Here is a 144,179-nt window from a genome sequence, read left to right on the forward strand (position 1 = left end):
CAAATTCAGCAAGTATTGTGGCTTCTCGTCCATATACCAATTGGAGTGGTGTTTGCTTGTGTGATCGCTTGATTGTCATTCGATACACCCATAACGTGGCTGGTACACGCTCATCCCAATTGTCTTGACTTGCCGAACATATCTTTGTTAGTCCCTTCTCCAGTATCTTGTTGAATGCTTCAACCATCCCGTTAGCCTAAGGGTGGTATGGGTTGCTCTTATGATGTTGGACTAGGAAATTCTGTAGGAGGGACGCAACTATTTCATTTATAAAATGAGTCCCTTGGTCACTTGTTAGGATTTTTGGGTATCCAAACCTGGATATGATAGTTTCAAAAATAAACCTTGTCATTTTGTGTGTTGTACAATATTTAACTAGTGCCGCCTCTGCCCATTGCATGAGATATTCGGCAGCTGTGATGATATATCGTGCATGATAATGACATGCTGGTGGGTTGATTGGCCCAATGAAATCAACTTCACACTTTTCAAAGATCTACACTGTACATATTGGTTATAGTGGTAATTCATCATGATGCGAAATTTTTCCAACTCTCCAACACACATTATAGCCTTTCACATATTATTTGGCATCCTTGTAGAGTGTAGGCCACCATAACCCTGCTTGCAAGACCTTCCTCGCCATTGCTTTTCCCCCGACATGCCCTCCCGCAACTCTAAAGTGGCACTCCCATAATACATCTTGCCTTTCATGCTGGAGGAGAGATCGTCACAAGACTTGATTGATGCCCAACTTATAAATATGTCCTACGATCAACTGATAGTCAACTTCTCACACCACCATGTGTCACTTTTGCGTTGCTGTATGTCCCTCTGGACATTGCCCTGTGGATAAAAAAGATGCAATTTCCTCCAAGTAGTTAGGTATTGCTTCTATGCGGAATAAATCAACATCCGATAGTTGATCATCTAGGGAGCCCCCACTTTCCCTTGATTCTAGTTTGGAGAGGTGATCTGGTCCCACATTCAACTAGCCTGGTTTAATGATAACCTCGAATGTAAACTCCTGGAACAACATTAGCCACTTGTAGATTCTTCCCTCTAAGACTAGCTTGTTGAGCAAGTATTTTAATGTCGAGCGATCTGTAAAGAATTTGAACGGGGCTCCAAGTAAATAGTGCTGAAACTTTTGCAAGGAGTATACCATGGCTAGTTCTTCTCTCTTGGTCGTGGTATAGTTCTTTTCTACAGTTGACAACTTCCTACTTGCAAAGAATATTGAATGATCCAAGTTCCCTCCCCCTGGTTGCACCAACACTACCCCTAGCACAATTCCTGATGTATTGATATGTGCATGGAATTTTTTGTTCCAGTCTGGGTATACTAAGATGGGAGAACTTACCAAGTTTTCCTTTAGGATGTTCAATGTTGCTTGACAAGTCTTCATCCAATTGAATGTTTCTGTATTCTTGAGTAGCTTCTCCATGAGGGCGGACTCATAATTTTGGATGAATAAGTGATAATACCCTGTGTGGCCTAGCGTTGATCGCAACTACTTCATATTAGCCGACGGTTCCATATTTAAAATTGCCGCAACCGTTGGAAGGTCCACACAAACACCATCTTTGCAATCGATGTGGCCTAGCAACGTACCAAATGGAACTGCAAAGATACACTTCTTTAGGTTTAGGGATATTTGTAGCTATCTACACCAGTCAAAAATTACTCTAAGTAAGTTGGCATGCTTCTTCGATAAGTTGTAAATTGTCCAATCGTCCATGTATACCTCCAAGAACCAGTGATGTAGTCTCCAAAGGCGGCAATGAAAATTCAGGAGAACACGACAGGCACATTCTTTAGGCCACAAGGCATGACGTGGTATGCATACGAGCCCCATTATGTGGTGAACATTGTTTTCTTCTTGTCTTCCTCTTCTATTCAGACTTGATGGTACCATAAGAACCTGTTGTAGCGGCTACAACCATCCTCCCAAAATTTTACTCTGCTTCATTTTGGAGCCTCCGTACCAACCATCCTTGGCAGCATGTCTTTCACTGCCCAGGTACTTATGCTTTTAGTTGAGTTTTTTCGGCTTATCAGCTTGTGTTTGCTAACATGTTTACCTTTCACCTGCAAGTTGGCCTCCCGTGACTTAGTCTTCAACTGGTTCTTGTGTTGACTTGGAGAATTGTGTAGAACTTGAGGGTAGTCAAACTTTCTCTCCAGAATTGCGCGGTGCATACTGACAGCCATAACCGCTCTCCAAAATTGCGCAGAGTATGCAGGATGCCTTCCCCAAGAAAATTGCACAGAGAAACCTATCAATGGCCTTCCTCTCAGAATTTGCGCAGTTCTGACTGGAAACCATGGCTTCTGTCCAGAAATTACGCAGAGCTTGACGGGTAGCAAGAGCCACTCAGCCCAAAATCTATGCAGAAGTCATCCCAAGGCTTGTTTTTTGTTACATGTGCTCACAGGTTGACTGGTTCCCTCCATGATTGTGCAATATTTCCTTGCATGCATGGGAAACCTTTTCCCGAAAATGAAAAAAGCAAAAAAGAAAAATCATCCCTAGATTTTAGGGATCTATTTTTAGAAGCTGGGGGTTATATGCAAAAGCCATTTTAGAAACCTCCGCAAAGTGTCACCTTTTCCTATAATTGTGACATGAACGTCATAAGCCTTGATTGCGATAATGAGATTATCATAATTGCACAACTCTCATACTTAATAAACCAATACAGTAATATCGCTATTGCATATCAGTGGGGTACTCGAAGATAAGTTTTATTTACTGTTTGAAAGGTTTTAGGATGCGCTATACTAATGAATAATAAATAACCACATGAAGCCATGATTTCAGTTATTAAAGGATTCTAACAGTATTCATGATTTCAAATCCCAAGGAGATTTGATGGCCTGTTTAGATTGATTCGCATTTAAAATTCCCTTTCCTTCATTTCAAAGCCTTGTGTGTTTTTATTCTTCCACGTTCAACTCCTATTGCTCTTCATTCCTTTGTATTCTCAATTTGCAGGTTTTTCCCAAGAAAGAATTGTGTAACAAGATGACTAAGTCGAAGAAAGGAAAGAAACCCAATGAAGCTACACAATCCTCTACTTCTGATGTAACAAAAATTCCCCCGTTATTCTCAGACACAGCATGCAATATTGACAGTGGTACTTCCTCATGGGAAACCATGTATGATTTGTTGGAGAGCGAGGGTCCAAGGATAATTCAAAGTAAAGCAACAACAGATGCCACTACCTCTTCTGAAGCCTCCCACTTTGAAGCTACAAGTTCTTTCCTTCACATAATTGTTGTTGGACCTAAGACTTTACAATACACCGATATGGTAAAATGGATAATAGAAAATATTAACATTGCCGACCGAGCATTCCAGGCCTCAAGGAAAACGATTATTGGATCCTGTTAGCACCTAAATTTGCCTCAGGCTGAAGGAAGGAAAAATTTAGGGTAACCACAAACCACGCTCAGTCTGGTAGCTAGCCCTACTAGAACAGGAGAGGGCTCTCTCCGGGTCACACTCACGAAAATAAACAATAGGGTCTGAGATGACTCAAAAATGAATACTGATTTTAGGCTAGGTAAATAAATATGATGGAGGTATTTTGATAAATGACTAAGTTTTTTGGGATGTGGCGGGCCAAGGAACAGCATGAGCAGAGAATTTAACTCAAATACGCAGGTTATTTCATGAGGCAAGACAGGTGGAAAGTATAGCAATTAGATTTGAAATAATATGAAGTGGAGAGATTGTTTGAGAGTGTGAAAAGGGCATAAATACATGAATCCTTTTCAACAGAAGAAAACAGAGAACGTGAAAATTATCCCAAGGAAAAGCAGCACACTGAATTCTACCTTTTTTACTTAGAAAGCTTTCACTGGAAATGAATATGAATGAAAATATGAAAAATAACAAAATAAATATGAAACATAAAGAAGATACATTTGCTAAACTCATGCCACAAGAATCTCATGAACCAGAGCTGAAATCTTTCATTAATTCTCTGTTAAAATGTACAGTGAGTGACTGGGTTTCTCTCCCACAGTTTCCCAGAAATTCCAACCCTTTACAAAATGACTCTCAATAAAATAAATAAGCTTTGCCATGAGAATTTTGATCAACCCAGGAAGTGAAGAGCCAACCATCAGCAGTTACATTCAATTTTCTATGAGGACCAAATAGAAAAAAGCAAATATGAGCACAAATTTTGTGGGTGGCTATTCGCCTTCATTTGGCCACTTAGATAGAAGCCAAAAATGATTTTTAAACTTTGCCTTTGATGCCAAGAAAAATGTATTGTAAATAAGTGGGCCCACTTGGAGAAAATTGCGAATCGAAATTTTGCGAAGCGGGAGCGATTTTGGCCTTTGAGTCTTTGTGCGCCGCGCCAAAAACTGTATGCATTGCGCCACTTTGGAGTTGGTTTTGAGGCACTCGACGAAGTCCAAATTGAGCCCAAGTGTGCTTGTTGGAAAGCCCTACCTATCTAATTTCCAACCCAAGTGAAATTTCTGAATTTGGTGCACATTTTCCCCTCCAAAACCTCAATCTGCCAAGACGGCTTCCTGTGTGTCAAAATAGGGGCAGAGAGGTCATTTTTTGGGTGTTTTTGACCTCCCGAGGACTCAAAATTGGCCCAAACTTCTTGGCCATGCACCAAAAGTCATGATTTTCCATGGAAAATCCAAAAATGCAAACCTTTTGTCATTTTTAGCTTCCTATTGTAAGCGCGCACCACGTGGCACGATGCATAGGGAGAAAAACCCTATTTTTTGCACAAAAATTTCCAAAAACACAAAAAATGCCCCAAATTTCTTGAAATTTGGGCTGGAGCTTCCTTATCAAGTGTTATGCTAGGCCAAAGAGGCTTTGACCAATATCTGAAGTCGATCGAGCTCCCTTTGCCTCTTTTGCTTCTTGATTGCCTTCCTCAATTTCGCCTTCAAATTCCTGATTCGGGCCTTGCACACTTTGTTTCGCGCCATGTAGTGGAAATCCATGTGTCTCAGCAATGCATGGTCCTTATCAGACTTGTCCAGTAGCCTCTCTAAGTGCATGTTAAATTTCTCGAGATTGGCCTCCCGATCCTCATTAATCTCTTGCTCCAATGACGTGACCTCAACCATTCTCCTTTGTGTAGCTTGGCGATTCTTGTGAATGTTTTGTAGCTCCATGGTCACTTGCTGATCCTCAAGCTATTTGTTCCTCTACTCCAGATATTTCATGTTCCACTTAGCCCTCTCCAAGTCAAGGGATAAGGCTTCGATCTCTGATTGCTGCTCCTGGATGATCTCTCTAAGTTTGGCGCTTTGTGGACCCGTATCTGTATCATCGTCATGAAGGAGAATGAAGTCGGTCTCTCGTTCACCTGATGGCTCGCCTGAAGGCCCCTCATCCTGCATTGGCTCCTTACCTCTGTCCTGTACCTGTAGTGTTGATGTCAGAAGCGAGGCCCCTTCCACCCCGGGTGGAGATAACACTCGCTTTGCTGCTGCAAACAAAAGTCTGGTGCCTTTCTGATATGTGATGAAAACCAATACACTAGCAGTCTCATGGCTCTCATACCGATGAGAAGGTTCACCCTCATGCTTAACCTCTGATACTCCCCGTGAAGCTCTGAAGAAATCACGTGAGATGAAATCATCCCAAGTGATGCCCTGCAATCCAAGTTGATGAACCACCAAAATCTTAATAAGAGCAAAATGATAGACACTGTTAAGCTGCTGCTGAGGTGTTTTGCGCCGTATAAAGGTGGTAATCCTCTCTATGTTCTGGCAAATGAAATACGGAATGTTCATCATCCGTACCTTGGTGAAATGCATGAGAAACCTGATGTGGTAAGCATAAAGATGAGAGAACCGTCCCTCACAGCTGAAATACTTCATGATCAATCTCATTAGTGGATCATATTCATCCTTTAGATATCAGAACGGGAACACTCTCTTGAGATGCCTTAAGAAACTGGTTTTGATGTATGGCTCATAATGCTGTCGGTCAATCTTCTGTTTCTTATGCCATGGTTCACCAATGTTTGGTATATCGGTTGCTAATGAGACAGATTCTGGTGTAAGTGTGAAGGTGACACCAGCCAAGATAGCTTGATCTCCGTGCAAGTGCAGTACAAAAAGATGAGCCAACTCATAATGAAATTGGACACTAGCTACCCTTTGACAAAACTCATAACATGACTGATGCTGAAAACATGACATAGCAAGAAGACAGGCCTGCAATTCTGTAAGGGTGGTCGGTTCCTCTCTCACATGTCTGCCACTTTTATGAGGCCTTCGGGGTGCCTGTTCTTCCAAGGGAGAGTCACTTTGGGTTTCCACCTCATAGTCCGATGAATGCTCAGATGCCATGACTGCCATACAAAATACCCTGAAGACAAGATCACTGTTGTGTATGAGACGTGCTTGAACTGCTCTTTTGATGTGTTGAAATCTGCCACCAAGGGGAAAATGCAAAAAGGGACTATTAGGAAGGGGAATAATATGAAGGGATTAGGGACTATGAGGAGGAATTTTATTTAGGGACATGTAGGGAGTTTAGGAGCTTTTATATGGGGTAGGATTTGGGGTGTTAGGAAAATTTATATGGGGTAGGGTTTGGGGTTTTACCTTTGACAAATGTGAGGAGGGGATAGGGAATAGGATTTTAGTATCATTTTAGGATAGGGAGAAATGTAAAAAGTGGAATAGGGAAGAAGGAAATGAGGGCAAGAAGGAAAAATGAAATGGAGGAAGAACCTTGGCACCAACACAATGACTTTGTAACCCTAACAGCATTTGCTGTGATGATTTTAAGTGGTAGGGTTTAAGAGTTTTTGTGCAACCATAAGCCGCCATTTACTATCATCATACTAACATAAAAATAGATGAAACACTGAGAGATTGACCCCACCTGGTAAATTCAAGGGATTGAAGGCAATTGGCTGCAAATTCTGACCAAAATCGGGCTTCTGTGTATATGCGCCGCACAACATACCCAGTGCGCCACGCCCTCTATGTGCATCGCGCCCATGTTATTTAACATTGTGTGGAAATCCCCAGTGCGTCGCGTGCTCTATGTGCGCCGCGCTCCAATCCTTTGACACAGCCACAGCCTTTCAAGCAGCGGTTTGTTCTTCAACCTCCAAACTTGACTTTGCTATGAGATTTTATGAATGAAACTTGGTACAAATGATTTATATACTTGGAGAAATATCTTGCAAGAGTTGGATTTGATTTTTCCTTTCTCCAAAACCAATTTTGTAATGTTTTCACTTTGGCATTTTTCACAATTAATACAACTCTGCTTTTCACACTTCCTTTTGATTTCTTTGACTAAAATGATGAAATTTTTGGCGATTTTTTGCAGGGGTTGTTGAGCCTCAAACCTGCACTCATTTACCCATCCTCCCAATATCCTTTTCCTACTCATTTCCTTCTTTTGTCATCATTTCCTTCATCAACTTGTTCAATTCATTGCATTATAGGACTTTTTAACATGATTTGCTAATTGTGCTAATGATTGACTGTTGGTTTAGATTTTTGGTTCAAGTGCTGCAATTCCGCAGCTTATACAGGGTTTCCGCAGCCGATCCCAGATTCCGCAACCATTTTCTTATTTGCTATGCTCCAAGTGTCCTCCAGGGGAAAGAGCCACATGGGCAAGTTTGTATGACTGTGTACATGGTGCGTGTGCTATCAGCTTAGCCAAACTGGTCGTCTACACCCCTGGTCAATGCGGAGGTAACTCTGGTCAAACGGCAAGGTTGCAAATGGTGGCACGGCTTTGCGTGTTCAGGTGGAGCACGGAAGGCATAGCTGGCCTCTTCTTTAGCCACGAAGACTGCAGGGGACAAGAATCCAACAGCGGATTTATCAACCACGATGACCGTTTCCTAAATCCATGCACGGTGCTGCTGAACATGTCTTTTGCACAGCTTTTAGTTAGCTTAGTTTACGCACAGAACAATTTGTGTTTCTGCTATAAATAAAGCGTTTCCACACGCTGATTAGTTAGCTTTTAAGTTAGTCTTTTTTTGTTGTTATTTAGTTTGTAAAACTGTGTTTCAAGACTATTTTACACAGAGTTTACGCTCCCCACTATATTTTATGATGTGCTGATTTAATACCAAGAAGACAGTTCTGTTCTTACCTGCGTAGCTGATCTTTTTGATTGGTTGAAGTGGATGGAGGGCCCCTGTCTGCTACAACCATTGTACAGTAGCTTTTAAATTTATTTTCCGGCATTTCTTTTTTCTAATTTCCCATGTATATTAATGTACAGTTTGATTTCTGCAATTTTGATTTCTTTTGACATGTATATTATTGTACAGTTTGAATTATGCTGCTTTACATTTCCGTACTTTTCATGACTGATCAGTGTGTGTTTTTGCAGCTTTATTAGGAGCCCGGGACAGTGTGCTTTTCCTTCTTTTTATCACTAGTGGCATTTGAATTTGTCTTATCTAAACTGCTGACTTTTGCTTTGATTTTCATTAGTTTCCTTGCTTAGTTAGTTTTCTTGCCTAGTTTACTTTATCAAGTTTTGTCAAGTTGCTAATCTCTTGATGGTTCTTTTTATCATAATTCACTAACTTTTATGGGACCAAAACATCATTTAGTTGCAGCTTGGTTTATTTAGTTTAGACTCATATTGCTAATTCACTCCTAACTCTTTTTCACATGATCAATTTAGCTACAGGCATAATGTTAAGGGAGAATTAAGTAGTGTGATTTGTCACTTAATTTTTGCATTGCTTTAGATTCAATAGAGGAGTTAGAGTAGTGTTCTTGCTTTCAATTGAGTTAATGTAGATGTCATTTTCATTCTTATCTGTAGTAAAGGTATTGGACTAGTGCCATTGGTCTTTTTGTTTGATGCTTTACTTTCATTTGAAGCTTTAATTTCATTCCAAGTTATTGTTCAAGTTTTCTCTTTAAATTTCAAGAAGTATTTAGAAATCGCCACATACACACACATTCACTCACTTGTTTATAACTTCATCACATCACATTAGGAAGATAAATCAAACATGAACTAAAAACGACAAAAAGAACTAGGAAAGGTTGCTTAAGTATATATTGTACACTTCACTTCATCAGCTTACGAGCCCCGGGTTGACAATTTATGATAGCAATTTAGACAACACTAAATTGACCAAACATTTTGGCACCGTTGCCGGGGAAGTGAAATTAGGTAGCCAATTTCTAAAAAAAATTAAGTAAATTTCAAGAAAGGGAAATTGATAACCTCTCAAAGTATGCTCTCCTCTTGCACCTAGGGTGATCTGGAGGATCAGAAAAGAGAAAGTTATTGGTTTAATAATTTCTTAAGTATGCTCTCTTCTTGCACCTAGAGTGACCTGGAAGATCAGAAAGAGAATTATTAGCCTGACTTGAAGAAAAGTAAAAAATGACATGCATAGAGCTAGAGATTCTAGGGGAAGGTTTTTAGCTAGAGCCAAGAGTTCAATTTTTACAAGTCCATCCACTTCAAGGAATAGACAAGAGACACCTCCCTAATCTCCAACTGACACTCCTAGCCCTAGGATTCCTGGAATTCAAGAGGCAAGAATTGACTCTCCCACACCTTCTATTGAATTTGAATCAGAAAGAGACAAAAGCAAAAGACCAATTGTAATTGAAGAAGTAGAATCATCTGAAGAAGAGGGAGAAATTCCTTCTCATTCACCCTTTGTAGAAGAACCAGAAGACTCTGAAGTCTCTAGGGAAACCAATATGACAGAGGAAGGAGGTGGTAGAGGTAGAGGTAGAGGAGGAGGAGGAGGAAACAATGGAGGAGGTAGAGGTAACATTGGAGGAAAAAGGGATGGGGATAACTCATTTGGGTTTCCTATCGTCGATGAGGACTCCTGAGCCACCATGAAAAACATCTTGCCATCTGTCCTCCCAAACTTTCATGGGTTAAGGAATGAGGACCCTGAAACATTTCTATTTGAGTTTGAAGTCGTATGTCGAACTTATGATTATCTGGATGACTCTCAAAAACTCAAATTGTTCCCTTCAACATTGAAAGGACAAGCTTTGAAATGGTTCATGGGGTTACTCACTCAATCCATTAGGTCTTGGAATGATATGAAACAGACATTTTTGGATAGGTACCTGGACTATTGTATGCCCACCAATCACAAGGATGAGGTATTTAAAATGGTACAAAGAGAAGATGAAAACTTAGAGGATTTACTTGAAAGATTTCAATATAACTTGAAAAGAGCAAAAATGAGTAACTTGGATGAGGAGACCTTGAAAGCCCTCCTATTAAAAGCCATTAGGGATGAATGGATAGATATTCTGAACATGATGGGGAAAGGAGATATATCTCAACTTTCACTCAATGATATAGCAGAGCTATGTGTCCATCTCTCAAGGGGCAAATCAAAAACTCAAAAAGGGCCTAGAGATCCTTCTCTCCTCAGAGAAAATAAATCTACAACTGGATCAGTAAGTAGGGCTGGGATCAGCAATATGCTTGATGAATTCAAAACTGACATCTTAGGGAGTCTTAGCGAACAATTAGACACCCTTAAGATTCACAATAAACAAAAAGCAGAAGCTGAGGCTTTGGCCATTTTTTGCCCGAAATGTAGAAAGAAACATGCTCTAAGGGAATGTCCCTTGGATGCAAAAGTTGTGGAAACATGTGTAATTTGCTCAGAAAACCATGAGACCAAGGATTGACCTTCAATCCCTAGGCTCAAAGCAGTCTTTCAAGAAGATCCAAACACACTCGAATCTCTCTGTTTTGTTGCAAGGAGACCTTGGCAAGGGCAACAAAATCAAGGGTTTAACAACTCTATGAATTTCCAACCCCAACCAAATTGGAATCCTTGGCAACAACCTTGGTCCCAACCTCAAAATACTTTTCAATCATGGATACAAGGTATGCAAAATCCTTATGGGATATTTGCTCAATTCTAGCAATATCCTCCATCTTTTCAAAATCAGCAAGCTCCGCAACTTCCAAATCAAAGTCCACAACTATCATTGCCATTCCCTCAACAACAACAACCTTCTCCACAAAATCAAAATTCTCAACTCTTGATTCCATCCCAACAGAAGTCAAATCAACTTCCTTCTCAGCCATTGCCAAACCCCAATAATAAAAACCCTCAAAATGCTTACATGATGGAAGGTCAACCATTCCCTACCTATATGATTGTTCCTCTTAATGAAGTACAACTCAGATCAGGTAGAATCCTAGATCAACCTTCTATAAATACTCAACAGCCAATCATTTCTGAGGAAGAGTCTCTTGAAGCTAATAAGGGTTCTAAAGTTGCTCTTCAAAACCCAAACACTCAAAAAGAAAAAGAAAAAGAATCAACCCCCACAACTCCCATAGTTGAACAACCTACATCTTTGGCCACACCTCCTTTTCCTAAAAGGTTACAAATCGACAAAGGAGTGGAAAAACAAATTTGGTTGCCTGACTATAATTTTCTAGATGAATTGAAGAATGTCTGTATCAAGATTCCCTTGTTACAAGCCATTAAAGAGATTCCTATTCTAGCAAAAACAATAAAGGAGTTGAGCCTTAAAAGACCAGGAAGGAAACCAAGAGATACCAGAAGGATCCACCTGGTAGGGAAAATTGCAGACATCACGATGGGAAAGATTACTATGCAGAAATATGTAGATCCCGGTAGTCCAATTGTCAAAACACATATCAATGGGGTAGAAATACCAAATACTTTGATTGATTTAGGGGCTGCTATCAACATTATGAGTAGACAGACCATGGACTAGTTAAAACTTCCTAACCTTCTCTTTACACCTACTTTACTGCAACTTGCAGATCGATCAATCATTAAACCTGATGGTGTATTGGAAGACATTCCAGTCTCCCTAGACTCTTGGGAATATCCAGTTGATTTTATGATTTTAACTCCCAAGAACAATCTAGGAGGACATCCTCTTATTTTAGGAAGACCTTGGCTAGCCACAGCTGATGCTTTTATAAGTTGTAGGTCTGGGGATATGTATATTTCTGATGGTAATTCGACAAAGAAGTTCAATCTGTATCCTCCAGCGAAAGCAATTACAGAAATAGGAGATAATGAGTGGGTTGATGATGAAGATACTATACAACCTGTCTTTACCATTTCTGAGATTAGTGAAGATAGTCAAATTCTGAACACATTAGAAAACTTTGAACCATCTTCAGAATATGACCACACGCAATTTCAGTTGGATTCTGACATTGAGTGTCTATCATCTAGACAGATGTCTCTTTTCTCTATGGAAGAGTTTGGTAGTTCTGCCATTGAAATTTTTCCAGGAAAAACACTGAATATCAACAAAAACTTGGAAAAATCACAACAGGAAGAGCTAACCAAAGTCTTGCAAAAGAATTCTACTGCATTTGCATGGGAGTATACCGATATGAAAGGTATTGATCCTAAGACCTGCATTCATCACATCTATATCGAGGAAAATAGCAGACCAATCAGACAACCTCAAAGAAGGATGAATCCAAATCTTAGGGAGATAGTGAAAGAAGAGCTCCAAAAGTTACTCAATGTAAACTTCATTTACCCCATTTCAGATAGCCAGTGGGTTTCTCCTTTGGTTATAGTACCTAAAAAGAATGGTAAATGGAGGGTTTGCATTGATTACAGGGAATTGAAAAAAGCAACCTTGAAGGATCACTTTCCTTTGCCCTTTATTGATCAAGTATTAGATACTTTAGCAGGCAAAAAGTATTTCTCATTTTTGGATGGTTTTAGTGGTTACAATCAAATTCAGGTAGCACCTGAAGATCAGGACAAAACCACATTTACCTATCCATGGGGGACTTTTGCTTACCGAGTACTTCCTTTTGGATTATGTAATGCACCCGCAACATTTCAAAGGGCAGTATTAGGAATCTTTTCCAATCTAATTCATGATTGTGTAGAGGTCTACATGGATGATTTTACAGTTTATGGTAACACATTTGAAGAAGCATTAGAAAATTTGGAAAAAGTCCTTATTAGATGTAAAGAAACAAATCTTTCATTAAGTCATGAAAAATGTTTCATGATGTTTACTGAAGGGATTGTTTTAGGACATCATATTTCAGGAGATGGAATTAAAGTTGATAGATCAAAAGTTGAAGTCATCTCCAAGTTACCTATTCCAAATTGTCAGAAAGATGTTAGAAGTTTTCTTGGGTTTACTGGATATTATAGAAGATTTATTGAAAACTTCACCAAGATAGCATCTCCGCTCTTCAAATTACTTACAAAAGACTGTGAATTCAAATGGGATCCTGAGTGTCAATCTGCATTTGAAACTTTAAAGACTAGAATATCTGAAGCACCCATTTTGAGAGGGCCAAATTGGAAACTCCCTTTCCACATTTCTACTGATGCTTCAGATACAGCTCTAGGAGTTGTCTTGGGACAAAAGGATTTGGTCCCTTATGCCATATACTACACCAGTAAAAATTTGACTCCCACTGAGTTAAATTATACTATGACTGAAAAAGAGTTCTTAGCCGTTGTTCATGCAATCAACAAGTTTAGACATTATATAACCGGCTATGAAACTTTTGTCCATACTGATCATTCTGCAATTAGATATCTTATGAACAAACCTGTTACTAATGGCAGAGTTACAAGATGGCTTTTACTTTTAAAAGAATTCAATATTACTGTGTTAGATAGACCAGGGAAACAAAACACAGTAGCTGATTTCTTGTCTAGAATCCAAAACATTAACGAAGATTCTCCTGTAGAGGATAAGTTTCCAGATGAATACTTGTTTGCAGTAACTACTAAAATTCCTTGGTATGCAGATATTGCTAACTATTTAGTTACAGGGAAGCTACCTCCACACTTATTTCCTAATGAGAAAAGGAAAATCATTCAAGAGAGTTCACATTATTCTTGGATTTCTAATGAATTGTTCAAAACAGGGCCAGATTGTGTGATCAGAAGATGTGTTCGGGAAGATGAAATACCTGACATCCTTAAAGCATGTCATGATGAACCATGCGGCGGACACTTTGCTGACAATAGGACAGCCTATAAAATCCTTTCTTTAGGATATTATTGGCCTTCTCTCTTCAAAGATGCAAAACAATATGTCAAAAGGTGTGACAGCTGCCAAAGAGTTGGGAGACCAACTCTTTCAAATGAAATGCCATTACAACCACAGGTATGCATTGAACCCTTTGAAAAATGGGCTTTAGATTTCATTGGACCTATTAACCCACCATCTAAGCAAAAGAAGTATATATTGGTTTGTACTGATTATGTTACTAAATGGGTAGAAGCAAAGGCATTTCCTTCTGCCACTGAAAATTCAGTTGTTCAATTTCTTTTTGAGGATATTTTTACTCGTTTTGGTGTCCCAAGAGAAATTGTGACAAATCAGGGAAGTCAATTTACATCTAACTTGATGAAGAAGCTAATGGAAGAATACAAAATCAAGCACAGAACATCTACTCCATACCATCCGCAAGCAAATGGTCAAGTGGAATCTACAAACAAAGTTCTTGAAAGCATCATCACCAAAACTGTTCATCTCCACAGAAGAGATTGGGCAGAAAGGCTTCGTGAAGCCTTATGGGCCTATAGAACTACATGGAGGAACACAACAGGACATTCTCCCTATGAACTTGTTTATTGGAAAGAAGTCCTGCTCCCCATTGAGTTCCAAGTCAAGACCTTCAAGATGGCAGTTCAATTGGGGATGAGCCTATCAGAAGCCCAAAATCACAGAATGGAGCAGTTGAATGAGGTAGATGAGATAAGACAAGATGCAATTTTAAGGACTGATCTAGTTCAGCACCAAAGAACTAAGTGGCATGATCGACACATCAAAGAGAGAAAGTTTCAAAAGGGAGATTGGGCACTATTGTTTGATTCCAAGTTTAAGGACTTCAAATGAAAATTTCAAACTCATTGGCTTGGACCATATGAGATTGATGAAGTCTTTAACAATGGAGCAGTTCGAGTGAAGACCATTGATGAGCTTCAGACTCCTCTCATTGTGAATGGCCACCGATTGAAAGTCTACCACAAGCCACTCTCAAAGGAGGAATTTGTTAAAATCTTCCAAGAAGATTCTGCAATGAGGCTGGTGGAGAAGAATTCTTCTCCTCCATCAACCTAGTTTTTATTTCTTTCAGTTGAAAATAAAAATAAAAATAAAAATAAAGAAAATCTCTTGTATAAGCCTGAAAACCAATCTTGGATTGGCAGTCTTATGCAGAAAATATAAAGTGAAAATCAAGCTCACCTAACACTTTATATTTTCCAAATAAAAAAAATCTCTCTTTCTCTTTCCATCTCATCCGCCATTTTGTCCATCTCATCCGCCATTTCATCCATCTCATCATCTCCATTCCACTTCATTTTTCTTCCAGTTCATTCATTCCATCTCATTTCCACCAATAAAGTCCCTCTCAGGACTATTCCATTCAGTTAAGTTTGTTCTAATCATCTTTGTGCAGGCAGAAAAGTGTTGTTGCAGTTTCCGCAGCTAGGAAACCATTTCCGCAGCTCATACCAAGTTTCCGCAGCCAACACACTCTGTCTCTGCAATCAAAGCAATTCTGTTTTCAAAAAGAAAAATTTACAGTCAGAGGTATCATCATCATCAAAGGGCAGCAAGGATACATAGCACCTACAAGGTCAGAAAGCAATCAAAATTTAGCCACCATAATCAACAAAGGGATCAAATGCAAACGTATGAAGGTATATTCCAAATTTTTAACCAACAGTTTAATGTCATTTATGCATGGTTTTCAAATCGTGGTAGGAGTCACTTAATGCAATGATTGACAAGATTATCCCACTCCTCGTCCACTCCTTGTCCACGATCACGCCTAATCCACCTCATCACCCTCCTAACGGTCCCCTAATTACTATTGATTCAAAATTAATACGAGCTGCTCTTCCATTAACTACTCGTACCTCAGTGACGTATACCAGTGTACTACGGCTCTACATATGATCATTTCCGCAGCCAAGTGTACGTAGCCACCGGACGCTTAAGGATTTGGCCGTTGCTTCATCTACTTATATCTCCATTTCCCGCATGCATAAACTCATTGCCGTGTTGTTCTCTACTCTCTCAAACCACCGTTTCCATTCTCGTTTTCATACACCACTCTCGTTTTTACTGTAAATCTCTCTCTTTTCTTTTTCCTCACCTCTCTGTTCAAAACCCCGATCACAAGTTCTGCACCATACCGTTTATTACATTACGGCTACTCTGTTACAACCGTAATTCCCCTGTTTTTCCCGTGAGCATTCTCCTCAAGCGTCCATATACCACTGCCAGAGCTTCAAGTAAAACTGAGAGCCGAAAATGGGGAAATTGTTAAGAGCAGAACCCGAGGGTTCGAAATTTTTAGAGGGTTACCCACAGACAAAGGAAGCACTGCAGAAAGCCAAATGGTTGAAGTTCATCCAGAAATTTAAAGGGTACAATAAAGAGGTGACAAAGGCATTTGCCCGGTCATTTAATGGAAATACCGTTGAGGTAGGAGACCTGCAGTTCACCATAACAGAGAGCACCTTGGCCACAGCAACCGGTTTGCCTCAAAAAGGAGAACGCTGGTTCAAAAACAGAACAGTTGAAGATCAAGAGTGGAAAAATATGCTCAAGAATCTAGGTATGGATACCTCCATTTTCACTAAGGGAATCCCTGTACATGTCATTAAGGAAGAGTGGACTTCATTACTGTTGCTTGTTCAAAAATTTTTAACATGTGAAGGCTGCTTCGGTATCATGTATGTATACCATGCAGGAATCATGATGCACTTTATGGATGACCATGCTATCAACCTACCTTATTTCTTGTTAGCTAGTCTAAGGAAGATGAGTACCATTATTCAGAAACACGTGGGAAACATTGAACCCCACTTGTATCATCATGGACTCATTAGAATTTTAATTGAGGAGCAGTTGAAAATTAAAAAGGATACGTGGGAGAAGTTTCTAGTTAGAAACCATTTTCAAGAGGTAGCTGAAGCCTCTAGCAACTCTCCTAGGATACCAAAGAGAAGTAGGAGAAGAGGGAAAGAAGTTACTGCCCAAGAAACTGCTGTAGAAATTCAAGAAACTGCCCAAGAAATTGCTCAAGAAGAAAGGAAAAAGGGAGGCAGAACTAAAAGACAAAAGAGGGATAAAGGGAAAGCCATTGTGCAAGAGTCATACCCTTCACCTGAGCCCTCAATTGAAGAAGACTCCCAAACACTAGCTGATAGACTTGCTCAACTCCATGCTACTGCCCTCTTAAAGAAGAAACAAAAGCAAAAACAAAGTACCTTGCAAAAGCAAAAGAGCACTAGTGCCGTGAGAAGGAGCAGCAGACTAAAAAGGAAAATGAGGGTCACTAAAGACAAATAGCCACATTTAATTGACTTGGGAGAAAGTACACCTGAAAAGGTTGCTACCCATCTTGATTTTGAATCAAGTTCCCCACGTGTTAAGGTCACTCCTCCACATGAAGAAAGCCCATTTCAGCAAGACCCTCAAACAGAGTTTGAATATGAACCAAGTCCAAGAAGATCACCTGACATTGACCCTGACCAGCAGGAGGTGTACAATTACTTGGAAACCTTAGAGAAATCAGCTGCCGGTCCTAGCACTATCTTGCCTCTTGATCAACAGGTTCAATCTCTAAAACAAGAAGTGTTCGAGCTAGAAGTCCTGAATCGCCATATTAAACAGGAAAATGAAGCATTGAGAGAACAGAGCAAGGTGGAAAAAATTGTCCGCGACAACACAATGCTTCACTTGGGTCTTTGGCAGAAAAAGATTAGGAAATTGAAGAGGAAATGCAAGAAATTGAGCAGGGCCTTGATTAACTTGAAATTTAGGTGTTTGGTTAGAAAACCAAGAACAAATTTGGCAACAAGAAGAAAAAGGAGAAGGTTGGATGTCTTGGCAGAGGCATCTGAGCATATGGGCTGAAAAATCATGACAAAGTTTTGGTTGCATGAGGACATGCAACACCTTCACAGTGGGGGTATGTTGAGCCTCAAACCTGCACTCATTTACCCATCCTCCCAATAGCCTTTTCCTACTCATTTCCTTCTTTTGTCATCATTTCCTTCATCAACTTGTTCAATTCATTGCATTATAGGACTTTTTAACATGATTTGCTAATTGTGCTAATGATTGACTGTTGGTTTAGATTTTTGGTTCAAGTGCTGCAATTCCGCAGCTTATACAGGGTTTCCCCAGCCGATCCCAGATTCCACAGCCATTTTCTTATTTGCTATGCTCCAGGTGTCCTCCAGGGGAAAGAGCCACATGGACAAGTTTGTATGACTGTGTACATGGTGCGTGTGCTGTCAGCTCAGCCAAACTGGTCGTCTACACCCCTGGTCAACGCGGAGGTAACTCTGGTCAAACGGCAAGGTTGCAAACGGTGGCACGGCTCTGTGTGTTCAGGTGGAGCACGGAACGCACAGCTGGCCTCTTCTTTAGCCACGAAGACTGCAGGGGACAAGAATCCAACAGCGGATTTATCAACCACGATGACCGTTTCCTAAATCTGTGCACGGTGCTGCTGAACGTGTCTTTTGCACAACTTTTAGTTAGCTTAGTTTACGCACAGAACAGTTTGTGTTTCTGCTATAAATAAAGCGTCTCCACACGCTGATTAGTTAGCTTTTAAGTTAGTCTTTTGCTGTTGTTATTCAGTTTGTAAAACTCTGTTTCAAGACTATTTTACACAGCGTTTACGCTCCCCACTGTATTTTATGATGTGCTGATTTAATACCAAGAAGACAGTTCTGTTCTTACCTGCGTAGCTGATCTTTTTGATTGGTTGAAGTGGATGGAGGGCCCCTGTCTACTACAACCATTGTACAGTAGCTTTTAAATTTATTTTCCTGCATTTCTTTTTTCTAATTTCCCATGTATATTAATGTATAGTTTGATTTCTGCAATTTTGATTTCTTTTGACATGTATATTATTGTACAGTTTGAATTATGCTGCTTTACATTTCCGTACTTTTCATGACTGATTAGTGTGTGTTTTTGCAGCTTTATTAGGAGCCCGGGACAATGTGCTTTTCCTTCTTTTTATCACTAGTGGCATTTGAAGTTGTCTTATCTAAACTGTTGACTTTTGCTTTGATTTTCATTAGTTTCCTTGCTTAGTTAGTTTTCTTGCCTAGTTTACTTTATCAAGTTTTGTCAAGTTGCTAATCTCTTGATGGTTCTTTTTATCATAATTCACTAACTTTTATGGGACCAAAACATCATTTAGTTGCAGCTTGGTTTATTTAGTTTAGACTCATATTGCTAATTCACTCCTAATTCTTTTTCACATGATAAATTTAGCTACAGGCAGAATGTTAAGGGAGAATTAAGTAGTGTGATTTGTCACTTAATTTTTGCATTGCTTTAGATTCAATAGAGGAGTTAGAGTAGTGTTCTTGCTTTCAATTGAGTTAATGTAGATGTCATTTTCATTCTTATCAGTAGTAAAGGTATTGGACTAGTGCCATTGGTCTTTTTGTTTGATGCTTTACTTTCATTTGAAGCTTTAATTTCATTCCAAGTTATTGTTCAAGTTTTCTCTTTAAATTTCAAGAAGTATTTAGAAATCGCCACATACACACACATTCACTCACTTGTTTATAACTTCATCACATCACATTAGGAAGATAAATCAAACATGAACTAAAAACGACAAAAAGAACTAGGAAAGGTTGCTTAAGTATATATTGTACACTTCACTTCATCAGCTTACGAGCCCCGGGTTGACAATTTATGATAGCAATTTAGACAAAACTAAATTGACCAAACAGGGGTAGCCGACATGGAATTTGGCTTAGGAGACCATGGCTGTGCTTGAAGAAATACACTGAGAAACTTTTGAAAATTTTTACAAATGACAAACTGTTGACTTTTCTTCAAAACCGAGTTTTGAAGAACAGTCGTAATCTATCAACATGACGATGAAAATCTTTGAATCACAACTTTATAAGAGCCTCCCTCTGGCCTTGCTGGCATTATTGGACATTGTTGAAGACCAAATGACTAATCCCTAGCCTTAATGACCGAAATGATTCTTGTCCATTAAAAGATCAACATTGACTGTCATGGACTTTAATACACATTGATGAAAAGACCTAAGCCAGCAGGTACAAGGCATGAGGGTAATGAATGATAAGGCCCTTCCGTCAGCTTATGGCATGCCCCTAGCGGAATGCAGCTGAGTGAATGGAGTGAGACACCTAAAAATGAAATGCAAAAAGAGTTTTGATCTCTGACGGAGGACTCACAAGACCGACTCTAGCAGATTCTTCATAGTGGAAGACTTGAAAAGCATATAATAGACCCAAAGAAGGTGTATGATAAAGCCTTCTTCAAGCATTTTGTAGCCGAGAATGAGGAACCATCTGACCTAATTAAGTAATGGAGGTCCAATTCAAACAAGCACAAATATGAGAAATTGGGTATGTATTCTATATCATCTCTTGATGCTCCCTACTCTTATATTGCAGCTATGATGTGTAGATTGTTTGAATATGCCGATACTACTGAATTCTCTGTTGAGTGGGTTCCCCTAATTGATGCAGTAGTAAAATATTTTACAATGGATTGGGGCACTATCTTGTCTAACAACATTGCCTTACAAATTTGGGAACATAGACAACACCGATATGTCACCTCTAGAATAGTCCCACCATTTTTTATGAGTGCCTACATTATGGATGTAGTCGGTTTCACTACCAGTTTCCAAACTATGGGGTGGAAATGGACTATTCAAGATCCTACACCCATTCATATACATCACAAAATCCTATGGGAATCCAATTTTCAAACCCATTTCTACAAAATCGGCCAAGGAATTATGCTACCCATCCACCAAGCTATTTTTGACAAGAGGGCCCCAAGGTTATCTGATGAGGCCAAGATTGATATTTTACCAATAGGTAGGTGGTTTGGGGAAGAACTATTTACTTATGTCCAAGTCTTTGGAAGTATAACACCTCCCCATGTTCTCCCATGGTATGTACCAGATAAACTACTTGCCAGAGAAATTGCTTACCAAATTGTAGGGGATGGGATAACCAAGACCCTAAAAGAATCTAAAAATTTCACTTTGGCCTTCCTTTCCCATCCAATGTGGTGTTTATGGATGACATGATTTCAAGCATGCTACTCTTGAAATCGATCACATTACATATTTAAAGCTTATCACCATTCGTGGCAGACAGTTTGACCCCAATAAGGTTGCATAGAACTTCACTACTTTAGTAATATAAGACAATTCAACCATGAGGATGTTGATTTCAATGACTTGTTTGAGTCAGCTGAGATGTTTTCACAAGTGAAACATTTGGCTACGTTGAGATTGGAGCCACAAGAGTTAGCTCGTTTCCACCAGTACAAAAAGAAAAGGTTACAAAAGGTCCCTTTGGATCTATTAGAAATCCTTTGGAGCATGTACTTAAATATATATTTAGAAGTTTTTTGGATTAATATTTTTTAATCAAATAAAAATGGTTAATATTAATGATTGGATGATTTCATTTAATTTTAATTAAAACTATTTTTAATATTATAATTATATCAATTCATAATAAAATTATTATAATTATTTATTAAATAAATGTATTATTTAGGTGATTAATATATATGATTAAAATATTCTATCGATGATGATGATGATTCACTAAGACTGATATGGTTTATCGGACTTTAAGAAAGTACTAGTCTATATTATCGATCTATCATGCACTGAGAGGAATTAAACCCTTAAGGTGCAAACCTTTTTTTGGAATGTAGAATTTGAAGAATTTGACTTGCAATAAGCTTGTAAAGTAAATCATAATTTGTTTTTGGACTATGTTGAATTTTGATTGAGATAATTACTTGCAATTTTGAATAGAAAATAAATCATTTATTTAATGTTCTCACTAATATTATGCAACTCTCGATTTAGCCAAATATATTTTATTTTGTGAAATCCTCAACTATTCATTAAAATTTAAACAACTCAATACACATTTAATTTTTATATGTTAACTATTATAAAAACACATAGCATTAGAAAATTACATGTCAGTTTCATCTCATATGTTTTCGATTAAGAAACTATGGCTCACCTAAAGTTCATACTTACCAGTCAGATTGGTATCGTTGATAATTACCAGTCAGACTGGTATCATTCATAGGTATTGTTAGCACTCCAGGAAGCTCTCTTATGTTGTAGCTCGAATATGCCTGGAAACATATAAATCTTCAATATCGTTCTCTGAACTATTGGAATGGATTGGGGTTTGGATCAAGTCAGATGACTATTTCAACTCTATTTTCACTCAAAACATGCATGAACACCCTCAGCTTGACAAGGCTTTCAACCACTAATGCTCAATAGTTTATAGATTCAATGAATAGATGGAGAATCCTAACTGTACTAGCATATACATACATAAACACATATGAATGGCTAGCTACAGAAAGTAAATGAAGCTTACAAATCTAATTTATCAACGCAGAGATAAGATGACAGTTATCTGGCATTCAACAGAGAAGAAAACATGAATAACCCATTCAAGTGCAAGCTTAGAACAGAGGGAAAGATGGCGATTAAACATATAACAGCAAAATAAGCTTGTATTACTGGAATGAAAATGAGACGCTGAGAGGAGCAGAGTCTCCACAGTCTCCAAAAGTTGAACCCCTGATACTTCTAACTTTCGGCCATTTATAGGCTTTTTATAATGCTCTCGGGTTCTGTGAGGCTCGAGGTGTCTTAATCTATCCCCTCTGGCTTCTAACTACTTGATGCCATGATTAGACAGACATGAGCCAGAGGTCTCTTTTTCTAACAACCTAGTAACCAAATTTTGGTAATTTTGCCATGCTGTCAGGTAGCTCGCTTGTGCCAGCGATGCTCCATGATCACTTCTATTGGTTCGGTTGCATCGTGCTGTGTCTTTTTCCCTTTTCGGCCATCTGTCTCTCTACCTCTGTCTCGTGGCCTCTATATTGTAATGGAATGGGTCTTTGGGCCTTTGAAATCCTTTCGAATACTGAAAACAACTGTTTTCTGTTTTACACAGAGAAATGCTGCAACACGGATCTCAAAATCTATGCAATAATGTTTATATAGCCATCGGGTCTGGCTAATCGCATCGCATACATGTATGGGTATAGGCCCTACTCCATAATGTTTCTCCGATTACGATATCATGATGCTATTAGTCGCAATCGCATATTGCGATAGCCCCGGGCCATTATAAGCACTCTATTGTGGTTGCTGATTGTGATTTTCCGATCAAATCTGGACCATTGATTGGCCAAATCTGACGGCTACTGTGCCTTCACTTATTTATGCCTCCACTACTTTGTTTTTCACTGTTTTTATGTGTTTTTGGCCTCCTAATAGTGTTTCTTCATCATTCTAAGGGCTCTTCTCATGCGATTGTTTTGATCTTTGGCATGATTTTACTAGCTTTTGAAGACTTAGAGAGCATATTTGGATCCATTTGGATTAGGACACGATGCAATTATGCATGCGAGAGTAATATTTTGAAGTCCAGCTTATGGCCAAAGAGGAGCAAGAGGAGACGTGGCCGTCGGAGCTAAAATAGGGGACAATTCCACTAAAAATAGCAGCACTACACCTTAGAGGCTAATAGGTACCATTCATTTCAGTGTTTGTAGACTGGTATCATTCATAGGTACCAATCATTTCAGTGATGGTTGATTTTTCCGATAAGTCACTTATGTAAGGCTTGATTCGTTGATTCCCGAAGACACGTGGAAATTTGAATACATCGATCCAGTTGAGCATTGACCTTGATTTGACGTAATCATTTGTGTTTTGGGTGGAGAAAGCTAAGTGATGATGTAACTATTGGCCAACTAATTCATAATGTAGTAATATTAATTCATAATAAAGTTATTATAATTATGTATTAAATAAATGTATTTTTCAAGAAATTAATTTATATGATTGAAATATTTTATTGATGATGATGATAATGATGATTCACTAAGACCAATATGGTGTATCGTACCTTAATAAAGTACCATCCTAGATACGTCGAACTCCATATCTATCATGCGTTAAGAAGGGTTAAATAACTCGAGGTGCAAACCTTCTTTTTGGAATGTAGAATTTGATGAAAAGTTTGTACCTAAAGGAATTTGATCCCTCTCGGTGCATGATAGATCCAAAGTTAGATTGATGTAGGTTGCTTCTAGTTGAGGAAAACATTGTCACATTTTTAGATTATCATTATTATGTATATGTTTGAGATAAACTTCATACTTTGAAATTTACACTATGTTTTCTTTGCTTGACATGACCATATCATTCTCTTCTTTAATTTAGTCTATATTGCTTGCCTTGAATGGTTTGTGTTTGGATGCTTTGAGTGGTTTGTGCATTTATGCGTTTGGATTTGGATGGTATAATGTTTGTGAATGTATTGTGTTATATTTCTATATGTGTATGTAATTTTGTATTGGTAATTAGTTGGTGATGAAGGAAGGAGACAATTTTGTCAATAGTTTGCAGGAAGATTGATACTGCACATCTATTTCATTTAATTTTAGGTATCACAACTTTTGAAAACTAATTAATTCTTAATAGTGGCCCTCTAGGTATTACTAAATATATCTTGAAGAGTAGTTTTAATTTTATATTTTTTCAGTTACTTCAATTTGTTGAGATGATAGATATTGTTAATAATTTTAATAACGAAATAAAAAATTTGAATACAAAGTGAAAGTGTAATAATGTTGAATGACATAAAATGTGAATAATAAGAATGTAGTCAAATACTAATAGTCTTAATTGTGATTAATCTCAAACTATTTTCTTCTACTATTCTTATTGTCACCACTGTTAGTTTTACCATATTTTCATATCGATTATATGGAAAGAAGAGTTGAAATCATAAATCATTCAAATATTCAACTCATGTTATTGTAGTAAACATCATACATTCTCTCTCTTACTCTCCAATATTAATAGGTTGAATTACTAAAACACAAAAATCAATACTTATTATCAATACTTTTTTTGTGCTTACATTGAAATCAATGCACATTGTTAATCCAATCACTTTAAAATTGATGTACCATCATACATCCAATTAGATCAAATAAGAAATCAACATCTACACTAAAAACAATGCATATAACACAAGCCATCAAATAGGATTAGAAATGAACATTTACACTGAAATAAATGCATACATTGCAAGAAATCAAAAAGGATTAGAAAACAACATTTACACTAAAATAAATGCATATAATGCAAGCAATGAAATAGGATTAGAAATCAACATCAACACTAAAATCAATGCATCTAGTGCAAGCAATCAAATATAATTAGAAATCAACTTCTACACTGAAATCAATGCATCTAGTGCAAGCAACTAACTAGAATTAGAAAACATCTACACTGAAATCAATGCATTTAGTGCAAGCAATCAAATAGGATTAGAAATCACTACATTGAAATTAATGAATCTAGTTCAATCAATCAAATATCATTAGAAATCAACATCTAAACTGAAATCAATGCATCTAGTGCAAGCAATAAAACAGGATTAGAAATCACCATCTACATTGAAATCAATGCATCTAGTGCAGGAAATATTATTCTCTCTCTCTCTCTCCTCCATCTATATCTATATCCCCCTCCATATCTACTTCTGTGTCCCTCTATATCACCCCCAAACATACACACTCTCTCTCCATCTCCCTTTTCACTCCCTCTCTCTCTCCATTTTTCTCTTTCCATGTCTTTCTTCTTCCCTCCCTCTCTCCCCTTTCAACTCCATCGCTTTTTTCCTCCCTCTCTCCTCTTCTCTCTCCCTCCCTCTCTCCCCTTTCAACTCCATATCTTTTTCCCTCCCTCTCTCTCCTTTCAACTCCATCTCTTTTTCCCTCCCTCTCTCCTCTTCTCTCTCCCTCCCACTCTCCCCTTTCAACTCCATCTCTTTTTCCTTCCCTCTCTCCTCTTCTCTCTCTCTCCTATTCTCTCTGCCTCCCTCTCTCTCATCCTTCATCTCTCTCTCTCTCTCTTCATTCCTCCTCTCCCCTGTCCTTCAGTGCAAGCAATCAAATATGATTAAAAATCACCATCTACACTAAAATAAAAGCATCTAGTCCAAGAAATCAAATATAATTAGAAATCAACATCTACACTGAAATCAACGTATCTATTGCAAGAAATCAAATAGAATCAGAAAACTTATACACTAAAATCAATGCATCTAGTGCAAGAAATCAAATAGGATTAGAAATCAACATCTACATTGAAATCAATGCATCTAGTGCAAGCAATCAAATAAAATTAGAAGTCAACATCCACACTTAAATGAATGCATCTATTGCAAGAAATCAAATAGGATTAAAAATCACCATCTATGTTGAAACCCTCTGTCTCTCCTTCTTTGTCTCTCTATCTCACCCCAAACATACACACACTCTCTCTAGCTCTCCCTTGTCACTCCCTCTCTCTCTCCACTTTTCTCTCTCTATGTATTTCTTCTTCACTCCATCTCTCCCCTTCCAACTCCATCTCTTTGACCCTCCCTCTCTCCTCCTATCTATCCCTCCATCTCTCCTCCTCTCCGTTTCTCTCCCCCCATCTCTCTCTCTCTCTCTTTTTCCTATAACCATTTCACTATCTCCCTCACTCTCTCCACCTCTCCCCCCTCCATCTTTTTGTTCCCTCTCTCTCTCTTGCCCTTCTCTCCCTCTCTCACTCCTTTCTTTCTCTCTCTCTTTATTCCTCCTCTCCCCTCTCCTTCAATTTATCTTCTTTAGTGAAAGTAATCAAATAGGATTAGAAATCACCATCTACACTAAAATCAATACATCTAATGCAAGATATATTCTTCCCTCTATCCCCCCTACATCTATATCTGTATCTCCCTCCATCTCTCCTTCTTTGTCTCCCTATCTCACCCACCAAAACACACACACTCTCTCTCTTCATATCTATTTATCTCTCCCTATCTCTATCTCTTTCTTCTTCCCTCTTTTCACCTTCTATCTATATTCTCCCTTTGTCTCTCTTTTGTCTCTAATTCTCACCCCCAAAACATATACACTCTCTCTCCATGCCTATTTATCTCTCCCTCCCTCCTCCTCTCCTTCTCTATCTCTCTTCCCCTTCTCTCCCTCTCCCCCCCCTTCTATCTCTCTTCCATCCTACTCTCCTCTCTTCCTCTCTCTCCATCTCCCTTATCGCTCCCTCTCTCTTTCTCTCCACCTTTCTCTCTTTGTGTCTTTCTCCTCTCCTTCCTCATTCTCTCCCTCCCTCCCTCCTTCTCTCTCTCACGTCATCGCTCTCTTCCTTTCTCTCTCTCTGTTTTTCTCCCACCTCCCTCTCTGTCACGCCCCTACACTAGCAGTGATCTTCCAACTGCACTATGGCGAGGTGCGACACCATTGACCACTTTCTTTTCACCAATACTTATGATCATGGACTACACCTAACATTTATACTTAGTTTATTTTTCGTTACCAAGTATTAGTTATCCTTTATACACACTGAAACAATGAACATTCATCATAAATAGCATTACACATATAAATGCACAATAGTATAAAGGGAGGGGCAACTCCCCGATGTGAGTCTGCGTGTATATAAATATATATAATTTTCATGTACAAGTTAAATCTTGCAGGAAACCCCAAATTTACACTTAGCCAATTTTTCACAACTTCGGCAAACTCAGTTGTCTAGCTCGTCGACACCTCCAAACAGTTGTCGCACAACTCTCGAACACTTCGTTCACCCATCGCACATCTTCACCCGGCTCACTCTCCATTCGTTTAGCAAACGCCCAAACCGTGTTACCCTGCCTAACATTATCGTTCAGCTCAACCGTTCTTTCGTTCAGCGCGGCGCACACACACTCGTGTCGCCACTCAGCCAAACTCTCATTCAAAGTTTTGACCTCCCTTCATTTGGTGGGCCACACATAGTACTACCTACAAAACTCTCGTTCACGACCTTCAGTTCAACCACCCTTCGTTTGGCTAACACCCTCACCGTGTTGTCTTGCACAAACTATCAACCTGTCATTCAGCCCTACATGGACACCCTACCCGGATCGCCCGTCATTCAGATCTGCACAAACGCTCTACCCAGGTCGCCTGTCATTTAGCTCTGCACGAATTCCCTGAATGGTCTCCCGTCGTTCAACTCTGCACAGATGCCCTACCCAGGTCACCCGTCGTTCAGCCCTGCATGAAGACCCTGAACGGTCCACCTGTCGTTCAACTCTACATGAACACTATGAAAGGTCCGCCGTCGTTCAGCTCTGCACGACGCCTTCGCCCTTTCTACCCATCATGCCGGCACATCTACATGCAGAACCTTTTCAATTCTTCGCTCTTCTCCTTGGCTTGTCCAAGTGATCTGCGTCCAAGTGTTTGTTGGTTGAATGATTGAATGATGATCTCCACCATCCAACTTCCACCTTCTTATACAGTTCAACTCCCATCATTCAAACGCCCAGCCGACCTGCCCATCCATCGCACATCTGTCAGCTTACTTCTTCTTTCGCATGTCGGCCCACCCATTTTTAAGTCGGCTCGCCCACTGGCTCACTCGGGACTGCCAACCCGTGTGGTGGTTCACCCATCAGCTCGTCCACTGGCTCGCTCGGGACTACCCACCTGTGTGGTGGTTTGCCCGTTGGCTCGCCCGGGACCACCCACACAGTATAAACATACCAATGCCCAAACTTTGCATTTTTCACCCGGCTCGTCTGCGCCCTCGCTCGTCTGCCAACCGTAGCTCGTGGGTGTTACATTCTCCCCCACTAGAAATCATTGTCATCCTTGACAATATCTCATCCTGGCAACCATCTATCACCAAGATCTCCATACCAAGGTATACACCCCATCGGTATGTCATACATCGGAATGTCTCCTCAATCCATGATCATCAACCACCTCATTGCAATCTCCACATGCAGCTCCCATCGTAGAAGGCTGGCCCCTCCAACTCAAGATACATGCCCACTATAACATATCGTGTCAACCCAATCATGTATTGTCATTGTGTGAATTGCTGCCATGACACTCCAACACAATGCCAACACATCTCTGCACATTGCTAGCCCTCATGATTCGAACTAGTCAGGTGATCAGTCCAACTATCACGCTCAAACCGTAAGAATGCACATCCTTATGCCATCATCAATATTTTCTCAGACTCTCATCACAACATCAACTCGATCAAGAATCCATCTCCATATAAGTGTAAGCCATGCTTGGGTCCATGAAGTAGTCACCATCTCATCTGCAACATGTTGTCCATGATGTTTGGTACCAATGTGCTGCATGAAATCAGCCACATCTATCCAACATCATCATCCATATGTGTAACATCCCTCTCCTCAAAGTGAAGAGATCCTCTCATCAAACTCTAACTCTCGATGTGCCACATCCAGGTCCATGAAGCCACCTCCATCATATCTGCAATGTGCCATCCCTCAAGCCTGCCATAGAAACAAGTATGCACCTATCTCATCTCCCATGTGCTGCCCATGATCATATATCAATCAGCTCCCATGTGTCAAAAGTGGTTGAGTCTGGGCTCAACCCATGCCCAAGTGTTGCCACCAAGGCATCATCATCGTTGTAACTCCATCACTCCAAATTGTCTCATATCGATCCTCCACATTAAGTCACTCTTTCAAGCACACCCATACATGTACTCAAAAGTATGCACCCCATCCTGCATCAAAGTCCCTAACCTTAGCTCCTTAATGCATCATATCCTCCAAGTCCACCATATATGAAGTCCCCAAAAGTCACAACCTCATGTCATCATGAGCTCCATGAGTCATCTCCAACTAACATCCCAGCAAGCATACACGTCTCGGCCCAAAGGTCTCTGCAAGATGCCTCAGCTCTCCATGTAGTAGGAATGCTACATAGTCTACTCACAAATCCATCCAAGTCCATGGCCTTGTTGTACAAGAGTGCACAACCTCTCCATCAGCTCATAAGTAATAAGTCTCCATGTCACACCGGCAAATCTACCTACACAACATCCCTGCCTTGACACTCCTCATTGGATGCCCATAAGTGACACCTCTAAAAGTGCTTCTGCATAATGTCCCTGCATAAGACTGCCATGCTCCATGTCTCCAACCTGATGTCCATGACATAAGTTCCCCATGTTGCCCAACTACGTAAACCCATCACAATAGTCGGTCATCATCATCCAAGTCTGCAATCCGGTCTAGTGAACTCGGTCACCCAACCATATCATCATCACATGAGTCTCTTCCACCATGGCTCCCCCACTAAAGGTCCCATCAAGACTTCCTTTCTTGGTCTTGGCCATGAGAAGTCCACCCAAGTATCATCAAACTTAAGTGTGTGCCCTCCTCCAATCTATCCATGAGTCATGTCGGGCACTTTGCCAATTCTCCCATATGGCTAAAGCATGACCCATTCCTCTGCAACGATCATCATGTTCCTCCCTTTTCACGAGCCTTTGTACCTTCTACCATAAGGAACCAAACAACCCCAACAAGTCCCGCAACAGTCAATGGTCCTTGCTTCTCCATACAAGGTCTCATCGTAGACATCCATGGTAAGATCCTCCCTTGCATCGACAAACTGACTTTGCTCTTCCCTGCATACGGTTCATCTACCAAATGCTCAACTGAAACATAAGTATCAATAGTACTTACTTCATCATGAGGGTCCTCCATGTGAGTATCCTCATCCACTCATGTCTGCAAACTGCACGATCCTGGTCCAACTTGATCAATCTCAACTTAATCCTGCATCGTTGTCACATCTGCAACATCCTCAATCATCACAGCTTCCTCTTCCTTGTCAGCACAATCTGCATCTTCATCCTTCTCCATTGTCCAACCAAGTTGAAGAAGTTCGTCTTCAACATTCTTTTCCAAGACTTCAAGTTTATCTCGAATCTGTGGGTTCTCTTCTTTCATCTGTTTCAATCTGTATAAGGTCAGCAAGAGCTTCCCTTCGCATTCTTCCAAACCTGACATGCCTCGTCGTTCAGCTTGGCCCAAGCACTAAGCTTCACCTCTGCTAAACCTGTCACAAAGTATTACACTTCTTCCACCATTCACCTGAATCACCCTGATATACTACCTGTCACTTGCAAAACTTGAACTCCCTACCAAGTCTTCGGCCTTCCTGTGGAATCAGCTCCTTGATTCAGTTCACCAGCTCTGATACCACTTGTCACAAAGTGCAAGTGTGTATCAGCTTCAACACATCAACACTAGCTTTGATACCATCTGTCACGCCCCTACACTGGCGGTAATCTTCCAACCACACTATAGCAAGGTGTGGCACCACTGACCACTTTCTTTTCACCAATACTTATGATTGTGGACTATGCCTAACATTCGTACTTAGTTTATTTTTCGTTACCAAGTATTAGTTTATCCTTTATACACGATGAAACCATGAACATTCATCATAAACAACATTACACATATAAATGCACAACAGTATAAAGGGAGGGGCAACTCCCCGATGTGAGTCTGCCCATATATCAATATATATAATTTTCATGTACAAGTTAAATCTTGGAGGAAACCCCAAATTTACACTTAGCCAATTTTTCACAACTTCGGCAAACTCGGTTGCCCAGCTCGTCAACACCTCCAAACGGTCGTTGCACAACTTTCCAACACTTCATTCACCTGTCGCACGTCTTCACCCAGTTCGCTCTCCGTTCGTTCAGTAAACGCCCAAACTGTGTTACCCTGCCTGACATTATCGTTCAGCCCAACCGTTCCTTCGTTTGACGGGCGCACACGCACCCATGTCACCACTCGCTTGAACTCTCGTTCACGGTTTCGACCTCCCTTTGTTCGGTGCACCGCATGTTGTACCGCTTACAAAACCCACGTTCACGACCTCTGCTTCAACCACCCTTTGTTCGGCTAATGCCCTCACCGTGTCGTCCTACACGAACTATCAACCTGTCGTTCAGCCCTGCATGGACGCCCTACCTGGGTCGCCCATCGTTCAGCTCTACAGGGACGCCCTACCCAGTTTGCCTGTAGTTCAGCCCTGCACGAATGCATTGAATGGTCCGCCTGTCGTTCAGCTCTGCACGGACGCCCTACCCAGGTCGCCCGTCGTTCAGCCCTGCACAAACACCCTGAACGGTCTGCCCATCGTTCAGCTCTGCACGAACGCTCTAAACGGTCTACCAGTTGCTCAGCGCTGCATGACGCCTTCGCCCGTTCTGCCCGTCGTGCAGGCACATCCGCACACATAACCTTCACATTTCTTCACTCTTCTCCTTGGCTCATCCAAGTGATCTACGTCCAAGTGTTTTTTAGTTGAATGATCGAATGATGATCTCCACCATCCAACTTCCACCTTCTTATACGTTTGCACGCCCATCATTCAAATGCCCAGCCGACCTGCCCATCCATCGCACATTTGTCGGCTTACTTCTTCTTTCGCACGTCAGCCCACCCAATGTTAAGTCAGCTTGCCCACTGGCTCGCCGAGACCGCCCACATGTGTGGTGGTTCGCCCGTCGGCTCGCCCGCTCGTTGGGTCACTCAAGACCACCCACACAATATAAACATACCAACACCCAAACTTCACATTTTTCACCCGGCTCGTCTCGCTCGTCCATGCCCTCGCCCAATGCACCCTTGCTCATCTGCCAACTGCAGCTCATGGGTGTTACACACTCTCTCTCTCTCTCTCCACCCTCCAACTTGGTCACTATCTCCCTCCCTCTCTCCTTCTTTCCTCCCTTCTCTCAATCTCTCCTTGTTTGTCTCTCTATCTCACCCCCAAACATACACACACTCTCTCCATCTCTCCCTTGTCACTTCCTCTAGGTCTCTCTCCACTTTTCTCTCTCAATTTATTTCTTCTTCCTTCCCTCTGTCCCCTTCCAACTCCTCTCCGTCCCTCCCTCCTTCTCTTCTCCTCTCTCTCAATCCCCCTTTCTCGTCCTTACTCTCTCTCCCTTTCTCTTCTACCTCCCTCTATCCCCCTTTCTCTCCCTTTCTCTCACTCTCTCTATCTCTCCACCTCTACCACTCTATGTGTTTGTTCTTCCCTCCCATATATATATATAGAGTTAATATATATCATGATATATTAATATATATTATAAGATAACAAATTTAATATTGGATTGATTCAAAGTTATTAAATTTAATAATATTAATATTATAATATTATAATATTAATATTAGATTTAATGATGTGTTTTACATGGCATGATGACAAAATTTATAATAAAACTATATCAAATTAATATTTTCAAATATAACAACTTTGACGTGGAAATATTATGTCTTTAAATATTTTAATATATCCATAAGATATGGTTTTCCTTTTAAAGATTCATTTTACAAATATTTAATTAAAAGAAAGATTTTGGAGCATGATTTCTTTGTGTTGAATTAACTTTTTTACTTTGTTTTAATAAATGGTATTTCCTTTAGTAAAGAGTAAAGATGTTTAAAATTTTACATAATTTTGAATTTTAATGTAGTAAAAAAATTTGTTTCGAAGGTAAATTTATGATCCATTTGAATTCAAAATATATGATAAAAGAACTATTAAAGGCATGAGATAATTGTATTATAGTTGTTTTTATCTATATGTTTATTTTCATTTTGTCTAGGGAAGACATTGATTTTTTTTATTTTTTTTATTGGACAAATATAATTACACATTGCCCTCACAGTAGGGGTAGAATGCGCCTATATGAGCAATGAGATTAATTGAGATTTTTTAACATATTATTTATATGCTTGAAAAGAGTGGAGAGAAGTGTTCCTAGATCATCCTAGTTTTGCTAGCTTAACAAGTCAAGAAGGTGGGTAGTGTGGCAAAGATTTTGAAAATTAGAATGGATGTCACTAATATCTAGACAATTGAATAGAAAGTGTTTTTCATCTTCAACCCTGTTAGTATCCCAAATGAATTTTTAGTTACAAGGATTTTTGGGAATTGACCAATGCCCAGTTTCACTTTGAAGCTGGCATGAATTAGTTCGTATTTTAACAATGTTCATTTTTTTCTTAGCACTATTCGGCATGAATTAGTTCTTATTTTAACAATGTTCATTTTCTTCTTAGCACTATTCAAGACATAGAACAATATGATCTCCTCCTTATTGAGCATCCTTGTATCATCCTAGCTTGAACCAGACGTGAAAGATTTGGTTAAAATTAAAAGTCATTTTAGAAAACCTCTTGGCTTCCCATATAAATATATATTAACTATCTTTAATAATAATATTTGGTTGATGTTTTTGTCTGAATTGTGAGCCACCCTTGAACAAGGAAGTTGAAATATTTGTCAAAAACTAATGAAAGAGGCAGCCAATAATAAGGAAAATCCAGAGTAATAAATGTAGCTCATCGAATAACCCATGTTAGAGATGCAAAGGACATTGCTATGTAAACCTAGATGTGAAGTATCTCAAAATAATAGACCAGATGATTACGTTGTTAATATCAAAAGCTAGAGAACGAGTAAAGATTAAATAGTGAGTTAGAAATGTAATTTAATATCAAAAGCTAGAGAACAAGTAAAGATTAGTGAGTTAGAAATGTAAGTTAATATCAAAAGCTAGAGAACAAGTAAAGATTAAATAGTGAGTTAGAAATGTAAGAGATCCAAAAGAGACTCCTATGTAAACCTAGATGCTAAGTGAGTAAAAATAATAGACAAGATGATTACGTTGATTAACTGGAAAGCCAGAGAACAATCAAAGATTGTAAATTGAGTTAGAACAAGTAAAGGTTAAATGGCCTTTTTATATCACTAAGCTTTTAAATTAAATTACAGGTTGTTTTTTTCACTATATTGAATTTTGGTTGAGGTTAGTTGTAATGTTGAATAGAAGAAATAATCATTTATTTAATGTTCTCATTAATATTATTCAACTTTCGATTTAGGTAAATATTTTTTAAAACAATTTTTATTTATGCAACTTTAGATTTAACCAAATATCTTTATTATGCAACTTTCGATTTAGCTAAAGAACTTTTAAAACAATTTTTATTTATAGCCAAATATCTTTAGATTTAGCTAAAGAACTTTTAAAACAAATTTTATTTATAGCCAAATATCTTTAGAACAATTTTTATTTATACAATTTTAGATTTAGCCGAATATGTTTAGAACAATTTTTATTTCTTGAAATTCTCAACTCTTCGATTAAAATTTAAACAACCTAATACACATTTAAATTTTATAATTTAACTATTAGAAAAACACATACCATTAGAAACTTACATATCATTCTCATCTCATATGTTTTCGAATAAGAAACCATGACTGCACCTAAAATTCATCCCTACTATTCAGACTGGTATCGTTCATAGCTACCAGTCATTTCAATGACGGTGTAACTATTTCCCCGCTGATTCATATTTGCCCCCACATATTTTCGTGCTTAATTAGACTATATTAACGTCTAGCTTTAGGCAAGATCACGGCATCAAAATCATCGAGAGAAAGGAGAAAATATGCGAGATCCTAGATTTGTATCTGGATCAATAGGCGTTCTTATTGATAGGGCGGTTCAAGTAATAAAGGGGCACATCAAGATTGCTCTTTGCTACAGAAAAGAGTTGGGGATTTTGGAAAATTTAGTGAAGGAGATTCAGCCTATAAACATGGAAATTCAACAATATGGAATAGCTATTCGGCAGTCTCATAGTGATTTAGTTAACAAGATTGAACCTGTTACAGTTAACAATTAGCTTCAAACATTGAACATAATTATGGAAGATGCAATCAAAATAGTGCATAAATGTCAAGTTCCAGCATATAATTTGGTATCTCGATATTTTTTGAGTAAAAAAATCAGGGAGAGTATTGGCGATCTGTAGAGTCATCTGTGTCGGAAGTTTGACAATGGATTATGTAAATTTGGGTTAAAAATGTAACTAGTTAGTTTTATACCAAAATAGCAGTGATGTAATGGAGGAGGCTTGTATAAAACTAGTGAATGCCCAAGAAATGTAATCATGGAGAATCATTGTTGAATTAATAGAGATTCCAATCTCTTGCCCCGTGAATGTTTCCTTGACACCTTGTCAAGGTTTTACCACGTAAACCCTATGTGTTTATGCATGTGTTTGAATTTAGTTTTTCAAATCTGTTATATGCTTTTCTTGGTCAATTTATAACTGAATGTGTGTAGTTTCTTTCCTCATTATTTCCCCTATTCAAACAACAAATGGTATCAGAGCTTTTGAGTTTTTTGAAGAGCAGGAGTCTGGAATGGGAGGCCAGTGTCTACCTGTGTGAATCTGGGTGCGTGGAGGAGGCCTTGTAATGTTACGTGCTGCCAGAGCAGCCTGCCGTAGTTGTGCGTGTGCGTGAAGGAGAGGTTCACCTACATGGAAGGGCCATAGAACCAGGCAGAGCCTGTGTGGAAGATTTGCTCTACGTGTCTGTGCCCTGCGTGGACCAGTTGCTCTGCGTGAAGCTCATTGTGATCTCTGCGTGAGAAGGACTGTCTCTGTGTGAAGGTGCTGGCTATCTCAGCTGCCAAACCCTCTGCTGTTGATGCTGTCAGACCTGCAGCGTGAGGAGGAAGCGAATTTGTTGCCTGCGTGGAAGAGCCATCGAACCAGGCAGAGCCTGCGTGTGGAAGAGGCAAGAGCTGTTGTCCAGTGAAGAGGAAGACCCTCTGCTCTGCGTGTTGCGATCAACAAACGTGGATCCGGTCTGCGTGCAAGGAAAATTAGCTGCCAGACCTGCGTGGAAGAGGCAAGAGCTGTTGTCCAGTGAAGAGGAAGACCCTCTGCCCTGCGTGCTGCCAGAACCTGTTCAGCAAAGGTGGATCCGGGTATTTTTTGAAAGAAATTTTGTCTTAGAATTTTATTTTTTTCAGAAAGTTGTGAAAATAAAGATTTTAAATTCTGAAGATAAAGGGGTGGATGTGTGAAATTGAAGGAAAGAAAAAAAAAGACAGTTTTTTTTTAAATCGAAGGAAAGAGAAAAAGTTTTTTTTTTTTTTCCAAAGGTTTTTTTTATAAATTGAAGGAAAGGAGAAAAAGTTCCTTTTTAAAGGGTTTTTCTATTTAAAAGGAAAGGAGAAAAAGTTCTTTTCTTAAAGGGTTTTTCTATTTAAAAGGAAAGGAGAAAAAAGAAAATTCAAAAGGTTTTTCTGTTTAAATTGAAAAAAAAATTCTTGGAGAAATAAGGAAATATAAACCCTAGCTGAAAAGACTAAAACCCTAGGAGAAGAACAAAATGGCCAAGATGTCGAATGCAAAATTTGAGGTGGAGAAATTCACCAGCAAGAGCAATTTTGCTCTTTGGAAACTAAAGGTTAGGGATCTGCTTATGCAACAAGGGTTGCACAAGGCATTGGATGGGGCAACTAAGAAACCTGCAACCATGACTACTTCAGACTGGGAGGACTTGGATGCCCGAGCTCTCAATACCATCTGGTTATGCTTGGCGGATGAAGTTCTCTTCAATATTGTTGAAGAGACTATAGCTTCAGGATTGTGGGAAAAACTGGAAAAACTCTATATGACAAAGTCATTAACCAACAAAATTTATCTGAAAAGACAATTATACAGTCTTCAAATGAAAGAAGGTTCAAAAGTTGCAGAACATTTGAATGTTTTTAATACACTTATATGTCAATTAACAGATATGGAAGTTAAAATTCAGGAAGAAGATAAAGCCATAACCTTGTTGTGTTCTCTGCCCGAATCATGGGATCACTTCGTAACTTCAATCAGCTTGAGCACTATTGATTCTTTGAAGTTTGAATTAGTTGTGGGAGCTCTCCTGTCTGAAGAAGTACGAAGAAAATCCAGTACTGAAATAGCTACATTAGAAGCCATGGTAGCTAGAGGACGCTCAAAAGAGAGAGGAGAAAAACCAAGGGGGGTCTTCCAAATCTAAATCGAAGGGAAAGAAGTGTAAGGAAAAATGTTGGCACTACAATAAAATTGGACACTTGAAGAAAGACTATTGGAAACGGAAAGAATCCGATAACCCGAAGAAGGAATCGAATCAGGTCGATTTAGGTATGATAGACGAAGTTTTATCTGCTGAAGAATTATGTATGATAGATGAAACTTCACCTGAATGTGATGTCTCTCAGGGTTTAGAAAGCTGCCTATTAGACTCTGGTGCTTCTCATCACATGTGCCCACATAGAAATCGGTTTACTTCGTATGAAAATGTAAACGGTAGTTCTGTGTTTATGGGTAATAATGTGTCATGTCAGACTGTTGGGATGGGAAATATCAGGATTAAGATGTATGATAACACAATGAAAACATTAACTAGTGTTAGACATGTACTTGATTTGAAGAAAAATTTGATTTCTTTGGGAGTGTTGGATTTAGATGGTTATAATTTTACAGGTTAGGATGGCGTCTTGAAAGTCTCTAGAGGAGCCCTAGTGGTTATGAAAGCAGAAAAGGTCGGAAATATTTACAGGTTAAAAGGAAGTACTCAGGTCAGTGAAGCAGCGGTTGCGTCAGAAAAGGAAGAAGCAGGTACTCGTCTATGGCATCAACGATTAGGTCATATGAGCGAGAAAGGTCTTCAGATACTGATGAAATGTAAATCTCTTCCCGATCTGAAATCCTTGAAGTTAGATTTCTGTAAACATTGTGTGTATGGAAAACAGTGTAAACAGAGATTTAAAGTTGGAAATCATAATAGTAAAGATATTTTAGACTATATTCATTCTGATCTGTGGGGACCATCCCCTGTTGTGTCATATGGAGGTGCTCTATATTTTTTAAAATTTATTGATGATTTCTCCTGTAAAGTTTGGGTATTTATGCTAAAAAAAAGGCTGATGTGTTCAATGTCTTTAAACAATTTAAAGCAATGGTAGAGAAAAGAATAGGCAAATCTATTAAATGTTTAAGAACTAACAATGGTGGTGAGTTCACTTCAATTGAATTTGAACAAAACTATAAGGATGAGTGAATTATTAGACACAAAACTGCTGTTTATACTCCTCAGCAAAATGGTGTTGCTGAGCGTATGAATCAGACTCTTATGGAAAGACCCAGAAGCATGATCAGCAATGCTAACTTGCAAAAGGAGTTGTGGGCAGAAGTAGTATCTATTACTTGTTATTTAGTTAATAGATCACCTTCAGTAGCAATTAATTGTAAAATTCCTGAAGAAGTTTGGACAGGTCAGTCTTGTGATTATTCACATTTGAGGATATTTGGCTATGATGCTTATTCTCTTATTCCTAAAAATCAACATTCAAAATTAGATCCAAAATCGAAGTGTTATGTCTTTGTTGGGTATGACTATGCAGTGAAAGGATACAGGTTGTGGGATCCTACATTGTGGAAGATAGTCATTAGTAGAGATGTAACATTTGATGAATCTTCTCTTTTAAAATCAAATGTTGAAAGAATTGAATAGGAACAGGTATCGCCAAATCAACGAGTTCAGTTGGAGGCTAGACCTTTCGATGACAGTCAAAAGGAAGGAGAGACTTCTAGAGAAAAAGGTGTTGAAGACACAAAGGAAGTCGTTGAAGCTTCTGAACCAGTTCAAGTTTCTGAACCAGTTCAGCAACCAGTCGCTCTAAGAAGGTCTACAAGGGAAAGAAAAACTCCCAAAAGGTATGAAGATTCTGCTTCATATTTTCCTTTGATTACTGAAGATGGGGAACCTGTTAACGCTCAAATTTGGCCTCAGGCTGAGGAAGGCAAAATCCAAGGCAACATCAAACCACTTAGCCTCGTAGCTAGCCCTACGAGGACAGGAGAGGGCTCTCTCCGGGTCTATCTCGGCAAAAGGTCTTCAAAGGGCTGAGATGACCAATAAAGAACACTAATTTTAGGGTAGTAAACTGATAGGGAAAGTTTGATTTCAAATTTTTAGAGTTTTGTTGGAAAACTGAGCATGGCAATTTTGGGTGCAGGGATGAGACACAGTTTTTGCAGAGGTCTTTTTGGGGCAAGGTAGGAGATTGTCTTGATGCCTTTGAAGGAAGTGAATGGATAGGTATGACTGGTGAGGAGCTAAGGAGAGCAAGAAACCATCAGGAGTTCTCCTTAAACAGAGGAAAACATAAATATTAAGCAAACTTAAAGGCAGAGCATAGAAACCATGAATTCTACCTTAACACTTCATTTACTTAATTTGCAGAAGAGAAGAGTAGGAGAATGATACACATAAAAAACTTACAAGTACATGAGAGAAACACACCATCAACACAAATCACCACAGGAATCCCAAATAGTGCTGCAAAAGCCTGGTCTTTCCTTTGCCAAAATTGCAAAGATACAAAGAGTAATACAATCTAAGCTTATCCCTCAAGAGTCCAACCATGAAAATGACTAAGAAAATACATAATATAGGCAAGCTAACACATTTCCTTGCCTCTAGGGGTCGAGCTCATCATCCTAGGAGCTGTTTCAACCAATTCTAAACCAAGCACTACAATCTAGGCAATCAAAACAACTTGCCTCTATAAGCTAGGAAACCAATTCATTCATTAAATTTTTGCTATTTTATGAATGAATCTTCTAGAATAGGTAAATAAGTGTCATGTCAACATGAAAATACATTAATTACATCAAAGAAGGTGAAAAATCCCATAAAAAGTCAAAACTGGTCAAATAGTTGCGTTTTCCTGTGCTGTAGATGAAAAACTTGGAAAATTCCCTGATGCGTAGCGCGCCAAATCTCCACGCATAGCGCGCTTTTCAGCCCACTTTTGGGGCACTTCCCGGCCTCCAAATTGCTCTCAGGTTGGCTTGTTGGAAAGCCCTGGATGTCTACTTTCCAACCCAAGTGGAATTTTCCAATTTGGTGTCCATTTGCCCCTCCAAAAGTGCATTCTCCCAAGGCTGCTACCTGTGTGTCCAAAAAGGGGCAGTGAGGTCATTTTTTGCATGTTTTCTGACCTTTTGGGGACCCAAACCTTGATGAAATGTCTTGGCAGTGGGTGAGCAGGTGTATTTCATCATGAAAAATCCAAAAATGCAAACCTTTCGTGATTTTGACCTCAAAATCTTCAAGGTAGCACGCGGCGCACTACGCGTTGAGCCCAAAAACCTGTTTTTTATACAAAAATTTCAAAATTGACCAAAAATTCTCCACATTTTCTGAATTTTGAGCTAAGGGTGTATTATCAAGTACCATGCTCCTTCAAGGAGACTTCGGCCAAAATTTGGAGTGGATCGGGCCTTTTTCGCCGTTTTAATGCCTTGGTCAATCGTCCTTTAAGAACCTTCATTCTTGCTTTGCAAACATGCATGCGGGCCCAATAATGATTCTTCATATGGCGGAGCATATCTTTGTCCCTGTTTGCCTTGGCTAACAATTTCTCTAAATGAGTGTTTACCCGGATGAGCATAGACTCTCGCTCAATAGGTATCAAATCACCGGGTCTCTTGCGGGCCAAGTTTCGGTCTTCTCGGATTCGCCGCAACTCATCAAGAGTGTGTTCATCTTCTAGCTGCTTGTTGCGCTGCTCCAAGTAGTTGATTGTCCAATTGGCCATTTCCAATTTCTGCTGCAACAAGCGATTCTCAGCCTTTTGTTGCTGGATGATCCCCTTTAGCTCCGAGCTAGGAGAGCTGATGTCAAGGTCAATAATATCCGTGTCCGAATCTCCTGAAGGTCCCTCATCAAATATGGGTTGCTTGCCTCTGTCCTGTACCTGTACCTGTGCTGCAGAAGGCGAGACCCTTTCCACCTGATGTGGAGATAATACTCGCTGTGCAGATGCAAATAAGGCCCTGTGGCCTCTCTGATATGTAATACATGCTGGAGTGCTGACATGCTTGGGATCTGGAATGTCAAACTGATGTGAAGGCCCTCCCTCCTCATGGACAATCTCAAGAGGTAGTTGTGGCACTGTGAAAAAGTAGCGAGAAATGAAATCCTCCCAAGCAATACCCTGCTGTGCCAACTGATGCATCACTATGATCTTAATCACTGCATAATGATAAATACTCTTGTGCTGCTGTGCCGGGCTCTTCCTTTGTACTAAGGGCACCATCCTCTCTATATTGCGACACATGAAAAATGGAATGTTCATCATTCGTACCCTTGTGAAATGCATCAACAAATGGATATGGTACGAATAGAGACGAGAAAATCTACCCTTGCAAGTGAAATAGCGAATAATGAGTCTCATCAAGGGTGCATACTCATCCCTTAGGAATCTGAAAGGAAAAACAACAGTTAGGTGTCTCATACACCCGGGTTTGATATATGGCTCATAGTGAAATCTGTCTAACTGCTGGCGCTTATTCCACCCCTCCCCAACATTTGGTATCCCAGTGACCTGAGCAATAATCTCGGGCGATAGGGTGAAATCCACTCCAGCAAGGTTCACATGACCATTCTGCAAATGTAGGACAAATAAGCAAACTAGTTCTCGGTGATGTTGAATTTGTGAGATCCTCTCACAATATTCAAAACATGATTGGTACTGAAAACAGGTCATTGCAAGTGGAAAAGCTTGAAAATGAGCCAAAGAAGTGGGCTCCTCCCTGACATGCCGACCACCTTTTCCACCCTTGTGATACCTCCTTGGCACCTCTATCTCTGGTGTTGAATCACTGTCATAACTCTGCTCATAAGCTGATTCGGTTTCTGTAGTTTGCTTGAGTTAAGAGAGGATTTGAGTGCTTGCTGGCAAGTTTCTGGGCGAAAAACCCAATGCATAGCGCACTTTACCCAACATGTAGTGCGCCCCTGGTCCATATCGCACGTGCAAATTTGCACTGAGAACTTTGGCTTGATGCGTAGCGCGCCCTGGATGCGTAGCGCGCCCACCCTGATGCATAGCGCGACTTTCAGATGATATTTGGAGGCCTTCCTGGTGTCCCAATTGGGTGCAGGATAGCTCGTTGGAAAGGTCTTTGAGTCTAATTTCCAACCCAACTGGAATTTTTTAATTTGGTGTTCATTTGTCCTGTCAAAAATCAAATCTCCCAAGACTGGTCAAAATGTGCCAAATGAGGCTGCCTCAAAGCAGAGTGATGTTGCAGTCAACCTTTGAATGCCTTCCTCAACTCCAAATTGAGCTCATGATATCTCAATGGAAAGATCTTTGTGCCTATTTATCTTTTGACTTATCCAGCAAGTCATTTAGCCAACCAATCTTGGGGAAAACTTGATTTTCCCAAGGTCACTTTAGAGGTGCCTTCAATTCTCTTAAGGCAACGATATTTTTGACATTTCTCTAAAACCATGACACCTGTGTAAAAAGTGAGGGAGGTTTTTCTTCTTTGGCATGTTTTCGACAAAAAAATCTCTCAGTTTTCCAAAATTCATCTTTTATTGCTTTGAAACATCATTTGAGTGAAACTTATCCCGATGTGTGGAACAAGGGATTTTGTCGAAATGAAGCGAAATGAAGGGGATAGGGGGCTTATAAATTCTTGAGGAAATTTTGGGGAGTAGGGAGGGATGTTAGGAAGTAGGGGAAAGTGGAATCTCAGAGATTGAGTGAGGGGAAGGGGTCCAAAAGGGCAAAACACAGGCCAAACCTAGAAAATTGCCAGGTTGTAGCAAGAAACTAGGGTTTGTGCGAAAATGAGGAATTTGGGGGATCTCAGTGATGGGAAGTGTTTGATAAGGTACTTTAATGATAGGGGAAGGTGTATGAACATCAGGATATAAGTTTTGCTGATGATTTGACCGTCCAAGAGAAATTGCCTTCAAAACCCTAGGAGAGGGAAATGACCTTACCTAGGCTCAACTGAAGCATGAACAAGGTGTAAAATGACTCATTGGACACTGACATGATAATGAAAACCCTATGAATGATGATAGACTCAGCTGAATGATGACATGGACTGCCATTTGGACAATTTTGAAAAGAGTGAAAGCAAACCCTAGACCTAATGCCTAGTGACCAAATTTTGCTTGAAGACTCACTGAAATGACAAAATTTGACCTTGACACTTTAAAATCACTTTGTAAGAGCATATTTGATCACTGGAGGAAGGCTGGAAATACTGACACTAACAGAACCTTCTTGTTATCAGGAAGTAGTAGATGATACAGATAGTGAAAAATGCAAAATGGCTATGGAAGAAGAAATGGATTCCTTAGCCAAGAACAATACCTGGGATCTTGTAGAGCTTCCTGAAGGGAGAAGTGTTGTTGGATGCAAGTGGGTATTCAAACTGAAACAAAAAGTAGATGGAAGTATTGAAAGGTGTAAGGCGAGACTGGTAGCAAAAGGGTATTCTGAGGTTGAAGGTATAGACTTTCATGAGATTTTTTCTCCAGTTGTAAAACTTGTTTCTATTCATACTGTGTTGGCACTAACTACGTTACTTAATCTTGAGTTAGAACAGTTAGATGTTAAAACAACTTTTCTACATGGTGATTTGAATGAAGAGATGTATATGGAACAACTAGAAGGTTTTGTACAAGGTCACAACCGAAGATTAGTTTGCAAGCTCAGGAAATCATTGTATGGTCTGAGGCAGTCTCCCAGACAATGGTACAAGAAGTTTGATTCCTTCATGGTGAGTTATAACTTTATAAGAAGTGAGTATGATCATTGTGTATACTTCAAAAGTTTCAATGGCATATTCATTATCTTAGCTTTGTATGTTGACGATATGCTTATTGCAAGCAAAAGCATGGAAGAGATCAACAGGTTAAAGGCTCAACTCTCTAGGACGTTTGATATGAAGGATCTTGGAGCAGCAAACATATCTTGGGCATGGAGATACACAGAGACAAGAAAAATGGTAAGCTTTGGTTATCACAGCAGAAGTATGTGGAGAAAGTACTTGAAAAGTTCTCTATGAACAATGTGAAACATGTTAATGTTCCACTAGCTTCCCATTTTAAGCTTTCTTCGGTTTTGAGTCCTAGAGCTGATGAAGAAAAGTAGTATATGTCATGTACCATATGCAAATTCTGTAGGCAACTTAATGTATGCGATGGTATCTACAAAACCTAACATTTCACATGTAGTTGGAGTTGTCAACAGGTTCATGGCAAATCCAGGTAAAGAACATTGGCAAGCAGTGAAATGGGTGCTTCGATATCTAAGAGGCACAAGTGACCATTGCATCATCTTTAATGGTAGTGAAGGATCAGTCTGCGGATATGTAGATGTTGACTATGCAGGTGATTTGGACAAAAGAAGATCTACTACAGGTTATGTCTTTACTCTTGTAGGTGGCGCAATTAGTTGGATGTCAAAGCTTCAAGAAATAGTTGTGTTGTCCACTACCGAAGCTGAATATATAGCTGCTTCAGATGCCAGTAAAGAAGAAATCTAGTTAAAGGGTTTGCTTGATGAGATTGGAAGGATGCAGGAGAAAGTGAATGTACTTTGTGATAGTCAAAGTGCTATTCACTTGGCTACAAATCCTGCTTATCACAGCAGAACCAAGCACTTTGATGTAAGGTATCATTTTCCGAGACATGTGATCGATGGCAGAAAAGTAGCTCTTCAAAAGGTCCATAGGCGAGAGAATTTTGCAGACATATTCACAAAGCCAGTTATAGTAGAGAAGCTGCGATGGTGTTTAGCTTCTCTTGGCTTGCAGAAAAGATGATGAATGGGCATGGGCAAGGGATTAGGAAAATTTTTGTCAAGGTGGAGTTTGTTGGAAGTTTGACAACGAATTATGTAAATTTGGGTAAAAATGTAACTAGTTAGTTTTATACCAAAATAGCAGTTATGTAACGGAGGAGGCTTGTATAAAACTAGTGAATGCCCAAGAAATGTAATCATGGAGAATCATTGTTGAATTAATAGAGATTCCAATCCCTTGCCCCGTGGATGTTTCCTTGACACCCTGTCAAGGTTTTACCATGTAAATCCTGTGCGTTTATGCGTGTGTTTGAATTCAGTTTTTCAAATCTGTTATATGCTTTTCTTGGTCAATTTATAACTGAATGTGTGTAGTTTCTTTCCTCATTATTTCCCATATTCAAACAACAATCTAGAAAGACTGCCTTTTATTGGATTCACTCATCAACTCCATTTTGAACTGCAAAACATACAGTTACAGAGCCATGAAGCTGCTCAGAGCTAATCTTCAATTCCTCCAACAAGGCAGCCAAGCCTTGCAAGTTACAGGCAACAACCAATTCAAGAGGCATGCATCGTGGGACAAGATGAAGTATTCGAAACCCTTAAACGTCTGCTAACAGATGATAAGGAAATTGCAACCTCTGTGACATCCAGAATAGGCGTTGTTGGCATGGGTGGATCTAGAAAAACTCTGCTCCTCAAGAGAGCCTTGAATGACAAGCAAGTGCAACAGCACTTTGAGAAAGATTTGATTATGTGGTTGACGGTTTCCCAAAATTTGTCTATCTTAAATCTACGCAATAACCTTGGGAGACAGATAGACTTCCATATAAGTGAGGGCTTTGACGTGAGATGGAGCCAAGAAGATGTCAAGAGATGGATTTATAAAAAAACTAGCAGCAGGAGATTCTTTCTATTTTTAGAAGATATTTGGGACGACAATGAAAATCTGTTGGAGATGTTGGGCGTACTGGACGATTAGATGAATGACAGCTCCAAGATCATTGTATCGATAAGAGATCAAAGAGTCCTCCCAAAAATGAGACTGGGTACCCAAATTGCAATGGATAGTCTGTTTGCAGATGAGAGCTGGAGCCTCTTCTGCTTTCATGCGTTTGTAGGTAATCACCACACTCCACATGTTGGAATCGAAAAGATTGCCTGGGATGTCTGTGGGGAGTGTGATCGGCTACCACCTGCTCTCAAAGTAATAGGAGCAACCATGGCAGGCATCATTGCACCATCAGATTGGCGGCTGACTATGGAGAAGTTGCAAAATGCAGATAAAGTGGACCCTCATGTAGAGAAGAAACTCTACAATCGGTTGAGATTGAGTTATGACACACTGTGCACCTCGCAATATTTACCTTTGCAGCTCTGCTTTCTCTACTTGGGCACCTTCAAAGAGGATGAGGAAATGTATGTGAAGGATGTGATAAAATTGTGGATAGGAGAGGGCCTTCTTCCCATGGAAGATGGTAAAGATCCATTAGAAGTTGGAAGGGCTTATGCTAACCTTTTAGTGGATCGATCTCTGATCGAAGCTAGTATTAAGGATGCTGATGGACAGGTGGTGATCTTCTCTGCGGAGGATGTTTTACATCATCTAGGGCTGCAAATTGTCGAGAAGGAAGAGAATTTTTGTTTAAGAGCGGGGAAAGGTTTGGTGGAATTCCCATTGAAGCATTGCACCCGTGAAACCAGGATTTCTCTGAGGGCCAACAATTTTAGGTCAATACCTAATGGATACCGAGGTCAGGGTCTGCGGGTGATGTTACTCTTGGAGAACGTATCTCTGGAATATGTTCCATCAAGAGTGGTTACGACTCTCACCTCTCTTAGGCTTCTTTATTTGGGAGGGGCATCCATAAAAAATTTGCCTCATAACTTTGGCACGTTGAAGCATCTGGTCTTCCTTCGTTTAGGAAAATCACCAATAGTGAAGTTGCCAGATTTAGTAGCATGTTTGAAGAAGCTCGAGATACTGGATCTGTCCGAATGCTACCAGCAGAGTGAGTTTCTTTATGAGTTAGGTAAGATGACAAGTTTGATATATCTAGATCTGAGTTTCTGTCAATAGTTGAAGTGCATGTCTTGTGGGATCTCTGTGTTGACATCGCTACAATATCTGAAAATGGAAAGATGCTGGAAAACCTGGCCACAAGCAACACCACCATGTAAATGTGTTAGAAAACCTGCAGAGATGAATCTAGCTAGTAAAGGTTGAACACACAACTTTGCAGAGCAAAAACACTAAAAGAAAATCGAAAGAACAAAAAGAATGATTCATTAGAAAATAGGTTACAATGCTCATGATATAGCATTACTGGGTGAAGATCCTAAGGTAATGCACCATGGTGGTGATCAATGAGAGGACTCAACACCTATAACAAGTTCTGGAGAGAACTAGCCAATTGCAGCGTGAAAGGAGCAAATCAGGGAGTAAATCATGCATAAGAACTAGCCAGTTACGGAGAAAATCATGGAGTAAATCATGCAGAAGAACTAGCCAGTTGCAGAGTTAAAGAATGAGAAAATCATGGAGTAAATCATGTAGAAAGGATCTTGCATGTAGTCCCATGCTCTAACTATGTGTCCATATGTGCCAGTAATGAAGGTCCTAGGTGTGTAGTACCTCCAACACCCCCCTTAAACACCAGTATGGGGAAAAATAGAAAATGGGCCCTCACAACTAAGGCCAAAGGTCACCCAAAATATAGTGCAACTTGTACTAAAATTGAGGAAAGAGGGAAAACCTCATGGGAACCCCCCCCCCCCCCCCCCCCAACCCCTCAAAATACAATGTAATCAAAAGAAAAGAGGAAGAAAAGATCCTTCAAGTCTCGAAGACAATCGTGTAGAGAGCGAAACTTTTGCTCAGTGAATGTCTTGGTGAAGATGTATGTAGTTTGTTCTGCTGAAGGACAGAACTGCAAATCAATGACCTGATCATGTACTAAGTCTCTGATGTAGTGCATATGGATCTTTATGTGCTTCGTCCACTGCTGCTGTACTGGATCCCTGCAAAATTTGAGAGTGCTCTAGTTGTCACACCAGATGACATTGGGCTGGTGGAACTAGATGCCCAACTCAGTGAGGAAGTGTTGTAGCCACATAGCTTGAATGGTGATGTTGACTACTCCTCTGTACTTGGCCTTAGCTGAAGAGAGAGAAATAGCAGTGTGCTTCTTACTCAACCAACAGATAGGGCCAGACCCTAGACTGAGTGAATATCCAGAGGTGGACTTGTGATCAATGTTGTCACCTGCCCAATCAAAACCTGTGAAGCCAAGGAGATTCAATGCAGTGTCTGCTACATAATGAATCCTGAAGGTGATGGTGCCCTGCACATATCGGAGGATGTGCTTGGCAGCATTCCAGTGTAGCTCATGCGGCTTCTACATGTATCTGGAAACTACCCCTACTGCATATGAGAGATATTGTCTGGAGTGGGTGACGTATAGTGAGCTCCCCACTAACTGTCGGTAGAGAGTACTATCAACTAATGGAGTATCACCTCCATCCTCAAGGTAGACCACAGATAGAAAAGGAGTCGGTGCTGGCTTGCAGTCAGTCATGTGAAATCTCTCAAGGAGATCCCATGCATACTTAGCCTGAGAGAGTTTGATACCTGTGGAATCCTAGTAACTTGATCTCAAGACCAAGAAAGAAGTGTAATGGACCCATGTCCATCATCAAGAACCTATCATGCAAGGCCCTCTTGACTGCAGTAATAGAGGAAGCCGAGTTGCCGGTGATTAGGATATCATTCACATACAAAACTAAGATAAGAAGAGAATCATGTGTCCTGAGCATGTAAACATTCGCATCAGACTTACATCTTTCGAAGTTTCGTGATAAGAGAAAAGAATCCATCTTTGCATACCAAGCTCTTGGGGCCTGCTTAAGGTGGTAGAGAGACTTCTTCAGTCTGCATACCAAAAGATGAATCCTAAATGAAACCTTGTGGCTACTCCATGTAGATCTCCTCAGATAGGTCTCCATGAAGAAAGGCATTCTTCACATCCATTTGATCTACTTCCCACCCCTGGGCAGCGAAAATGGCAAGTGCAAGGCGTATGGAATCCATCTTTGCTACTGGAGCAAAGGTCTCGTCATAATCAATGCCATGCACTTGTTGGAAGCCTTTGGCTACTAGCCTAGCTTTCTGTCTAGTGATTTGCCCATATGCAGCACTCTTGGTCCTATAGACCCATTTGCATCGAACAAGTTTCCTTCCTAAAGGAAGGGGGACCAGATCCCAGGTCTGGTTCTCAAGGAGGGAGTTATACTCCTCCATGGCTGACTCCCAAGAGGGATGCCCAACAGCCTTAGCATAAGACTGCGGATCAGAAGACTGAAAAAAATGAAAATTCCAAGATGGTGTTCATTCAGTGGCAGCCCGGGCAAGAGGAGGCTCAATAAACTCTGAGCTAGTCCTCCGCGGATCAGAATATCCCCTACAAGACCATTTCTAGCAGTTGGGTGGTCTTGTGCATATATCTCACGTAAGTTCCTTGTTCTCTGATTTATGATAGGGGAAGTTGATTCACTAATGGAAGACCGATCTAGGCTTGGATGTGGATCATCATATGCATGCACTGGATATGTATCTGAAGACTCTCTCTCTGCATCTGCATCTGAGTATATTGAGTCATCATCTCGGACATGAGGTAGATAAAAGGTGTCTGCATGTGGAAATTGAGGTGCATGCGAGAGACTTTCCTCAAATTTGACACTTCTCTCAATGATGAGCTTATCCGTAGAGGAAATCAGGTGTCGGTATCCCTTCAGACCATCAGGGTATCCAACAAAGATGCACTCAATGCTCTGTGGTTCAAGAGCTTTCCTCTTTTCAGAGGGGATCCTGGCCCATGCTCAGGAGCCGAAACATGGAAGTGGGTGACCTTTGGTTTAGTGCCGCTCCAAGCCTCAAAGGGGGTCTGTTCCTTGACAGACCTATGAGGAGATCTGTTCTGGATGTAGTTAGCACAATTAACTGCTTTAGCCCATAGCTTATGAGGCAGTGACTTAGCATGCAGGAAGCCATCTCTTTGAGAGATTGATTCTTTCTCGCAGCAACTCCATTCTGCTGCAAAGTGTATGGAACTATGTACTGCAATTGTATGTCGAACTCAAGGCAAAGGTTTTGAAGTGTTGTGTTAACATATTCCCCCCATTTTCTATACAGAGGATTTTGATTTTTCTCTCTGACTGTGTCTCAACTAGTGCTTTGAAATCTTCAAAGTGCACAAAAACTTTAGATTTGTCCTTGAGAAGATACACCCAAGTATACCATGAGAAATCATCAATAAATGTAAGCACATACCTTACTTTTTTGATGGAAGTATGAGGAAAAGGCCCCATGAGATCACTATGGAGCAGATCTAGTGGAAAGGATGCTCTGTGAGTCTTGTCGGTGTCAAACTTTTCTCTAGGATGTTTTCCAGGGACACACCCTTCACATAATCCTTTGGAGAAACTAATATTTGGCAAGCCTTCCACCATCTCTGCTTGCTTAGCTACTGCATATACCTGTAATTTAAGTGACCAAACCTCTCATGCCAAAGCCTACTACTATCATCAGCATGCATAAGCAATAAGGAGGATTCAGTTTCAATAAATTCAGAAAATGTATATAGTCTGGCTCCATTTTTTACCTCACCGGTTGCAATTTTGGAGCTGCTATGTAGGTCATATATGTTCACTGCATCTGTGGAGTGAATTCCACTCTCTTTCTGGTGCCGAAATGAGTGATTTGATAAAATGAAAGCAGGTTTACCGAAAGTTTTGGAACATGAAGCACATCTTCAAAGCTTCCGTGTAAAAGTCCCACTCTACCTTTTCCGGTGACCTCAATAGGTGAGTCATCTCCCATGAGGATGGGAGGTCCTTTGCATGCATCCAAAGAGGAATAGACTTCCTTTGCAGCAACCATATGATGTGATGCACTAGAATCTATAATCCATGCATTAGGGGAAGAATTAATTGCAACTAAAGCATGAAAATTGTTACCTTTCCAGTGTGGCAGATCCTCAGTTTTCTTCTTGGCGCCCTAAGGGATGTGGTCCCCAAGGTTGTGCTTCTGAAGGATTTCTACCATTTGGTCAATTTGTTTCTTCATGCAGGAGGATTCTAGATGGAATCCTCGATGACAATAGGTGCATTTGTCTCCTTTCTTCCCTTTCTCATTTCTGGAGCCGGAGGAGTCATTGAAGGGCTTGGTGTACCCTTCCTTCTTTGGATGGAAATGCGCATTTCCCTTGTCTTTTTGCTACTTATTTTTCTGATTTGAATCATATCTGTGGTTTTTATTGTGGCTTCCATCATGCATAGCAAGTGCATGTGCTTTTGGAGGTTTGATTTCCCCATGCCAATGTGTTTATCTTGCCAAAAGTAAGGGACTCCATGAACTCTTTGAGAGAAGTAATAGTGTAGGATTTACCTATTGCGAGCCTTACTGAATGAAATGTAAACACAAAGAAGGAGTATTCTGGTCCGAGCTTTGACATAATAGAGAGAACTTGGCGACTCTCCTCCTTGGATTTGTCAATTCCACAACCCTTGAGTTGCAGCAATAGATCATTATATTTGGTGAAGAAGTTTTAAATTCTGTCATAGTTCCATGGATCCAATGACAGCAGCTCCACTTCGAGCAGATGTTCTTTCATCTCATCCTGTTTCCCATAGAGTTCTTCAACCTTTTTCCAAATCTCATTGGGAGTATTGCAGGAAGATAGATGAAACTACAACTTTAGGGAGATGCACATGCATATGGATCCATGGGCCTCATCCATGCGGTTGAGGTACTTGGATGTCTCTATGGCTGAAGTGGGTTCCACTTCTACAGCCATGGTAATCTTGTCCAACCCTTTCTGATGAAGGTATCGAGCCATTTGGTCCTTCCATTCATGATAGTTGTATGGATTTAGGATCGATGCTTTGGGAAACTCCATTTTTCTGTCAATCTTCGATCTCCAAGCTGTAATACCTGCAAAATAAAGTATTGGTGCACATTTTATCTAGCAACCTATGGGCTCTGATACCATGTAAATGTGTTAGAAAACCTGCACAAATGAATCTAGCTAGTAAAGGTTGAACACACAGCTTTGCAGAGCAAAAACACCAAAAGAAAATTGAAAGAAAAAAAGGAATGATTCATTAGAAAATAGGTTACAATGCTCATGATATAGCATTACTATGTGAAGATCCCAAGGTAGTGCACCATAGTGGTGATCAATGAGAGGACTTCACACCTACAACAAGTTCCGGAGAGAAGTAGCCACTTGCAGAGCGAAAGGAGGAGCAAATCAGGGAGTAAATCATGCAAAAGAACTCGCCATTTATGGAGCAAATCATGGAGTAAATCATGCAGAAGAACTAGCCAATTGTGGAGTTAAAGAATGAGAAAATCATGGAGTAAATCATGCAGAAAGGATCTTGCATGTAGTCCCATGCTCTAACTAAGTGTCCGCATGTGCCAGTAATGAAGGTCCTAGGTGTGTAGTACCTCCAACACACCACAGAGAAAACTTCTGCGTGATCCGATGGGAGGTCGTGTTCGTGCTCGATTCCAGGATCTGCACCCTGTGAAGCACCTTAAATGGCTGGCACTAGCGTGCTTGAAGGAGCCAATTACAGATGGCATAGTGGGCGACATGACAGAGATGAGGACTCTCATCCTGAGGATGTCACATATGAAGGAATTACCAGAGGACATGAGAGGTATGGTAAAGCTAAGCAGTCTCTTTGTGGAGTCCAATGTTTTGGGTAAGATCCCATCGTGGATATGTGGTTTCCAACTGCTAAATTGTCTAATACCAAGAGATTGTCCCCAACTAGAGGATATCCCTGCACGGTTGGAGAAGATTGAATGGCTTAGGAGGCTGGATATAGTTAAATCCTCGTCTTTAAAAGAGTTACCCGATGCCTTTGGAGAGGCGAGTGCCTTTCCATGCCTAGAAAGTTTCTGGTTGGAGGAAACTGATGTGGTTGACAGTTTTCCTCCGATAAGGGATGGGGCTCTTCCTCTCTTGAAGAAGTTGGGCTTAGTCTTTTGCTCCAATGTCAGGACCATTCCTCCAAGACTCGAAAATTTACAAAATCTGAGGGAACTGCATGTGTATGGAAGTCCCTTAATACTCGAATCTATTGAAGAAGAAGGTGGCGAAGTATGGTCTGTAGTTCGAGCAATGGAAGGAGAAAAACACATAGAGATACTGAGGAAGTTGATTGATGAGCACCACCATAAAGATGGGATGGGTTGCTCAAGCATATGCAAATGGGTTTTCCCATCGAAACCATGGTCATGGTGTTGTCCCTCATGGTACTACCCATAATGCTTTTTATGTGAGATGCCCTATGGTTGTTTTCATTCAATGCCTTATCTTCAATAGTTTCGATTTGCCACTCATTCCACTTTCACACAGCTGGAATCACTTGAGTTCTGAGACCATGACATACTCTTCAAATTTGCTTTTACACAAATTATCTCTTCTTTCAGGGAATGAAGATCAAGATCATGATCTTTCAGGGAAACTGTTCTCTCTTCCTTCAAGGAATCAAGATCATGTATAATTACAATGAAGATTGAAATCTCCCTGTCATATTATGAAAAAAATGTGACATTATCAATTTGCATTGATTTTTTAAATGTTTTTGAAATGGGAACCAAAAAAATTATCATGAGAATTACAAGTTAGAACTTAGTAAATTCAATACTTTAATGTTATTTTAATATTAGAGTCAGATATAGTTGAAAGGTTTATAGCACTAAGTACATGGAGGTCGCTGCACTGTTGGATGGGAGGAAAACTCAGATTTGAGCGGTCACAGGATCAGAACCAAGGAGATGTTGGAAATAATAATCTCAACCACCGCAATAAACAGCATGACAGCAGCCATACCTGTCAGAGGTATTTTTCCAGGTTAAGCAAACAATGTACTTTGGTAAATAGATATGGGCAAGCATTCATTCAGAGACTATTGCCCAGACTCTAGAAACATCTGCCTGATTCTGATTACACTCAACAACAACATCATGTTAATTACTTTGATCTGTCATGAATTAAATGTAAAATAGTATGTTGAGTTATATATGAAGTTAAAATTCATTTTGTAATAGGTTAGAGAGTAAGAGGTTAGAGAAAAAGAGAGCCCAAGTCTCTAGGGAGAAAATGGTGGAGCAAATTTTGGTGGGCATGTGAAAAAAACAATTACAGTATTTCACTGTGTGTTATTCTCTGTGAAATTTTAGTTTTGACTTGATGAATGAGCTATAGCCTCATGTGAATGTATTTTCATGTTTTATAATTTAATACTAAGTTTTTATTGTGTTGCTCCAAACCTACTTTGTTATTTTTTCCATGAGTGAATATTATTCATTAAGTCTCTGAAATAGCTCCGCTCTGCGTGAGTGAATATTATTCATTCAATCTCTAAAATAGCTCCACAGTGCGCAAAGGTAGCTAGTGCGAAACCAGTTCCACAGTGCGCAAAGATAGCTGCCTGAAAATAGCTTCGTGAAAGTCATAACTCTCTCCCCCTCCGTGAAAATTAAATTTCATAAATATTTCTAACATGGTATCAGAGCAGGGTAAATATTGTTAGCATAAAAACAAGTGTTTTTACTAGTAGTAAGAATTGTTTTGAAGATGGATTGTTTTTAGCATATTTACCAATAGGTAGAAAGTTTTTTTTTTTACGCTCAGAAATGGAAACATCAAGCACAAGGTTGACTAGTCCTCAAATACCTTAGTTTAATGGAAAAAATTATGATTATTGTGCTATTACAATGAAGGCCCTGTTTTCTTCTCAAGACATTTGGGATTTGGTGGAGAATGGTTTTCAAGAACCAGTAGATGCAACAGCATACAATGCCTTATCTCCACAAGAAAGAGATTTATTAAGGGACAACATGAAGAAGGATTCAAAAGCCCTGTTTTATATTTTCCAAGTAGTTCATGAAAGTATTTTCCCAAGGGTTGCAGCAGCAACAAAGTCTAAGAAAGCATGGGACACCCTCCAGACAGCCTACCAAGGCATGGCAAAAGTCAAGACAGCAAAGCTGCAAATGTTGAGGAGAGATTTTGAAACACTTTGTATGAAAGAGTATGAGAATATAGACTCATTTTTTACACATGTAAGTGGGTTGGTTACTCAAATCAGGTCTCATGGTGAGACACTTGAGGAAAGAAGAATAGTTGAGAAAGTTTTGAGAAGTTTGCTAGCAAGGTTTGAGGCCATTGTTGTGGCCATAGAAGAGACAAAGGATCTCTCATAGTTCTCAGTGGATGAGCTTAATGCATCATTGATTTTTCATGAACATAGACTGAATGGAGTAGCAAGCTCCTCATTGGAGAATGCCTTCAAGACACAAGTATCATTTGGTCAAGTTTGAGGCAGAGGAAGATCATATGCTAGAGGAAGAGGAAGAAGCCCACATAGAGATGGAATAAGCAGCTCTTCAAGCTCAAATGGAAGAGGCAGTGATCAAAATCCAAGTCAAGGCCCAAGCCAAAATCAAGCACAAGGTCAGAGGTATGATAAATCTCAAGTTCAATGTCGTTACTGTAAGAAGTATGGTTATTATGCAAATGAATGTAGAAAGAAGCAATATGATATTAGTAACAAACCAAGTGCAAATTTCACAAGAGAAAATCAAAACCATGATAGCATGTTTTTAGCTTGTAACATAGCATAAGAAAAACAAAGTGATATATGGTATCTAGATTCAGGGTGTAGCAACCACATGTCAGGAAACATAGAAATGTTTTCTAATCTAGATGAAAGTGTGAAATCTGAAGTGACATTAGGGACTGATAGAAAAGTCTCTGTCATGGGAAAAGGAAGAGTTAATATCCTAACAAAGAAGGGGGGGAAGAAATACATCTCAGATGTTTACTTTGTCCCCAATCTGAAACATAATCTCATGAGCATTGGACAGCTCATGCAGAAAGGCTACAATGACTTCTTCAAAAATGATGTGTGGACAATTTTGGATAGGCCTTCAAGAAGAAAACTTATTGCAAAGGTTCAGATGAAAAACAATAGAATGTTTCCCCTAAAAATAATATCATATTTGCAGAAAGAAGGTGCACAAGCACAACTATCTATGAACTCACAAGAAGATGGAAGAAAAGAGGTAGCTGTCACATAAGTAAACTTTTAAGCAGGGGTAAAAGATGAAAACTGGTTATGGCACTTGAGATTTGGACATTTCAACTTTGGAGGTTTGAATTTGCTGCATAGGAAAGACATGGTGAAAGGTTTACCACTCAGAAAAACCAGACAGCGTATGTGAAGGATGTATCTTGGGAAAGCAACATAGAGAGACATTTCCAACAGGAAAGTTAGTAAGGGCAAAGGCACCTTTGGAGATTGTCCACTCAGATTTATGTGGACCAATGTAGACACCATCAAATGGTGGTAGTCACTATGTATTAACCTTCATAGATGACTACATAAGAAAGACATGGATCTTTCTCCTAAAATAGAAAAGTGAAGTGTTTGAGCACTTTCACCAATATAAGGCTCTTGTTGAAAAGCAAAGTGGATACTACATAAAAGTCCTCAGGACTGACAGAGGTGGCGAATATATTTCAAATGATTTCCTTCGATTTTGTAGGGAGCATGGAATTCACAAGCAATATACAACAAGGTATACACCTCAGCAAAATGGCATTGCAGAAAGGAAGAATAGGACCATTATGGAGATGGCAAGGAGTATGTTGAAGGCAAATCATTTTCCAAATGACTATTGGGTTGAAGCTGTCACTTGTGCAACACATATCTTGAATAGATGTCCAACCAAAAGCGTCTAGAGCATTGCTCCTAAAGAGGCATGGAGTGGAAGAAAGAAAAATGTCACTCACATGAGAGTTTTTGGATGTGTGGCGTATGCACATGTCCCAGATGAGTTAAGGAAGAAGTTGGACAACAAGGGGGAGAAATGTATACTTTTTGGAAACAATGATGAATCCAAGGCATACAAGCTCTACAATCCATCAACCAAGAAGGTCATAATCAAAAGAGATGTGCAGTTCATAGAATACGAAGCATGGGATCAAAGTTTAGAGAAAACGGTCAATGTCAAAGCATGTATACCACATGACGATAGAGAGGAATTAATAGCAGCAAGTAATTCCTCAACAATGACTCCCTCTACTCCTATTCAAGTAGAGCAAAGCAAGTAGCAAGCAATGCCATCAACAAATAATAGGACAGTTCTGTGCAACCAACCAAGTGCTTCTCCAAGCACACTGCAAAGTGCAACTGTTGAAAAAAGCAACAAGAAATGCTAAATATAGAAGTGCTAAAAATAGCATTTCTATAAATAGCATTTCGGGATACATTCCAATTGTAGTTAGTCCCTGAACTAAAATTGAGAATTAAAATTCGAATTTGATCTTAGCAGCTGTTTGTAAAATAATTAATTAATTCATCTCGAGTTAATTAGTTGGAGAAAATCAAAGATGAAGTCTATGTGAAGACATGCAACAGTTATCCCTTTGATTGGGGAAGTTATCCGTTAATTAAGGAGATCTGGATGAGTTGTACTTTGAGTTGTAATTAGTTAGCTCAGTTAACTGAGTTAAGTCCAGTTAGATTAGTTCCAACAGTTTGTGGAACTGATTGTGAGTTCAGTTAGTTAATGCATGCATGCATGTAACTAGTGTACTTCAGATAACTAAATATTCTCTCATAAATAATTCATACATGTTAGTTCAGTGAGAGACCCAGTTGAGATTAGAGGATGGAAAAGTATACTATCAGTTGCAAGAATATTCCATTGAGAATATCTCTTGCATGCAGAAGGAATTCATTCCTTGAGGATTGCGCAGTTATTTCTGAGTTTGGGAGTTGTGTGACAGGTAAATTCACACAGGTGGTAGCTAGAGTACCCAAGAGAAACTACGTAATGAAATAGGAGGCTTAGAGGACTGAAGGAAGGCATATGTTGTGTCTATTCTGTCTATGAGAAGCTTTGAGGGATTTTACTGAGAATTGGATAGCTTGTGAGCTAAAGCTTTGTGTAATCCAGAGATATTTCCACTTGTATGATAATATAGATAGCAGGGTTTTCAGCTGTGGCTTTCCCCAGAGTATTCTTCTGTGTTCATGTGTGATTGATTTCTCATTCTCTGTTATATGTGTTCCGCAAGTTTGTTTGTAGAAGTAGATCAAGTATTTTACTTTAGTATATTGCATTATTAGGTGATACACAGTGAGAATTTCTACATGGTATCAGAGCAAAGGTGATCAAAGCGGAGAACAGTATAGAAAGAAGGGAGAAGTTTGAAGTTTGAAGTTTCTGATTATAGAAATTGAATTCTTATCACATCTCAAATTTCACCAATGGCGTTCAATAGTTTGAGACTCGAGTATGCCTTGGATGGCAGCTCGAATTATATAGCTTGGAAGGATCGCGTGGAAGAGGTATTAGAGGAAAATGGTTTGAAGAACTTCATTGATCAAGAAGTCCCCAAGCCAGCAGCAGCTAATGCCCAAGAATTGGTAAAACAGAAGAAATATGTGGCTAGAGCGAGAAGGATCCTTCTAGAGGGAGTTCGAGACCATATTGTCTCGAGTCTCCATGGGAAGGAGACACCGTTTTCAATGTGCAAAACACTGAAGGATCTGTATTAGAACAACAACGATCAGAGGAAGTTGGCGCTGAAAGACAAGCTTCGGAAAATCAAGTGTGAAAAGGGCAACACGATCTCTACATATCTGAACAAGCTCACCACCTGCAAGGATGAGCTTGGAAGTGTAGGAATCACAACAGCCGATGAAGACATGGTGAGTCTTGCTCTCCTCGGTCTTCCTAAGAGCTGGCATAGCTACCAAGACTCAGTAAATGGAAGAGAGAAACTGCCACATTGGGAATGACTATGGTCGGATCTGATGCAGGAGGAGATAAGGAGAAGCACCATAAATGGTTCTTCATCAACGCATGATGATGAAGAAAATCTAGCCTTAGCGAGTAAGGCAAGGAAAGGGAAGGGGAAGGCTTCTCATTCCAAATCGAGTTCTTCCCATGGTGGGAAGAAGATTGACAAATTGAAAGTGCAATGCTTTCATTGTCATGAGGTGGGCCATTATGCTACGAATTGTCCACAGAAGAAATCCAAGAAAAGATCCTCGAAAGGATCAGATGGTGAGACACTGGCCTCATAGTTTGAATTGGATTTCACCCTCATCACATGCATGGTTTCATCAATGGTGGGTTGTGTTTGGTACCTGGACAGTGGAGCCTCATTCCACATGACCAACGACAAGAGTTTATTCAGTATCTTGGAGGATAAGGACCTCCAGATGCACATAGAGATGGGTGATGATGGAAAGTACTGTGTTTTAGGTGAAGGTACGGTTGTGTTTTAGAGGGAGCATGGAGCTCCTCTCACCCTGACTGATGTAAAGTATGTTCCTGGACTGAAGAAGAACCTGGTGTCCATCACTATGTTGGAAGACAAAGGCTATGATGTAGTCTTTAGTAAAGGAAAGGCATTCCTGAGGCACATTGGCACGGGACAGACCAAGAGGATTGGGATTCGAGTAAAGAATCTCTACAAGCTGGAGGTAGATGACTGTGTTGCATTGAGTTCCAAAGCAAAGTTGGTGCAAAGCCAAGATGTTGGCGAGCTATGGCATAGAAGATTGGGCCACTTGCACCATGGAGCCTTGAAGATCATGCAACAGATTTCTACCGGACTTCCCAAGGGTAAATTGGAGCAAGTGGATACATGCAAAGGTTGTACCTTGGGTAAGTATGCAAAATCTTCCTTTCATGATCAAGACATTCGAGCTGGAGAAATCCTGGAGTGAGTTCATACAGATGTGTGTGGACCATTCTCGACAGCCTCCACCGCTAAACAAAGGTACTATGTTATTTTCATTGATGATTTTTCTCGTAGATGTTGGATCTACTTCATGCAAAAGAAGGATCAAACCTTCTCAAGGTTTTGTGAGTTCAAAGCCTTGGTTGAGAAAGAATCTGGAAAGAAAATAAGAGCCTTGTGAAGCGACAATGGTGGAGAGTATGTATCTCAACAGTTTAAGGACTTCTGTGCAATAGAAGGAATTAAATAGGAGTTGATGGCACCCCATAACCCACAGGAGAATGGGGTGGCCGAAAGGAAGAACATAACGATTGTGGGAACAGCTCGGGCGATGCTACATGACCAAGGCCTAGCACTTCATTTATGGGTTGAGGCATGCAATATAGCAGTATACTTGTAGAATAGAAGCCCGCATTGTATACTAGGAATGAAGACACCAAAGGAGACTTTTTTCGGGAAGAGACTAGATGTGAGTCACTTCAGGGTCTTTGGCTCATCAATATTTTTCCATGTGACCAAAGATGCCCAGAAGAAGCTAGAGCCAACAGCTAAGTTGGGGATACTTGTGGGGTACACTGATACACCCCACAGCTATCGGGTGTTCTTGCCTACCAGTCAGAGGACAGTGGTATGCAGAGCCCTGAAGTTCGATGAGCAGAAGGCCATGCAAGTTTCCCTTGAGAGGGAGCTCAAGTTGCATGCAAAAGAGGAACTTTTGGTTCCTCAGGAGGAGGAGCCTCAGACTGATGCGGAGCAGCCGCATGCAGAGGATCAAGGAGTGGAGACATCCACTCATGCAGAGTCTTCCAGAGATGGGCAGAAACATTCAAGGGAAGTTGACAGATTGATGATGGATGCGAGAGAGAATGTGGGACAACCATCTTCTCAGCACAGATAGAGGACGTCACCTGAGCGGTACACTAGTTACATGGCCCTGGTTGGGGAATGTATAGAGACCGAACCATCTTCCTTTGAGGAAGCAGTGCAGTAGCCAGTCTGGGTTGATGCTATGGTGGAGTATGACTCCATAGTTTGTAACAGTGTTTGGGATATTGTTCCAAGACTGGAGGACAAGTCAGTGGTGAGTTCCTGATGGCTTTACAAGCTAAATCAAGCAGCTGATGGTAGTGTTGAGAAACATAAGGAAATGTTTGTTGCCCATGGTTTCTCACAGGTCGAGTGAATCGACTATGATGAGACTTTTGCTCCTGTAGAAAGGTACTCATCTATTAGATCGATGTTGGCACTATCAGCACAGATGGGTTGGAAGATCCATTAGATGGATGTGAAGACTGCGTTCCTCAATGGCAAGATTGAGGAAGAGGTGTACATAGAGTAGCAGGAAGGATTTGAGACATTTGATCATGAGTCACATGTGTGTTGACTCAAGAGAGCTTTGTACGGGCTGAAGCAAGCACCTTGTGCTTGGTAAACGAGGATCGACAACTATTTCACTGGGTTGGGCTTCACAAAGAGTGAAGCGCATGTAAACCTTTACCATATCATGGTAGAAGGTAAGCCATTGATCATTGTTCTTTATGATGATGATTTGATATTGACAGGTGATGATCAGTTGATCAAGTCTTGCAAGGAGGACCTTGCAAAGAGAGTTTGAGATGAAAGACATGGGTCTCATGCACTACTTTCTAGGCATGGAAGTGTGGCAGAAGAATGAGGAAGTGTTTGCGTCTCAAGGCAAGTATGCCAATGAGATACTCAGGAGATTCCACATGGAGAAGTGCAAGCCCATGGAGACTCCTCTAGTAGGTAACTGAAGGAAGGAGGATGCTACTTCAGGTGAGGTAGTAGCTGCTACTATTTATCGGCAGCTTGTGGGTTTATTGATGTATTTAGTGAACACACAACCAGATTTGTGCTTTGCGGTGAACCAGATGAGTCAAGCTATGGTTCCACCTACCAAGTTGTTTTGGAAGGCATCGAAGCATGTGCTGAGATACATCAAAGGCACATCTCAATATGGATTATGGTATAGATAGACAGAGGGAGTGAAGCTTCAGGGCTTCATAGATGCATATTGGGTAGGGAGTCCATCAGATCGGAAGAGAAATTCAGGAGGAATTTTCAACCTTGGTTCAGCTATAGTTTCTTGGTACAGCAGGAAACAGAGGTCAGTTGCACTTAGCTCAGCAAAGGCTTAATACATGGCTGCCAATCAAGAAACATGTGAGGCCATTTGGATGCGGAAAATTCTAGTTGGATTGTTTGATCAGAGGTTTGGTCCAATTGTGATCTATTGCGATAATCAGAGTTGTATCAAACTCTCTGAGAATCCAGTATTTCATGACAGGTCCAAGCACATCGATATCCGATATCATGATCTTCGAGACTGTGTGGTGAAGAGGATCATGTTGTTGCAATATGTTTCGACCGAGGAGCAAGATGCAGATATTTTGACTAAGGCATTGTCAAAATCCAAATTCGAGTTCCACAGAGACAAGATTGGGGTGACAGATAATCCCTTTCTTGTTGAGAGGGAGTGTTGAAAATAGCAAAAATAAATGCTAAATATAGAAGTGCTAAAAATAGCATTGCTATAAATAACATTTCGGGATACATTCCAATTTTAGTTAGTCCCTAAACTAAAATTGAGAATTAAAATTCGAATTTGATCTTAGCAGCTGTTTGTAAAATAATTAATTAATTCATATTGAGTTAACTAGTTGGAGAAAATCAAACATGAAGTCTATGTGAAGACATGTAATATTTATTCCTTTGATTGAGGAAGTTATCCCTTAATTAAGGAAATTAGGATGAGTTGTACTTTGAGTTGTAATTAGTTAGCTCAGTTAACTGAGTTAAGTCCAGTTAGATTAGTTCCAACAGTTTGTGGAAGTGATTTTGAGTTCAGTTAGTTAATGCGTGCATGCATGTAACTAGTGTACTTCAGATAACTGAATATTCTCTCATAAATAACTCATGCATGTCAGTTTAGTTAGAGACCCAGTTGAGATCAGAGGATGGAACAGTATACTATCAGTTGCAAGAATATTCCATTGAGGATATCTCTTGCATGCAGAAGGAATTCATTCCTTGAGGATTACGCAGTTATTTCTGAGTTTGGGAGTTGTGTGAGAGGTAAATTCACACAGGTGGCAGCCAGAGGACCCAGGGAAAACTACGCAATGAAATAGGAGGCTTGGAGGACTGAAGGAAGGCATATTTTGTGTCTATTCTATCTATGAGCAACATTGAGGGATTGTACTGAGAGTTGGATAGCTTGTGAGCTAAAGCTTTGTGTAATTCAGAGATATTTCCACTTGTATGATAATACAGATAGCAGGGTTTTCAGCTGTGGCTTTCCCCAGATTATTCTTCTGTGTTCATGTGTGATTGATTTCTCATTCTCTGTTATATGTGTTCTATTTGATCTTGCTCAAAATCGATTAAGCTTCAACAAGTTTGTTTGTAGAAGTAGATCAATTATTTTGCTTTAGTGTATTGCATTATCAGGTGATCTACAGTGAGAATTTCTACAACAACACCATGTGGCATGTCAAGGTCATAACTCCAAGTAATTATTTACTTTAACATTTAAAATATTTTCTTGCCTTCAACTTGATAAGTTCAGATAAACACAAATACAAAATGATTTTTGGTTTATGTCTCTTCTAGATTTGTTTCTTCAATCAGTCACAAGCACATCTTAGTATGTTACATGTATCATATTTATGTTAACTGTCCACATTTGTTTCTTCAATTGACCATAGAACTTAGCCCTGCAGCTGGGTCTTGGACATGCTCTCTTCACATACAGAATTGAGCATTTCTCACTTGAAAATATTGAATAATGATATTCCCACATAGCCAAAATTGAGGAAGGATACTTGTTTGACATTATGCAAATATTCCCACGGAGCCAAAGTCGAGGAGAAATAGTTATTTGACCTTATATATACTTCTAATTCTACATTTCATCTAACTCCATTCCCTTAAAAAGTATAATATTGCTATTTAAACATAAGACTAATCTCTCTTCTCCTCATTAGAGGACCCTTAATTATTCTCATTGTTCTCTATGATTTAATTCCAGGATGGAGCATTCAAGAGAATGATACCCATGACGACATGACATATGTGTCCAAAGGGAAGGAATTGTGTAGGGATTGTGCATCTACAACATAGAAGAAAATAAGTAGGGCATAAAAATGTTTTTCTTTTTTGGTTTAGCCTAGAGAAGCTTTGGGTTGAAATCTACCTCCATGCTTATTAGGAACCTGCGTAGGCACCTACATTCTCCCTGTGGATTGGGAGGTCAAAAACCAATCCCTTATAAATGTTTTAGTTATAATGGTATAATGACATATGATTTCTTTAATAAAAATTTTGGTGCTTCAGGTAAATTTGAGCTAAAATGCTCCTGAAAGGATGCAACCAAACAACTCTAAGGAAAAGGTAGTAATCAAGTGATGAGGCTAAATCGGAGGCAAGGTGGATTTGTTGTTGAAGGAACATTTCGCTGAAAGGTAATTGTTAGAAATTTTTTATGGGGCAGAGGAGAGGAGTCTCACTCAGAGTTCGGTTACGGCAAGGAAATCACAACTAATATTATGTTTTGTTTTGGAAATCGAACATACGCATAGACTTAATAAAACAAAAAATTAATAAAACAATATAAAACACAAAATTAATAAAACAATGTAAAACATAAAAGGTTGCGGTAAATCTATTTGTCAAAGATTAATACCATAACATGACAAGCCACACTTTATTACATTAACGTGACAAATACTAATTTTATGTTGTGTTTTAGAAATCGCAACTACACATAGGCTTAATAAAACACAGAATTAATAAAACAAAGTAAAACATAAAAGGTTGCGGTAAACATGACAAGCCACACTTTATTACATTAACATGAAAAATGGAGGCTACAGCTCCAAGTGAAAAACACAACAAACTTATTGAGATTTAGGCATCACTCAGGTGCGGAGTAAACGTCTGTAAAACTCCGTAAAACGGGTTTTCACACACCCACCAATATTCGCTCCACTATTTTCTCCTCGCTACCTCAAATACTCTCTCGCTCTCTAACTTGTTCAACAATACAAATGACTTTTACATCCATATTTATCATAACATACAAATTTGACATTAATACATGACAATGCAAATAATTAATACGTAGCATCAATGATTTTACATAGTAATTGGTTCTCTGAACTTGCAGGTGTTGTGGAGTGTAGGAAATAGTCACGAGGTAAATGTTTGCCCATATCTATTTACCAAAATTTATTAAATTCCTTAACTTCTGTGCAGTGGTTTGTTTATCCGTGTGTTTAAAGCAATTGTTGGAATTAATATTTCCAACAATAATGACATAGGCATCTTACTAAGCATATTTTTAGTTACGGTGACAAAGACCATAAAGGTGGTTGTTGATATTACCTCCATATCCGAGTGATGGGAGTTGGAGAGGATGCAATTTTGCGACTCCCGCCAGCGGTAATAGCAAGGAGAGGCCATTGATGCCTTATTCAGATGTAAAATTTCAAACCTTCATTCAAATTTGAGTGCTAAGTGTAATAAGTGTGCTTAATGACTGAAGAGAAGGAACATGTTTAATACCCATGCTTATAGCATTTCTAAATATTCTATTAACAACACACTAACCTAGATTTTAAATATATTTATCAATTTGTAATATTGCTTTTAAATATATTTAGCAATTTATAATATTGCAAATAATCATTAAAAAGGGGAAAATATTCATTACAAATTGATGAAAATTCATCACAAATTGATGAATTCATTGTAAATTGATGGATGTAGCTGATTAAGATATTGAAGGCATCTTTTTTTCTATCCAGTTAAGTTGGATTAATGCTAGTTTTCTCTATATTAATGTATTTGGTTGTTTGTTGTTGTACTTTAGGATTGAGATCTTCTATTTAGGTGCAAGATCTTATTATTTAGGGAGTGGTTCAAACGACCAGAGAATATGAGATTTTATATGTACAAGACTTTGATTGAATGAAGTGTGTTGAGTGCTTAAACATTCTCTAGGTTTAAATTGACTCACTTGAAAAACCTCTTCATTTTATCAAATTACTTTATCCCCTTAAATTCCGTTGTCCAAGCGAAAGATATTCTACCACTCCTCGGCAGACAGATACACTATGAGCTCATCTACAATGGTTCAACCATATGTGTTGGATCCATCCTACATCAGGCTGTTGGAATGCAAGAAAGGGACTGGGACTAGACTTGCCTGGGCTTTTTCCGTGCCACTGTACCACTTTTTTCCATATTTCCACTTTGCTGTCTGTTATGAATTTTTTTTAGTCCCTACTAAGGACCCTGGTAGTTTTCTTTTCATTCTGGGCTCTCTCCAATAGCCACTCTATGTTATCAGGTTATGGAATTTTTGAAATATGCTGTCAAATTGAATTATTTTCTGAAATCTGCTCACTACAATAACCTCCAAATTGAGTTATAATTTATATATAACTATCACAATCTATAACCATTAACATTTAATATGAATACATATCGTTTTGATTTTTTATTTATATGAATCAATCCCCTGCCATTTGTATTTTTCTCTTCTGTTGGGAATTTTTCTGGTAAAATTCCAAAAACAAATTAACTGAACAGAGAACAATGCTCTGTTTTCTCCACAGGATCTTTAACACAGGGAAGCTACAATTGTTTTCTGAGAACTGAGTATTACACACACCCACAAAAGCTTTGTATTCATTAAAATAAAACTTTCGTTACAAAAATACTCTTCCTCTGCCTGAGGGATTACACCAAGAACATTTCAACAAAAATTACTCTGTCTCCTTTTGAAAAGATTTACACTTCTGTGTGTAAATTTTTCATTTACATTTACTGCTGTAAATAAAAAAAATTCTTACATATCCATTCTTCACATTACATTTCAATCTCTAAAAAAAAACTTCTTCTCGCGCTACTGCGCATATTACATTTCATTGCTATGCATTTCAATGCATGTGCTCCACAAAAAAAAAAAAATTCCACGCTGCCCCTGTTCTTCTATGTTCACACTGTTGTGCGTTTCACAATATGTTTTTAATACAAAGTCAACAAACAACATAAAAAAAATGACACACGAGCTTTTCTATTTTTTACATATTACATTGCGTATGTTTTTTTTTTTAAACAAAAAAATGACCATACCTATCTTTTAATTTGCCATACTTCCGTGCATAAAAAAAACATTAAAATTGAAACATTTCACCTACAATCTACGAACCAACGTAAATACCATTAATTACTTTACTGCAGTAAACGGCGGTCAAACAAAAACTTCACGCAATGTGTTTGCTGCAGGCCTGTACGCAGCTTTGACTTTAATCAACGGACATCATCCATCCTTGCAATCAGACGAATATCGCTTGCCCAAACTAAACGAACAATACGTCCCGATAAAAAGTTGTTTTGCAAAATGTACAGGGGACACGCGTCAAATGGTGATTGTATCGGGGGCGTTTGAGAGAATACCACCAACTTGTGAAAAGCGGTGCGATAAACTCATGGCGGTTTTGCTGAATTAAATGTTGTTTGACTGGGCGGCAGTTGGAATTATATTTTCAACACTCCCCTTTAATTTCAACTGCTGGGTTATCAGTCATACCCAGACATTTCCTCAAAAATTCAAAACTTTTCTGGTCCAATGGCTTGGTCAGAATGTCTGCAACCTGTTCCTGAGTCCTGCAATGTTTTAAAACAATTTCTCCATTGTTTACCAATTCCCTGATGTAATGAAACCTTGTGTCAATGTGTTTCATTCTCTTATGAAACACCGAATTCTTGGATAATGTAATAGCTGAGCTATTGTCACAAAAAATCACCATTCCTTTTGCCTGCTCCTGGCCTAAGCTCCTTAACATTCTTCTCATCCAAACTGCTTGACATGCTGCTGTTGTAGCTGCCACATATTTTGCCTCCGTTGTAGACAATGCTACAATAGGCTGTTTCTTAGAAGCCCATGAAATGGCTCCTGAACCCATGTGAAAGACATAACCGGATGTGCTTTTCCGATCATCTACACTTTCAGCCCAATCACTATCAGTGTATCCAACTAAATCTGAACATTATGAAGCAGTATATAAAATGCCAAATCTTTTATTACCTTTAACATACCTCAGAATTCTTTTTGCTGCCTGCCAATGTGTTTCTTTTGGCCTCTCCATGAATCTGGAAATTAAACTAACAGCATGCATTATATCCGGCCTAGTTGCAGTTAAATACATGAGGCTGCCAACTATGCTCTTGTACAAACTAGGATCAAAATCCTTGTTGCTGTCCTCTTTGCTGAGTTTTAATCCCATCACTGTGGGAGTGATAACTGCCTTGCTGTCCTGCATATTGAATCTCTCCAATACTTCATTAACATATTTTTCTTGTGAAATAAAAATTCCATTTTCATTTTGATCTACTTCTATTCCTAAAAAGTATCTCAGCAAACCCATGTCAGTCATCTCAAATTCTTGTCTCATGACTGTTTTGAAATTTTCAATAAGGAAATCATCATTACCTGTGAAAATAACATCATCAACATATAACACAACAATTAGTAATTTACCATCCTTTTCTTCGATGTAGAGAGTGGGTTCTCCCTTACATTTTTCAAATCCATTTTCCAATAGATAGGAATCTATCCTACTGTACCATGATCTTGGTGCTTACTTCAGCCCATAAAGAGCTTTCTTCAATCTGCATACTTTGTGTTCTTGGCCTTTCTTCTCATAGCCTAGAGGTTGCTCAATGTAAACCTCTTCCATTAACACTCCATTTAGGAATGCTGACTTCACGTCCATTTGATAAACTTTCCACTTGTTTTGTGCTGCTATGGACAGCACTGTTCTCACTGTTTCCATTCTTGCAACCGGTCCGAAAGTTTCCTCATAGTCTCTCTCATACTGCTGCTTATATCCTTTGACAACAAGTCTTGTCTTGTGTTTTTCTATTTTGTCTTCAGCATTGCTCTTGGTCTTGTAGACCCATTTAACTCCAATGACTTCTTTTCCTTTTGGTAATTCAACTAAATCCCATGTTTTCTTTCTCTATATGGCATTGATCTCCTCATCCATAGCTTCTATCCATTTCTTATCCTTAATTGCCTCTTTGAAATGAACAGGATCATCAACATGACAATATAAAGCAAACAAAGAATTCATACCTTCATCATAGATGTCACTTAAATTTCTGAACTTCTTACCTATTTCATTTGGTATACAAGTGCTTGAAGAAGCACTTGAATTTCCTCCTTGTAATGTGCTTGGAGAAGCACTTTCATTTTTCCTCAAGGGTGCCCCTTGCTGTCCTTGTGTTGATGCTGCTGTTTGGGGATGTATTTCAGCCATCTCCTCATCATTTTCATCATGAGACAAACAGTTTTTAACATTCATTGTTTTCTCTATGCTTCCATCCCAAGCTTCTTCCTCAATGAATTGAACATCTCTGCTCACAAAAAACTTCTTGGTAGATGGAATATACAACCTGTAAGCTTTGGATTCTTCATTGTATCCAATGAAGATACATTTCTCCCCTTTGTTGTCCAACTTCTTCCTTAGCTGATCTAGAATGTGTGCATAAGCAACACAACCAAAAACTTTCATGTGGGTGACTCCTTGCTTTCTCCCACTCCATGCTTCTTCCGGCACTCTGTTCATGACTGCTTTTGTAGGACACCTATTCAAAATGTACGCTGCACAATGTACAGCTTCAGCCCAATAATCATTTGGAAAATGCTTTGCCTTTAACATACTCCTCGCCATATCCATGATTGTCCTATTCTTCCTTTTAGCTACTCCATTTTGTTGTGGAGTGTATCTAGTGGTAAATTGTTTGTGTATTCCATTTTCTCTACAAAATCATAGGAATTCCTTGGAGATATACTCACCTCCTCTGTCAGTTCTTAGAACTTTGATATGCAGCCCACTTTGATTTTCTACAAGTGCTTTGAAATTTCGAAATTTTTCAAACACTTCACTTTTGTTCTTCAGGAAATAAACCCAAGTTTTTCTGGTAAAATCATCAATGAATGTTAGAAAATATTGGCTGCCTGCTAATGATGGGGTTTGCATCGGTCCACATAAGTCTGAGTGGACAATCTCTAAGGGTGCCTTTGCCCTTATGCTTTTCCCTGATAGAAAACTTTCTCTGTGTTGTTTCCCCAAGATACAACCTTCACAAAGGCTGTTCGGTTTCTCTATCAATGTTAATCCTCTTACCATTCATTTTCTACTCAACAAGTTAAGACCTCCAAAGTTGAGATGTCCAAATCTCAAATGCCACAACCAATTTTCATCTTTTGGTACGCTTTGGAAAACCTCTTGTGTCACTGCTACTATTACTTCTTTATTTTTCAAATCTGCCTTTATTCTGAGAGGGAACATCTTGTTTCTCGTCATCTTCACTTCAGCAATACATTGTTCGCTGGGTGCTCTATCCATGATGGTGCATACATCATTCTCAAAGAAAACATTGTAACCCTTTTGAACAAGTTGTCCAATACTTAAGAGGTTACACTTCATTCCAGGAACATAATAGACATCTGCTATGTTTTTCTTTTCACCTTTCTTTGTAAATATTTTTACTTCTCTTTTTCCCATAACAGAAATTTTACTATCATTCACAAGTGTGACTTGTGATTTCACATTTTGATCTAAAGCAGAAAACAGGGCTATGTTTCCTGTCATATGGTTGCTGCAACCGGAATCTAGAAACCATATATCATCATTATTTGTTTCAGCGATGTTACAAGCTAAAAGCACATTATCTTGGCTGATATTTTCTCTAGTGAAATTTTCACTAGATCTATTACTCATATCATGTTGCTTCTTCCTACATTCATTTGCATAATGCCCATATTTTTTACAATAATAACATTGGAAATTGGATTTTTCATACCTTTGTCCTTGAGCATGATGTTGTCCACTTTGTTGATTGCTGCCTTGGCTTTGGTTCTGATTTGGATTGCTGCCTCTTCCTTGAGCATTTGCTGCACTGTTTCTTCCCCCTCTGTTTTGACTTCTGCCTCTTCCTCTCCTATTTCCTCTGCCTTGACCTCTTCCTCTTCCAAAAGACATCTAGGTCTTAAAGGCTTGTTCTAAAGATGAGTTTTCATTTCTACTCAACCTCTGTTCATGTGTTATTAGTGATGCATGAAGTTCATCAACTAAAAAGTTTGTGAGATCCTTTGTCTCTTCTTTGGTGGTGACAATCACATCGAACTTTGAGGGTAGGACCCTCAACAGTTTTTCCACAATCCTCCTTTCTTCAAGAACTTCTCCATGAGTCATTATTTGTGTGACCAGACCAATCACATGTGTGAAGAATGAGTCAATATTTTCTGACTCCTTCATGCATAAATTCTCAAAATCTCTCCTTAGCAACTGTAGTTTTGTTGTCTTCACTTTCTCCATGCCTTGATAGGCTGTCTTGAGAGTTTGCCATGCTTCTTTGGATGTCTTGGCTGCTGCTATCCTTGGAAACACACTCTCATGCATTGCTTGATACAAAAATACGAGGGCTTTTGAATCCTTCTTCTTATTGCTCTTCAATAGATCTTTCCCTGCCTGTGTCAAGTTATTAAACTCTTCTTCATCTCCTGGTTCTTCAAACCCATATTCAACAAGTTCCCATAAATCTTGTGAGGAAAACAGGGCTCTCATGGTTATTGCCCAATAGTCATAGTTTTTCCCATTAAACTGTGGGAGCTGAGTATTAAAAATACCCATGCTAGTGCTGGTGCTGGAGCCAGCCATTCCTTGCACTCTCAGCTATGCTTCAAATATTTGACTATGTATTTAAAAAACACTGACTGTCTTCAACAGCTACACAAAAAACTTTGAGAAATACCTGGATCCTTTCTTGACTGAGTCTTCACTCTGCTGGAGAAGCTGCTGCAGCAAAAGGAACCTTCCTTTAGTGTCTTTGACACCTTCAAAGAGCCTGGACAAACTCTGATACCACTGTTGGGAATTTTTCTGGTAAAATTCCATAAACAAATTAACTGAACTGAGAACAATGCTTTGTTATCTCCATAGGATCTTTAACACAGGGAAGCTACAATTGTTTTCTGAGAACAGAGTATTACACACACCCACAAAAGCTTTGTATTCATTAAAATAAAACTGATGTTACAAAAATACTCTTCCTCTGCATGAGGGATTACACCAAGAACATTTCAACAAAAATTACTCTGTCTCCTTTAGAAAAGATTTACACTTTTGTGTGTAAATTTTTCTTTTATATTTACTGCTGTAAATAAAAAAAATTCTTACATATCTATTCTTCACATTACATTCCAATATCTAAAAAAAACTTCTTCTCGGACTGCTGCGCATATTACATTTCATACATTGAGATTAAAAAAAACATTACATTTCATTGCTATGCATTTCAATGCATGTGCTCCACATAAAAAAAAATCCACGCTGTCCTGTTCTTCTATGTTCACATTGTTGTGTGTTTCACAATATGTTTTTAATACAAAGTCAACGAACAACATAAAAAAATGACACACGAGCTTTTCTATTTTTTAGATATTACATTGCGTATGTTTTTTTTTTTTTAACAAAAAAAATGACCATACCTATCTTTTAATTTACCATACTTCCGTGGATAAAAAAAACATTAAACTTGAAACATTTCACTTACAATCTACGGACCAACGTAAATACCATTAATTACTTTACTGAGCGGTCAAACAAAAACTTCACGCAATGTGTTTGCTGCAGGCCTGTACGCAGTTTTGACTTTAATCAACGGTCATCCATCCTTGCAATCGGACGAATATCGCTTGCCCAAACTAAACGAACAATACGTCCTGATAAAAAGTTGTTTTACGGTGATTGTATCGGGGCGTTTGAGAGAATACCACCAACTTGTGAAAAGTGGTGCGATAAACTCATGGCTGTTTTGCTGAATTAAATGCTGTTTGATTAAGCGGCAGTTGGAATTATATTTTCAACATCTTTTAGTCGCTAGTTCAGGGCTTAGAATATTTTTTCTGAAATATTACTGGTTTTCTCCATGTTGGAATTTCTCTTTCAAAAGCTAACACAGAGTAGGCGTCACTGCTTTTACCTTTTGAAATGTTAAAAGGCATGACTTTGCCTTGGGACCCAAAACCTTCAGCAACTGTAGAAAACAAAGTTATTTTGACAACGTAACAAGGGCGGAAGCCTTTTCTTTCCATTCAACATACACTCTTCTTGGAATTTTACCCTTGGAAAGCAAATATTCGACTCCAAGTTACAAAATCTTAATTATTTTGACAATGTAACAAGGGTGGAAGCCTTTCATTTCCCATTCAACATACACTTTACTTGGAATTTTACCCATAGAAACCAAATATTTCACTCCAAATTACAAAATCTTAAGTTAATTGTTGAAGTTGAGTGGAAGTTCCATCGGACAAAAATAAATAAAATATAGTAGTGCAGCGTCACTTGGCAGGTATACCTTCTGCTTGCGTACTTGTCTTCGATTTGATTCAAATTCCATGTATGGTTTTGATTTGCCACTCATTCCACTTTGACACATTTGGCCTCACTTGACTTATGATACATGAATGACTATTCAAATTTGCATGGGTAAATTATAATTACTTCCCTCTTTCATGAAATCAAGATCACATCATCAAGATTCAAATCTTCCTGTGATATTATTAAAAAAAATGTGCCATGTTAACAAAGGGGAACAAGAAACATATGTCATCTGAATTATAAGTTAGAACCTAGTAAATTCAATGTTTTAAAGTTACTCTTGAATCTTTACATGTTTGGCAACGACAACCTCCTTTAGCTTTACTTTCTCATACATGAAAGCCTCCTTCAGCTCTCCTACTACCTCACTCATGCTGGGCCTCCAAGATGATGTATGCTCAACACATCTGAGAGTTATTTTCCATCCATCTCCTTGTCTATGATTTTCACCATTTTTTCAGGGGTTTCATTGATCTCCACATAGTCTTTCAGGTGTGATGACGCGCAAATATAATTATTCGTACACGCACTTAAAATGAAAGCCTATGTATGGATGATTAATTACGAATAAATTCCCATTGTTCTCTATGATTTAATACCAGGATGGAGCATTCAAGAGAATGATACCCATGACCACATGGTAGAGAGCCTTACTTTCTAATTCACGAAAGCCTCTTTAAGCTCTCCTACTACCTCACTCATGCTGGGCCTCCATGATGATGTATGCTCAACACATCTGAGCGCTAGTTTGGCAACAATAGTGATTGATTTCATGTCATATTTTCCGTCCATATTATTGTCTATGATTTTCACCATTTTTCCAGAGGTTTCATTGATGGCCACACAGTCTTTCACCTATGATGACGTGCAAATTTAATTATTCGTACACACACTTAAAATGAAAGCGTATGTAGTAAATTTGGATGATTAATTACAAATAAATTCCTTACCCATCTGAAGGGATCACTGTCATCGTTATCGAAGACTTGTGGTTTTCTCCCACATATAATTTCTAATAAAACCACACCAGAACCATATACATCGCTCTTTTGAGTGAACTGTCTAGTCGTAGCATACCTATAAGAATATGCAACAATAAAAGTGAAATTGCCGTGGCTCTTAATAATTAATCGAATTCCTGGGGCATCAAAGATAAAATTTCGAAGAGAAATGCAAGTTATATGTGTCATTTACTCTGGATCCATGTATCCCATAGTTCCGTTCACCACTCCATCCCCGATAGGAGCCTTCCGTTCCATTGTCATAAGCGAGATACCGAAATCGCCCAGTTTTTCATTCAAATCGCTGTCGAGGAGGATGTTTGAAGTTTTCACATCCCTGTGAATTATCATTGGAATGCAACACACGTGCAGGTATTGCAGTGCTTCATACAGAAACAGAAATAGGGGAATATGGTTAATCACGCTTTCTCTTATTTAGTTGTATTCGAACACACAAAATTAAACAGCGTTTACATTACAAAAATGTAGTGTGATCTTTTTTTTATATATAAATTACCCTCAGCCACATCGATTGCTATTTTGAGCCTGCTTTTCCAGTTTAGTTTGGAAAGTCCTGCCTACACTCCTGAAAGACAGATTTATAATTAAATGTATACTGTTTTTGTTGCAATATCAAATCAACCAAACAGTATCCCTGAGAGACATACTTACCATAAAGATGGTCCGTTAAAGACCCTTCAGACATGTACTCGTAGATAACCATAGGCTGTCGGAATTTAGCAAAACAGTAACCCAGTAGAGACACCAAGTTCTTATTATGGACTCTAGAAAGCAGATCGGTCTGTTAACAAAGTGAATCTGTATACATCAATTTTACCATGCTCACATATATTTTTAGAAGCGAAATAATTCGAAATTGGAATTACCTCAGTGAAGAACTCCTTAAATCCTTATCTTGTATTCCATGCAAGCATTTTTAGTGCTCTCTCTTTTCCGTCCGGTAGTCTACCAAAGAACACCTTTCCAAAGGCACCACACCCCAGTATCTGACTAAAGTTTTGTGTGGCGTCCACAATCTGGTGCAGGGTAAAAACCGTCGAGTCGTCTGTAATCCATATAAAATTCGCAAAGTATGAAAGCACCGTCTATATGGGGAATTCCCACAATATTTCATATTAGAATGTTCTTAAAATATAAGTTCTTGACTTTCATTATATAGTTTTTCCCAGTTTTTATTTTTTTCCTCTTATCATGTTTTTCCGCACATGGAACATTGAACATCTGTATGTATATTCTCACCTTCATTGAGAAGCAGCTTTTCGCTGAATTTTTCTAGGGCGCGCTGGTTTGCCCTGAGTTTCTTCCAATATACTTAATACCCGCCATCATCACTAAAGTCCTGAAAACTACTTTAGTTAAACCCTTAACAACCCAACCGGTGGATTCTTTAATTCTTAGCCCTCAGGGTTTGCTCACGATCTTCTATTTACCTTCCTATAGTTCTGATACCAATTGGTTGAAAAGACATAAAGGAAAAACACACAAATTGACACACAAATAATATGAGCTTCATCAATCAAAACTTGATTCTAACAATGAATTTGGTGAGGAATATTTATACTTAAGTAACTCTCTTAAATTTAACCAACTTTAACACCCTGTAGTCATTACAATTTCTAACAATTCCCAAAATAACACCCACTTTGTTCTTCCCTAAATTATTTCTGGTTTCTTGAATACAATCCCCACCCTTATACATATAGATAAAGATTTCCAGAGTATCTGCAACACACCAAATGAGGGATTTTCATTGTAATCGTTGTAGAATATCAAATGACTTATTTCCAGCCAACTGATAAGCCAAAATACTATGAAGAAATATACATATAAAAAAACAAATAAAACACAGTAGCTAAAAACTGCTCCAAATCTCATATATTAATTGAACCATTAACTACATTCTTATATAGTAAAATTATTACTAAAATCAACTCTGAAACAAATCTACAGGCATTACAGCTAATTTCCAGCACTTTCCAGCCTAACAATTTGTTGCCTTAATTTTGCACAGAACACAAAATAGCAATTTACATAACTAATTAAGTATTATTCCCAACACTTCCCCTTAATGATTAATGAGGATTTAATATCTTATCTCGTAGTGCCAAAAACTGATATTTTGCAACTTCTTTGGTAAAGATATATGCTAGTTGATGCTGAGTATTTATATGCTTCAATTCAATATCCTTCTTTTGCACCAAATCTCTAATCAAGTGATATTTCAGGTCAAAATGCTTTGTCCTACTATGATGAATTGGATTCTTTGCTAACTTTATGGCACTTACATTATCACAATAAATTATTGTAGGCTGAATTTGTTTTTCTCCAATTTCTTCCAAAAATTTGATGAGCCAAAGAGCTTGTATACCTGCTGAGGTAACTACAACATACTCCGCTTCTGTCGATGAGAGGGCAACAATGCTTTGTTTTTTTGAGCTCCATGTGATCAAACCAGAACCAAAAGAGAAACAATTTCTAGATGTGGACTTACAGTCATCAAGACTACCTCGCCAATCTGAATCACTAAATCCAACAAGATTGAACTTTTCAGAAGAGTAGTAATGAATACCAGAATTTAGAGTGTCTTTCACATACCGTAAAGTCCTCTTGGCTGCCTTTATATGTATTTCAGATGGATTTTTCATATACCTTGGAACAAGTGAAACTGAATATGTAATATCAGGCCTTGTGTGGGTTAGAAATATCAAGCTCCCCACAATACTTCTGTAAGTTTTCTCATCAACTAAATCAGCACCATCATCTCTACATAACACCTCTCCATGAGCACTTGGAGTAGGGGATGGATTACAATCAAGCATATCAAAGTTATTTAGCATATCCTGTGCATACTTTGTTTGAGAAATGAAAATCTCATCCTTATTTTGATAAACCTCAATTCCTAGAAAATATTTCATAATGCTTAGATCTTTCATCTCAAATTCATTCATCATAGCAACTTTGAATTTATCATTCATCTTAGAACTACTACCCATATACAATAGATCATCAACATACAAACTTATTATTAGAATATCAATACCTTCTTATTTGTAGTAAAGGGTAGAATCACTCTTACTTCTCTGGAAGCCATTTTCCTGAAAGTATCCATCAATCCTTGCATACCACGCTCTTGGTGCTTTCTTGAGACCATACAAAGCCTTCTTCAACTAATAGACATTATTCTCCTTTCCTTCAACTTCAAAGCCTTGTGGCTGCTCCACATATACTTCATCTTCTAAGTACCCATTCAAGAAGGCTCTTTTCACATCCATATGATGTATGCTCCACTTTTTCTGTGCAGCTAATGAAATCAACATTCTAATGGTCTCTTGTCTTGCCACTGGTGCAAATGTCTCTTCATAATCAATTCCATACTTCTGTGTGAATCTTTTAGCAATTAATCTTGCTTTGTGTCTTTCAACACTCCCATCACTGTTATATTTAGTCTTATAGACCCATTTAGTGCCAATCTTTTTCTTGTCATGTGAAAGCTCTGTCAACTTCCAAGTGTCATTCCTTTGTATGGAATCCATCTCTTCTTGCAGAGCTTGCATCCAAACCTCATTAGTACATGCATCTTCAAAACATGATGGTTCAAATTCAGCATTGGCTAATAAAGAAAATTTGATTATCTCACTTATTGGGCTTTCTTCATGTGCTTGATTTGCACTCCTTTGATAAATATCACTCAATCTTCTTACCTTCTTTGTAGAACTTGGAGAATAAGTCGGACTTGAATTTGATGTTGAAGAAATTGATGAAGGGTTGCTTGGTGGAGTTAAGCCACTAGTTACAGAAACATTAGTTGGCTGCTCATGATTATTATCAACAATTATATCATCATTCAAAACAGATTTTGTCTTCTCAACATGCCCTTTTTTATGACCATAAACTCTCCCTTCATAAAAAATTACATCTCTTGAGACAATAAGCTTGTTATTTAGAGGATTATACAATTTATAACCCTTGCTTGTCTTGCTACACCCAATAAAAATACATACCTCACTCTTTGCATCTAACTTTTTTCTACTTTGATCAGGTACATGCATATAAGCCAAACAACCAAAAACTTTGAAATGATGAACATTAGGCCTTTTTCCATACCAAGCTTCATAAGGAGTCATCTTTTCCAGTGCAGTGGTGGGGCTACAGTTGAAGATGTACACTGCTATAGCAACTGCATCTCCCCAATAAGAGTTGCTCAATCCCTTAGTTTGTAACATGCATCTTGCCATTTCAACCATAGTACATTTTTTTCTTTTAGCTATGCCATTCTGTTGGGGTGTGTATGCTATACTATGCTGCCTCCTGATGCCATTCATATCACAATAACTCTGGAAAGCTTTTGAGTAGAATTTTCCTCCACGGTCAGTCCGCAAACATTTGATCTTGCACCCTCTCTCATTTTCTATAAGGGCTTTGAACTTCATGAATGTATCTAGAGCTTCACTTTTGGCCTTCAAAAAATATACCCAACAATTTGGTGTGTAATCATTAATAAAAGTGATGAAATATGATGACTTACCCAAACTATTAGTCTGCATAGGACCACATGTGTCTGAATGAACAAGCTGAAGTGGGTGATGAGCCCTCCATGCACTACCCTTTGGAAACCTTTCCCTTGCATGCTTTCCTTTAGCACATTTTTCACAAACCTCCTTATGCTCTTCTACCTTGGGCAAACTAGAAACTAATGCATGTGAGGTTAGAAACTTCAAATTCTGAAAATTTAAATGCCCATACGTGAGATGCCATAACCAACTTGAATCTTCATAAGCCATATTTGCAAGATTGTTGTTATGTTCATCAAACCTCCGGGGAAACATCCTATTTCTTGTCATAGGCACAATAGTGATCACTCTATTTCCCTTATTCTTATCATAGATAGTACATGTCTTATTTTCAAAGACTACTTTATAATTTTTCTCACATAGTTGCCCAACGCTTAACAAATTATGCTTCAATTTTGGAGTATAATAAATGTCATGAACACTCTTTATACTTTCTTTTGTTTGGACCTCCATAGCTCCTTTGGCAACAACCTCCAATGATTTATCATCACCAAGCTGGATCTTGGATTTGAAACTTCCATCTTTTGTTGAAAACAACTTCTCATTCCCTGTCATATGGTTAGAGCATCCAGAGTCTAGGTACCAAACATCTTTACTAGTATTTTCACCTTTGGCATAAGATAAAAATAAGTGATTTGGAGGATACTCACCACTTTCTTGAGCATAATTAGAATTTTTACCTTCTTTCAATTTGCATTCTCTTTCAAAGTGGCCTTACCTATTACAATAGTAACATTGAACATTTCTCTTATCAAATCTACCTCTACCTCTTCCTCTGAAATGAACTCTTCCACTTGAGCCACCTCTTCCTCTACCTCTTCAATAATTTTGGCTTTGCCATTTACCTTGACCTTGATTGCTTTTGGTACTGTTGCTACTTGCATCTTCATTCTTTGTAATTTGTAATTTAGAGGAAAAAGCTTTCTCTACACCTTCAAAAGTTTCCTTCAATCTTTCTTCATGAGACATCAAATATCCAACCAATTCATCAAAGTGTAGTTTTGTCAAATCCTTACTTTCTTCCATGATTATTGCAACATGATTCCATCTATGTGTTAAAGATCTCAATACTTTTTTAATTAGAACTTCATTACTTACAACTTCTCCAAGTGTAGCCATTTTATTGACCACATCTTTGACTCTCACACAATAGTCACTCATACTTTCAGCTTCTTGCATCTTCAAATTCTCAAACTCTCGCTTCAATGTTTGAAGCTTGACCACCTTAACTTGATCACTACCTTGGTAAGCTTCTTGTAGAGTCTCCCAAGCATCTTTGGCAGCTTTTGCTCCTGATATTCTTGGAAATAAGCTCTTATCAAGAGCTATCTGAATGTGAAACAAAGCTTGAGCATTCTTCTTCCTTGCTTCCTTTCTTGTTGTTCTTTCATTGGCTGTAAAGGCATTCCAATCAGCTGGCTTTTCATATCCTGATTCAACAATCTCCCACAAATCGTTTCCAATAAAAAAGGTTAGCATATTAATGCACCAATAATCATAATCGTTGCCATCAAATTTTGGAACTAGCATCTGGTTAGAATTCAACAATTCCAACAATACAACTTTAACCCAAAAATACCACTTCTAGAATATGAAATGACTTATTTCCAGCCAACTGATAAGTCAACAATACTTTGAAGAAAAATACATATAAGAAAATAAAACAAGTAAAACACAGTTACTGTGTGAGCTAAAAACTGCTCCAAATCTCATATATTAATTGAACCATTAATTACATTCTTATATAGTAAAATTATTACTAAAATCAATTTTGAAACAAATCCACTGGCATTACAGCTAATTTCCTGCATTTTCCAGTGTAACAATTTCTGCCTTAATTTTGCAGAGAACACAAAATAGCAATTTACATAACTAATTAAACATTATTCCCAACAATCCTCAACCTCCTGCAGTAAGATTTTTTCGCTGTAATCGTCAACCTCTTGCAGTAAGATTTTATAAAATTTCAACTGTTTAGGTATCACTGTTGTACCGGGCATTCCTTGCTTTGCTGGTAACAAAAATATTAAATGAAAAACATAACTTGAACATTTGATAACGGAAATTTGTCGTGAATACAAATAAATGTTATATTGCTCAATTCAATGAAAGCTTGTCGAAAACGTATGCACGAATTGTACAGGTGAAACAATTGTTCCATATAAACCTGCAATAATAGTAAAGAGATTGTAATATGATATTTAGTGATTAAAATTCCCTTCAGAGAATATAAATAGGTATAAACATGGAACTCTTTAGGGTTTCTGAGATCAATACCCAGTCTGGAAAATTAGCACTCAAGTTGTTGTTTTGAAGATGTATGCACAACAAGCGAACCGATCCGCAACAATTTTCTTTGAAAATGACTATCAAGACAGAATTTATCTAAAGAAGAAACACTTGCAAAGAGAAATCTTATCTCCAGAAGAAACGCTTACAATTTCTTCAGCATGCTTAACCTGGAGAAATCTGGCAAAGGTCTGATCTGACCAACTACTTGCCTCTAATCGATGCAACTGTGGAAAATAAGACTACAATCAGGTATCACTAATTCCTGAAGGAAATCGAACAGCAGCTCTTTATTTCCTCTGTTGGGGATTTTTCTGGTAAAATCCCAAAAACAAACAAAAACTGAACACACACACACAGACAATGCTCTGTTTCTACCTTTACTCCAGGATCTTTTTGTGCGCAAAGAAGCTTTAAAAAAAAATTGACTGAAGAACAGAGTTTTTCACCACCATAAAAACATTTCTATTCATTAAAACAAAATGTCTGATACATATTCTTCCTCTTTGCTGAGAGGGATTCACCAAAAATTACATTCAACAAAACTCTGTTTTCACTTGAGAATTTACTGAGCTGGGTTTACTGCTGTAAAACCCTTTTCACTTTTACTGCTGTGAAACACTTTTACTCATACTGCTGTAAAAAAAACTTACAAATCAATTCTTCACATTACATAAGCTGCGATGCATTTCTATGCATGAGCTCCACAAAAATTATCACGGTGTGTATTCCCCTTCACACTGCTGTGTGAAAAACCTATGTTATTTTGCACGCTGCTCCTTCGTTCTTTTTACAATGGTCAACACAACTTTACAGCCCTCCCCTGTTCTCCTTTTCGCACTGCTGTGCGTTCATATTTTTTTTTTTAACTCTCTTACACCATACATAATAAACTAACTACAAAATAAAACTATTTTCTTTACAATAACGCACGAGCTCCAATACTTTGGATATTACATTGCGTATATGATATTACAAAGTGACCATACCTTTCTTTTAAATTCACCATACGTTCGTGCAATTAAAACTGAGACATCTCACCTACTATCTACGAACAAAAATTAATTCATTAAATTTCTTTTCGGCGGTCAACCCAAAAGCTTTTACTCCACGCAATGTTTTAATTCGATGCAGGCTCGTATGCAGCTTTACACAATCAACGGACGAGAATGCTGGAGCAGATCGGACGGCGGACAAAGATATCGGGAGGCATTTTGCTGCAGAACTTTAGCCTCCGAAATGTTGCGTAGGCTGACGTATGGGGAGGGACGCGTGGCTGCATTTCATTGTATCGGAGTCGTGAGTACGAAAACAGCTTTCACGCAAAAGCGGTCCGAAATTGCATTAAGTAGTTTATGGTTTTGCTGCGGCGGTTTTGGGAAATTAATTCGCACGGTTCAACAGTTGAAATTATATTTTCAACACTCCCCTTTAATTTCAACTGCTGGACATTCGGTCATACCGAGACACTTCCTCAAAAATTCAAAGCTTTTCTGATCCAAAGGCTTTGTCAAAATGTCTGCAACCTGTTCTTGAGTCCTGCAATGTTCTAGGACAATTTCTCCATTGTTCACCAATTCTCTGATGTAGTGAAACCTTGTATCAATGTGTTTCGTTCTCTTATGAAACACTGAATTCTTTGACAATGCAATAGCAGAGCTATTGTCACAAAAAATCACTGTCGCCTTTGCCTGCTCTTGGCCTAAGCTTCTCAACATTCTTCTCATCCACACTGCTTGACATGCTGCTGCTGTAGCTGCCACATATTCAGCCTCTGCTGTAGACAATGCTACAATGGACTGCTTCTTAGAAGCCCATGAAATGCCTTCTGAACCCATATGAAAAACATAACCGGAAGTGCTTTTCCGATCATCTACACTTCCAGCCCAATCACTATCAGTGTATCCAACCAAATCTGAATGTTCTGAGACACTATATAATATGCCAAACATTTTGGCACCTTTGACATACCTTAAAATTCTTTTTGCTGCCTGCCAATGTGCCTCCTTTGGCCTCTCCATGAATCTGAAAATTAAACTAACAGCATACATAATGTCAGGCCTAGTTGCTGTTAAATACATAAGGCTGCCAACAATACTCTTGTACAAACTAGGATCAAAATCCTTGCTGTTGTCCTCTTTGCTGAGTTTTAATCCCATTATTGTGGGAGTGATCGCTGCTTTGCATTCTTGCATGTTAAATCTGCCCAAAACTTGATTTACATATCTAGCTTGTGAGATAAATATTCCTTTTTCATTTTGATCTACTTCTATTCCTAAGAAGTATCTCAAGAAACCCATGTCAGTCATTTCAAATTCCTCTTTCATGACTGATTTAAAATTCTCAATGAGCTGATCATCATTACCTGTGAAAATAACATCATCAACATATAAGACAACAATTAAAATTTTACCATCTTTTTCTTTGATGTAGACGGTGGGTTCTCCTTCACACTTGTCAAATTCATTATCCAATAGATAGGAATCTATCCTGTTGTACCATGCTCTTGGCGCTTGCTTCAGCCCATAAAGAGCCTTCTTCAATTTGCACACTTTGTGCTCTTCACCTTTCTTCTCATAGCCTAGAGGTTGCTCAATGTAAACCTCCTCCTTTAACACTCCATTTAGGAATGCTGACTTCACGTCCATTTGGTAGACTTTCCATTTGTTTTGAGCTGCTATGGACAGCACTGCTCTCACGATTTCCATTCTTGCAACCGGTGCGAAAGTCTCCTCATAATCTCTCCCATAATGCTGCTTATACCCTTTGACAACCAGCCTTGCCTTGTGCCTTTCTATCTTGCCTTCAGCATTGCTCTTGGTCTTATAAACCCATTTTACTCCAATGACTTCTTTACCTTTTGGTAGCTCTACCAAATCCCATGTTTTGTTTCTCTCTATGGTATTCATCTCCTCATTCATAGCTTCTATCCATTTCCTATCTTTAATTGCATCTTCGAAATGAATAGGATCATCAACATGACAATACAAGGCAAATAAGGAATTCATTCCTTCATTATAAATATCACTTAGATTTCTAAACTTCTTACCTCTTTCATTTGCTGTGCAAGTGCTTGAAGATGCACTTGAATTTCCTCCTTGTGGTGTGCTTGGAGAAGCACTTTCATTTATTCTCAATGGTGTCCCTTGCTGTCCTTGTGTTGGTGCTGTTGTTTGGGGATGTATTTCAGCCACTTCCTCATCATCTTCATCATGAGACAAACAGTTTTTAACATTCACTGTTTTCTCTATGCTTCCATCCCAAGCTTCCTCTTCAATGAATTGAACATCTCTACTGACAAAAAACTTCTTGGTAGATGGGATATACAACCTGTAGGCTTTGGATTCCTCACTGTATCCAATGAATAGACATTTTTCCCCTTTGCTGTCCAACTTCCTCCTTAGCTGATCTGGAATGTGTGCATAGGCCACACATCCAAAAACTCTCATGTGGGTGACTCCTTGCTTTCTCCCACTCCATGCTTCTTCCGGCACTTTGTTCAACACTGCTTTTGTAGGACACCTGTTCAAAATGTACACTGCACAATTTACAGCTTCAGCCCAATAATCATTTGGCAAATGCTTTGCCTTCAACATGCTCCTCGCCATATCCATGATGGTCCTGTTCTTCCTTTCAGCAACTCCATTTTGCTGTGGGGTGTACCTTGCTGTAAACTGTTTGTGAATTCCATTTTCTCTACAAAATCTTAGGAATTCCTTGGAGATATACTCACCTCCTCTATTAGTTCTCAAAACTTTAATGTGCAGCCCGCTTTGGTTTTCCACCAATGCCTTGAAATTTTGAAATTTCTCAAACACTTCACTTTTGTTTTTAAGGAAATATACCCAAATTTTTCTTGTAAAGTCATCAATAAATGTTAGGAAATATTGGCTGCCTGCTAATGATGGAGCTTGCATTGGTCCACATAAATCTGAGTGGATGATCTCTAAGGGTGCCTTTGCCCTTATGCTTTTACCTGATGGAAAACTTTCTCTATGTTGTTTCCCCAAAATGCAACCTTCACATAGGCTGTCCGGTTTCTCTATCAATGGTAATCCTCTTACCATTCCTTTCCTACTCAACAAGTTTAGACCTCCAAAATTGAGATGTCCAAATCTCAAGTGCCACAACCAATTTTCATCCTTTGGCACGCTTTGGAAAGCCTCTTGGGTGACTGCTGCAATTTCTCCTTTGTTTTTCAAATCTGCCCTTATTCTAAGAGGGAACATCCTGTTCCTTGTCATCTTCACTTCAGCAATGCATCTTTTGCTGGGTGCTATATCCATGATGGTGCATACATCATTTTTAAAGAAAACATTGTACCCCTTATGGACAAGCTGTCCAATACTCAAGAGGTTACATCTCATTCCGGGGACATAGTAGACATCTCCTATGGTTTTCCTTTCTCCTTGCTTTGTAAATATTTTTACCTCCCCTTTTCCCATAACAGAGATTTTGCTATCAGTTCCTAGTGTGACTTCTGATTTCATATTTCTATCTAGGGCAGAAAAGAGGGCTATGTTTCCTGTCATATGGTTGCTGCAACCTGAGTCTAAAAACCATATGTCTTCACTGTTTGTTTCAGCCATGTTACAAGCTAACAACACATTATTTTGGTTGATGTTTTCTCTAGTGACATTTGCATTTTGATTATTACTCATATCATGTTGCTTCTTCCTACATTCACTGGCATAATGCCCATATTTTTTACAATAATAGCATTGGACATTGGATTTTTCATACCTTTGTCGTTGAGCATGATGTTGCCCTCTTTGTTGGCTGTTGCCTTGGCCTTGGTTCTGATTTGGATTGCTGCCTCTTCCTTGTGCATTTGCTGGGCTGTTCCATCCACCTCTGTTCTGGCTTCTGCCTCTTCCTCTCTTGTTTCCTCTGCCTTGACCTCTTCCTCTTCCAAAGGACATCTGGGTCTTGAAGGCTTGCTCTAGAGATGAGTTTTCATTCCTACTCAACCTCTGCTCATGTGTTATCAGTGATGCATGAATCTCATCAACTGAAAAGTTTGAGAGATCCTTTGTCTCTTCAATGGTGGTGACAATTGCATCAAACTTTCAGGGTAAGACCCTCAATATTTTCTCCACAATCCTCCTTTCTTCAATGGTTTCTCCATGAGTCCTCATTTGTGTGATCAGACCAATTACATGTGTGAAGAATGAGTCAATGTTGTCTGACTCCTTCATGTTCAGATTCTCAAAATCCTTCCTCAGCAATTGTAGTTTTGTTGTCTTCACTCTCTCCATGTCTTGATAGGCTGTCTTGAGGGTTTGCCATGCTTCATTGGATGTCTTAGCTGCTGCTAACCTTGGAAACACGCTTCCATGCACTGCTTGATATAAGAAGAAAAGGGCTTTTGAATCCTTCTTTTTGCAGCTCTTTAATAGATCCTTCTCTCCTTGAGTTAATGCATTAAACTCATTTTCATCTGCTGGTTGTTCAAAACCTTCCTCAACTATTTCCCATAAGTCTTGGGAAGCAAACAGGGCTTTCATTGTTATTGCCCAATAGTCATAGTTTTTACCATCAAATAATGGGAGCTGCATACCCATGCTATTACTGGTGCTTGTGCCAACCATTCTTGTAGCCTAAACTATGCTTCAATTTCTTGACTGTGTATTTTAAAACAACTGACTACTTCTTCAGCAACACATAAAAAAACTTTGTGAAATACCTGAGTATTTTCTTGACTGAGCCTTCACTCTGCTTGAGAAGTTTTACTGCTGCAACAAACTCCTCCCTTCAGCTTCTTTGTCACCTTCAAAGAGCCTAAGCCAGCTTTGATACCACTGTTGGGGATTTTTCTGGTAAAATCCCAAAAACAAACAAAAACTGAACACACACACAGAGACAATGCTCTGTTTCTACCTTTACTCCAGGATCTTTTTGTGCACAGAGAAGCTTTAAAAAAAAATTGACTGAAGAACAGAGTTTTTCACCACCATAAAACATTTCTATTAATTAAAACAAAATGTGTGATACATATTCTTCCTCTTTGCTGAGAGGGATTCACCAAAAATTACATTCAACAAAACTCTGTTTTCACTTGAGAATTTACTGCGCTGGGTTTACTGCTGTAAAACCCTTTTCACTTTTACTGCTGTGAAACACTTTTACTCATACTGCTGTAAAAAAAACTTACAAATCAATTCTTCACATTACATAAGCTGCGATGCATTTCTATGCATGAGCTCCACAAAAATTATCACGGTGTGTATTCCCCTTCACACTGTTGTGTGAAAAACCTATGTTAATTTGCACGCTGCTCCTTCGTTCTTTTTACAATGGTCAACACAACATTACAGCCCTCCCCTGTTCTCCTTTTCGCACTACTGTGCGTTCATATTTTTTTTTTTTAACACTCTTACACAATACATTATAAACTAACTACAAAATAAAACTATTTTCTTTACAATAACGCACGAGCTCCAATACTTTGGATATTACATTGCGTATATGATATTACAAAGTGACCATACCTTTCTTTTAAATTCACCATACGTTCGTGCAATTAAAACTGAGTTCCACCAAATATGGGGCCATCGTTCCTTGTTCTTCCTGTAAACCAAGTTTGTCTCGGACTTCATGATTTCGACGAAGAAACCGTTCACTTTGATGTGACTTGAGCATCTGTCTATGAAATCGATCACTGCATACTTCCAAATTGCGATTCAATATCCATCGGTGGAATAACTTTACTTCTTGTGAGCTCGTTTTTATCTTCATGGATTAATTTAGTGTTGTTAAATCATTTTAATTGAATTATTTGGTTAGTGATTTGTAAGGGGATAGACTTTAAGCATTTCACTTTTATTAAATGTTATTAGGACACTGATTAGACATATCACATGTCACCAAAGAGGTATGGGCACTACAACAGAGTGAATCATGACCCATATTAGACCCGCGAGTACCTGTGGGTCTAGGCGGGTTTTATACCAAGATGGGTCACTCGCATAGAACCCACGTTTAAGGCCCGGACTTGACGAGTATCTTATAGAACTCGTTTACCCGTATAAGACCCGTATCAGACCCATATAGAACCAGTGGAGCCTCAAAAGGCACAAAATATTCAGTTTTTTTATTTTTAATTTTTCTTTTCTTTTTTGGAAATGAGGTGATCTATCTATTGCACTCCAATTAGACTTATACCATCTAGCTCTTTCAAATCTTTACTTCCTTGAGGTACACATCCAACCACTACCAATGGCCTCTTTGCAACTCTACCCTTGTGAATCAAGGTCTCCATGGTTGATTGACTTGATGACTCTACTGTGCCTCTGTTCTAAAAGAATATAGTTATTCACCTTGTGTGTGCCATCCATGTCCATAGTCCTTGAAACCCTCTAGAATTCTAACCAAAGTTCTTCAATTTCTTTCCGTTATAATTTTTTTTAGATTTGTATGTAAAGCACTTGTATCTACCAACGAATGGGCTTTATTTCTCTGTACCACCACCTTCTTGGAAAGGAAATTACCTCTTTAGAAGAAAGTTACATGCTTGCTAGATGTCAGTTATGCTCCAAAATAAAGTGAGGGATCAGGAATGATCCTTTCACTCAAAATAGTTTCAGAGGTGGGTGTACATGCTTTTCTATTATGGTGCAATTTTGGCCATACCCATCACTCAGTTGAATGACCTTTAAGCTTGCATTATTGGGGTCACATGCCGTATTTGCTAGCATGCTTTTACACATGAGTTTGATTTAGATTTAGAGTAGAGTTTTCTTTTATTGTGCTCTTTGCTGGTAGATGCATTATGCATTCCTGCATTCCTTTTATAGTTGTTGATGCATGTTAACTTATTTTGGTCATTTTTGGATGTTAATCAAATTTCAATTTTTGTACGGCTTGCATACATTTTTCACAAAGTCCCTCCTAAATTTTGTAGAAAAGTGTCAATCTAACCTTCCTCCTTTAAACTATGTTTAATGTCCCCTATCTAGTATCAACATCTTCTCCCTAAACTTCATCACTGGTTTATCTTTCTCCTTCTTGGTGAAGTTTGACAGTTTATGAACTTTATTCATTTCCTATTGTGGTGGTTTTGGTGGTAGCCCTTCATCTTATTTTTTGCTTCTAGAGGGCCCCTTGTATGTGCTTATTTTGAAGAATGTAATCTCTAGTCCCTTCGGCCTAGTTTCATCTTTAGTGGTGAGGAATGTAATCTCTAGTCCCTTCGACCTAGTTTCATCACTGTGAATGTAATCTCTAGTTCCTTTTGTGCTTAAAATTTACCATATTTTAACCTTTTTTTGTATTTTCACGAGTCTTATACGAGTCTTATAAGGGTCATTCCCGAGTCTTATACAAGTTGATGAGTCAATGCCATGACGAGTCTTATCTGAGTACGAATCGTCCAATATTGCTACAACACATAGGGGGTTTTCAGACAATATTTGAGACAATTTTTGGGTAAATTGTCTTAACTTGAGACAAAAAAAAAACTTTTGTATTATCTTAAATATTGTCTTTAAGTGGGAATCTTAAATTATTGTCAAAAAAATTGTCTCTATAAAAACAATGTATAACACACTTATTAATTTCTCTTAGGAGGCAATTTCATTCTTGTCTCCTAAGAGAAATTAATAAGTGTGTTATATATTGTTTTTATAGAGACAATTTTTTAGACAATAATGAGTGTGTTATATATTGTCTCTATAAAGACAATAAAGAATTATATTGGAAGACAATATAATATCACTTTTGGCTCTTTAGAGACAATATAAAACAATGAATCCACAAAAATATCACACCATTGAAATAAATGGATATAAAAATGTTTTATTAAAAATAAACTAAAATATCATCGATTAATTCATGTTAGGGCAAAGTGGAATCGAACCATTAACCTCCTCCTTATAAGGCAAGTGTTATGCCATTGAACTAACACCCTTTAAAGAATTATGTGATGATATAGGCATTGGTTTAAAAAAATGCTTGATACATAATGACATAACATTTATAAAATCTACAACCGCAGAACCCTATTTTTAACTTGATAAAGAATAATTCAATAGAGTCAGCTCAACATCACACCCATGTGGCATGACCCGCACAACAATAATTACAAACAAATTAATCTAGTAATACAAAAAAAATAGTAACTAGAATTAGCGAAAGCTGTTAAAATCTTGCCACAACTATTGAATGGTTTCTATTTATTGTGTTTCCACTGTTGATCTCTTTGTCTAGTTCCTCTTTGGCCACACCATTGGTCAAAATATCATATTGAAAATAGATGAGAAATGATTTTTTTTGCAACTTGGTAAAGCAAGAAAAATCCTTAAAATCATTATCTTTGAAATCCGGTTAACAAAAGAAATCAACAACAACGTGTCTACACAATCTAGATTGCATATTTCATATAAAAAATTTCACCTCAAACTCGAAATACCATTTTTAAGGGACATCCCTAGATGAAGCATTAACATGTTAATTTGTAGGAAATTTGGAGAAGGTTTTAGCCATTTTAAATCATGTTCTATTGTTCATCTACTTATATATAAATGAGTCAAATGTCCAGAGAGAAGAGAAGCACATATTAGGAGTCTATTGCAGGCTTAAAGCAAGTCTTAGATCAGCCCCAAAAAAACCAAAAGAGAAGAAGGATCAATGGGGAAAAAAGGGAAACCCAATGAGGATTGGACTGGTGGGTTGTTTGCATGAAAATGAAAATAGGGAAGAGACCGAGGGTTCAGGTTCAAGGGGTCAACAAGGCTTCACTTAGTCTAGGACAACACCCACATTTTCACCTTACTCGGAGGGCAAGGACTCTCACTTGAGGCATGCCACGACCAAAGTTAGATGGAGTAGGAGAGGTATCAAGGAAATGTAAATAACATACAACAATAGCTCATCATAGTCAATTCATTGTATTATCTAAGGTTGTCATTCTGCGCATGCCATCGCAGGAAACTACCTAGTTATTGATCATTCATTTAAAATTTTAAATAGCCCATCAAGAACATAATAATACAATAAGGAACCCAAATTGATTCTTTCATTAAATGGAATATAAGAGAGTACATGACAGAATATAAAAGGCTCGAGGCTCGTTCATGAAATACCCAAAGAGTACTTTTCATAGAACACAACTGACAAGAATGGACATAAGCGGAGCCGAAGATAGTCTTAGCTCTTCCACAACAAATGCGGCTCTCAGGATCCCGCCCTTGCTCACCCACTTCATCACCAACCCCTTTCTCAAGCTCTCTTTTTCTTTTTATCCTTTGTTTTGCACTCCCATTGCCAGTTTTGTTTGGTTGACACTACCCTCGGCTGCCTTCTATTTCCCTTGCTCAGCGTCTTTTGTACTCTTCCACCACCTTGCTGCAACTTCTCATTCACTCCCAGTTCCCATCCCTTTCCTTTGGCTATCAACTCGCAACATGAACTGTTGTCCCCGCAACCTATTCTTGATCTTTCTTCCCACCAAAATCTAAAATTCAAAATCAAGGCCCCAATAGGTGCCAACCACAGTTCTTTGACTCATCCCCGAGGCAATCTATCTTCAGTTTTGTTGGCTATGTTGCTTCTCCTGGCGAGGTCTCAATTGTTATTGTTTGTTGTTGTGTTGGTTCCACTCTTGCGGTGCTACTATTTCTTCCCCTGGCTGTGTTGATCCCGCTTCATGCGGGGATGCTTTTGCTACACTTTGGCCTTCCTTCCCAAATGAAGGCCCCAACTCAAGTATTGCTACAATTGTTTCCTGGGGGAAACAATTATAATCTTCCAATGTCATCTGCGAGATGCTTGTGAGGGTTTATGTCTGTTGGAGAAATTCGGCCCTTGATGTGCAGTTCGGTTGCTTGGGTTGGGTATTTTGTAGGGTGCTCCACTATTCTTCGACATCGTCACATACCTCCTGCAGTGCTCTTACATGTTTACGGACCAGTGACCTTAGATCATGAATTTTATTTTTGTTTTGACCAATTCTTCCTCAATTTGTTGTACCCTAAACTCGAGAGAGGTGATCTCATCATTGATTTGCTTTAGCTAGCCTTTGTCCCTACAGGTCTTGTTGTCAACAATGCGTTGCTAGAGTTGTTGGCGAAGTGGATAGACTAGATGGTTTTTCATGGCCAAGTTGCATGACCAATCATTGACTTGCTCTAGTAGCACATAACCATCTCCCACGACATCATTTAGCGAAGCTTTTAGTGTAGCGATAGTGTTGAGTTTATGCTCTATCTCCACGATGTAGCTTGTAGTTGGATCGGGTAACGCTGCTTTGGTCATATCCAAAATCTTCTTCAGCTCCTTGTTGGTGGCCACAAGTTCCTTGCATGTTGTCTGAATATGGTCGCAATAGTCGACCAATGTGATGGCTGAAAAATCCTTGGGTGATTTAATTACTAAATCGATCACAATTGGCCAAAGTTCTCTTAGCTTTGATGTCACCTACTTGAATTGCGATTGCAATTGTTGATTGTTATGTTGGAGTTAATCTCACTTCGCCATGATAGTGATAACTTCTTGCTTCTGCTACTCATGCTTAGCGACTAGGTCATTGTGGATCTGTTCACCCCTCTCAGCTACCTGTTGGACAAATCTGAATAGTTGTGTAGATGACCAGTACTGAAGGTTCTTAGGTTGCATTATTGATGGGTCCAGGAAGTTGCTTTGCAGGGGTTGGTCGCTAGTAATGGATTTTTTTGAGTGGTCTTAGGGGGAAGTTATAGGCTATGTGGTTTCAAGAAACTAGGGAGAAGGAGGGATAATGACTGGTTGTGGAACCACGAGGAAATTGATAGGAAATGAGGCTTCAAACAGTTCGATCGTAGTGCAGTGTTGTTGTGTGACGATTAGTTCTTCTCTTGAGAGTGGGCCCATTCCTAGCAATAGGGATACTAGGGATGTTTGAACAGCAGTATGGCCTTCACCCCCGTTCAAAAACTTGGTGGACTGGATATCCAGATTAACTTCCATTTCTTCTGTGGCTATGCGGGTACCTCGAGGGACTATGTCAGACAGGGTTGCAGAGGTGGAAGTTGTATGGGGGGATGGATCTCGCAACCTGGGTGAAACAATAGAGGCAGATTTCGGGTTTTCTTCAACAATTGGGGAGGATGATGCTAACTGAAGTCCATCACCGGTGAGGTCAACAAAAGTACAACAGGAATTGTCTTTTACTTCTTGGCCGCTGATACCTTGGTACCTTTGGGCTGCATGGGTTTTGGGATGGTTGGATTTGTCTGAGAGTGAGGGTTGCGATGGGGGATAGCCACAGCGAGGGAAGTAGTCATGATCAGATTGAGCAAGGTAAACCCTTGAAGAGCATCGGACTGGGGAGTCATACATGTTTAACCCTGGAAGATGGAAATTGTTTCCTTAAAGGAGCTCACATGTTGCTCCATTTGATAGACCATCAACTATAATTCCTCCTCCAACCCCCTCTTCCTGATGCTCCCGACCATGTCTCTTATCAGCAGTTGCGGTTGCATGCCCCCGAACAAATATTTGAACTAACCATATTTAATCTTGCAGGCGACCCCTGGCCATGATCCGACCTCTGTTTGGAATGCCCCTTCTGTCAATGTGAACCTTTGTGGCCTTATTTGAAAAGTCTCCAGATGGAAGCATTGTGGCTTGATATAAGTCTAGCTATTTGTTACCACAAACCATATTTCTTGCGAGTAACTATCAAGAAATCCCTTGGGGATTCTTTCCACCGCCCTTCTGGTCACAAGAATCTTCTGGTACTAGTCCTTAAAGCATACCTCGTTGATCTCTTTGCTACTGGGGTCCTCGGACGTCCTCCATGGTGTGTATCTAAGCATCAGTGGTTGCTCATCTATGATTTCTGCTAGGTTCCTCCCTACTAGCAGACACCATTTCCACATTGCCAAAGTCATAATAAAATACTTGACAATGAAATTTGTGCTTCATTTGTATACATCCTTGCAAGCTTCAAATAGCTCATTCAATAGAAATGCTGACTAGTTGAACGAAATTCCTTCGCAATAGTGCTCTGCAACTTATATGGTGTCCAATGTGCACTCATTTCTAAAGAAATGTCTCATTACTTTCCCTTCAGTGATGTAGTAGGTGAATCTGATGTGGTCCTTGTTGATCAAATCTATTTTAGTGCCCTTATTGTTATGCTTTGTGTTATACTCGTTGTAATAATCATTGTCCCCCTCTTTCTTAGCTCACTTCGACCATTCTAGAACGCGGTCGATATTGCATCTCCTATTGCTAAGAGCCCAGTGAGGCAATGAATGTCCTCCACATGAATTGGACATTCCTTGTCTGACTAGAGCGAGCCACCATGCATCCTTATCACTGGAAGTTTAGTGCATTGCATTGAAGCGAAATACGTTCTGAAAATCAGCAGATTCCTCAAATTTATCAAAGTCAAACGTTCAAGTGATTGAAATGTTCCTTTGATATTCGTTGCCATTGTATCATCACCCTTTAGAAATTCTCCTGTATATACCTCTCACTTGAGCGCTAGAAACTAGAAACAATTCAAAAGATCATTGTATACTAGTGTTGCCTTGTCATATTTCCCATACAATGATTCTATAACAGGAATTTGGTCATCTAGTTTGTCTTCAGGAACTGAGATTATCTTCGTCATACTTCTACATCACTGATATATGAAAATTACATGGGGCTGATAGCAACTGCTTGAGCGATGTTTTTGAGTTTTGAACCGAGACTCAAAGAATTTTGTCACCTAAATTGGAACTTCTAAAAATCCTTGCATAGCCATGCAAATTCAATAGACCATATTTGACATGACGTTTTTGACTAGACTCGCTAACTAATTGCTACGACAAATTTACCTATGCATACTCATTCATGTTAACTAGCCGATGACTGAGCTTTTCCTAACTTGGATTGCGCATGATGGGAAAAGTACAAAGTGGAGCAGATCGGTAATAATATGATTGTAATGGTGGCTTTATTGGTTAACTCTTTCCATAATGGGAAAATATTCTATGGAAATTTACCTGACAGGGGTATTATTACCTAATTATTACGGAAAACACTCTGAGTATGGTGGATAATACTTGTGAAATGTGTGAATGACCTCCCCGACCATAGTCGGCTGCAGTGAGGTGGCATAGGTGCCACAATTGAGCTGACATGCAACCATTATTGTATGGAAAACAAAATAAAAAACTTAAACAGACTAATTGCTTGATTGTTTTATTCCTACTAACTATAAACCTACCTATAGGCCCTTTTCAGAGACCTCATCAATTAGAATATTGGGTGTTGTGCTGGTGGAAAGGCTTCAGGTGTGTGCCATTCACCCTTCTTGGTATCAATATTCCATCCAATTGCATAAGTTTCATTGCTTCAGACTCCTTGATTTCTACGACTATGAATGGACCAAGCCAATGCATCTGCAACTTACCTGGGAACTTATGAAACTTTTTGTTGTATAATAAAAAAATTTCTCCAACTGTGAACAATTTTCTCTTAATGTGCTTTTCGTGCCATGCTTTTTTCCTCATTTTCTCAACAGATTGATGGAATTTAGCTATAAATATGGCTTCATCTAATTCCATCAATTCCTCCAACTACTTATGTAGTGATGCATTGTCTGTCATCTTTGTATCTTGAGTAATGAATATGATCGGTACTGCAAATTCAACAAGTACCACGACTTCCCATCCATATACCAACTGGAACGGTGTTTTCTTGTGTGATCGCTTGATTGTTGTTTGGTACACCCATAGCGTGGCTTGTACACACTCACCCCAATTGTCTCGACTTGTCGAACATATCTTTGTTAGTCCCTTCTGTAGTATCTTGTTGAATGCTTCAACCGTCCCATTAGCCTAAGGGTGGTATGGGCTGCTCTTATGATGTTGGACTAGGAAATTTTGCAGGAGGGATGCAACTATTTCATTTATAAAATGAGTCTTGTGGTCACTTATTAGGCTTTCTGGGCATCCAAACCTGGATATGATGTTTTCAAAAATAAACCTTGCGTCGTGTCTATTATACACTCTTTCACTGGTACAACATATGGCCATCGCGTGAGATATTCGGTAGCTGTGATGATATATCATGCATGATAATGGTATGCTGGTGGGTTGATCAGCTCAATAAAATGAACTGCCCTCTTTTCAAAGATATGCACTGTACATACCAGTTTTAGTGGTAATTCATCATGATGCAATAGTTTTCCAACTCTCTGACACACATCATAGCCTTTCGTATATTCTTTGGTGTCCTTGTAGAGTGTAGGCCACCATAACCCTACTTGCAAGACCTTCCTCGCCGTTTCTTTTCCCCCGACAAGCCCTCCCATAACTCTAGAGTGTCACTCCCATAGGACATATTTCCTTTCATGCTGGAGGAGACATCGCCACAAGACTTGATTAAGGCACAGTTTATAGAGATGTCGTGCGATCATTTGATAGTCAGCTACTCTCACCACCATTTGTCTCTTTTGCATCGCCATATGTCCCTCTGGACATTTCCCTGTGGCTACAAAAGATGTGATTTCCTCCAAGTAGTTAGGTATTGCTTCTATGCATAATAAATCAGCATCCAGTAGTTGATCATCTAGGGAGCCCCCACTTTCCCCTAATTCCAGTCTGGAGAGGTGATCCAGCCCCACATTAGATGGCCTGGTTTAATGATAACCTCGCACGTAAACTCTTGGAACAACAGTAGCCACTTGCAGATTCTTCCCGCTAAGACTGGCTTGTTGACCAAGTACTTTAGTTCTGAGTGATCTATAAAGAATTTGAATGGCGCTCCAAGTAAATAGCATTGAAATGTTTGCAAGGAGTATACCATGGCTAGTTCTTCTCTCTCGGTTGTGGTATAGTTCTTTTCTGCAGTCGACAACTTCCTACTTGCAAATCAAGTTGAATGATCCAAGTTCCCGTCCCTTGGTTGCACCAACATTTCCCCTAGCACAATGCCTGATGCATCCATATGTATGTGGAATTGTTTGTTCCAGTCCGAGTATACTAATATGGGAGCATGTTTGGTGTGGAGCTTGATTATCTTCTTTATTCAGAGGTATCGCTGCATTGGACCCCATTTTGTAATGTGTCGGAAACACCACACATTATTTTCACTGCAAGGGGGGTCTAGGCAGGGTGGCAATGATCTTTAGGAGGCCCCCATTGGCGGGGGATCGGGGGCAATGCCCCCGAAGCTAAAAATAGATGTAAATTTGCCTTGTAAAATGTTCTAATTTCATATTCAATCTGGATATTTCATTAGGCAGAAATATGATGGTAGAAGTTATGTTTAATTTAAGGTTTTGTTGACAATGTTGGACCCGCCAACATGTCAGGGGAACTCCTCGGCAAGAACTCCCAACTAGACCTCAGACTATTTGGTGTAGGAGTCCCAGCAGTGGGTTGCATGGTATCGCCTTGATCGCGTTTGCATGCAGAGGCAAGTAAGATGTCCGTGTTGGTAGCAAGGGTATGAAATATGCAACAAGTCAAGGAAGGTGCATGAATGGTTCTAACACACGAAGGTGAGGTGAGTGCACCCCTTGGAAACTTGTGAAAGCATGGAGTTAAGAAGGGAACACATGAGAAAAGATGCATCACAAACTGGAAGGAAAGTGAGCTAGCAATCCAAATTGATAGTTAAACCAACATCACATTTCAGTAAGATTCATACATACTTATATAGGAAAGCCATACATGCATGCGTAAGAAAATAGATAGATATATCATTTAGAGTAAACAAGATAGCTGAAATACAATACAACATATGCATGAAATGTGCTGGCTCTTTTGTATTAAGAAGTGAAAGTTCTAGTCATACAATACAACCATGACCATCCACTAGTTCCGATAGCGGAATGTTACAGTCACTGCCACTTGCTCCTCCAAAGAGATATACTAGCTCTACACAGTGGAGAAGCCAAGGCTCATTACAATACTCTCCAAGCTTTCTTTAAGATACTCCTATCGGAAGCTTGGTTGACCAAAAGCCCTTACAATGATTTATGAGGGACTATTTATAGCAAAGGGTGGGGTGGCCCTTGACATTCCCCTTTGTGATAGTTCATCTACCCTCATGACTCTTCATCTACTCTATGACTATTACATCCAACTATTGACACTTGAACTTCCACTTGACAAGACATTACATACAATCTGCACATGTACCCATGTGAGACAAAATAGGCTTGAGAAAGCCATGCAAGACATCACTATGACTCGGACAACTGTGGGAAGACCAGCTCTTCGACATCCTCATGGTGGTTGACAGTAGCAAATTGATGCCAAGCTTGGTAGTCTGTGATGGTGTTCGTGTACTCTATGGTGACATATTTTTGGAAACGAACTCTTGCCTCTGTAGCATCTAGGTACACTGCTCGGGCTCCTCTGTCCAACTCGTCTGATAACATGTGCATCATTGTCTTGAGTGCGGCCGAATAAGAGACATACTGATGCATGGTGTCTATAATGATCACGAAGTCTGTGTTGGTGGCTATGGGAATCAACTCGTCAAATTACGAGTAAAGCTCCACTTAGACTTGTGCCTTCGTCTTTGCCTCGGTGAGTGTCCCAATAGATGGGATCACATGTGTGCTCACAACAACATCCATACTAATGAATACCCATGCATGGGAAGCCTATAAACTAGTGATGAGATGCAGGAGATCTTCATAGTTCTAGATCTGACTCTGGATGCATGCCTTAAGTTCGACCGCTCTAGGCTTCATCATCTTGGGCAAGTATAATGGGGCTCCATTGTATCTCATTTTCCATTTTTGCATGTAGTTGACAACAATATGCACGTTTGACAAGACACTTGCTCTCCTAGCATATCGTTGCTACCAACCGTTAAGATGGAAAACTGCCTTATGCACGGTACCAAACTTGGAATACAACACTCACATCACTGTCTCAAGGGACAATACTTCATCTAGTATTTACTTCTTCAAATCTACTTGGGCAGATGCTGTAACGAAGTCTCCTCCTTGCTTGGTCGTCTATAACTCCTTAGCCATTCGCTCATTCTCAGCTATTAAGAAGTGAAAAATTAAGCTAGTAGCTTTGACATATTCTCTAGTAGCATCGGCCAATGTTACTGGATCCTTAAGCATGTCAGACACGATCACTCTTCCTCAAACTGTGTAGGAGATGTGTTGTCATCCGGAGTAGACACTCTGTGAGATTGCACAACTCTATGCTATGACTTGTCAAATGATATCTTGTGCATCTCTTCTTCCAGATTGTCTCTAAGGATCTCAGTATCCCCTTGTTCGCTTGGGACTTTCTCTGCTTTCGGATCTGGTGAAGTTGGTGGGTCAACCTCTTGGTGGTAAGGCATGAGGACGATGTATTTATCTAACTCTTTCTGCTCCATATCCATATCCATCTGCTAAAGTGCTTGTTCAATCTCTTGAGTGAAGTACTACTCCTGCAACTACTCACCCTGTCTGCTTGGTGCCAGCTATTCAGACGAGTCTACTACCTATACGAGTGTAGTTTCATCTGCTTGTACATGTTTCACCCCCTTCTCTTCGTGTCCCTACTGGGCATCCTTCTCCTGTTGATGCAGCTCTTGTTCCTTCTAGAGTTTCTCCTCTAGCTCATGCAACTCCTTCACTGCTTCCTCCATCCTCTGTTTTTCTCTCTACCTTTGCGCATTCCTCTTGTCGCATTGTTGCCTCTTTGCCTCTATTACCAAAGATTCTTTCTGCACAAGTGGGTTTTCTCTGAACTTGTAGCTTTGTTCTACCTCCACACTATCAACAATCTTTCTCTTGCCTTTGTCGCGCACCAGTATGTTTACCTCTGTTGTTGTTACTGTTGGTGCTCTCATGGATGCTGCTTCATGCTGCTTCGTTAACCATTCCACAACGATGCTGACCAATTTATTGGGCCTAGAGAAGCTGTAACAAAATCTCCATGGGTCTTCCTCCACCAAATGATATGCCCCATGGATCCATAGAAACTGTACTCTTGCGCAGTGATCCTTCACTAAACAATGCGGGTCATACGGATTAAAGCTTCAGATGTCGAAAGGATATTTGCTGATCTCCCCTGTTTCTACATCTACATGTTTGAGGTTCTGTATCTCATACAACCTGATACACAACAGAAGAGTGGGCCTAGGTGCCTTCTTCTTCTAGTGTAGCCTAGCTGACAGTCCTACCAAGATGTGGTATGATACTTCTTGCATGATGAGCTTTTCCATGGAAAAATTTGGGAAAACATGCAGAGGCTTCTCCACGTTGTACATCCATATGAAGGTGTCGGACAATGAGACATACCAATCCACAATATTGATCAATGCCTCCATTGTTGCCTTCAACGTGTAAGGTGGATCCTACTCAGATATGTTCTACACCGGGGTGACAAAATGATCTGACAGTTGTGTGATAACTCCTCTAAAGTTGCATTTGGAAAACAATTTACAATAAGTATTAACATAGGTTTCCACTAATGTCCATGCCCACTTCATGCCTAGGAACTATTGATGGCAATAGATTGCATCCAAGATGTAACCAAACATGATTTTTGCTTGCTGACCTCTAGGCGGCTGCCTAGCTCTTGCTACCTATTCCTTCAGCCTATGGGCCACCATGTCGGACCAGTTGCATGCTCTGCCTTCATTGGCCAGTTGGTCCAACATGATCACCCAACTTTGCGGGAAGGTCTCCATGCTCTCTTTTCCATACAAGAGACATGAAAATATCACAAAGTATTGATACGCCTTTCGCAATATCTTCGTCTTATAAATCTGGTTGGGTGTCATCCTAAATTTGGAAGGCTCCTTTACCCAGTTCTTCAAGATATCCCTAGAGTTGGCATTGTTGCTGGGTAGGCTGAAGGGTGTCTGCATGGTGATACATCTATTGATAATCCTGTTCCCTGAAGGTATAAATCCTTGTCTTGCTGACACTGCTCAATGTCATCGTCTTGGGATGACAGTAGGAGATGATCCAATGTATCATGTCCATGTATGGGAATGTAGGATACCTGCATGTAATCTGGTACAAGCCGGACTTATGAATGTTCACAGAGACTTGGTTATCTTCGAGATCTTCCACAAATGAGCCTGAGAATGCATCATTGACCTCTTTCCATTTGATCTTGATTTCTTTGTCTACGATCAACTTGGTGTCTTCATAGATCGGCAAACTTGTAGACACTTGCTCAACTGCTACTCCAGTTGTGCTTCCATCGCTGTCCTTTGACCCTTCTCTATTGGAGGCCATTGATCCTGAACTAGTGAGAGACAGACGAACACCGGTTATATCTGGAGACATGGTGACATGCATGGCCAGAAATCTGTCAGTTAAAAAAAAACCAAACTTGAGGGATGACATGCTACATACCTAGGGATTGACTGGCAAGGATTGTGCAATTTTTACTAGGAGGCTAGGAGACTAACTACTTGAACTATGAAAAAGGATGTCCAGACTGTTGGGATGCTGGCTGGCTACTGGAATTGCGTAATTCGCATTCCAGACTGGCCTGTTGGGTGCTAAGATTGCGCAATGCACAATTTCAGTTGGTAAGTGCTGCAGGCCCAAGGACTGCATTGCGCAATTTTCTAGGCTAGCAATCACTCCCTCTCAGAATTGTGCAAGGCAAGACTAGACGGCAGTCACTAACCAGAATTAGGCATTTTCAGGGAGGAAGGAAGAGCCTTCCCCCTCAGAATTGCGCAATGCTATCTTGGCGAGGCAGTGTCCTGGCCAAGGTTGCCCAAACCTACTGATGGGCAACTGAAAACAAATGAAGATGTGAATGAATGGCGATACTGAGTGTAAGCAGAGGTGAATGAGCATGCATGAAAATAGTGAATGCAAGATTTAGAAAATAGAACAACATGCATGTGTGTGAGATGAGTCATCGAACCAGCAATTGTTCGTGCAAAATAGTGTCATGCATGCGACAGTAGTGAGATGCTAACGAAAACTGAAACGGTGCTTCTACAAGCTAATATGCATGCAAATGATAGCAAGCATTCAAAAAATTAAAGCAAACAACACTCACACAAGCCAAAACACAAAAAGAGACAGAAATGCTGCAAAAGACAAGATAAGGGAACTTACCCGAAAATAGCTAAGCTGGATGTGTTGTGGGATGTCAAAGCTCCAAGATCGATGTGAAGAATGAGCTTTGAAGCATTGAATAAATAAGTTTGAGGCTCATGATGTTCATGCTACAAATCTGGAAAAAAGCAACACTTGGAGGAATGTTTCTGAAACGATCTTTGCATGTAACCTCCAGCTGCTAAAAATAGCTCCCTAAAATCTAGGGATGCTTTTTGCATGTTTCTTTTTGCTATTTCGAGAAAAATCAACCAATCCATGCACGTCAAGTTTTCTCGGTCCATTGTGGAATCGGTCAACCTGAGGGCACATGCAACAACTTGCTTGAATGAGGGGAAATTTTGTGCATTTTTTGGGATGAAGCTGAGTTGGTTGTCCAGAGGGATTGCTCAATTTCTGGGAGGAGCAGCTGACTACTACCCAGAATTGTGCAATTTCTGGGCTCAACTGTCCTGCTGGGCTAGATTGCACAGTTTTCACTGGGAAGACTATCTGATAGGATTGCACATTTTCTGAGCCCAGCAGGTTGCCAATCAGATTTATGCAATTTTTGGAGGGAAGGTTGGTTCCCCTCCAAAATTGTGCAATTTCTTGAAGGTTTTGCTCAAGCAACAGCTGGACCAAGTCCAGTGAAGCAGCCTGTGAGGGGAGTTAAGCAAACTATCACACATAGGCTGGCTAGCTGCTGAAAAAACCAATGAAGCTTGTGTACTTGACCATGCAAGACATGTTGTTGAGGATGGTTAGTAGGGAGGCTCCAAAACGAAGCTAAGGAAAAATTTTGGAGCGGATTTGTAGCCTCTATAACACTTGGCGACACATTGGTGGAACTCCAGCTCTCTGAATGGACCTTGTTCGTGAAAATCAAGTCTAACACCTATGGAAATATTGTTTAGTTCTCTATTCATCTTGTTTCCACACTTTCTTGATCGTAAGATGTAGCATCTTCCAAGCCCTTGGTTGGTCGACACACATTCCAAGCCAAGTCAAAATAGTTGTTTCATTTGCGGACGAGGGGTATATTGGTGCACAAACCATATGGTCGTCAGAGTTTTAGTTTCATCTTTGGTGTTGCTCCATTGCTAGCAGGCCTAGACAATGCCCTGGCAGAGACACGCAGGAACACAAGCATCGCTCCGTTGCCAACGAACCTGGTCAGTACCCCATCGGAGTTACTTGCATCACCTCTCTGCGTAGGAATACTTTATCTTCTCTCGTCTTATTCATTTTTCATTTTTTCAAAAAATTTTCACATTTTCATTTATTCATTTATTCATTGTCATAACTGTGCATAGCACTTATTCATTTCAGAGGTAGAAGAGGGATCCCAATTTATTGAGAGCAGAAGAGGTTGTTCCTTCAGAGAAGTAGTTGATAGTTTACATATACCTTTGATGTGCTTGTTAAGGTTTTCCCCCTCACCTTACTGTACTTGACTGGGCTAACAAGGATTAACCCAAAAACAACCGACTAGAGTAGGTGACACTAGTTAGCGAGAAAGTGTTGTGTTTTCACCAAGGCGCACTTTGAATAGTATGTATTTTCCATCGACTTGTCATGGACTGAAGATAACAAGTTCTTCATATAGAGGCAAGATGACAGATAACCAAGTATTGATAACTGCACAAGTCCTCTTGTACTTTACCCAGCTTATTTCAAGATTCACGCACAGTCTCATGTGAAACTAACCTATGGATGTAAACAAGAAAACAAACCATAAAAAAGAAGAAGAAAAAAGTAGAAGTAAATGTGTAAGCAAAGCGAGTAAGCAAACATTCATGCAAGCAAACAAACCAAAAGAAAACACTACTCCTACTCCTAAGCTAATGGTGCATGATTCTACTCACGTTAAGTGATATTAATTCCCATGTAGGCATCAGTGCATTGGTCGACCCATGTTGGTGAAGGCATGGTTCGTGAACAACATAGTTATGCGAAACAGAAAACAATAAAGATATAACAATGAAGACAAACACACTTTAGGTTTAAATGCATCCATAGAACATAAGTGAGTGCAAGTGCATGACGTGTGGTCCATGGACTTACCATGGTGTTGTCTGACACTACGTGTAGATGTTACGCATACACACACTCTTGACTGTGACATGCAAGAAAATGAAGGAAACAAATACAACTTATGTCGTGCACGTGTGCTTGCTATGTAATATTCCTCCAATGCATGAGCGATGGGATCATTTAGTTCAAGTGGATGAAGCATGTTCTATGTGTGAGATTGATCTTCAATGCATACAAATGAGTGATGAGGAACCTTGGGTGTTTCAACAATTTCCTGATCAGAAGTGAAATCAACCTCAGCATAGCGAGGGCCTGACATAACCATCAGCTCAAGCTGAACTTCCTCAACACTCTGTGGATTTTTGACTTCGTCAACATATATATCATCATAAACAGGTGGCTTCGAAAAATCAACTATGATAGAATCATCATCGTGATCGAATATGGGAGTAAATAGATCATGGCCGTTATGATCAGCAAAATCAATGATTTCATTGGCAACCTCATGATCTGATGAATCAAACAGAGTGGTAGGTGAGAAGCGAAAAAGTTCACCCTCTGTATTTCTGGAAAAAGAATATGAAAAGTCATGTGGATTTTCAATGAATAATTTATCCTCTTCGTTGTCGGATGATGGAATGACATTCGATGTGTTTTGTGAATGATCAATAATGGGTGCATCCGTAGATGGAGATACACATGTGAAATCATGGTTCACAGAATCACCAAATATGTCAGGAAAACATAGAGGAGGCTCGAACAAAAGGAAGTCCTCCTTCACTGAGTGTTGATGCTCAAGCTCCCAGTCATAGTCTTCATGAATGACAACGCATGTTGGTTTTGCAACACCAACTCCGTCGATAGATTGATCCTTGTTCACAATAAGTGTAGAGTCTGGAATGGAAGAACACAAGATAGTGCAATCTGGAGGATCATCCAAGTACAAAGATGGAGGTTGAGGTACAAAAAGCATGTGAGAACTCAATGGATTCACAACCAAGTTTGTTCAAAAATCGGAAGGAGCGATGTCGGGAAGATCTGTCTGTTGAACACATGTGTGTGCATGCTCTCCCACATCACTCTACGATGGTGGAGCTATTTGATGAGGGGACAACAGACAGTCACTTGTGACAACGATTGTGTCCATTTGTGATTGTGCAGCTCCATCACCGAAGTATGCCAAGCGGGGCTTGGGCTTGAACTTCTTCTTGGGATGGACTGATTTGTTAAGATAGTATTTGAATCTATCCCAAATATATGCAAATTTCATTTGGCTTTTCGGAGCTTCGAACTGCAAATCACGGAAGCACTACCAAAAATCCATAGGCGATTCATGCAGGGCCTTCTGTTGTTGTAACAATTTTTGGTCAAGAGGTTCTGGATCAAAATGATGGGAAGTACATTCAATGACATCATAGAACTGCTCAATTTAGTGCATGCTTCTAGGAGGGAGGCTGGAGTACCACCGTTGTGGGGATTCACGAAGTGTGTATGCAAGCAGCAGGTTGGCCTCTTCATTAGAACACTCATCTGCCTTTTCAATCATGGCAAAGAAGTCTTGCAAGAACATAGGCTAGGCCACTTCGCCTTCACCATCATAAGTGAATTGTGACAAGAGATCAAAAAACTCCCTCGTGATGTCAAGAGGTTCAACATATGAAAGACATCATGGAGGGATGAATGTGATGGAATCCATGATAGATGTGCAAAGTTTCAAAATAGGGTGAGAGGACACAGCTTGTCATCTAGCCCTCCTTCTAGTGACATAAATGTTGAGAGCGTTGGACTTGCCAACATGTTAGGGGATCTCCCCAATAACAAGTCCCAACTAGACCTCAAACTGTTTGGTGTAGGACTCCCAACAATGGGTTGTATGGTATTCCCTTGACTATGTTTGCACGTAGAGGCAAGTAAGATGTCCCTGTTGATAACAAGGGTGTGACATATGCAGCAAGTCAAGGAAGGTGTATGAACGGTTCTAACACAAGGAGGGTGAGGTGAGTGCGCCCCTTGGAAACTTGTGAAATCATGGAGTTAAGAAGGGAACACACGAGCAAATATGCATCACAAACTGGAAGGAAAGTGAGCTAACAATCCAAAGTGATGGTTAAACCAATAGCACATTTCAGTAAGATTCATACATACTTATATAGTAAAGTTGTACATGCATGCGTAAGCAAACAAATACATATATCATTTAGAGCATAGTTTTCAAAACCATTTTAAAAAACCGGTTACCAGTGTAACCAGCCGGTTAGCAAGTCTGCCGGTCTAAACCGGCCAAAAAACCCGGTTGGAAAGGCACTTTCGCCCATTTTTTGCCCTAACCGGTGAAAAACCAGCCGGTTTAGGACATAACCGGCCGGTTTTGTCCTAAACTGGCCGGTTTTAGGCATGCCCACCAAAACTTGCAAAAAGTGTATTCCTGATTGTGGTTTAGGGGTTTTGGGGGGAAACTAAAGGTGTTTCAACCCTAACAATGTTGGCAATTAATGGTAATGTTAAATTCTTAAAGCAAAAGTGACATTTCCTTTAATTTTTATTTTCATCGTTTTACTTAAATTTTTAACATTACCATGAAATGACTCAGGATGTTTGAGAGTGGTTTCGAACTCATTGGATTTCATATGGAGAAAATATAATTTTAGATTTCACTCAAAATTCAGCAGACTTAATGGTTTTTCAGGATTTCATGGTTTGGGGGTAAACAATAAATGCAATTAGAGCTCCAAATGATGAGAAAAACTCCTAATCTAGATCCCATTGTGTTGGACGATATTGATCCAACATCAGAATGGGTGGAGGAGACTGAAGAACCTGTGTTTGAGGCTGATTTTGATATCAACATGGCTTTAGCAGGGGTTGAAGCAGATTATGTGGTGGCAACAGAACCAGGATGAATAGCGGCATCAAGGAAAGGCAAAGAGCCAATGGAAGGCAGTAGTCATGTAGGTCGACAAACTTGTGCTTCCATTAGGTCCACTTCTATTGTCATTGGTGGCATTGATATTGAGGTTGCAGATCAGGCTGAGGCATCTTCAGACTCTGAACCAGATGATGTCTATGTAGCTCCTGATGATGATCCTATGTCTAGTAGTGGTTATGAACTTGATGATTAATCATGTGTACACTGTAGGCTTGTAGTAGGCCAATGGCCTCATAGCTTACAACATTATTTTTAGACTTTATAGGCCATTTAGAGCCTCATTTCTTATGTATTTTGCTATTTTGTCGATGATATGTACTGCACTCGGTGCCATTTTGATATATTCACCTTTACATGGTATATAAATGAGCAAACTTTGCATATCTTGTCTCTATTGGCTTGTAATCATGGTTTTACATCTTAAAAATAGTTTTGTTTCATCAAAAATTAATTATTTAATGTATTTTTTTAAAACCAGTTCGTTTAGACCAAACCAGTGCCGGTTAGACCGGTTCCGGTCGGTAAACCGGTTCATTAGGTGGACCGGTCCAGTCACCGGTTCTAGTTTTAAAAACTATGATTTAGAGTAAACAAGATAGCTGAAATACAATATGACATATGCATGAAATGTGCTAGCTCTGTTATATTAAGAAGTGAAAGTTCTAGTCATACTACAACTGTGACCAACCACTGTTTCTGATGGCGGAACGTTACAGTCATTGTCACTTGCTCCTCGACAGAGATATACTAGCTCTACACAATGGAGAAGCCAAGCTCATTATAATACTCTCCAAGCTTTCTCTAAGATACTCATATCGGAAGCTTGGTTGACCAAAATCCCTTACAATGATTTACGAGGGACTATATATAGCAAGGGGTGGGGTGGCTCTTGACATTCCCTTTTGTGATATTTCATCTACCCGCATGACTCTTCATCTACTCTATGACTGTTACATCCAACTATTGACACTTGAACTTCCACTTGACAAGACGTTACATACAATCTGCACATTTACCCACATGAGACAAAATAGGCTTGAGAAATCCATGCAAGAAATCACTATGACTCAAACAACTGTGGGAAGACCAGCTCTTCGACATCCTCACAATAGTTGACAATAGCGAACTGATGCCAAGCTCGGTAGTCTGTGATGGTGTCCATGTACTCTATGGTGACATATTTCTAGAAACTAACTCTTGTCTCTGTAGCATCTGGGTACACTGCACAGGCTCCTCTATCCAACTTGTCTGGTAACATGTGCATCATTGTATTGAGTGTGGCCAGACCACCAATATACTGATGCATGGTGTTTGCAATGATCACCAAGTCTGCGCTGGTGGCTATGTGCATCAACTCGTCAAAGTACGAGAAAATCTCCAGTCAGACTTGCGCCTTTGCCTTTGCCTCGACGAGTGTCCCAATAGATGGGATCAAATTTGTGCACACAACAACATCCATACTCTTGAATACCCATGCATCGGAAGCCTACAAACTAGTGATGAGATGCGAGAGATCTTCATAGTTCTGGATCTGACTCCAGATGTGTGCCTTCAATTCAACCGCTCTGGGCCATAATCTTCGGCAAGTGTAATGGGGCTCCTTTGTATCTCATTGTCCATGTTTGCATGTAGTTGACAATAATATGTACATTTGACAAGATATATGCTCTCCTAACATATCGTTGCTACCAACCATTGAGATGGAAAACTGCCTTATGCACAGTACCAAACATGGAATACAATGCTTAGATGACTGTCTCAAGGGACAATACTTCATCTAGTATTTACTTCTTCAACTCTGCTTGAGCGGATGTTATAACCAGGTCTCCTCCTTGCTTGGCCATCTGTAACCCCTTAGCCATTCGCTCGTTCTCAGCTATTAAGAAGTGAACAATCGAGCTAGTAGCTTCGGCATATTCTCTTGTAGCAATTGGCCAATGCTATTGGATTCTTGTGCATGTTAGACACGATCACTCTTCCTCAAACTGTGTAGGAGATGTGTTGTCATCCGGAGTAGACACTCTGCGAGATTTCACAACTCTATGCTGCAACTCATGAAATGATATGTTGTGCATCTCTTCTTCCGGATTGTCTCCAAGGATCTCAGTATCTCCTTGGTCACTTGGGACTTGCTCTGCTTCTGGATCCAGTGAAGTTGGTGGGTCGACCTCTTGGTGGTAAGGCATGAGGTTGATGTATTTCTCTAACTCTTTCTGCTCCATATCCATATCTATCTACTTAAGTTCTTATTCAATCTCTTGAGCGAAGTCCTACTCCTGTGACTGCTCACCTTGTCTGCTTGGTGCTAGCTGTTCGGATGAGTCTACTACCTGTACGGGTGCAGTTTCATATGTCTGTACATGTTGCACCCCCTTCTCTTCATGTCCCTGTTGCAGTTCCTTCTCCTATTGGCACAACTCTTGTTCCTTCCGGATTTTCTCCTTCAGCTCATGCAACTCCTTCACTATTTCCTCCATCGTCCATTTTTCTCTCTGCCTTTACGGGTTCCTCTTGTCGCATTGTTGCCTCTTCGCCTCTATTGCCAAAGCTTCTTTCTGCACAAGTGGGTCTGCTCTGAACTTGTATCTTTTTTCTGCTTCCATGCTATAAACAATATTTCTCTTGCCTTTGTTGCGTGCCAATATGTTTGCCTCTATTGCTGCTGCTCTCTTGGATGCTACTTCACACTACTTCTTTAATCATTCCACAACAATGTCGATCGGTTCATTGGGCCTAGAGAAGTTATAACAATATATCCATGGCTCTTCCTACGCCCAATGATACGCCCCGTGGATCCATAGAAACTGAGCTCTCGTGCAGTGATCCTTCACTAAACAATGTGGGTCATACGGATTAAAGCTTCAGATGTTGAAAGGATATTTCTTGATCTCCTCTGTTTCGACATCTGCATGTTTGAGGTTCTGTATCTCATACAACATGATCCGAAACAAAAGAGTGGGCCAAGGTTCCTTCTTCTTCCGGTGCAGCCTATTTGGTAGTCCTACTGAGATGTGGTATAATACTTCTTGCATGACGAGCTTGTCCGTGGAAAACTTCGGCAAAACATCTGGAGGCTTCTCCGCATTGTACATTCGTATGAAGGTGTTGAATGATGAGGTATACCAATCAGCAATATCAATCAATGACTCCATTGCTACCTTCGACATGCAAGGTGGATCCTGCTCAAATATCATCTTGTACACCAGGGTGAAAAAATGATCTGATAGCTATGTGATAAATCCTCTAAAGCTGCATTTGGAAACAATTTACAATAAGTATTGATAGAGGTTTCTGCCAATGTTCATGCCCACTTCATGCCCAGGAATTGCTGACGGACACAGATTGCATCCAAGATGTAAGTAGACATGTAGATTTCTTCTTGCTAACCTTTGGGCAGCTATCGAGCTCCTGTTACCTATTCCTTCAGCCTGTGAGCCAGCATGTCAGATCAGTTGCATGCTTTGCCTTCACTGGCCATTTGGTCCATCGCGATAACCCAACTCTGCGGGAAGGTCTTCGTGCTCTTTTAGTCATACAAGTGACATGAAAAGATGACCAAGTATTGATATGCCTTCCGCAATACCTTGGTCTTGTAAATTTGGTTGGGTCTCATCCTGAATTTGGCTGGATACTTTACCCAGTTCTTCAAGATATCCCTAGAGTTGGAATTGTTGCTGGGTAGGCTGAAGGGTGTCTCCATGGTGATCACTGGCTTCGAAAAATGATACATCTACTAATAATCCTATTCTGTGAAGGTAGCAATCTTCGTCCTGCTGACACTACTCAATGTCATCGTGTTAGGATTAGTGTGCGAGGCGATCCAATGTATCATGTCTATGCATGGGAATGCGGGATACCTGCATGCAATCCGGTACAAGCCAGACTTATGAATGTTCACATATACTTGGCGGCCTTTGAGATCTTCCCCAAATCTGCCTGAGAATGCATCATTGACCTCTTGCCATTTTAGCTTGGTGTCTTTGTCTATGATCAGTTTGGTGTCTTCCTAGATCGGCAAACTCGTACACACTCTCTCAACTAATGCTCCAGTTGCACTTTTGTCGGTGTCCTTTGACCCTGCTCTATTGGAGGCCATTGATCCTGAACTGCTGAGAGAGAGATGAACACTTGCCATATCTGGAGACATGGCAACATGCATGGCAAGAAATCTGTCAGTTAAAACCAAAGAAAACTTGAGGGATGACATGCTACATACCTAGAGATTGACTAGCAAGGATTGCACAATTTTTACTAAGAGGAAGGGAGACTGACTACTAGAACTATGTAAAAGGCTTTCCAGACTATTGGGAGGTTGGTTGGCTGCTGGAATTGCGAAATGAACAATCCAGAATGGCCTATTAGGTGCTGAGATTGTGAATTTCAGCCGGAAAGTGCTCGAGGCCCATGGACTGCATTGCGCAATTTTCTGGGGAAGAAATCACTACCTCTCATAATTGCACAAGACAAGACTAGAGGGGAGTCACTAGCCAAAATTGTGCATTTTTTGGGAGGAAGGAAAAGCCTTCCCTCTTGGAATTGCGCAATGTTGTCTTGGTGAGGCAGTGTCCAGGCCAAGGTTGCCCAGACCCGCCAACGAGAACTGAAAGAAAATGAAGATGTGAATGCATGGCGATACTAAGTGTAAGCAAAGGTGAATGATCATGCATGCAAACAGTGAATGTAATATTAAGAAAGCAGAATAACATGCATGTGTGTGAGACGAGTCACCGAATCAACGACTGTTCGTGCAAAAGAGTGTCATGCATGCGATAGTAGTGAGATACTAACGAAAACTGAAACGGTGCTTGTACAAGATAATATGCATGCAAATGACAAAAAGCATTTGCAGAAATGAAGCAGACAACACTCACACAAGCCAAAACACAAAAAGTGATAGAAATGCTGCAAAAGACAAGTTAAGCGGACTTACCAGGAAATAGTTGAGTTGGATGTGTCGAAGACTCTTAGATGAGTTGTGTGATGTAAGAGTTCCATGATCAATGTCAAGAATGATCTCTAAAGTGTCGAATAAATAAGTATGAGGCTCAGGACGTGCATGCGACAAATCTTGGAAAAAGCTACACTTGGAGGAAAGTTTCTGAAACGATCTTTGCATGTAACCTCCAGCTGCTAAAAATAGCTCCCTAAAATATAGGGATTCTTTTTGCATGCTGCTTTTTGCTATTTTGAAAAAAATCAACCAATGCATGCAAGTCAAGTTTTCTGGGTCTCGAGTGGAACCGGTCAACCTAAGGGCACATGCAATAGCCTGCTTGACTAAGGGTAAACTTTGCACAATTTCTGGGATGAACCTAGGCTTGATGTCTAGAGGGATTGCACAATTTCTGGGAGGAGCAACTGAATGTTGCCAAAAATTGCACAATTTCTGGGTTGATTTGTCCTGTTGGGCCAGATTGTGTAGTTTTCATTGGGAAGACTATCTGATAGGATTGCACAATTTATGAGCCCAACACGCTTTCACTCATATTTGCGCAATTTCTGGAGGGAAGGTTGGTTCCCGTCCAAAATTACCCAATTTCTTGAAGGAGTTTTTTAGGCCCCTATACTACAAGTGTAACCCCTTATCATTATTAGTACAACCACTTATTATATTGATGTACCCATGTAGTGCCCATATTGTTACTAATGTGCCCCATAGAAGCCCACTATTGTTATTATTGTGCCCTTACATTATTATTGTTATGTCAGCTCTGATTATGTTATGACCCCTTAGACTCCTATATATAGAAAGGAGGTCTTTTCATTTGTATCATCAAAGAATTGTTCATTTATGTAATGTAAAGGAGGTTTCCCCCTCAAAGAGGCTGAATTCTAAGGCATTGATCTATCTTTTCTATCTTTTCTTGAGCTGGTTTCATAACATTTGGTATCAGAGCTTTGGATTCTAGGGTTTCGCTGCTCCAAACAGGTCATCATGGCAGTTTCGCTATAACTTTTTTTCTGTGACGTTTCATAAGTCGCAAAAAAAACCCATTTTAGAAGCAATCGTGCTGAACCTTGGGTCCGAATTTTAGAGCTTTTCGCGTGATATTTGCGGAGATATGATCTGAGGAATTTCGTCTTTCTGCAAACTCCTGAATTACATTCAAAACAGGTGACCTAGGGAAAATAGTCATAAGTTTCGTTCTGGGGATCGGATTGAAATTTCATAAAAAGGTACAGAAAGAGGACGGATTGTAGTTTCTTGTATGCATCTTTCAGATCCAAAGGTCAAAAGAGTGACTCGTGGCACGTCGTACAATTTCACTCTACTGAACTAGTCTATAATCAAGTCACTGTGGGAGATTTCGCATAACTCTTCCTTGGAGAATCCAAATTGGGTCAGACTTGTGGAATTGGAAAGAGGACACAGAGGGCTACTGCAGGCCACAATTTCAGAACTTAAAGATATGAAAGTACAGAGTTACAGTTGTTTCAAGATCGAGCTCCTAAAATCAAGAAAAAGCGAGATGAGGAAGTTTGATGGCAAGGATCCGATAAATTGGATACTACAGATGGAGAAATATTTTGATCTACATGAGGTGCAACTGTTACAAAAGGTATGTATTGCATCTTCGTATTTAGAACCGGTTCAATTTTTATGGTATGAAGGGCTTTGTTGTCGTAAAAAACTTGTTACGTGGTCAATTTTCATGGAGGAAATGATAGCACATTATGAGGATACAAAGAGCAACACCTTCTTTAGAGCAACACCACAACAATTGGAAAGAGTAAAAGGGCTTTGTGACATAGTGGAAAGAAAATTTATGGAAACCAAGAAGCATACCCCTCACAACTATAAAGATGGAAGTGTTGTTTCTCCTAGCCTTCCACAACCTACAAGGGTTACACCACAACAATTGGAAGAAAAAAGAGAAAAAGGGCTTTGTTACAATTGTGATAGAAAATGCATTAAAGGTCATAAGTGTGCTAAGAAGAAAATATTTTACATAGAGTATGAAGAGGAGGAAGAAAAGGATCAAGAAACATCAAAAGAAGAGGATATATGCCAGGACCCGACCCCAGAGAAAGAAGAAATGAATCAGAACATATCTTGTAAACTATTGGCAAGAATGACCACTCCTCAAACCCTCAAGATAGAAGGAAATATCCAGAAGAAAAAGGTGCAAGAAGTGAAAGATCACATCAAGAAAGAATAATGAATCCAACCATATCTTGTAATTCACTGGTCGGAATTACCACTCCTCAAACTAGCAAGACAGAAGGACATATCAAGAAGAAAAATGTTCAAGAAGTGAAAGATCACATCGAGCGTCAAGAAATGAATCCGACCATATATTGTAAAGGATTGGAAGAAATTACCACTCCTCAAACTCTAAAGATAGAAGGACATATCAAGAAGAAAAAGGTTCAAGCAGTGAAAGATCACATCAAGCATCAACAACAAGTTCTCCAACTTTTAAAGGATAGCGCCACTTCACTGCAAAATCAAATGAAACAACAGGTAGATCAACATCATAGTGAAAAATGTTTTGATGTAGGCGATTGGGTAGTTTTACTGCTACATCTAAAACAAGCTATTTATGAGAAGGAAATGTTGGCAATACTACATGCACTTAAAAAATGGCGACCTTACCGAATGGGAAGACTCTTCAAGGATGAGGACGTGGAAGCATTGTTTTGTGCTATTTCTATTATCCAACCAGATTGGATAAACGAAGCAAGGGATGAATGGAAGGACAAAGAAGTATGGCCACTTATTCAAAAGTTGCAAAAGATCCCAATTCAAACAATATTGCCAGATATTGAAAAGGAAGGAAAAATCATATTGGAACCTGGAGCAGTCACGGAAACAAGAACCCGACAGCTACGAAATCGATCAATTTCGGAGTATCTCATCAAGTGGAAGAACTTACCCACTGAAGATTCCACATGGGAAGACAAGAATTTTATACAGAAGCATCAAGAACTACTCAAGTGTTGAGGACAATTCTTTTTGAAGGAGAGGGGCATGTTAGGCCCCTATACTACTAGTGTAACCCCTTATCGTTATTAGTACAACCACTTATTATATTGATGTACCCATGTAGTGCCCATATTGTTACTAATGTGCCCCATAGAAGCCCACTATTGTTATTATTGTGCCCTTACATTATTATTGTTATGTCGGCTCTGATTATGTTATGACCCCTTAGACTCCTATATATAGCAAGGAGGTCTTTTCATTTGTATCATCAAAGAATTGTTCATTTATGTAATGTAAAGGAGGTTGCCCCCTCGAAGAGGCTGAATTCTAAGGCGTTGATCTATCTTTTCTATCTTTTCTTGAGCTGGTTTCATAACAGAGTTTCTCAACCAAAAGCTAGACCAAGTCTAGAGAAGCAACCTGTGAGGGGAGTGAAGAAAGATATCACACACAAGCTAGCTAGCTACTAAAAAAACCAATGAAGCTTGTGTACTTGACCGTACAAGACATGTTGCTAAGAATGGTTGGTAGGGAGGCTCCAAAATGAAGCTAAGGAACAAATTTGGAGGGTGTTTGTAGCCACTACAATAGGTTTGCTTCCCTACAAGGCAACCCCTCATTATATGTTGGCTTGATGGGCCCTGACCCAGGTTCAACATTAGTCAAACAAGAAAATCCCTACACTACTGGCCCTTTCAGGATCAGCTCGCAGAGCGCGGACCAAAGTCTCACCCAAAGTAGTATGGGGGGATGTAGGAACCAAGTTTCTGCACCCTGAGATGGTTGTGACGTCGGTCTATACTTCTTGATCCTACCTTCGTGCAGATCGAGAAAAATTTAGGGCTTATCAATGTTCCTTATCTTCTATCCTTCAATACCTTCATGAAGGTACTCAATTGATCTTTTCACAACCCTAACCTAAGGTCCATGCACTTACACGCCTCTATGATTGCAATATTGCATAAGTTCCCAAGTTATCTTAAGTGTTACCTAATTTGCCATGTATTTACAGTTACCTTCGCGTAAACCTTTACTCTTGCTTGCGTTCAATTAATATATATAATCAAATACATTCGTTGATCAAATAAGAATTATAATGTAAACCCAGATCGCAACATAATATAATCAAATGCATTAAACAGAGACAAAATACACAGTTCTTACAGAATAATTCTCTCTATTGATATCTCTAGTTTAGTACAGACTCTATCCAACATATGCACACAGCTGTAGGGGTCCATGCACTCAGCTGTGAACTTCCATCCTAAGCCTCTGCGTACTCAACTGTAGAGCCTTTACGTATGCTAAGACTCGAGAACACTTAGAACTTCTTACACAAAATCCTTCTTACCATTACTACTCTTCTCTTAGACTCTTCTAAGACTCCCTTTTTATACAATCCCATGGTCTGTGGACCATGGGTAGATCTTTACAACCGACATGATACTTTACAAAACAAGGGTAGGCAAACCTTTGACCTATTCGTGCTCCGTGACCACAAAATGTGGAGACTTTACATCTTTATTACAAATTTTGGGCCTTTTGCCCCAAACATGGGCTTTTAGCCCCAAAATTGGCTCTTGGGGGAACCCGTTCCCAACAAGCCGCCAACACAAATATGGTGACTCACCCTTGAGTCACTCTATGGGCGCGAAGATCTTGGCGCGAAGACCCACCAGCTCGACCTGTATGACTGCTACCTCAGCAGTGCACTGCGCGGCTCCCTACTTTATTTCCTCGACTAGCGGCTCTATTGCTAGCCCTGCACTATCAGCCTGAAGCTTCTACTTAGTCTCCTATAGACTATCCAGCTTGCCTTTAATGGAGGCTATGATAATGTAGGCCTCATCCAACTAAGGGTTCAAGCGTGCCTTCATCACTGCCTCTTTGTGCTGAGTTGCATCTACCTACTCCTTCAATGCCTTAGCTTCCTACAGCTTTGCGAGTCTCTATGTGAGGGCAACAGTAAGTGTTGTCCCTTTTACCTCATCGTAGCACTGTTATAGCTCTCACGCCTCTATTTCTAGCCTCTGCACAGTAGGGTCTTCTTGTAGGTTGGTTAGTACTTCGAACAACTGTTCAAAAAGCATTTTGTAGTCCGTTACTACACTTTCTACTGTCGTTATTTCCTTTGTTATAGCATTCATGCGCTGCTCCTTAACTTCCGGTGGAGTTGAAGGCTGGGCCCTCAGCTGCAACTTTGCAATTTGGAGGATCAACTCCAACTCAACCTTTGCCAATTTTGTGCAGGCGTCGCGCACCCCCGTAGCAAATTTGCGAACGTGCACATCTACCAGCTCATCCGCAGGAATGGCCAACTCTAGGACCATTCGACATGCTTCCTCCATGGCCTTAATCATGTGTTGATTTGTGTTAGTGAGTTCCATCATGGATGCAAGGGTGGAGTCTTGTTACATGCCCATCTAAGTATTTTTGATCTTCTGCTCGCTAATCACCTATAAAGACCACTGTTCGCAAGCCCTCAGCTCCACAATCACCCCATCCTGCAGTAGGTGGAGTGCCTCGCTTGGAAGTGCTACCAATTGCAACCCTACTGTCTTGAGTGCGCTGACAGCGGGCATGTCAGTTTCGGTCTTTGTCGTCAGTTCTCCATCTGGCAGCACTATGGCTCAGGAGTCCTTCGCATGTAGCATCCTAGAAGCTTTTGAACTACTGATGGCCAAACTGGTGGATGTTGTGTTGGTCTATGTTGCCCGAATCTGTAGCTCTCGCAGATTCACCTAAATGGCCCCCAATGCGCGGTGATGATGCTGCTTAAACTGCTGCAATAGTTCTGCAGTGGCATCCCGCAATGTATCCCCAATGTCATTCAAATCCCCCTCTGTTAGGGTGATTAGGTCCATGGATGTCTTGTTGGCCTTGGACTTCTTCCACGACCCTACTTTTTCTTGTCCACTTGGACGCTTGATATGGAACGGAGGTGTCTGTGGGTCCACTCCTCCCTATTCTGTCGGATTGTCCTCTTCTTTTGGGGAAGGTGACTTCTTTTTGTTGGAGCTGCACTCCTCTCCTCCTATATGTCCACTTGTCTCCTGTGTGGTAGCGTGGTCTGCCCTAGCCTTATCCTTAGCCTCCTTCCCCCTTTTCTTAGCCAATTGCTCCATCTTGAGCTTGGCTTCATCCTTCTTCCGCTGTGTGGCTGTCTTGTAGGATCCGGCCAGCTGTCAATAACTACTTGAATTGCATCATCCGTAGCTAAGTAGGGCAAGTCATGCCACTTCTTCTCAGGGTCCTTTCGCACCATGATGAAGACATGGTGGAAATCAGCCTTAAACTCTACGTACGGCTGTAATTTATTGATGACAGTAGGTGACAACCACAGCTTGCAGTTGATGGCCATGTGCACGTTCATCTCCATCAAGATCCAAAAGATCTTGCTGTCCTTGATTCGCTAGGGATCCTTAGTCACCCATAGCGAAGCGTACTTCGCGGCCTCAGGCAGGTCCGGCGCGACCAAGGGAAATTGGCTATCTTCAGATAGTTCCTAGGCTACCAACACGATGGACAACAAGAGCCACACATAGTGGAAGGTCTTGCTGAGATCTTGCGCCTTGTGGCAGTTCGCGAGGAACTCACCACAAAGGTAATGTGCCCAATAAAAATGAACCCTCTCCGTGCATTGGGCCACTAGAGCTAAGACGAGTGTTGGTGCTTCATCAGAGAGACACTTCCACATGACCTTCCCTCCCAATACTTGTGTGGCCAATTTGACTGTAGGGTTGGAAATAACTTGTAATCACACAGCCACGCAAATTCTTTACTAATATGAACTTCTTCTTCATGGCCTCTGTGAGGACCAGTTTGCCCGCCTTTCCACCAAACATCATAGCTGGATTCTCCCCTGAATATGGAAGCCTCATGATTCTGTGGGTTAGTCTATCAGTGATGGGTATTGGCTCCTCCAGCTAGAGGCACCCATCATGTACCAAGCATAGCAGCGGCTTGATTACCAACAAGGTAATGGGTGTGCGATTATAGTGTGGCACCCATAGCAGGTTGAGCAGGCCTGCCTTATCCACTCCTTTGAGCCACTTCCGTGGTTCCAACGCGGTCACCCCAGTGGTCTTATGGAGGACGTGGTGCATCAGCTAGTTTGTCGCCAAGTGAGGGAATCGCTTGGTATCAGCTAAGTCCTACTCCTCCAATTTCAACATTGGAATCATCACCAAGCATGGTCCTTCAAAAAAAATCTTGTTCAGTAGTAGAGGTGTGTATAAGGTGACCTTGCTCTCGTCAATGTCCTTAGGAACCTTGGCCTTGCCCCTACGCGGAGGGATGTACTCAGGCAATTTAGTAATGGGGTCAGACCCCTCAACTTCAACATCCTCCATGTCGATCCCAAGATCCTCATCATCCATTCGGATATCCTCAATTTCTTCCTCCTCCAGTTCTAGGTTAATGGTTTTTCCCTTTTCTTGAGTAGTGGGCTTGGCCTTCGGCGGGCTTCTCCTAGGTGACACACACACCAATGGTGTCGTGACCTGCTTTCCTTTATTGCATTTCACACCTTCTTGGGTTTGGGTAGGCCTGGTCTAGGTGACTGTGGCGACTTGGATATCTCTACAACCTCCAGAGAAGTTCCCTCTGCTTCCATGGAAACCTTTGGCATAGCCCCTTTGGTTGTCACTACTTCCCCAATATCTACAGTTTCTTCCATTATTGACATGACTTTATCCAACACTTCTTATGTCCCCTTTGGTAATTGCTCAAATGCCGAACTCATTATCAGATCCCCAAAGAATTCATGGTTCATACACGTCTCAGAGCTCAACAACTCAATGCTCAAAATGCCAAGTGTTCTTCCTTGGGAAACCACATTAGTTTATAGATTATTTTGAATTCAAATCGGACCGCCCCCCCCAAAATAGGTTCATTAATGCTAGATTGATGGTATATTTTCAATGATCTCACCCATAAGATTCATCTTAAATGCCACCCCCCCCCTCCATTTGGCCATTTGTCCGTCGTCAAATCATGAACAGTGACTTTAACGGTCACTTTTCAGCTGACCTGCATAGTTTCATCCTAGGTAGTGCACTTTTCTACATGCTCGTGTGGTCTCTGTGACATCTCCTCATTCTGCACAGTTCCTTCATCGTGCAGTTCCACGACCTAGGCAGTGTAGTTTATAGTCCCACGCCTCCTTTTAGCTGCCTAGAGCGCTAAGACTGTGCTTCCTTCATATAGTCATCTAGCCAGATCACCAGTGTATGGCTTCAATCGGCTACCATTCACTTTTCCTGGGAAGGGCTCCCCATTTAACTTAACCAACTGAATTTCTCGGCTGTCAGTAATCTCTTTGATGACATAGGACCCCACCCAGTGCATCCTAAATTTTCCTGGAAATTTATGAAACTTGTTGTCATATAGAAAAACCATATCATTTACCTGGAAGGTGCGCAGTTTAATGTGTTGATTGTGCCATGCCTTTTCGTGCTCCTTTTGAACTTGTTGATGAAATCCAGCTAGAAATCGGTCCTCTTCAAGCTCTTAAATCTGCGTGAGCCTCTCTTCCAGGGCTCCATGATCCGCCATTCCTGTGAGTGCCACTATGCGCAAACTAGGTACAATGTATTCCATTGTCATCATAGCTTCTATGCCATACACGAGTTTGAAAGTAATTTTCCCAGTCAGATTTTTGCAAGTCATTCTATAGGCCCATAACACCACAGGTACGCGCACATCCTAGTCATTTCTTTGAGCATTGCAGACGTTGGTCAGTGTGCTCTCCAGTATCTTATTGAATGCTTCTAGCGTCCCATTAGCCTGCGGATGATAAGGCGTACTTTTATGACGATACACCTGAAATTCTTCTCTCAACGCACTGATTGTTTCATTAAGGAAGTGCGTACTTTGATCTCTCATCAAGACCTTTGGATAGCCAAATGTTGTCAACAGATATTCAAAAAGAAAATTTGTAATTGTACCATTGGTATAGTCCTTCACAAGCTACACCTTTGCCCATCTGGTCAAGTACTTTGTCATGATAATGATGTACACACGCATGTTTTCTTCCCTGGAGGTTGAACTGGTCCCATAAATTCAATCACCCATTTATCAAATGGTTGTAATGTCACCTGCGGTGTTAATGACAATTCATCCCTTCGCTATGGCCTGCCAGTCCTCTGACATGCGTCACAGGCCCTACAATAAGCTTTCACGTCCTTATGCAGAGTTGGCCACCACAATCCAACATGCAGAGCCTTCTGCGTTGTCACTTTTCTTGCATAATTTCCTCCTATAGCTCCTCCATGAGCCTTTGTGAAGACGCTGCTCTGCTCGAATTTAGGTACATAGCATTGCAATATCTCATCAAACCCCATTTTTTACAGAAGTCCTGCAATGACGAAAAGGTCGGTTATGCACACTATTAACTCCTTCTTCTGTTGGCTTGTATACCCTTCTGGAGCAGTCCCTGCTGTCAAGAATTGTACAATATCCTCAAAGTGACTGTCGGTGATGCATACCTCAAAGAGCTACGCATCAGGTAGTCGTTCCTCCAAATTAGTGGGCTCCTCTCCCGTTTCAATGCGTGACAGATGATCTGGTCTCGCGTTTAATCATCCAAGCTTCACAATAACTTCAAAATCATACTCCTGAAATAATAACGACCACCTGCAGATCTTCCCCCCAACACAGGCTTATTAACTAGGTATTTTAATGCAGAATGATCTATATACATCTTAAAATGTCCACCTAGCGAATAGTGCCTGAACTTTTGGAGCGCGTATATCACAGTTATTCCTTTGCATTCTGTAGTGTAATAGTTCTTTTGAGCCTTGGAAAACTTGCTACTCATGAACGCTATGGGGTGGTCCAATTCCCCCTTGCCTGCCTGTGTCAACATGGCCCCCAGCATGATACATGAGGCATCCATGTGCACATGATATTCCTTCTTCTAGTTTGGAAATACTAGGATCGACAAGGTGATCATTTTCTCTTTCAGCACATCCATACTCTTTTGGCATTCATCACTCCAACAAAATGTAGCATCCTTTTTCAACAACTTCTCCATGGGTGTGGTGATCTGAGCATATCTCTTGATGAACTTCCTATAGTATCCAGTATGCCCCAGGGTTGTGTGTAGCTATTTCACCTTCCTTGGCGCCTCCAAGTTCATTATCACCGCGATCTTTTCGGGGTCTACCATAGATCCCTGTTTGCACACCACATGCCCTAGCAGGATCTAAAAAGGGACACAAAATAGACACTTCTTCAGATTGAGCACGATATGGTATCTTCGACATGTATCTAATATTAAGCGCAAACTTGTCACATCACACTTGACCAATCCAAACATTGTCCAATCGTCAAAGTACACTTCCAATAACTTATGAATGAAGTCTTCGAATGTCGCAATGACTACATGCGAAATGATTTTTGGTGCATTATCTAGCCCAAAAGGCATTACAGTATACTGAAAACATCCCCATTTTGTCACAAAGGTCATCTTGCTTCTATCTTCAGGCACGATTTTGATCTGATGATACCCAGAGAACCCATCAGTGAAAGAGTATGCTTCTTGGCCACCTACATTATCCAGGACTTCATCAGTGAACGGGGTCAGGAAGGGGTCATGCACGCAAGCATCATTCAGCTTCTGGAGATCCACGCATATCCTTATTTCTTCTTTCTATTTCTTTTCCTGAACCACTATCGAGCTTACCCAATCAGACTCTTCTACTGGTTCAATAATTCTTGCCGCGAGCATCTTATCCAACTCAGTGCGAACCCTTTCCTTATACTTAGGATTAAGGTGGTAAGGCATTTTTTTATAGGCTTCACATCCAGTTTTAGGGTGATCTTCATGACACCCAGGTCTCCTATTATTCCTTTTAGATCAGAGAACTTTGTGGGGAACAAATCTTGATATTTGCGGAGGATCTCAGTGACATATCTACCGTCGCATCATCCCAATAGTCCCAAATTTTTTAAAATTTTGGTTCCACCTCTGTGCCAATGTTGACCTGCCTAGTTTTCAGTGGTTCGGTTATGGCAGGTTCCTCAATCTGCGGACCTTCAACCTCCTGGTGACCTTTAGTTTCTAAAATATTAACTTTTTGGGGATCCTCATCTTCTTCTTCAATGGTCATGTTATAACATTCTAGTGCATGACTCAACTAGGTAGTCCAATCAGGTTGGATCAGGTCCAAAGGATCTTGTGGTATCCTAAAGATCGCTGCTTTAACCTCTTGTAGTGCCGCATCAATACAGTCAAACCCATCCTCAAATCTAAATGTCATTAAAAATCCCTAGCGCAGGATGTCCTATTCCTCTTTGCCATGGCGGAGATCGATTTCCAAGTACCAATTCATTGGTACGCCGCCTAGGGTATGAAAAAACATGTGCACCCATTCAAGTGGGGGCTCCGCGCCGTAAGCCTTATTCCATTTAGCCAGGTGATCGTGCGGGTCATCTCATCCATCATACTTATCTATCATCCGTACTTTTGGCTGCCCAAAACCTATTCTCATCATCCTCCTATAGTCGTTCCAATCACTAAAATTATCCTCGTGTGTACCCCACCATCTTGCAGGTGTAGTGCGCATTACCCAATCCAAGGCCTGGAAGCGATGTTTCTTCAAAAATTCTCTTTCAAATGAATTCAAAAAGAAATCAACCTCAGTTATCCCATCATATAGAAGCAGATTCCTGACTTCGGATGACACATAGCGCAACGATTTGATAATCATATTACAACACAGCATCAAGAATTCATGTAGCTAGTTCGGCCAATGCTCCAATTCTTCATCCGAATCTGACGTGTAGGAGCTTTCGCGATCCCATGTAATGCATCTGTCTGTTGTCGGATTCACCCAATCCTGGTCTTGTGCCATTATCTTGTAAATTTGGTCCAGATCGTCATCACTTTCATAATCGTAGATTGGTTCTGTATAGCATAGTCCCTCTGTGGGATCCAGTGGAACCACTACGCAGAGCGACTTGTTTTCAAATATCATCTTCCACTTCTTCAAGTTGGTTACCCCATTCATGTCAGTGCCCCAATTGATTCCAAGGAGCGCAAAGTAGGGATTGCTATCATCCACAATCTCTATTACCTCAAAATCTGCCAGCGCGCTTGCACCCTCAATGTCAACTGTGACCCCTTGTAGCCTCCCCATTGGGATAATTTTCTATTGATTTTCCATTCTTAACTATATCGGAGACCACTGGAGCGCAGGTCTCCCCATTCTCTCCTAGGTCTGTTTTGGCAAAACATTCACGTTAGACGCCAAATCTAGGATAACTTGATCCATCTCGTATTCCCTTATCTACACAGTGAGTCTCATCTCCCATCCAGTCCTTGCCTTGTGCTTGCCAAGCTTCTTGACCACGCGTGGTTCACTAGTAGTGCTATCCTTACCAGTGCACTGATTGATCAATTCCTACAGGCCCTTCACAGCCTTACTGTCATGGAGCAGCTTCATGCAGGTCTCCAAGAACATGGTAAGCATGGATGGGTCCATTTCTTCAACTGGTTTCTCCTGACTTCTGGAGGTAGAGGCCTCAGCAAAGCTTTTCTTTGCTTCCATAAATGTTTCTTTTGCACACTCCAAATCAAACCCAGTCTCCTTTTCTAGTGCTTTGTGGACCCATACACCTTCTGCAGGCTGCTTCCCTTTATCCTCCCTAGTCGTGGTTCCACTCCGCAACATAATGTTTACCTTAGGGTCTTCCTCGTGAGGCTCAACCCTCATCACTTGTAGGTTCTGTGTTGGCTACGGAGGCTGTGCCCCCTTTTTTCGAATCTTAGCCAACAATATTGGGCAATCCTCAGTCACATGGTCAAATTGAGTACAGTAGCATCATGACAATTGCATCCGATTCAGATAGTCCCTCACATAGTGTCCTGGGCCTCTGCAATTGTAACAAATCAACTGTCCTCGGCTTCTCCTAGGCCCTCCTCCACCTTGACCTCAGTTGCATCCCTGATATTCACCTCGTGTTCCCCCAAAGCCTTGGTCAAGAGGCTGCATTTTTTTCTACATTCTGTATGTGGGTGTCCTATCCATCATCAGTTTGTAACTTTGACAATTGTGCTCATCATGGCCTATTGATTGACAGAAATTTCAGAGCAATTGTTGGAGTGTTTGTACAAATTTCTGTAGAAAATGGCAATTATTAGTTGTGTGTTTCCCTACTAACTAACATATAGCACACCATAGCGCAGGCCCTGTACTTAGCCTTGCTGCGGCCTCCTGTCGTAGAGGCATTCGTCCTCCTACTACAATGTAGTTCACGAACATTGGGAAGTGATCCTTGTCATGCCCCTAATCCTTGCATTTTATGCACCAAACCTCTTCACATGCCTCCGACCGAGCAGTTCTGTCCTGCTTCAGACTTTTCATTTCAAGACAAAGGTTTTTCAACTGTGCATGAACTTGCTGAACCCCTAGATTCGATCTTGCATTGGATTTTCATGCAGTCTCATTACAATCTATAAGGCTTCTGCCTGAGTCGTAATATTCTGTTGTGACAGTGCAACCCTTAGGAGACGTAGGAGCAAAGCCATGAACCACTCGCGATGTTGTCCGTCTATCAAATTCATATTGGTTTTGTGGATTTTACACTTCAATCTTTGATCTAACTCGTAAGGGGTCTCACCTGGTTTCATCACGATTTCCTTGAATCCCACTTTCGACTGCACTTCATACTTAGGCCTACTAAATTCTTTATTCAGCACAGTTTGGATCTCTGCCAGTGTAGCTGCTTGGTTGTCATTAGAGTACTTAATGTACCAGGTTAGCACATGATCCTGTAAAGCACTAACCAATGTCGCCTTCTTCATGTGATCATCCGCAACGCCCTAAGCTTCCCATACAACCTTTATGACAAACCAAAATTGGTCCAGGTCCTCATTCCCTATGCCCTTGAATACAGGTAGTTTTACAGAGTTCACCATATTGAACAGTGGAGGTGGCGGTGGTGTGGGTGATGGGGTGAGCAGTGGAGGTGAGGATGGAGGTGGTGTGGATGGATGTGATGAGGGCAGAGGCAGTGTCAGTATTCGTGGGAAACCTCATCTTATCAACTGACTAGCACTCAAGGGAGAAATCTACGGTGTCCCTTTGTTGTCACTTGAAGGGAGTTTGATCTGTGGGCTATACTCAGAATATTTTCTTCCTCTATCCCTGAAAGGTTTTCCACTTCACGTAGCTCCAAACATCAAGGTAACTGCATAACCCGTTGTTCACACAAGAGCATCTTAATCCAAGTATTCAATGATTTTAAATACTTACCTCACGGTCCTTTGAAGAAGTGGTGCTCTACTTCACTGTAACTGACAGAGGTATCAACCGCGAACTCGGTCACCAATCCTCCTATGATGCGGTTGAGTCAATGGTTGACAGCGCACGCGATATTATCTTCAAAAACTTCTAACCTCCTTACTAACTTCGGTGTCCAAACAATAAGCTTGTCAAGCCTCCGCCTTCCTTGACCATCTTCCAACTTCGCGATCTACTCGTATAACTCAACTGGGAAGGAACAGAAGAAGATTTTGTCTATTTCTATGCACAGGTATCTGTCCAACCACTATTCTTTCATCAATCGCAGGTTCTTGTTTTCTTGCGTCGTGAATTCGTGGATCTTCCTATCCAACTAGGTTTCCATTTCTTTCTTCATTGGATTCCAATGATGCAACATCACACATCTTATTATGCAGATCCCAGTCCTGGCAATAGAACCATTTTTTCGCTTGATGGGCCTTGACCCAAGTTGAGCATTAGTCAGCCAAGCAAATCCCTACACTACTGGCCCTTTCAGCATCAGCCCATGGATCACGGACCGAAGTCTCACCCGAAGCAGTATGGGGGGATGTAGGAACCAAGTTTCCACACCCTCAAATGGTCGTGATGTCGATCTATACTTCTTGATCCTACCTTCGTGTAGATTGACAAGCCTTTAGGGCTTATCGATGTTCCTTCTCTTCAATCCATCAGTACCTCTGCAAAGGTACTTGACTAATCTTTACGCGGCCCTAACCTAAGGTCCAGGCACTTATGTGCCTCTATGACTGCGTTACTGTATAATTTCCCAAGTTATCTTAAGTGCTACCTAATCTACCATGCATTTACAGTGACCTTCGCATAAACCTTTACTCTTGCTTGGATTCAATTAATAGACATAATCAAATACATTCGTCCATAAACTAAGCATTATAATGTAAACCCAGATCGTAACATAATATAATCAAATGCATTAAACAGAGACAAAATACACATTGATTGCAGAATAATTCTCTCTATTGATATCTCAAGTTTAGTACAGACTCTATCCGCCCTGTGCACACAGCTGTAGGGGTCCGCACACTTAGCTGCGGACTTCCACCCTAGGCCTGTGCGCACTCAGCTACAGAGCCTCTACCTATGCTAAGACTCAAAAACACTTATAACTTCTTACCCAAAATCCTTCTTACCATTACTACTCTTCTCTTAGACTCTTCTAAGACTCCCTTTTTATACAATCCCATGGTCCACGGACCATGGGTAGATCATTATAGCTGACATGATACTTTACAAAACAAGGACAGACAACCCTTTGACCTGTTCGTGCTCCGCAACCATAAAATACAGAGACTTTATATCTTTATTACAAAATTTGGGCCTTCTTCCCCAAACATGGTCTTTTAGCCCCAAAACTAGCTCTTGGGGGAACCCATTCCCAACACTATATATGAGGGAATTGTATTGTGGCTATGTAGATGTTTATTTTGAGAGAGAAAGAAAGAGGAGATCGTGTGAGAGAGAAGAGGGAATTAAAACAGACTTTTTGTAGGTTGTATCTCTTAATTTTGCTGGATCATATAAAAGGAAGGACTAGTTGTTTCTGCGTGGACGTAGCCCAAATTAGGTGAACCATGTATATCTGTGTCTCTCTTGTTTTATGCATTTTTCTGTGTTTATATTTCTACAATATTTTAAGTGTTCCATTTCTCTATAATATATAATTTTCTAACAGAGCACTTACCAACTTTTCCTTTAGGATGTTCAACGCTGCTTGACAAGTCTTCGTCGAGTTGAATGTTTCCATATTCTTTAGTAGCTTCTCTGTGGGAGTGGTTATGGACACATAATTGCGGATGAATAAATGATAATAGCCTGTGTGGCCCAGTGTCGATCGCAATTTCTTGATATTGGTTGGTAGATCCATATTTACAATTTCTGCAACCTTTGCGGGGTCCACACAAACACTGTCTTTGCAAACGATGTGGCCTAGAAATGTACCAAATGGAACTGGAAAGATACACTTTTTCAGTTTAGGGAGATTTGTAGTTGTCTACACCAGTCAAACATTACTCTAAGTATGTTGGCATGCCTCTTCGACAGGCTGTAAACTATCCAATCGTCCATGTATACCTCCAAGAACTCATGATATAGTCTCTGAAGGCGACGATGAAAATTCAAGAGTACACAACAAGTGCAATATTTAGGCCAAAAGGCATGATATGGTATTTGTACGAGCCCCATTATGTGGTGAACATTGTTTCTTCTTTTCCTCCTCTGTTATTCAGACCTGATGGTACCCTGAGAACCTCTTGTAGCGGCTATAACTATCCTCCAAAAATTTTCCTCCACTTCATTTTGGAGCCTCCCTACCAACCATCCTTAGCAACATGTCTTCTATTTCCCATATACTTATGCTTTCAGTTGAGTTTCTTCGACTTATCAGCTTGTATTCACTAACTTGTTTTCCTTTCACCCTCAAGCTGATCTCCCATGACTTGGTCTTCAATTGGTTCTTGTGCTGACTTGGAGAAGTTTGCAGAACTGGAGGGAAACCAACCTTGCTCTCAAGAATTGTGTGATGCATCTTGGTAGCTAGCACTACTCTCCAAAATTTCCTAGAGCATTCAAGTTGTCTTCCCCAAGAAAATTGTGTAGAGCAACCCATCATTGGGCTTGCTCTCATAATTTGTGCAATTCTGACTGGCAGCCTTAGCTTTAGTCCAGAAATTGCATTGAGCTTGAGGGGTAGCTAGAGCCACTCAACCCAAAAACTGCACAGAAGTTATCCCAAGGCTTGTTGTCTGATTCATGTGCTCACAAGTTGACCAGTTCCCTCTAGGACTGTGTAATCTTTCCTTGCATGCATGGGCAAATTTTTCCTGAAAAAGAAAAAAGAAAAAAAGCAAAAGCATCCCTAGATTTTAGGGATCTATTTTTAGTAGCTGGGTTTAAATGCAAAATCCATTTTAGAAAACTCTTGCCAAGTTTCGCTTTTTCCTAGAATTGTAACATGCACGTCATAAGCCTAGATCTTGTCAAAACTATTTATTGGATGCTTCAGAGCTCATTATTCACTTCAATCTTGGAGCTCTGGCATCCCCAACGCATTTAGGAACTTTTGGCACACTCACCACAAATTTTTCTTGGTAAGTCCATATTTCATGTATTTTTTTGCTTTTTTGTTGCTTTTTATATTTTAGTTTGTGTGAATGTTTTTTTCTTGGTTTTTTTAACGCTTGTTTTCATTTCGATGCATGTTAGCTTGTAGAAGCATTGTTTTAATTTTTGCATTGCATTTCCTTGTTGTCGCATGCATGACACTGTTTCTACACTAACGGTGGCTGTTGCAGTAACTCGCTTCACACACTTCATTGCTTTCCATTTTTTAATGAATCATGCACTTACTAATTGCATGCATGTTAATTTACTCATGTGTACACCCATTTTTTCACATGCATTCAGTACTTACTATTTTCAGTCGTATGTCGGCAACTCTAAGCTACCTTGGCCTGGACCTTGGCTTGCCTGGCTTGGACTGCGCATTTCTAGGATGGAATGCCTTGCCTTTCTCCCACGAATTGTTCAGATATTGCCTCACACTAGCCCCCCAGGATGTGCTCTGTGCAATTATGAGAGGCAATGCCGTAGTTAGTACCCTGGATTGCGCAGTGCAATTTTCCCAGCTAGCAGTCATGCTGATTGAAACTGCACATTGCATAGTTCCAATCCTCACCAAGCCAAGTTAGACTGTGCTCTGCACAATTTCAACAATCAGTCATCTCATTTGCAGTCTGGACTGTACTCTCTGTAGTTCTGGCAGTCAGTGTCCTAACCTCTCCTAGGGAAAATTGTACAAATTTCCCAGTCAGTCACCTAGGTGTGTTCCATGTCATTCCTCAAGTTTCTTTTGGTTTTCAACTAACATTGTGCTTGCCATGAGTGTTTCTCTATCTCCAGGTATCACAGGTGTTAATCAATCTCTCAAAAGTACATGTACAATGGCATCTAAGAGAGCAGGGTCAAATGACACCATTGAGAGCGCAACTGGAGATATGATTGAGAAAGTGTCTATGAGCTTGCCCATCTATGAAGATACTAAGTTGTTCATAGACAAGGAGATCAAGATAACATGGCAGGATGTCAATGACATCTTTTTAGGTACCTTTGAGGAGAATCTGGAGGACAGCAGAATCTATGTCAACATACACAAGTCTTGCTTGTACCAAGTTGCATGCAGGTATCTGACATTTCCATGCGTGAACATGATCCACTGGATTGTCTCACATATTGATCCAGAGACAGTGGTGTTGAGAAATGTTAGTGGAACAAAACTTTCTAACTTCAGGGCATAGAACTTTCAAGAGATGTAACACTTGCCATAGCAGGTGAACACAATGGATGCACCCTTCACCAATCCTAGCAGCAGTACAAATTCAAGAGACATCTTGAAGAGCTGGGTGAGAGAGCTGCCAAATTTTAGGATGACACCCAACTAAGTATACAATACAAAGACATGTAGAAGGCTTATCAGTTCTTGTTCATCTTCGCATGCTGCTTATACGGCCAGAAGAGTACAAAGACCTTCTCGCAGAGTTTGGTGATCATGTTGGATCAACTGATGAACAAAGGAAGACCTTTCAATTGGTCTAACATGTTGGCTCTCTCGCTGAAGGGGCAAGTAACAGATGCCCAACATCCGCCGAAGGGTTAGTAAGTAAAGCTATTCATGTCCACATACATTCTTGATGAAATCTGTGCCTGTTAGTAGTTCCCTGGCTTAGGTTGGGTGTGGACACCTTCAAAAACCTCTGTACACATATATTACATGTTGTTCTTCGAGTGCCGCTTCCATGGAGTTATACTACAGCTACTATACCACTTCATCACCCTGGTGTATAGTATGATCTTTGAGCATGATCCACCTTGCATGTCATAGGTAGTGATGGAAGCATTGGTTAACATAGTAGATTGGTATGCCTCACCCCTTGGCACCTTCATCCGCATGTACAACATGGAGAAGGATCTGCATGTGTTACTGAAGTTTTCCATGGATAAGATGGTCATGCAAGAGGTTGCATACCACATCTCGACAGGGTTGTCAATGATACTGCACAGGAAGAAGAAGGTACCTTAGCCCACTCTTCCTTTGTGGATTGGGTTGTATGAGATCCAAATTCTGACGCATGCTGAGGCTAAGACTGTTGGGTTGTGTTATATTCTTTCCACATAGTTAATAGGGGGTTTGAAGGGCACCCGTAACCCCACTTTATGGGGTTCGGGGCAGCACCCCGAAAAATTTTGGTTTTGGACCCTATGTTAGGTTGGGCGGACCCACCTATGGTTCTGTGCATGATTTTCGGTCCATGGTATTAGACGCGATGGATTTCGGTCCATGGTATTGGATGCTTTGGCATGTATAAATATGTATTGTAACATTGAAAGGAACATAATGAAAAATCAAGCTGGTAGTCCCGGTTTTGGGATCCAAGGGAAAATATCTGTGCATATGTGTTTTATGTGTTATGCTCTCGCATTGTTTATTTTCTTTGTTTAAGAATTTGTATGCAGGTAATTTCTGTACTGGGTTAAAACCTACATTTGGTATCAGAGCTGTTTTGGCTTCAAGGGGACGCCTTTGTTGCTGAGGGATTTTTTGCTCAGGCCTGTGGTAGACCCTGTTCAGTGGGAGATCTGCGAGATCGATTCTGGTGGTGAAAGAAGATGGCGAGCAGTGGAAAGATAGAGATTGAGAAGTTCAATGGTCAGAGTTTTGAGTTGTGGAAACTCAATATGGAGGATCTGTTGCTGGATAAAGATCAGTGGATCGCGGTAGATCCAAGTACTAAACCAACGGGAGTGACCGATGAAGAATGGAAGAAGTTGGATTGGAAGGCAAAGAGCACAATATGATTGTGTGTCTCAGATTTAGTATTGTTGAATGTATCAGGGGAAGCTACGGCGAAGGCTTTGTGGGACAAGTTAGGGACTTTGTACTAATCTAAGTCTCTGGTGAATAAACTATTCCTGCGGAAAAAGTTGTATAACCTGAGGATGAAAGATGGAGACTCGGTGACAAAGCATCTGAATTCGTTTAATACTGTGGTAAGTCAGTTATCATCTGTTGAGATTAAAATTTCAGATGAAGATAAGTGCATCAGTTTGTTGTGTTCTCTACCAGATTTGTGGAATAGTCTGGTTATTGCAATAGGTAGCAATGCAACTGCTTTGCAGTTTGATGAAATAGTCTCAGCCTTGCTAATGGAGGAGATGAGACGAAAAAATATGGAGAGCCAGAATGGTGATGCCTTGTCTGTATGAGGAAGGTCCTTGAACAGAAACAAAAATAAGTCATCGAGTGGGAGATCTAAATCTAGAGGGAGATCTAAATCTCCAGGAAAACCTACAAAGGTGGTGTGCTGGAAATGTGGAAAGGAAGGGCACTTCAGAAGGGATTGTAAATCTAAAGCTCCTGATAAAGGAAAGGGATCTGATGATGCTCCTTCTGCAGAGGCGAAAACCACCTCAGATGAAGGTGGGAATGTGTACTTGGCTTCTTCAAGTACACATGTAGATCATGAGGCATGGTTGATTGACTCAGGTGCATCCTTTCACTTCACTCCCCATAGAGAGTGGCTCTGCGAGTATGAGAAATACGATGGTGGTGATGTCTTCTTAAGAGATGATAGGAAGGCTAGAATCATTGGTCACGGAAAAGTAAAGTTGAAGTTGCAAGGTAGAAGGGTTAGAACACTTCTGGGTGTTCTGCATATTCTTGCATTGGCCAGAAATCTGATTTCTGTAAGCAAGTTGGATGATGCAGGTGTAAAGACAGTGTTCAAGAAAGATACCTGCAAGATGGTTCAAAGAGCATTGATATTGATGCGGGGAGTTCGGATTGGAACTCTGTGCAAGCTGCAAGGTAGCACTGTTGTTGATGGGTACAATAGTTCTATGGTTCCTAAAAATGGAGTAGAAAATCTAGTGGTCTTTGGAGAGAAGACCATGTTGTGGCATCAAAGGCTTGGACATATTGGAGAGAAGGGCCTTCGAATACTTCATGGTAAAGGTATGGTAGAAGGTATGAATAATAGCTCTCTGGATTTTGATTTCTATGAAAATTGTGTATATGGGAAGTAGAATCGGGTGAGTCTGCCCTCTGGTGGTAAGAGGATGAAACAGATATTAGAGCTTGTGCACAGTGATGTGTTTGGACCTGTGAAGGTTCCATCACTGGGTAAGTCTGTGTACTATATATCATTTATAGATGACTTCTCAAGGAATACATGGATATATTTCCTTAAGAAGAAATCTGAAGTCTTTGACAGGTTTAAAGAATTTAAGGCTTTGGTGGAAAATCAGACAGAGAAGAAGATAAAGGTGCTTAGGACAGATAATGGTGGAGAGTTTTGTAGCAAGGAATTTGAAGAATTCTGTAAGAAGTGTGGTATAGCACAGTAGAAGACTACTCCATATACACCTCAGCAAAATGGAGTCGCAGAAACAATGAACAAGACGTTGATGGAAAGGGCAAGAAGCATGCTTAGTGGTGTCGGGTTAGGACAGCAATTCTGGGCAGAGGCGGTGGATACTGCAAGTTACCTAGTCAACAGGTCACCTTCATCAGCGTTGGAGGATAAGACTCCACAAGAAGTATGGACTGGTAAGAAACCCTCTCTTTCACATCTGAGGGTCTTTGGATGTGATGCATATGTACATGTTCGAAAGGAGAAACGAACCAAGTTGGAGATTAAATCTAAAAAGTGCATCTTTATTGGGTATAAAGATGGTTTAAAGGGTTATAAGCTTTGGAACCCAGTCACACGGAAGGTTGTGTACAGTCGAGATGTGGTGTTCAGAGAGGTGAAAGATGTTATTAAACATGAAGTCCAACCAAAGGAACCTGTGAAGAGAGAGTTTGAACTAAAGGAGGAAGAACCGGACTCTGTAGCAGAGGAGGAATTAGAAGATGAAGAGCCACAAACTCTGGCTGTGAGAAGATCAGTTCAAGAAAGAAGGCAGCCAGAAAGATATAGTCCATCTGCTTTCTGTTCAAATTTTTCCTTGTCTGTTACTGATGATGATCCCAGAACTGTGAAGGAGGCAGTGGATTCAGAGGATGGAAAACTCTAGAAAGAGGCCATGGTTGATGAAATGGCATCTTTGCACAAAAATGAAGCTTGGGATCTGGTGGACTTGCCGGCTGGAAGGAAACCCATTGGCAGCAAATGGTTGTTCAAGAAGAAGACAAATGCAGAAGGAAAGGTGGAGAAATAAAAAGCTCGGTTGGTAGAAAAAGGTTATTCCCAGGTGCCAGGAATTGATTTTGGTGATATTTTTTCTCCGGTTGCCAAGGTAACTTCTATTAGATTACTTTTATTTGTTGCTGCTGCTTTTGATTTCGAGGTAGAACAGATGGATGTGAAGACAGCATTTCTTCACAGGGATTTGGAAGAGGAAATCTACATGAAGCAACATGAAGGCTTTGTGGTGAAGGGTAAGAAAGAACTGGTATGCAAGTTAAAGAAGTCTCTGTATGGGTTAAAACAGTCACCAAGGATGTGGTATCAGAAATTTGATACATTTATATGGGGACTTGGCTTCACCAGAAGCAAAGAAGATCATTGTGTGTATTTTAAATTAATTGGTGACCGTGTTATTTATCTGGTCTTGTATGTGGATGATATGTTGCTGGTTTGAAATGACAAAGAAATTATCTAGGATTTGAAGACCCAATTGTCCTCCAAATTCGACATGAAAGATCTTGGTGTTGCAAACTATATTTTGGACATGGAAATTAAAAGAGATCGGGTAAAGAGGAAGCTCTGGTTAAACCAGAGGAAGTATGTTGAGACAATACTGTAGAGTTTTAATATGCAGGATAGTAAACCGGTGAAGGTTCCTATTCCTGTAGGTGAGAGGTTATCTGCTTAACAGTGTCCCAAGACACAAGAAGAGGAAGAGGACATGTCCCGTGTTTCATATGCAAGTGCAGTGGGTAGCTTGATGTATGCAATGGTCTGTACTAGACCAGACATTGCACATGCAGTGGGCGTATTGAGGGGAAGGAGCACTGGACAGCAGTGAAGCGGGTTTTTAGGTATTTGCGTGGCACTAGTGATTATGGTTTTTGCTACCAAGGAAGACCAAGATTGGACAGAGTATTGGATATTCATGGCTTTGTTGATGTAGACCGGGTTGGAGATTTGGATCAGAGAAGATCTACAAGTGGGTATGTGTTTAACCTATTTGGAGGTGCAGTCAGTTGGATGAGTAAGAAACAATCTGTAGTGGCACTATCAACTACAGAAGCAGAATACATGGCAGCCACTCATGCAAGCAAGGAAGCAGTTTGGTTGTAGAGATTGTGTTCAAGTATGGGGTTAGTACATGGAGCTATAAGAATAGACTGTGACAGCCAAAGTGCAATTTTCTTGGCAAAGAACCGTACTTATCATTCAAAGACAAAGCACATTGATGTTCAGTATCACTTTGTGAGGGATATGATAGAAGAAAGAAAGGTGTTGCTGGTAAAGGTGGACACTTTGAAGAATACTGTAGATGCATTGACAAAATCTGTGAGCTTTGAGAATTTCTCTTGGTGTAGAGAAGCAATGGGCATCTCAGGGCTGGAAAAATGATTAAGCTCTCCTATGGCCCTCTGTGGAAAGAAAACAACAAGTGGGAGATTTTTGGGTTGTGTTATATTCTTTCCACATAGTTAATAGGGGGTTTGAAGGGCACCCGTAACCCCACTTTATGGGGTTCGGGGTAGCGCCCTAGAAAATTTTGGTTTTGGACCATATGTTAGGTTGGGCGGACCCACCTATGGTTCTGTGCATGATTTTCGCACATGATTTTTGGACGCGATGGTTTTCTGTCCATGGTATTGGATCTGATGGTTTTCGGTCCATGGTATTGGACGCGATGGATTTAGGTCCATGGTATTGGATTCTTCTGCATGTATAAATATGTATTGTAACATTGAAAGGAACATAATGAAAAATCAAGCTAGTAGTCCCGGTTTTGGGATCCAGGGGAAAATCTCTGTGCATATGTGTTTTATGTGTTATGCTCTCGCATTGTTTATTTTCTTTGTTTAAGAATTCGTATGCAAGTAATTTCTGTACTGGGTTAAAACCTACAGAGACAGAGGAATTCAAGAGGTTCACCTTCGACACTAGAAGTTTCAATCCATATGACCCACATCACTTATGGAGGACAATTGTACGAGAGTGCATCATACTTGGATCTACGGGGCATGTAATTGGCTTGAGGAAGACCCGTGGAAATATTGTTGCAACTCCTAAAGGTTCAATGAACCACTCAAAGTGGTTGTAGAATGGTTAGTAGTGCACAAGGAAACATCATCTCATAGAGAAGCAACATCTGCAGCAACAGAACGCAACAGACCTACACATGACAAGGGAAAGAGGAAGGTTTCCGAAAGTGCAAAGGCAGAGAAAGCTACAAGTTCAAAGCAGATCCACTTTTAATGAGAGAAGCTTTAGAGATTGAGGCAAAGAAATGAAAACACAATAGAATTATTATGCAAACATAGAGGGAAAAGCAGAAACCGGAGGAGGCATAGAAGAAGTTGCAGGAGGTGAAGAAACAACAAAGGGAAGGACAAGAGCTATACAAAAGGGATAAGGAAGCGTAGTAGGAACTGGAAGAGCAGGAAGTGCGGTGTGTACACATTGATGAAACTGTGCAAATACAGGTTACTGACTCATCACAGATGTGGTTCAACTAGAGCAGGATCAGGATACAAAACTTGTGCCCAAGAAACCAGAGGTAACTCCACCAACGTCACCAGACCCGGGAGCAGAGAAAGTCCCAAGTGATCAAGGAGACATTGAAATCCTTGGGGACAATCTGGAATCATCTGTGCACAACATATCCTTTAACGAGTCACAACACAGAGTTGTGCAGTCATGCAGAGTGCCCACTCCAAATGTCCATGTATATCTCGCAGATTTTCAAGAACGAGTGATCATGTATGATGTGCACAAACATCCAACTACATTGGTCAATGCTGCAAAGGCATATACCGAAGCCACCAACTCAAGTGTGAGATTCTTGATAGCCGAGAACAAGCACATGGCTAAGGAGTTCCAAGTGGCCAAGTAGAGAGAAGAGCAAGCCAGAACATCCACCAGAGCCGAGTTGAAGAAAGTGATACTTGATGAATTATCGTCTCTTGAGACAATCATTCAGAAGATGTACTTCAGGTTCATCACCATGCACAAGTCAGTTGTCCATCTTAATGGTTGGAGGTAGTGTTGTGCTAGGAGAGCACGCATCTTGATGGACATACACCTTGTTGTCGATCACATGCAGATATGGACAATGAGGTACAAGGGAGCCCCATTGTACTTCTCAAAGATGATGAAGCCAAAGGCAGTGGAGTTGAAGGCACACATCAAGAGTGAGATCTGGAATTATGATGAACTCCCACAGCTCATCATGAGCTTACAGGCTTCACACGCATGGGTGTTGAAGAGAATGGATGTCATTGTGCGCACGCATGTGATCCCATCCATTGGCACACTCACCAAGGCGAAAGCAAGGAACCAAATCTGACTCGAGCTAAACATGTACTTCAAGCATTTGATGCGCATAGCCACCAACATAGATTTGCAGATGAGCACAGACACTATGCACCAGTATGTTGTTGGTCTGGCCACACTTAAGACCATGATGCGCATGATATATGATGAGTTGGACAGAGGTGCTAAATCAGTGTACCCAAATGAAATAGAGGCAAGAGTTCATTTTTAGAAGGATTTCACCACGAAGTATTCGAACACCATAGCAAACTACCAAGCTTGGCATCATTGCACCACCATCGATCACCAAGAGGATGTCGATGAGTTAGTCTTCCCAAAACTATCTGAGTCTCAGTGATGTCTTCTATGGCTTACTCATGACCATTTTTGCCTCACATGGGTACATGTGTAGAATGTATTGTAAACATGTCGTAAAGTGAAAGACCAAGTGTCAATAGTAGAATGTAAATAGTCATGTGTAAGTTGAAGAGTGATGAGGGTATGCTAAGAGTCACAAAGGGGAATTTCAAGGGTCACCCCACACTTTGCTATATATAAAACCTCATAAATCATTGTACAGGCCTTCGGGAGCCAAGATTTTTATAGGTATAACTTAGAGAAAGCTTTGAGTGTATTATTAAGAGCCTTTGCTTCTCCATAGTGCAGAACAAGTACAACTCTTTGGAGGAGTAGGCGGAAGTGACTATAACATTCCATTATTGGGCTAGTTGTTGTCATGGTTGTACGTATGATTGGATATTTTACTCTTTTAATATAACAAGAGCCATCACATTTCATACATATATTGTTATTGTAGTTCGACTATTTTGGTTACTCTAATGATATATGTAGTGGTAATTTATGCATGTATGTATGGACTATTCCATATGTGTTTGTATGAATCTTATCGAAACGTGTTGTTGGTATAACTCATCACTTTGGATTTTCAACTATTCTTCTTTCCATCTCATGATGTCTTTTAGCTCATGTGTTCCATTTCAAGCTACGTGCTATCACAAGCTTCTAAGGGGCACACACCTCCCATTTTCATGTGTTAGAGCCTTTCCATGCATCTTCCTTGACTTGCTGCAAGGTCACACCCTTGCTTCCAATAAGGAAATCTTACTTACCTTTGTGCACAACTGCAGTCAAGGCGATATCGTACTACCCGCTTTTGGGACTCCTACTCTAAATGGTCTGAGGTCTAGTTGGGACTTCTTACCGGGGAGATCCCTGACATGTTGGTGGGTCTAGCACTGTCAACATTTCTAGTGCTAGAAGGAGGGATATATGACAAGTTGAGTCCTCACAATCTATTTTTAATCTTCGCACATCTATCATGGAGTATGTTATAGTTCACCCTCTGAAATGATTTTCCAACAGACATATCTTTGAAGTCGATAGGGAGTTCTAGGATGACTTGTTAGAAATCACATATGATGGTGAAGGCAAAGTGGCCTGGCTTGAGCACTTAGATGACTTCAATGCACTCATGGAGAACATGGAAGGATTGAATGAAACAGAGGTCTGTATGTTGCTCGCACAAACACTTCGTGACTACCCATTTATATGGTGTAGCATACTTCCTCATAACTCTGTGCACTCATTTAAGTAGTTTAGTGATATAATAGAATCTGTTTTTCATCATTTTGATCTTGAAGCACTTGATAAAAAAATGCTACAACAACGTAAGGCCCCGCATGAATCTCTACTAGAATTTTTGTGAGTGCTTCCTTCATCTTCCTTTTGAAGCTCCAAAAAGTAAGATGAAGTTCCAATATCTTTGGGATAGATATGAGTATGTCTGTTACAAATAGATCTATCCAAAAGTGAAAAAAAACTCAAACCCCACACAACATACTTCGGTGATGGGGTTGTGCAATCAAAAGCAGACATAGATGTTGTCACAAGTGAGTGTCCTTCTTCCCCTCATCAAATAGCTCCACCCTTGCAGAGTGATGTGGGAGAGCATGCACACAAGTCTGTTCAACTATCACATCCTCCCACCCTCACTACTCTCAATTTATGCGTAGATTTGGTTGGGAAGCCCATGGGTTTTCATATGCACTTGTTACCTCAACCTATGTCCCCTCGTTTTATTGATCCTTCGGATTGCACTGTCTCATTTTCTTCCATTTTGGACTCTACACATGTTGTGAATGAGGATCAAGCTATCTAGGAGTTGATGTTGTACAAACAACCTACGCTATCATTTACAATGTGTATGACTAGGAATCTGAACATGAACCTGCGATTAAGGATGACCTCCTTATATCCGTGTCTCCTCCCCTTCTTCCTGAAATCTTTGGTGATTCTGCTATCTCTGATTTTCCTTGTGTAAATCTGTCCATAGATTCATCTACTTCCAATCATTTACAGAACACACCCAATGTCAGTTCATCATTTGACAACGGAGAGGACAGATATTTCATTGAGAATCTAGTCAATTTTTCATATACTTTTTCCAGAAAAGCAAAGGGTGAACATTATTTATTCTCATCCACCCCTCTACATGATTTATTAGACCATGAGGATGTCGATGAACTCATTGATTTTTTGGATCGTAGCTGTCATGATATCTTTACTCCTAATTTTGATCACGATGTTGATTCAATCATTTTTCATCTTTCAAATCCACCCATTTATGATGATCTATCTGTTGATGAAGTCGAAACCCCACAGGATGTCGAGGCACTTCAGCCCAAGGTGAAGGTTATGTCAAGCCCTCATTGTCCTAAGGTTAGTTTCATTTCTGATCAGGAAATTGTTGAAACAACCAAGGCTTCTCATTACTCATTTGTATGCATTGAAGATCAATCCAATACAAATATTTCACTTCCTCCACCTAAATCACATGATCCCATCACTCATGCATTAGAGGAATCATACACAACAATCACACTTGAAAGGCGTAAGTTCTCTCTCTTTCTCATCTTTTCTTGTCTATCACATTCAAGAGAGTGTGCATGCTTATAATTTGCATGCAGTGTGTCACAACACCATGTTAAGTCCGAAGAATGCTTGTCTTGTGCTTTCACTTTTTTCTTCTCTATGGACGCGTTCAAAATCGGAGTGTATTGGTATTCATTCTTATATCTTTCATGTTTTCTGGTTCGCTCGACCATCCTTTTCATGAACCATGCCTTCACCAACATGGGTCAACTAATGCACCAGTGGTTGCATTGGAAATATCACTTCATGTGATCAGACCCATGCACCATTATCTTAGGAGTATGAGCAGTGTCTGCTTTGTGTCTTGTTTGCTTGCATGCATGTTTGCCTTCTTACATTGTTTGTTTGTTTTCCTTCTTTCTTTCTTTTCTTTCACATTTTCTTTTTCTCTTTTCTTTATTGTTTCGTTTGCTTGTTTATGTCCATAGGTTAGTTCGCATGAAACCGTGTGCGACTATTAAGACAATTAGGGTTAAGCACAAGAGGATTTGTACTGCTATCAACACTTGGTTATCTGTTTTCCTCTCTCTTTATGAAGAACTTGTTGTCTTCAGTCAATGATACACCAATGGAAAATATGTTCTGTTCAAAGTGAATCTTGGTGAAAACACAACACTTTCACTCTAACTAGTACCACCTACTCTAGTCGGTTGTTTTGGGTTAACCCTTGTCATCTCAGTCAAGTAGAGTAAGGTAAGGGCGAAAACCTTAACAAGTATTTTAGAGGCATATATAACATACTTCTCTGAAGGAACAACCTCTCTTGCTCTCAATAAGTCGGGATCCCTCTTCTGCCTCTGAAATAAATAAGTTCCCATGCATAGTTCTTTGAAAAATGAGAAAATTGAAAAAAGGAAAATATGAAAAAATAAAAAAAATGAATAAGGTGGAAGAAGAGAAAGGTTTCCTATATAGAGAGGTGATGCAAGTAATGTTGGCATTATGATTCAAGTGTTGTCCTTGATGGCAACTCACTCAGAGGATGGTACAGGTGCTCAGAGGTTGGTACAGGTGATGGAAACTTAATCAGAAGACAGATCTCAGTACAGCATGCCAAGGAAGCTCATACACGCCGTTTCGTTAAGCCCAAGTCGCGTGTACACGCTAGTTAGATTCATAAAAAGCGTGTGTATGTGGAAAGGTTCCTTTGGTCCATGGTGGTTAGTCCTTGGAAGTTGTGCCTATGATTTCGGACCATTATGTCTCGACGGGCGTGTCGATCCCTAGTTTTGAAGTTGATGGTATTGTGTTACTATGGTTTTGGCTCTTGGTATTGAGCTAGGCCTAAGACTATATAAGGAGAAGAAGATCATTAGGCAAAATCATCTTTCGACAAGGCTTGAATATCTAAGAGAGAAAGAGATCTGATATGCAGGTTCTGGGTTGCTTGATCTAAGCCAAGGAGAGATCACATCGGTTGATGGAAGACTAGATCTAAGGATAGATCGGGATCTAATGGTTTGAAATGCACTATCATGATATGGTTGATTATGCGTATTTCTAGATCTGCATATTGTCGCAATGTTACGTTTTGGATCTAACTAATGTCTGGTACAGCTGCAAATTGAGAAAGTTTATTTTTAGATCTGTACGCAGGTTGGCTTCGGTAAAAGAGCGTGTATACGCGGGTTTTGCTCATTGAAGTAGCGTATATCTTTTGAAACTTGATTTTGGGTTTACAGTGGGGTCTGACTGTTATTGCAGAGTTCTGTAGTCTGCTCTGTGTTCTGGTAACTGGTGATTGACAGGGTTCAGTGGTTCAGTGATTCAAAGTTTGGTTGTTTTATGCTTCAATGATCTGTTGTGGAAATTGAATGATTTGTGGTCTTCAGATTGTAATGTTGTGCTTCAGGAATATCCAAGTCTGAAAATGTATGAAAAGTGATATCTGAAAGAAGGAAGATTGTAGGTCAGCACCTACGTACTAGTATCTTGGCTAGTACAAGAGCAAAGGGGGTTGGAGCTCCCTTCCAAGGAAGTTTGGAGAAGGTTGTAGCCTTCTGCAGGTTGTAGCCTACGTACTGGTATAAGGCAGCACCAGTACAAAAGATTGTAAACTGAAGTTTCATATTAAAGAAAGATAGAGACAACTTGCAGCAGGTGGTTTTCACCCACATTGGGTTTCCACCTTATATCTTGGTGTTCATGTGTGTGGCTTTTTATCTGTTCTGTTATACTGCACATGTTTACTGTTAATGTGGTGAATAATGTCCTGATGCACTTAATTGAAGAATAAGCTAACTAAATTGTGAGTTTTCTTCTTATACGCTGTTTTACTTCGTCACAGTAGCGTGTACACGCTGGTTCACTTAACTGAAGTAGCGTATATGTTTCTGAGCATTTGAAAAGTTTGATTAATCTGATAATACTGATTCACCCCCCCTCTCAGTATTATTTCCAACAATTGGTATCAGAGCAGGTCCTTCAGAGAAGCTTGATCGCTTGAAGGAAGATCATTCATCATGAGAAATTACGAGAAAGAAGCATCAATCAGGCCACCGGTTTTTGATGGAACAAATTTCAATTATTGGAAGGTAAGAGTTACTGCATATCTTCAATCTCTTGGTACAGAAGTTTGGGACATTGTAGAAACAGGCTATGCTTTTCCTTCAGCTACTCCTACAGATCCAGCTGAAAAAAAGGCATATGAAACAAATGCAAAAGCAGTCAGTACTCTATTAGGAAGTATATCTCAAACAGAATTCATGAAGGTCATGCACTTCAAATCAGCAAAAGAGATATGGGACAAAATGATCACTAGCTATGAAGGAGATGAACAGGTAAAGCAAGCTAAACTTCAAACTCTCAGGATTCAATATGAGACCCTCAAGATGTATAATGATGAAAGTGTGGCTAATTATTT

At 40.0% G+C, this 144,179-nt stretch overlaps 2 protein-coding genes and 1 pseudogene across 2 annotated transcripts in view; 1 reads left to right on the forward strand and 2 right to left on the reverse strand.

The window, feature by feature from the left end:
* The window catches only part of LOC149211186 (uncharacterized), a 1,192-nt gene extending 1,005 nt beyond the window's left edge, over positions 1-187 (reverse strand). Inside the window, exon 1 of the mRNA XM_089399204.1 lies at positions 1-187. This exon is cut by the window's left edge and continues 230 nt beyond it. Coding sequence (XP_089255330.1) covers positions 1-187 — 187 coding nt within the window.
* Positions 188-46,529: 46,342 nt separating this feature from the next.
* Positions 46,530-53,805, forward strand: LOC149211187 (disease resistance protein At4g27190-like; annotated as a pseudogene).
* A 20,639-nt stretch (positions 53,806-74,444) lies between these two features.
* Positions 74,445-117,914, reverse strand: LOC149211188 (calcium/calmodulin-regulated receptor-like kinase 1). The gene is made up of 5 exons (XM_089399205.1): positions 117,633-117,914; positions 75,461-75,590; positions 74,982-75,171; positions 74,738-74,864; positions 74,445-74,642 (listed from the first exon to the last, which is right to left on the reverse strand). Exons 1-5 carry the CDS (start codon positions 117,912-117,914, stop codon positions 74,445-74,447), a joined length of 927 nt encoding a protein of 308 aa, XP_089255331.1.
* Positions 117,915-144,179: the final 26,265 nt, after the last annotated feature.

Source organism: Pinus tabuliformis, chromosome 1_2 (assembly GCF_031772625.1).
Source record: "Pinus tabuliformis cultivar Carrire ecotype Pingquan chromosome 1_2, CPIR1, whole genome shotgun sequence".
Taxonomy (NCBI): domain Eukaryota; kingdom Viridiplantae; phylum Streptophyta; class Pinopsida; order Pinales; family Pinaceae; genus Pinus; species Pinus tabuliformis.

Coding starts and splice junctions, on each gene's coding strand:
- LOC149211188 (XM_089399205.1), bottom strand. CDS start 117,914: ATGGAGGAAGCATGTCGAATGGTCCTAGAGTTGGCCATTCCTGCGGAT. Junction 75,591..117,632: donor TTTTTGAACAGTTGTTCGAA/GTACTAACCAAC, acceptor CTTTGTTAACAG/ACCGATCTGCTTTCTAGAGT. Junction 74,643..74,737: donor ACAGTGATCCCTTCAGATGG/GTAAGGAATTTA, acceptor ACGTCATCATAG/GTGAAAGACTGTGTGGCCAT.